Genomic DNA, 141,886 nt, shown 5'->3' with positions numbered 1-141,886 from the left:
ACTCCAATTTTAACTAGATGAAGGTTTTGATCTTCTCCTAAAGAAGAGGATATAGTTGGTAACCCTGCCTCTATTATTTTTAAATTCTGATATCTCCAATGTTATTTGTAATTCACAACCAAGGACGCAGACATATACTATAGCCAAGATCAAAACAGACAATGAAACCTAATTTTTTCCACCGAAGGAAAGAAAAATAGAGGGTGGGAATCAGGAACCAGACTTCAGCTTGGTTTTAAGAGTGTCAGGAAGCCTGCTCCGATCAGACTTGAGCCTCCTAAGTCACGATGGTGAGAGATTTGAGATCATATCTCACACAAATGTTCTTAAAAGTTAAATGCTGGGACTGGGGACCGAGAAATTGTAGGACCTCTCCAGAAAGCACAAGTGAAACTGCAGATAAATGGTTATGGGGAACTGCAAGTGAAAATTCAGAGACCCAGCAAATCCAGAGTTCAGCAGAAAGATGTTTTGTATTTTTGCATGTGGTTCCACCCAGTATCTTGCAAGCCACACAAGATGTCCTGTGAAGGCAGCGCAGACAACATGTTAACTATAAAAAGCCTGGCTGCATTGCCCGAGGCATGCTGTAACAACCAACAAGTACATGAAATTTGAGTGTCAGATGTTACAGCATTGAGTGTGGAACAAATTCGCTTCACACATATTGCAGAAAAAAAAATTAGGCACAGTGTTAAGGTTTCTCCCATAGGAAAACTTCAGCCTCAGGAAAATTTCAAGCTATTATTGAACTAGTGGTGGACACTGGTTCAGCCTTCTCTATACTAAACTCATTCTCTGCATTACTTTAGAAATGTGCCACTTAACTGAACCAAAATTACACTTTGCGCACTATTTGAAAAAGCAGATTTCTATCTGTGGCTGCTTGTAGTACAGGTGACCTTTTCGTGTGGGTGGTGTGCAGAGTTCTGTACTGTGCTCCTGTCCTAGGGAGAGATTTATTTGCTGCTCTGAACCTCACAGTAGCCAATGAACACATCGCCACCTTTCATCTAAGCGCACATTCTGCGCTCAGTGCTAGTGCTCAGCTATGACCGGAGACCATTTTGAGGTGCACGTGCATTTGTTCACAAAGGTAACGTGCACCATCGTGTGCCACCTGTCCAACAGAAGTTACAGCTCTTCCCATTCTCACTTAGAGGGGCTGCATTGGAAGAGTTTAAGAAAATTGTACTGAATATAATTTAAGAGCTTGACCTTTCTGAATGGAATTCACCCATAGTGGTGGTCAAGAAGAAGGATGAAGACATTCACTCTTGTGTAGATTTAAGAGAACCCAATTAAACCTTGTGAGGGACAACCATCTGCTCCCACACAGAGAAGAAATATTTGTGGGATTCTGTGGAGCAAACATATTTTCTATCCTTGATTTGCAGGGTACCAATCATCAGAGGGTTGGTCACACATCCATCTGTCTGTAGGTACTGTACATCTGTGCACCCAGGAACAATCAATATGACATTCTACCTGGGTACAGTTCTTCATACATTCCATGTGATGCAGGTACAGTCTGTGTCCAGTGCACACAGATTGTTGATCAGTAAAAATGAATCCAGCTTTTAGTCACACAGAACTGTGCACCTGGCTCCTAACATTTACCTGGAACATAACATGATCAAGTTATATATGAAGATACTAGAGACCTTGAAGCATTTATTACATGTACTGGACTTTTTCAGGCTAAATGTTTCCCATATAGAGACTTGCATCATCATTTGGCATTTCCCCAAAAATAACATCCGCAGTCCTCAAAATGCAGCATGGAGTCCAGTGTTATTTGGATGATATTATCGTGTATGGAAAGACTCCTGGAGAGCATGAAAGTAATCTGAAGTCTGCACCTGCATTGGTGCAAGAGGCCTGAAGCTCCATTACTGAATCAAGTACAGATTCAGGCAAAGAGGACTCTCCTGTCTACTGAATCTGTCATCAAGTTTCACCAGCACCCTCTCCAGGCTCACTACAAACCGTGCAGTTCTTGGGCCTTACATTGTGATATGCAAAACTTATTCTAAACTACATTTCTGTTGAACCACTCAGGAGAATACCACAAGGGAACTCAAGCTTCATCAATTATACAAGTCAGTGTGGATGTGAAAGATATGATTGTCAGGAGACCAGATCTTGTATTGTGTAATCCTACATTATGTCAATTTTTTTGGACTGTAGGCTCAGAGCTATACTCACTCTTCCGCATAAGGACAATATTGTTATTGTCTGGGCTGCAGAAAAGTGGAGAACTTCCATGCAGAGCCATGCCTTCAAACTGCAGGCTGCTCACACCCCACTGGTGACGCTTGTTAACTACAAAAGGGCTGGGAAGAGCAGGAAGTCATATTGTTAGATATGCCAGAATACTCCCTCTTACTTATGAAAGAACCCAAAATTCAAAATGTGACAGATGACTGCTTGTCCCACCTGCCTTGGCCTCCATCAGATTTTTCACTGGATGATGATGATGTAGGAGTAATTGCACTTCTAATGCGCACTCTGGACCCAACAGGGATGGCCCAGTGATTCTAAAGGGCTTGATCAAAGTTTGTTGCTTTGTTTTCTAGTATGTGATTCACATTGCTTACAAAATGTCTGCATGCACTTGCTGTTTGAGCCAGCAAATTAGTCTACATTCGTACACCTTGCCCATGAGATTATCAGCACTAAACAAGGACTGTGAGATCTGTATTGGTGGCCAGGGATGATGATGAACTTCCAAGGTGAATCAGCTTTCAGGCCTCTGTTACCTGCCAGTTATCTAAAACAGTAGCATACAGGCATCCTCACTGTAGCGGATACCTTTTCCAAACTCTTCATAAGAAAAGATTGCAGCTGACGTTGTAGGGCCCTCTGACACTGGGCCAATTGACCTGCTGTACTATCACTTTAACAGATGTTTGATAAATGGCCTGAAGTAGTACAGTATTTGTACCATGTCACTTCTGCTACAGTGATTCAAGTCCTTTCTTCACTCTTTAGCAGGAAAAGAAATTCCCAAGAACTGGTTTTTGATATTGCGTAGTTATTTGTTAGAATGTGACACCTTCCTTGCAGAACAGAATCTTATATGCATATAAGGTCATTGTGTGCCGCTCTCAAGGCAGTACTCTCAATGGTTATTTGAATCCTTTTCAATCTGGCTTCTAGACCAACTGCATTGGTGTTGAGATTGTTTTGGTTGTGTCGATTGATGACCTATGCTGGAAACCAGACTGGTTGAGTTACATCCCTCTTGGTTGCGCTGGATATTTCAGAAGCATGTGATGCTATGGTCTGGGTTGCCTAATCGGAATGCCTAATCAGAATGCCTAATTACCCCTGCTAATTGGGGTAAGAGGCACTTTTTCAAGTGGGTGCTCCTTTTTTTAGCAGGGGGAGAGTAACTGGCCCACCTCACCCCAGCACTGTCTGTTCTAGTGGCTGTCTGCTGGTATTCATTTGCATCTTTTTAGATTGTGAGCCCTTTTGGGACAGGGAGCCATTTAGTTATTGGGGTCACAGTATTGTGCTAGATCTGATCCCACCTGAAGAGGTGATCTATTCACACAAGATCCCAATTTGTTTCCAGGACCAATTCAAAGTGCTGCTTATTACCTTTAAAGCCCTTTATGGTTTGGACCTGCGGGAGTTTAAGTGGTACCTGCACCCATAGGAACCTGTCTGCTCAGGAAGATTTTCAAATGAGGGCCTTCTTCATGTGCCTCTATCTTCTGAAGTGTAACTGGTAGGGCCTTGCTGGTGGTGGCACCAAGGGAACTCACTTCCTTCACAGACCTGTTTGGCCCCTACACTTGCTGCAATTTTGTCAGGCATGACAGGTATTCAACAGGCGTCCTGACTTGTTTTCTGCTGTTATATTTACGATGCCACTCAGCTGGCAATACCGCTGTTGTTTTGCTCTGTTTTATCAGTTTTTAACAATGATAGTCAGTGGAGCTTACTCCTGGGTAAGTGTGGATAGGATTGCAACCTTTGGGATGTTGGGGGAATTTGATTTTGTCGTGTGTGTTTGGGAATGTTAAAAATTTTCTTTTGCTTGATGATGTCATTTCCAGCTATGACATCACTTCCAGGTTAATGACATCAGTTCTAGTGGGTCCCAACAGACTGTCATTCTAAAAAGTGAGTCCCTGCTCTAAAAAATCTGGAAACCACTGATTTAGAGATATCATCAACCATCTGGTGCCAAGGATGGTTGGCACATATTTCAACGTGGCCCCTTGGTTCATGTCAGGGCAACCTGGAATTTTATCAAAATTTTATCCAAATGTACACAAATGTACATCTCCTCTCAAAAGATGACAAATCTATGGACTTTTTGAAGCTCCTGTATGGAGTGCTCCTCTCCTGACGCCAGATCATTGTATCACCTTCAACTTGTATATATTCTTTTAACCTATATAGACTTTCATCCTATATTCGATTATTTTATCCTGCTTCCATAGCCATGTAACAGTCCTGCTGGATCAGACCAAAGTTCCATATAATCCAGCATCCTCTTGTGGCCAACTGGATGCTTCCAGGATTCCTGAAAGCAGGACAGGAAGGCAAATAGCCCTCTCCTACTGATGCTACCGAACAACAAGTATTCATAGTCATACCGGCTGTGCTTATCGTGGTCACACACCACCCATTGAGCCATAGAGAGGCTTCTTGTCTGTGAATTTGCCTAATTCCTTTCTAAAGCCATCTAGGCCAGTGTTTCTCAACATTTGTCCTCTGCTGTACCACCTCACATGGTCCATCTTTTCAAAGAAACACTGGAAGTAACGGACAGTGACATCATTACCAGTTACTTCTGGATTGGGAGGCCAGATGCAACCCAAGAAAAACCAGGAAGAGGCTCAGGGAGGATAGGAGGGCTTTTTTGAGTGCAGAAAAGCATGCTTTGGAGCCTCATACTACTTTGTGTTACGTTCCTGGTCTCACTGCCAGGTGGCAGGTGTCCAGGGATCCTGTGAGTACCACCAGAACCACCTCAAGTACCAGTTGTGGTACCCATACCACTGGTTGAGAATCAGTGATCTAGGCCAGTGGCCCCTTGTGACCAAGAATTCCAGAATGATGCATTTGCGTGAAGACATGCTTTTCCTTGTCCTGAATTTCCTTGACAATTAGTTTAATGAGATGACCATGAACTCTAGTAGTGTTATTAGAGAGGGAGAGAAATGTCTCTCTATCCCTTTTCACCACACCATGCACTACAAGATACACTGCCAGAGATGGATTCGGAAAGATATGCTGCCACAGTCAGATGATCCCAGCCTGGACTAGAGAAGACATTATGCAATTTTGTTAGATAATGGGCTGACTTTAGCAGACTTAAAAGCTTCCGTTGACACCAATGGGAGCTTCCCCTCCTAAAATAGCACCTGCAGGCACCCTATACAGATGACAATCACAGCAGAGACAATGAGTTAAAACCCACCCCAATCCAAATTGGAACACTACACGGTATTAAAAAATTCAAACACACAATCATACTATTGCCTAGTTTGGCCCATCGGAAACAGGAGGAGATTTGGGCTGAGCCTAGAATGATCCAGCAGCTCCTGTGAATGTTTTGCATATAAAAATACATTTATTTGGGCTTACCTAATGGCTCAGAAGCTAGATGCAACACTGATGTGGCTATGTCATCTTGCAGCATATTTTTCCAAGCTGTCCAGTGTTGAGGTACTGGGTAGTTAATTACTCAGGATTCTCAGTTATTGTCACCTGCCTGGGTTCAAACAGCTGGCCCACTTGCCATTGTTCCAAATTCTTTGTATGTCTATTTTCTTGAGGTTCAGACTGCTCCCAGAACACGTCAACCAAATTTGCATGGCTAGAAAGCAAGACTTTAAAATGAGTGAATTTATTTATTGCTTTACTGCGGGCAAACTGGATTTTCTTGACAGCTGTTTTTTGTTTTTATTGCTTATTTGTAGCCGTTTATTACGTTGTCTTGCTGTGGCATTTTGATATTGGATTATTTTTTTGTAGTTTTATGCTTCTGGCTCTTTTGAGTCCTTTAGCAGAAGAAAAGTGGGATAGACATTTTCAAAATAAATAAAGACATACTGACAACAGCACCCGCCATGCGTCACCATCCATGTTTTGAATACAGGAAGTGGTTTCACAAGAAAAAGAACCTAATTTCCCATTTCAACTGGAATATTGTAATGAAGGCTCTTTGCTTTGAAGGACAAACTATCCTCCCCCCCCACCTGTCATTTGATTATGAAAGATTGTTATGAAGCAGCTTGGCTCACAGCCTGTATATCAGTGGAAAATTGTCTAATTGAGACTACCCATTGCTTCCTTTGCTTGAGGAAATCATCACATCATTAGCAGCAAGGATGGATAAATCAGTTCATATAAATAGCCACAGATATGCATCTGTGTGTTAAATCCAAACCAAATTATTTATTTCAGAGCTCAAATGGCCACTAACATTAGCCATGCCTCCTTCTTGGTTTGGGACAGATATATTTTTGCTGCAGTAATTCAGTGCAAAAGTACTACATGTACAATGAGGCAGTAAAGAGGGGATAGATAGCAAGCGATTGTTCACATCTTCCATGATATCTGTCCTTCCAGTTATACCTTTTTTTAAAATTCTTTGTTCTTTCTGCACCTGTGATCAGTATCAGCAAATCTCAGAAAATACATGCCTTACATTTAAGGCTTTCAGAAGTATGTAAGCATGGAATGAACATATAAGGAACCAGTCTTCTCGTATGTTTCTCTACATTTATAACAATGTACTCAAATGTATTTCAATGTAACAGTGTATTTCAGTTGTTTTCCATGTACTTCAATGTACTCAGTTGTGGGGATTGCCCTGAAATTCTCCTTTTAGTCCATTGCTCCTGTTGCAAAACAAAAATAATCTGCATTTTAACATTAGGCTCTTCCTGTCTGATTCTTGTCATATGGGAGAGTATCTCTGAGGTCAGAATTCTGCAACCGAGTTGATGGAAGGGTGTGCGTGTCCTGATTAAAGAACAGGAAACCATAAAATACCAAAGCATTTCTGGGCTGGCACCTCTAATACATTGCATTGGCTGGTAGCTCTCAATGTAATATTGCGCTCGCCACACAGCGTGAGGCTAACCTCAGTTGTTTCCGACCCTCTTTGTTCTAACAAAAACAGGAAACGTACATGACACTTTTATTTGTTGATTGCGCTGATCTGATGACAAGTAATGCTGTGTAAAAGTTTTCTTGCGCTTATTTGTTTGCATGTATTGGCATTTATCTGGGTACTAGAGATAATGGGCGACCCAATCCTAAGCTGCCCGGCACCCAGAGAAGCAGCCGCACCAAAATGGCACCAAAATGCATCTTATGGGTGCTGTGGCAGCTGCCAGAATCTCTTCAGGGGAAGGGGACGTTTGTTCCCTTCCTCCAGGTAAGGGCACAGGCCCTGCAATGGGTCTCCTCCAGTCTGCGCCGGCTATTTTGCCAGTGCAGACTGGAGGAGCTCTCTGCCAGGCTTTTCAGGCCAACACGGAGTATTGGATCTGGCGGAGCCGTCCCACCCCCTCCCACCCCAGTTCCTCCCACCGCTCCACCCTCCCCCACCCTCTCCCCACCCCGGAACACCTCCGCTGCCTAGAGCTCTTCCCTTGCTCTGGGCAGCGTCCGTCCGTCTCTGGGCTCAGTGCCAACTGGTACATGGATGGTGCCCTATACATGCTTTATGGCACATTTATGACACCCAGCACTGATGGTACGCTTGTACCGCTGGCACTAAAGAGCTCAGGATTGGGTTCTAAGATCACCACTTCCCCAATTGGTGAGAAGTTCCAGGGACAGAGTGTTACCTGGGCTCTGGCTTCCTTGGGATTAGAGATCACATGCTTCCCTCCTCCATTCTCCATTCCCATGCCAATCACATTGCTCTCCAGGAAGCAAGATCCATGAACAACCATGTGCTTGACTAGGGGATGATGGAAGGAGACAGGACCAAAGTGAGCCTCATGCTGGTCTTCCTGTCTTCCCCCAGCTCCCCACCCCTGTTAATCATATTTCCCCCACAGAGCAGGAGACTCTTGAAGGAGGCAAACAAGGAAGGAGGCCGCAATGGGTTCTGGGGTACTTCAAGGATAGTGTGGTTGGGCCTTGGGGAACTTGTCGGCCCTTGGCCAATGCTCCACTTGGCCAACCTCTGACACTGCTTATGAGAGCTGTGTTGTGACTTTATTTGGTGACATGCCCCACTGAGAGCCCATGGCTCCTTGCTATGTTTTTTTCTGACTTATGGGGACTACAAGTGTCAAGTTCTGAATCTAAACACCTTCTTACCATATTGATTTCCTGTCATTCATTCCCTACTATAAGTCAGCCTAAACACATGGAATTGAAATAAACACCTATTCTTCCCCTGCCTTCAGATTGCTTCCCTTCTCCAGTTCTCAAATTTTACACTGCAAGCATCTCTGGGCAGGGGACCTGTCCTGTCATACTTTGAAAAGCCCTATGCACATGGATTCCAGTCTATTAATACCCAAATAAATAAATAAATAATCCACATAGCCATGGGCAGACAGGCTTGTTAGGATGCATAAGGGTCTTGATTGTTCTGAAAATAGACTTCTTTTGCACGCTGACATCTTTACAGTCAGCCAGCCCCTGGGAACATCTGCCACTCCTTCTGCCCCACCCCTGTGGATGGAAGAACCTGGTATCTGGGCAGCATCGTTACCTGCCTGGGGTTAGAAGATACTGCCCCCACCCACACGACCCTGATTTTATTCTGTTTTTCTGTGGATTTTAATTGGGAGCCCATCTTGGCTGAGAAATAAGGTTCTTGTTTTAATGCTGGGACTGCTGTTTTTTTCATTGGTTTTGTTTTCTGGGCTTCCGCTGGTTTATATTTTGTGCTATCCGTTCTGTGCCTTGTTTGGCTTTTAGATTTGGTAAGCCACCTTGCAAAAGGCAGAATTTAAAAACAGCAGGGCCAAAATTTCAATTACCTGTTCAGGTTTCTTTTTTTGAAATGCCAAACACAATTCTGCACAGGACCCATTCCATGTCAAATCATCACACTGTTTTCAACTGACCTCCTTAGATTTTCTTGAAATTTGGGTTGTTTGTTTGTCCTATGGTGTAGTGCAAAAATACCAATTTTTAGCAGCCTATGTTCATTATGTGAAATTTTATAGCTATGTAAATTTTCACAATTTTTATCAAAAAAGAAATGGCATGTTAGTGATGTTCTAACTAGCTGTAATTCAGACACAAGGTGAGACACATCTTATTTTAAAGCTCTTTTAATGGGCTTTCATATGAGATACAACACAATGGGTTTAAATCCCACACCTGACTTGATGTGATGGGTCGCAGGCAAAAAACAGTTTATTCAGCATCCCCAAGGAAAAAAAGATTCTTCCAAGCCCCCTTCAGCTGCAGTATATCTTTCCTGTGCATGCCCAGATTCCCCACTTTATCTCACTTTATTCCCACTTTATATTTATATATATATGCAAATATTCCAAAATCTTGAAAAATTCAGAATCCAAAACACTTCTGGTCCCAAGATAAGATAAGATTTTGGATAAGTGATACGCAACCTGAACAAGAATAGTATGTCTGACATAGCTCGCAGGCCACCTATTAAGAAACAGCGTTATAGGGTATTTCCCTACCTCACAGATTGGTTCACACAGCTGTGCTAATCAAACCATGGGTTGGGACTCACTTGGTGGGTCGTTACCTAATTTCTGGTGAGTCTCACAGAGCCTCCAATGAACAGACGGGTGATGGAAAGATACAAAAACTAATTGCCTCAAGGGCTGAGGCTATTCAAGAATCAGGTAGCTGCTAACTGCCCTGCAAAGAACAGAGCTCCTGCAGTTTACAAGTCTGTGTAAATATAGGGAGATAAATGTTTGAACATCTTTTTATCTGGTGTGGTTTTTTTCCCAAGTCTGTACATGACAGGTAGTAGAGGCAGGTGAAGGCTGGATCATATAACTAAGATCTTCAAGCCTTGAGGCTATTCATTAGGACTGCCTCATGACAAGAAATGGATTGAGTTTGTTGTAAGTAAGTAAGGGCCAATCCTATCCAGTTTTCAAGAGCCGGTGCAGCCATGCCAATGGGGCATGCACTGCATCTTGTGGTGGGGCAGCAGTCACAGAGGCCTCCTTAAGGTATGGGAACATTTGTTCCCTTACCTTGGGGCTGCATTGTAGCTGCACTGGGACTGGAAAATTGGATAGGATTGAGCCCTAAGTAAATTACTTGTAAGTAAATACAAATATATTTTTTCTTTCTAGATCACCTTTTTAAAAGAAAGTCTCATAAAGCTACATGGGTCCCGACAGAGTGTCATTTTTAAAAGTGGGCCCCGGTGCTGAAACATTTGAGAACCACTGGGTTAGCTTGACGTGTCACGCTGTGCCAACAGCTGCTTGCTCCACTTCCCTCCTAGCGTGGAGATGTGCTCCAACTAAGGACAATACTGAATTATTACCTGCCCCTTAGTAGTTCCCATGTGTCATGCAGGTCTGTTCTGAAGATGGAAGAAGTTGTATAGTGAATGGTGAAAATTTTCTCCAGAATGTCCCTCAAATATCAGATGACTGTAGATGTAGTCACTACATCAGGCAACGTATTCAGGGTTCATAAATCCACTTCCTGGGCACTGTGTTCCTCTAAAAGAGGAATGGGAGATCAACCTTTTTAGCTTTTAGTCACAAACAGCTGTATAGTGTCTTGTGACTAGGCAAATAGAGCAGTGGTTTCAGAGGAACAAATCCCCAGCTGCAGTTCCTGAAATGGAGAGAGCCGTTCTTTGAAAGACATGCGTGCTTTGAGTAGGAGTGAGAATACAGGAAGTGCTTCTACACATGGTTTTTCTTGTAGCAAAGCAACCCTTGCCTACTTTCCATGCTAGCACTTCTAGCACTTGTTGCTTGGGTTCCTGGATCTAAAAGCACCAAGGGAGTAAGACTCAGCAAGAAGGTCACAGTATTAGGGATGGGTCTTCCTCAAGCTGCCACATAATTGACTTATCCAGTCCAGTATTGTCTCCTCTGCCAGGCAGCAGATCTCCAAAGTTTCACACAAGCATCACCCAGCCTTGACAACCCAAGATCCTTTTCAAAACTAAAAGTGCCAGATGTTACATTTGGACATTTCTAGGTGCAAAGCAAGTACTCCAGCCCTGAGTGGGCTGCAGATTCCCCTCCCAAGAAACCAAGAGCTTACATGGGGGCACAGCCCTGGGGCTGTGGGCTTTGAATGCCACCAATTCCTTCATGAAAGGCACTAGTGCTTACTGGATACAGGATGAATGAGAACAAGGAGAATGCAATGCCCTTGTCAGTCATTGTTTGCATTGTTCAAGAGAGTCTTCACATTGCTGAAAAAATGCTATAAGAAACACCATCCTGGGGTCACAGGATCCTGGGGTGCTGGGGTGGGTGCTTCTATCCAGCCTGAAGACAAGTGCAACACAGGCAGAGGCGGCGTGGCATTTCCATTCAACAACACCTTGACATCTTTGCCAGTGTCCCTCGCTGGTAGCGTATGAAGTGACGCACAGCATCCCCATGGCAACATGGCTCTCAAGAACCAAATCCAGCTCCAGTGGGTGGGTGTACCTCCTTTGCAACCAGGTTTAATTTGGGCCTGTGGTGTCCTTGTCTTATTCAGACGCATGGGTGCCATAGCGATGAGGAATGTGGTATGACTGGATGGATTCGCTTTCATTCTGCCTTCTTCAGTTCTCTGAGCACCAAGAAGGATACATTTCATAAGCAAACACAGCCTTCTCCCCACAAGCCTCAAGAGGCATCTGTACTCATCTTCCCTGCCCTGGCCCTCAGGTGAAGTTCTTTGTCCATTCCCCCTCAGTTAGACCAGGGGTGGGCAAACATTTTGGCAGGAGGGCCACATCATCTCTCTGACACTGTGTTGGGGGCCGGGGGGGGGGAGAATTAATTTACATTTCAAATTTGAATAAATTTACCTAAATGAATACATTAGAGACAGAACTTATATGAATGAATAAATTTTACTGAGCTTATATATTACACACATGAGAACTATAATACAGGCATGTAGAACCACATGAGAACTATGAACTGTTTGCCACGCACCTCTTGCACAGTGAAAGCATACAGACCAAGCCAGACACACATGGAGACATAAGTTGTTCAGAGGCTGGGGGGGGGGTGTAAAATAATGCCCAGGGAAAAGCAGAAAACACAGGGAGAATATAAAAGGCCTGGCTCTAACTCATCCTGCAGCTCGCGTCTGGTGGTCGTGACTGGCAGTCATGGGCCGGCGTGGGCTCCAACATTCTCTGAGGGGCCAGAGGTTCACTGGAGAGTGGGGGCTTCCTGTGGGCTGGACTGGGGGTCCCTGAGGACTGCAAATGGCCCACGAGCTGGAGTTTGCCCATCCCCGAGTTAGACCATGAATGGCAAATTTCATTTCCTGGTCATGAATCGTTCTCAATGTCATTATTATTTTTAACAGCCCTAGCTGCTGCTGTGACTCCGCCGCCACCTCATCAACAACACTACCATCATATTTTATCTACAAAGCACTGAAAACCACACCATTTACTCCATAGCTAGTAAACTGCTATAGGGCCATTCAGATTTCTCAGTCCATATACAGGTTCCACTTCCAGATCCCGGCCCACATCTGGATGGCCTCACTGAACCAGAAGTGCCTTCTGGTTACATCTAGAGGTCCTCTGATGGCCCCTACCCACTGATTTGATTATCTGTGGGGTTTTGGTTCCCTTGGGGGGGTCTAGAAATGGATCCCCTGTGGCTACCAAGGGGGTGACTGGAAGGAACTTCTGGTTCAGTGAGGCCATCCAGATGTGGGTCAGGACCTGTGGTAAATCAAATCCGTGGGTCCTAAATCCACAGATTAGGAGGTTCCACTTGAATGATTATTAACATCCCCCCCACACTCTTATATGCCAAGGAGCTCTGAACAGGGTACATGATTCTCCTCCCCCTGTTGCAGCGCAGTGCTGCTTGGGAAGCACCCAGGGTTTAGAACCTTGGTGCCTGAGTGAGAGTGCTAAAAGCAGAAGCACTCTGAGGGTTTGAAAGTTAGAATTAGAGCAACAAGAAGTCAGAGCAATGAGAGACACAACAGACATTCAGGGAGTTAGTTGATGCAGGGAGAGCTAAGCTGGAAGTAGGACGGTATGAGATTGAGAGAGAAGTCCGCCTCTCCCGGCTAGCTTCCACAGACTTTTATTCATTCTAAAAGCACACGATGACACTAGAGAAAATTATTTAAGGTTGCTGAAGTCTGCACTGCTAAGAAACCTGCTGGCTCTGCAGTACACATTCCTAGATATGCACTTCTTCATAACATCCTTTGTTTACCGGCTACTAGGTGAAAACTCAGCCTTCGCAACTGGCCCACTCTGGCGTGCCTGAGTGGGGGGGAACCAGTAAGTTTGCTTGCCGGCCTACCGGTTGCCATGTTACCAAGGCTAAGCCTAGCGCCTGCGTAGATAACCACTACATCCCCCTCATCCTATTTTATCCTTACAAAAACCATGTGAGGTAGGTTAGGTCAAGGACTGATGACAGGCCCAACTTCGCCCAGTGAGCTTAATGCTTACAGGCTGAACCTGCGTCTTTACAGTTCTAGTTGGATAGTTTAACCAGCACATTACACTGGTTCTAACGTTAGTGGCAGGACAATGGCCATTTTGTACACCCAAGTGGTTGTAGCAGGGTTGCCACCGAATCAGCCTGGCTGCCCAGTAGTCCACCTTTCTCCTCTTTCTGCCCTTAAAAACATTCCCATTGCTGCTCCCCTTCCTCATCATTACAGACCCACAGCCCTGTTCTGATTGGGACAGTCCTTGCAGGGCCTCTTGCAAGACAAACAGTCATTAAACTGGTGCAGGCTTTCCTGGCAGAAAAGGGGAAAGCTTTACCTACTGGATTTTTCTCAGAAAAGGCTGTTGGCAAACCTGGCTCTGCCCACCCCGCAGGAATTTTCAGAGATCTCCAAGATAATTACAGCCAGCAAGAGCTTCCCAGTTCCCTAAGCTGTGAGATGTTCAAGGCAGGGCTGGCTTTAAGTCAATTGGAGCAATCACTCCTAATTGGGGCCTAACCGTCCCCCGCACTAGGGTAGTCTGCTCTAGTCTAGTCAAATACACACATGTTGCAAAATACACCTAATACCACATTGCAGGTTTTATAGAGAACAGCAACCATTTTAATTTTCTTCTGAATTCTTTAAGAGTCAGTAGTTTGGGGGAAGAGAAGAGCTCCGCGTGGCCTGGAAGAGGCTGCCTGGAGCCCTCAAAATGCACTGGTTTTGCTGTGGAACAGTAGGGGAAGCTTTGGGGGGGGGGTTCTTTACTTTCTACATGTTTTTAAAGTGAACCCCTGGTATCCATGGGAATTACATGGATAACTGAAATCGCGGATGCCAGATCCATGCATGCAGGGGGACATCCGTATGGCCCCTCAGATGGAACAGTCAGCCAGGTGTCTAGACATATGAGTAGAATGATCCAAAGGTTATTTTGATATGCAAAGCTGGTTCCACCCCCCCCCCCCAGCCTGCCTTCTTACATTGAAGAAAAGATGCTGCAAATAAGGTACTAGGAACGAACTTCAGCCTCATACTGGGAGCTAATGAGCAAATCCTGCTTCATCTGCAATAGAGAAAGTGAAGATTAAGGAAGCTCAGAATTAGAAAGGTACAGCGTGTGGCTAGTCAGGGCTGGCTGGTTGTCTTGACAGAGGTTTGGTCAGAGGTTAACATGCATTGGGAGATCAGTACAGCACTCTACCTGCGGGTCTCCATCACTGGCTTCCTCTCCTTTAACCAAAGCTGCTGGCTACCCTACAGTATGCAGTCGCATCACCACCCATCCTGTGCCTTTCTCTGCCATGGGACAGGTGGAAATCCAAGAAGTGCATCCACACCCGCAGCAGCTCCATTAATACAAGAGGGAAAGCTATGCCTGTTGAACTTCTGGCTGTGGCACAGGTGTTAACGATGCATGGGGTCTTCCCAAAAAAGGGCAGCAACCCTAACATGGAGAGTCAGCCGTTTTCTGCATCAAGGGCTTTTCTTTTCCCATTCAAGTCTGATTTTGACTTTATCCCCCCTGGAACCAATAGGTGTAACTAAGACAAGGAAAAGTTGCTGGGCAACTAGTCGGCAGCTCTCTAGAGGGGATTGGGAGGGAGGAGGGGATGGAGAACAAGCACACCGTTACCCAAGAGCTCTTTGCAGCTTCATCCATTCCCATCCTATAGGCTCTTTCCCACCAAGCTGTGTTCTTTCATTTAGAAAGCTGTACAGTAATGTCATTCTTGTCTGGCATAAAGAAATGCTACAGCACTCCAGTGGAATGAGAGGAATCAGCTAGGTAAGCTTTTATTATTGGACAAACGGCTCTGATGAAGTGGGCGCCAGTTCAGAAACTTATGCTGCGATACATTCATTCATCGTTTTTAAGTGCCACACAAGATTCTGTGGTGTTTTGATTAATCGTGCATAACTATCAAGCTACACAGAACTCTTCATTAGGCAACATGTAACAGGAGATCATTTTTGCGAAGGGCTGGAGCAGAGTAAAGGCCAACAGAAGAGGACAAAGCATTGGATTTTGATCGCAGAAGGGACCTTGAGGCCTGGGCCTAAGTAAATATTCGGTCTTGCTCAGTATTTGCAGATGTGTGTGCATGTGTGATTTTGTTTTGCATGAGAGCGCACCAGACCACAAGTCCGAGGAAGACTTCAAAGGTAGGTCTGTAACTCGGGGATAGAACCAGTTTGTTTTCTTAAAATTAACAATGAATTGCAATGAACATTTATCATCTAGGAAGAGAAGAGATTTGGGGGCTGTTTTCTGTAACTGGTGTTTGGGTGATCGGGTTACATTTTGTAAAGCGCAAAGCTTCTTGTTTTGAACATGTTGAGGTGAGCCCTGCGGAGAACATCAACCAGGACGTATCGATTGGGAAGACGAACAAGAGGCCGAATCATTCTGACTGTGGGTGCTGGGAGGTTTCTGGTGGTTACAGGGAGCAGTTGCATTGCTGCTTCAGAATTACATTTATCCTCATTTCATACTTTTTGTGGTCAGCTTTTTGGTTTAGTTGCCTCACGTCACCTTTGGCCACAATGCTGAATTCAGGGAACTAGCAGCTCAGCAGGAAAAGCCACAAAATGGAGGCCAAGGGAAGGATCCTTTATGCTCTGGGTTGTTTTGGTACACACATTTTCTGCTTTCAGTTGGCACGTTTGTGTCTTTTGCCTTCTGAGGGACACAGAGCACCTTTTTCGATGACCAACAACCCTGTGAGGTAGGTTAAGGATGTAGCCCCTAACCTGAGGGATGTTGCCGAGTCAATGCTTCAGAGGTTACCAGGAGTTTGACCCTACATTACTCACATCCAAATCCAACACCCCTATTATATTGTACCAGTTAATATAAATCTCCTTGTCATGCGTACTAGGAAGCTCATGCCTTGACACCATTTTCTCACCCTCTATGTTCTTACATCGACATATCACAATAACCCACACAGATGAAATGACAATCTACACAACATGTTTGATGTGACCTCTTCGTAGGGGGCAAGGCTACCTGTGGTTTTAAGAGGGTACCCGATTCATATTTCGAAAATCCCCGCAGAGCCCCACCCCACTGACAAAACTGCTGTGCGGTGTCCCTTATTTTTTTTTAAATTGTGATCTAATGTCCTGTCCTGTTGGCATCCTTCAGTTTTGAAAGACTATGGTGTCGCGCTCAGAATGATGGCTCTGGAACAGCGTCTAGTGTGGCTAATGTGTGGCTAATTAGTGTGATCTAATGGCACTGTTGCAAATATACACAATGCCTTCTTGCCTTTCCATGGAAGGTGGATCTATGAACTTGACTGCTGGACAGGTGTCACACCATGTCTCATTTGTCATTGCTGTGTCTCCTTCTCATAGTCAGGCTCTGACTGGAGAGCTGAACCTCCTATTGCTGCTTGTCACTTTGCATTGCTGGTCTTGCTGCCAGACAGTGGGGGTTCTGGGGGGGTCCCATGAGTACCACTGGATACCCCCTCAAGTACCACCGGTGGTACGAGTAAACTGGTTGAGAAACACTGTTCTAGAGCTCTTTTCAGGGAGCTGGTGCTCAGTCTACCTTGCAGGAAAGTCTTCAAGAGGTGCACATGCTTCAAGAGGTGGAGTAAGTGCCTTCCCACCCCATTTTTGTGATTTGGTTTGTTGTTTAGCGAGATGCCAACGATGGAGGGAGAGGATCAGGAGGAGGATGTAAAGGAGTCCCCTCAAGACAAGCACAGGAGCAGATCCCGTAACTACCGATACTACATCCCACTTTGGATTGTGCTGTTGGCCGGCACAGGAGCAATAATTTGGTATTTCTTAGGTAACAATTCCAGTCTTTTGTTGTTCTTGTTCCTGCAGGTTGCTGATGCGACAATCAGGTGCATCTGTCTTAAAAAGATGAGTCCACAGCCATGGCCAACTTGTATTGGAATCCAGTAGGTTCCAAAAGCCAGGCAGCACTTGGGGGGAGGGGTGAGCCCTTCATCCTTCACCCCAAAGTCTAACATCCACCAGCCTCCTTCTCATGCTTGATAAACCAGCCACCTGTGTGGCTGCAGGTAGAAAAGCAACAGGGCAACTGGCAAAAAGGAAGTACCTTGATATTCTTTTCAAACTGCAGACGCCAGGCAGTCAGGCTCATCAGGCATGAGGAGAGGGAGGAGGGAGCAAATGAATGGCAGTCCTGCCATTGAAGATGGTGCAGTGGCCAAACCTTGCTTCAGCTGCTGCTCCATCGAAGCAGTGGTCGCTGTCCTACTGCCAGTGGCTGGAAGTTGTCACTTCTGCCTTCCATGTGTCAGCACATTCAGATGGGTTGAGGGAGAACCTGCTGATACGTGATCCCAAGGATGAGCTCACCTCATAGCAAAAACAACTGTAGTTCATAGGGGCTCCGGACACAACTGGAACCTTGTTCCAGTCACATCTGGACTGTTTAAAAGCCACTTGCGGTTTTTGATGAAGAGGCCTTTAAGCATTTCTGGAGGGCTTTCTGAGGCTCACAGAGGCTCTGAGTGGACCCTACAGGCCTCAGAACAGCTCTGGATGTGACCAGAGCCCCTGTGGACCATTTCCAGAGCCCCTATGGACAGCAACCAATGGATTTCATTATCCACATGGGCCTGCAGCAACTGTTACCCTGCACATGCCTGATCTCGACTGATCTCAGAAGCTAAGCAGGGTCAGGCCTGGTTAGTACTTGGATGGGAGACCACCTGGGAATACCAGGTGCTGTAGGCTTATACCATAGTCTTTCCAGACTGAAGGTTGCCAACCAACCATCCACAGAGGGTCCAGGAACGGATCCTTCATGGATACTGAGGTCCCGCCTGTATAACCTCTTGCTCTATGGCCTCCAGGGGTAGGGCACTCGGGCTCCCAGGTCCCCATAGGACTTAACCATCAGCAGAGACAGGTAGGCTTGTAAACAACTCCTATTACTGAGAACTATTTACAGTCAACTATCAGGTTACCTTCCTATCATACCTTCACGCCCAAGAACAAGAGCTGCACCAAATAAAACTGAACCATCCCAGGTAGAGAGAAGTTGGACCGTCCTATGACAGGCCATCTAAAGTCACACTGAAGACACACCCCCCCAAGAGTCCTGCAATGACTTCTACAGAAGTGTTTTTCAATGTGTCTTCTCATTGTAGATTACAGGCCACGGCATCTCGAGCCGCCTGCCCTGCGTTTCTACTCTGGCAGCCTGAGGATTCTCAATCGACAGTATTCCTTGGATCATGGGCGGATAGAATCGAGAGCCTTCTGGACAGAGGCAGCCAAGTCTCAGAAGATGGTGGGACAGAACTTCATGATTGGTGGAGGTCTCCATCAGGGGTGGGAGGTGTAAAAGAATGAGGGTTGATGGGTTTTTTTCACTGGCCCCTGCATCAGTGCCTTTCATAATGGCTTGACACATAGAAATGAAGCAGGTTCCTCTGTGCTTCCATTTTCATAGCAGGAAAAGCTCTGCCTGCTGCATTTTACCATGTGGCTGTTCCAAAAGGTAGCAACTGTAGTGGGAATTGGATGCCTCTGTGTAACAAATCACAGGTTTGTTACATCTAAGGCAGAGAAAGATGAGATATTCCTTTGTGACAAGTCCATTGCCTGGTAGTTAACTGAGAGCATGTTCTTTACACAGCTGAAAGACCTTATTCACGCCACTGAGCTGTCTCCTTACTACAACTCCAATACGGTCTATGCCTTTGGGTGAGTAAAGAATTATTAGCCTGCATTTGAAAGTTCCCTTAGAAGTTGGAATATGTTCATCTCAAAAACTGAAAGAACTTTTCAGTTGTATCCTAAATGTGTATGGGCTATAACTCTGGGTTGCACCTGAGAACTGAAAATGTTTAGTGAGCTCTGCAGAGCAACCACATGACTGGAGGAGACTGGAGAAGAGGCAGTAAATATGGTTATTATCTTCCTATTAGGGAGGGGTCTTTGACCTGCTTCTTCTGGTTTGCCCTTCAAATCCCACCAAGCCAGCAGAAGGAGATGACCGAAGAGAAGGTGAATACCAAGCTCCATACAGAACTTCTTGCGAGCACCAACAGAAAAGGTCGTCTCTTCTATCAGACAGACTATAAGCTTGACCCAGAATCCTTGGTTGTCCTAGGTAAGAACTGATCAAGTCGAATTTTCAAGGAAGGGGGGTGAGGCCTATAGCACAGATTACCATATATTGGGGAGAAAGAAGAAATGCAGGTGTGTAGAGTGGAAGTGGGAATCACACACACACACACACACACACACACACACACACACACACACTCTTACTATTTATTTGTTTGTTTGTTTGTTTGTATGTTTGTTTGTTTGTTTGTTTGGGACCTGACCTAGCCACAGTCAAACATTTCTAAGTCCTGTTGATTTGAATCGGAATGCTATGCTTGTCCTTCTCTTGATCTGTTCTCATTTCCTGAACAACACCCCCAGGCCCATTTGGATAAGGAAAGAGGACGCACTGTGCCTTTGATTCATTATACAAGAGATGTCCCTTCTTTGCTTCAAGATGGTATCGCCATCCCATGTGCTTACATGTAAAGGTCTAACACACACACACGCTCATCGAAGCACGCAACACTTACCAGTCCTTTTATCTGTTAGGTTCGGGGAGGTTTGGAGAGGGCACTAATCTAGAAGGAATCACTGTATGCATGTAGATCAGAACCCTAGCTATGGGCTGGATTTTTTTCCCCCCATGTTGAATTACTCTTGCTAGATCAGGGTGCAGGTGTTCTAAAAATACACCTTTATGTTTTATGTCTAAGAATGTAAGGCTGCAATCGGAAGCATGCTTTCCTGGGAGTAAGCCCCACTGTCCCACAATGGGACTTAGGGCCCAATCCTATCCAAATTTCCAACACCGGTGCAACTGCTATTACAACTGCAAGCCCCGAGGTAAGGAAACAAATGTTCCCATACCTTGAGGAGGCCTCTGTGACTGCCTCTCCTGCACAGGATGCAAGGCATGCCCCATTGGCATGGCTGCACCAGCAGTGGAAAATTGGATAGGATTGGGCCTTCAGATATGAATAAACCTGGCTAAACCTGTCCTTTCAGTTTATTTTCCTGGTGTTTTATGAATGGATATGTTAAATGTGTATTATGATGTTTATTTAAAACAAAACAAAAAACCTCATCACAGCCTTTTCTTTAGTAATGAATCTTATGATATCATAAGAACAGCCCTGCTGGATCAGGCCATAGGCCCACATAGTCCAGCTTCCTGTATCTCACAGTGGCCCACCAAATGCCTCTGGGAGCACACAAGACAACAAGAGACCTGCATCCTGGTGCCCTCCCTTGCATCTGGCATTCTGACGTAGCCCATTTCTAAAATCAGGGGGTTGCGCATACACATCATGGCTTGTACTGCCAACGAGTAATGTCTCTTTCAGCATTATCAGGTTCTGAAGTTTTGCTTTCCTCTTGTAATCGTGTTCCTTTATAACATTTCCCCAGATTGCTGGTGGCAATCTTTACTTGGTTTTGCCAGTGATACTTCTGTCATTTGCTTCTCAGGCATATCTACACCATGGACTTAAATTGGTGTAACACTCGGGTCCCTTACTCCAGGGGATAAGGGGTCCCTTACTCCCTTACTCTAAAACAGAATCTTCTCACAAAAATTATCAGCATCCTTACAAACCAGGCTGCTCTGGAAAAAGCTAGGACAGTTGAATGGATATAAAACTGATAGGTTTGTGACATATCCCTAAAATTTGAATCTATTTTTTTCAACAATCACATTGCTGGGCATCATGCTTGCCCATAGACTTAGCTTCATTAGTGCAGCATATATGAGATGTTTGTCCCCTTGGCTGTTGTCAGTGAATTAATTTTGGTTTTTAATCTCTCTCTCTCTCTCTCTCTCTCTCTCTCTCTCTCTCTCTCTCTCTCTCTGATCATTGATGGAAATTCTAAATGAGACCAAACATATATGCTACTCAGAATCTCCCTCTGAGAGTAAGCTGCCACTGTCTTTTATTTACATCTTTTCCTGTGCTCAGGCATTCTGCGTGACAGTACTCCTCTCTAAGTAATTTGTGTAGCATAGCTTTGCAAATCAAACTTAACAAAGAGCGGAAGGGCACATTTTGCATAGCTAAGTAACAAAAGTTATGATCTGACATGGATGGGCACACAGTTAAGTCCCAGGGAGATTACAGTGGATTGTATTCATGGTCACTACTGAACAATCATCGAGATCAGTCCTGTGTGGAACCTGTGGTTTACAGTGCAAGTGGCAGGCCCAACAGTCAAGCCTTGTAATTTTAATCAAGTATTAAAATGGCTCTGGACATCTGAATGCCAATGCTGTTTGATTTGGGGCATGCAGTTATCTCTGCATTAATCTATGTAGGTGCTACAAGATCAGCAGAATAATGATACTTAGCATTATATGCAGCACTTTCAAAGCATATACATTATCCTATTACAGGGGTCTTCAAACCCAGGGGCCACATCTGCACCCCCCTCCCAGGATTTTATCTGTCCCATAGCAACTTAAAATATTTTTATTGCTAATTTTTTTGCTAATATTTGACATTTTTACTTATTATATATCATTGCTCAGTTTAATCATGGTATTATTTCTTTGTAATTGTCACATTTCTCTTTGTTTCTGACTCCTATCATGATGATTACAACAAAGATCCCAAGTAAAATGTATTCATTCATTTAAATTTCATTCATTCATTTATAACTGATTTTTTTCGGCCTGTGAAAATGTGTAAAATATATGATGCGGCCCTTGTACTGAAATGTTTGGAGACCTCTGTCCTACTGTAATCCTTACCACAATCCTGTAAGGTAGTCCAGGAGTATTATCTACATGGTGCTGATGGGGGTTGAGAGAGAATGACGAACTAGAAACCAAGGGCTTACTGTTTTGTCACTGACTTTATCACTGTCCAAATTCCAAGATGTCATTTAATGCTGACTACTTCAATGAGCTGGGCTTCACAAGCCTAACTCTGGAGATTGTTCAGAACCTTCAGCTAATACAATCCACTGTAATTGCATTGGAGCTTAATTGTGTAATGAACAATGAGTTACATAAATGAGTCATCTCGCTCTGTGTCTTCAGTTATTTAGCAAATAACTGCCATAGGGTGATCAGGACCAGGGATTAATCCTTTTCCTTGTGTCATACTGCCAATGAAAATCTACCCTGCCCAAAGCTTTTATTTGCTCAGATGGAGTGCTGCTTTGGTGCCAAAAGCAGCTGCCTTTCCAAAGGGATAAATATTTGTAGGGACTGTGGTGCAAGGGAAAGGGTTAAACCCCTTTCCTAATCAGGAGCCTCTTCTCCCCCCCCACTCCTATTTACAGAATAATTGCCTCACACCAGGGACGCCCACCAGAGACTGCATCTCCTACAGAACTGTCTCTTGTTCAGTTGAACTCCTGCTGTCAAGTAATGGAGGTTGCCACAACGTGGATCCATTCCTCATATTTCACTGAAATTCCTCATTTTTCATTATGACATTATGAGTATCATTTCTGTGTGTGAGGCAAAATAATTGTGGGTTTCATTTTCATACGAGGAGGCAGCGAAATGTAAGCCCCAGAGAATGTGAGTCATGTAATGGCCATGCTACACTCTGGATCAAACGTCTTCAAAAGTCTCGCTGTTGCTATCTTATTGTATTTGAGGGTTTATGACTGTGTTTAAGTATATATATTTGATTTTGTGCAATCTGCCTTGGGTGTCCTTATAAGTGGAGGGAAATATATTAAATAAATAAATGTGAGTCCTTAAGGCCAAGTTGTATACTGCAATTTCAGCTTTCCTGTTCTTTTTGTTGCATTTATCAAACCCTCCAGGGTTAGGGTTTGAAACCCCTCCAGAGCGACCCTCACCTCCTGAGGGGAGGGCGACCCTTGGACCATGGAGATGGGCACTTGCCTGATTCCATGATTTCGGCTATCCACAGCTAACCATGGGTGTGTGTGTCCAGAATGGAACCCCCGCGGATAAGGGAGCATGCCTGTATTTATGACTTTACATTCAAGTGCCTCAGTCCGGATGCATATAATGGCAGATACTTAAGCAATGAAGAAGTGCTAGAGATTTCCTCTGGCTCTATAAGAAACATACGTCCAATTCTTCTCTCCCCCCCCCCCCCGCCAAAGCTGCCACACCAAAAATGAGCATGCTGTATCTAGCAGGGGGAGATTAGGAGGCGGGGGAAATGGGGAATTATTTCCCTTTACCCGCCATAAGCCTCCTGCTCTGCAGTGAGTCTTGGACCTGCGCCAGCTCTGTAGCTGGAGCAAGTCTAAGGAGAATAAAGGAGTGGGGAGGCTGCTGAAAGAGGGGATGGGATCTGGTGGGTGTCATCACCACCAGATCCACTCCCTCCTGCCGCCTCGCTATCCCTGTTCCTCCCCCCTTCTGCCCGGTTTCGCTCCTCCCTGCCCCTGCCACTGCCTTCCCGCTCTGGTGGGCATGGCAGGAACTGGCGATTGCTGCAAAATGGCTGCCAGCAGAGTGCTCTGCTTTGTGACAGCGGAAATGACAGGCGCTGCAATCGGCAGCCAGGACTGGGCTGTTAATTTAAGAAGCCTAATCCATCTGTTTGGATGTCTCATCGGTGTCTCAACAGCAATATGTCCAAGGCTGCACTTCTCATCCTTCTTCTTAGGCCGCCTTCTCAAACGCACTGTGTTTTACGTCACCATCCACCCTGTTGATCAGGCGCAAGGCGTTGGCTCTCTCTTTGCTTCCTCCCTCTCCTTTGCTGCCCACATTCAGTCTGTTGTTTTGTTTGTTACTCCGTAAAGTGCTATGTGCATTAATGATAGTACGTAAATAATAATTATACTGTCCTCTAAAATGAAGAGGAGGAGGATAGTCGCTGCTTTCTTCCCCTACTAGGCACAGAGAGGTTTGATTCATTATTTAATGAGTCGCTATAAAGACTTTTATATCTCGGATGGAAGCCTCTATAAGAAAATGGCTTTAAAAAAATATTGCTCAGTTGAATAGCAAATTCCTTTAATGCCTTAAGAGCTTCTTCACTGGATTTGCCCTACGTTAACTGTCCCCAGCTTGCTATATTTTTAAATCGGGAACAGACATAACTTTTCTGTTTTGTTTGTTTGTTTTAAACCCTGAGTAGGGTCTGCTATAAGTTCCAGTAATTGCGGATCAAGGTGGCTTTCCCAGAATCAGACCAAAGGCCAACTCTGTCCAGACTCCTGCTTTCTATAGACGTCTGTCCGATGTCTACAGCAGTAGTGTAGCTAGAGGGGGGTGCAAAGTACTAAGTTTTGCAGGGCGCTGCACCGCGGCATGCAAGCAGCTCCTCCCCCTTTCCTTTGCAGCCGTTCTGGGCCACTACAGTGTTGCCTTCATTTCGCTCTAGGGACCAAGAATGGCTCCAAAGGGAAGGGGGAGGGGCTGCTTGCAAGTTGCAGTGATGCGCCCTTAAGTGCTTTGCGTCCTTTATAGCTATGCTATTGGCTTACAGCAGTGGTTCCCAAGCTTTTTTGCACTGGGACCCACTTTTTAAAATGGTACTCTGTCGGGACCCACCTAAGTTTAACTTTACCAGCTGCTCAAGCCTCTGTTTCTATTCTTTGTACAATGTTGGGTGGGGGGGCGAATGGCCTTCAGGAGTGCTTGTTGAGCTCCACGTTCATCAGATAGGGACCATCCCTTTTGGCCTTCAATCCACTTTGAAGTGGATTGAGGCATGTTTGCCTACTCACGAGTAAATGTGCACATGCTGCTCCGTTTCACTTTCCATAGGGATCAATACGTTTTACTTGTCAGCTGTCAGCTTATCAGTCTCGCGACCCACCAGAAATCAAGTCGCAACCCACTGGTGGGTCCAAACTCACAGTTTGGAAATCACTGCCCTACAGGAACCCCAAAGGCTCTTGCTCCTTCGCAACTGAGATTTCATGATTGGTTGCCTCTGAACATGGCAGTTCCTCTGAAGCTACCACGGCTGATAGTCCTACCCTCCATGAATTTCTCAAATTCCCTTTTAAAGTCATCTAAGCTATATCTTGTGACTGAATATTCCACAAGATAATACTGTGTAGAGTAGTAAGTTCTTTTGTTTGTCCTGAATCTACTGCCAGTCAATGTCATGGGAGGATCCAGGGTTCTAGTATCAACAAAAGGGGAATAGTATCTTCTCTTCTTCACTCCATGTGCACTGTGGATAATTATTATTCTCGGGAAACTTGGTTTGCAGCAATCACACAAGGTGGTAACTTACAGCACAACCAATTCAAGACGTTTTGTTGAAAGGCTCTCCATTCCAGATTTTAAAATCAAACAAAACCAGGACAGTTAATGCAGGATCAGAACCTCTAGCATTGTTTTCTTTTTCACAGCAGATGGAAAGATGATTTCAGAATTTCCATTCTGAAAGATGGAATAAGAGCTAGCACAGGGATGTCAAACATAAGGCCCAGGGGCCAGATGCAGTCCACTGAAGCTTTTCATCTGGCCCCTGAGCTCTCAGCTGTTGAGCAGTGCTGAGGTGGCAATGCTGAAGGGGTGGCTCACATGATAATTGGGCTCTCTCATATCTTAAAATATGATCAAGATTTGCATATTTTTCTCTTCTGTCATTTGCAGCTAATGAGTTCCTAAGTGAGAAAAATGTGCTTATTTCTGGTTTAATGACATCACTTCCTGCCTGATGACATCATCTCTAGCCCTCAGCAAGCATCATGAATGTTATTTGGCCCACTGCATGAAGTGCGTTTGACACCCCTGATCTAGCATGTACCATTGCTGGTGGATCCATCCCCTCCCTGCCCCAGTTCCTTCCCCAGAATTCACAATTTCACCCCCATTCTGCCCATGTTTTGCCCCTTACTCCAGCTTACCTGCTCCATTTGCAGCGGTGGCTCCAAAATGGTAACATGTGGCTTGCAACAATTGCTGTCCTAACTCAGGGGATAGGATTGGACCATTAGATAGAATTGTACTGTAAGCAAGCCTTAAAGGGGATATGCATACTTGTGTACGTGCACACTTACTCCCGTCCTCTTGGTTTGCTGTTTTACATAGCTTTGTATCTCTCTAGGTGTTCTTCCTTTTACCTGTCTGTCAATCAATGTTTCTTCATTGCCTTCCACTTTATTTCCCTTGTCAAAACCATCAGACATTAAAGAACAGCTCAGTATCTCTTCAACTGTACACTGCTCACTTAGCCCATTTACTTTCCCCTTCTTCCCAGCCTCTCATTGCAATACTCTGATTTTGTTCAGTAAAAACACTTCATATCCTGTTGTGAAAATTTCTGAGTAGGGACCTGGGTTTCTCACTGTGTCTTATTAGTGATAGCTGATCCCTTTGAATGTCAGGTTTCCTTCCCCCGCTTTGGTGGTGTTTAATCTGAGTAACGTGTCATTGCCTCCATTATCATCACACTTTCAGAGTTAATGTGTTTTGGTGTTAAGGTGGTGGATAGTAGTGGCTGCAAGTTGCATGGCATTTGTGCAGGGTTCAGCCAGGGTAGGGGTGAAGAGAGGTGAATAACTCTTACCAGTGTTTGGAGGCGGAGTCTATGCCCTAAACCAACTACTATAAGGAAAAGATACTCAGGGCCCATGATAGTGGGATTTAAGGGGTACATCATACCTGGATCTGGGGGGGGGATCAAAAAAGGTGATCAAAGGAGGGCAGCCAGACATTTCCCAGTATCTCAGAAAATGTTTGCTTACACAGTATTTTGTGAAGTCTTACTTCATTCTTACTTCTTACTTCATTCATACTTTGTGTAAGTCTATGTAGTTTTATATATAGTAATTTGTAGAAATCAAGATCTCTTGATTGAAATCTTGAAATCAAAATCTCATAATGATCATATGAAATTATGATCCAAAAGAAACTTTGTTAAAAGTTTAACAAACTTTACCCCGATAAAACAAACCCCGATAAAATCCTCTCAAGGCCCTGATGAGGTTAATATGTAAATCATGCCTGAGGATTTTTATGCACATTTATTTGTGTCTGGAGACTCCAGAGATTTGCAAGAGCCAATCCCAAAACAGTTGTTATAACATAGCAAGCATCTAAACTAGTGTACAGGTCCTTCTGTAGAAGAGTGAGAGGGAGGGAGAGCATGCTTTTAGAAGATATTCTAGGATTTGCAGTTTGAACAGCAAGAGAGGCACATGCCTGTTTATGGGGCCTCCTCTCCCAAAAGCATTCTTTTGAGAGAAGTCCCAGAGTTCTTTATTTCTCATTGGCTTTTCCTATATACAGGCAAGAAAAGCCACTAGAGTATTGCAGTAGGGCATGCACCATAGTAATTAAGGACATTGAGATTTTTAATTTATTATTAACTGTATTTATTTATTTATTTATAACAATTTATTTTTATTTATTTTGTTTATGTAAACAAAAAAGTATACCAAGTTTTACTCACTATGTGGTGTTACAAAGCAGCTTATATTTAAAAAGAAACAAAAACGGAAATACGATAAAATGCAAGCAGTTAAAACAGAAAAGCAACTGCATACAGCAGTAAAAGCCAGACACACCATGGTCCCCCATTAAAACAGTACAGTGTCTGAAGAGCATGTGTTGCTCATGTATAATCAATATACATACATATGTGTTTGTATAAATACTGTACAAATCATGCAACCAGAATCGGAAGCAACTTAGACAAAGGGAACTGAAAGATACCAGTAAGTTTTCCAGTCTTTCAAAACAGAGAAGAGATGGGGGTGAGGGGTGGAGAAAGGTTGTATTATATGTTTGTGTCTGCCCTGGCATAATGATACTTGGATGCTGCAGGGCCTCCAAGAGGAATTTTATCAGGGGGCACAAAATTTATTTTGGGCCCCTTTGCAAAGGGGAGGGTGGTGACGGGTGAGCGGAATAGGGGCAGGGAGGGGCGAAGCAGGTTGAAGGGAGGGTAGAGACAGCTGGAAAAGTCTTTGGAGCCCAGGTCTACCCATCCATGTGGCATCAGTAGTGACCCCAGCATCCCCAGTCATGGTAATGTCCCCAGCATCCCATATGAGCAAGAAGTCTGAGTAGACAGGAAAATGTCAGATCCCAGGAAATTTTTGGGCCCCCTCCTTTGGCTCCTGGGCCCCCCTTTTTACCCTGGGCCCAGGTACAAATTACCCCCTTTACCCCCCTCTCCTAGGCTCTGGGATGCTGCATGTGCCCTGAACTCTCTGCTAGTTTCCTCTAGCCCACATTGCAGACTTGGGGAACTCTGAGTTTGGTCCACATGTGTGCCATAGATGAATGTTATATCAAACCCAGTAGAACATGTTCTCTCCAGGCATTGCTTCCCACACATCCTGCTTGGCGTTAACAGCACCCAGTGCATTGGTACTGGATGTTCCCAAGTGAACTGTAGGAATTGCTTTCTTAAAGAAGAACCAAATCCAAATGTAGGTAGGAAGGGAAAACTAAACAGCAAATTGGGAAAGGGTTAAGAGGACAGGGCTCAGCTGATTAGGGCATCTGCTTAACAAAATTAAGAAATGGCTCTCGAATACAGATTCTCCTTGCTCTCAAATAAAGATTGGAGAGCACAGGAAGAAAAGGACCTTGGTGACATAATGCAGTATGTAGAAGACATCTCCCCTGCCCCCACCACCAAGATGGAAAGATGAAAGATGGAACCCAGCATTAGTTCCAAAGGAGACTTGAACAGAGGTGCTACAGTTGCCTCCAAGGTAGAGTTGAAAGGGCATGGTGGCCAATTAAGTATGTTTATGCAAGAAAATGAAGGAAGTAGATTGAAAGGGAGGTGGTAGAGCCCCCCTCATGGGAGGTCTATGAGTCATCTGCTGGAGTTGCTTTTGGAGAATTTCTTTCTACAGGCAAGGGGTTGGACTAGATGACCATGTGGATCACTTCCAACTCTGATTCTATAAGAGAAAGTTTCCATCCCCTGATAACACGTGAAATTCTGGCCACCCAATGAAGGGCAGTAGCTTCTGTACAAGCAAAAGAATATACTTATTTGTTTAAAATGGAACTAATGTAAGAAATTCACTGTCAAAAGATGTGAAGCTGGCCATTAGCTTAGACAGATATTTAAAAGGACTGGATAAATTCATGGACACAGATTCTACCGATGGCTAATTAGCTGTGGAACTGTGTGGAACTTTCATGTTCAAAAGTAGTCTACCTCTATTAGTCGCTGGGCATGTGCAATATGCATAAAATCAGACTGGGATTTAGGAATTAGGACAAGGATGTTAACAGTGCAATCCTATGCACAAATCCTCCAGAAGTAAATTCCACTGAATTCAACAGAACCTACTCCTAGGAAAGTGCATATAGAATTGCAACCGGGCAGCCCAATCCAAAGTAACTTCTCCTGTCGAATGGTGATGCAGTGGAACCAATATGTCATCTGCTGTATCCTGTGGGGGAGTTTCAGCATGTTGAGGCCTCCTCAGGGTAAGCCTCGCCAGCTGTCATGGGTCAACTCAAGTCTGTTTTGACCTGGAAAGGTGGATTGAACCCAGTAAGGGGGTTGGGATTCAGTGGGCGCTGCTGCCACCAAACCCACCCCTCCTGGGCCTGACTCCATCTCCTCCTGCCCGCCCACCCCACACCGTTCAACCCCTTCCCCATCTTGCTCCCACCCCCTGTGCAGCTATGCCTGCATCCAGCACCCGTCCTCACATGAACCTGATTGCTGATCACTTGCACCGGCACAGTTGCGTTTGCAACAGCCATAGAGATGCTTACACCACACTGGTTCCACTGCTGTAAACAGCCCTAAGTACTGGGCCCATAAGTTCCATTAGACTCCAGGGGAATTGCTTCTGAGGAAACATGTACAGGGCTGTGAGAGGAACATGACTGAAAATGGAAGAGAAGGGAGGAATGTGCCATCCTAAGATGAAAATGTAGCAAAGCACAGAATGTGCCTGTCTAACATTTTAGTTTGCAGTGTCTCATCTGTTTGTCTTTCTTTATGTTTTGTTTTTGTTTTTCCTGGCAGAATCCAGTGTGAGAGACATAATAGTGCTGAAATCCACATTGGGTAGGCTGTTTATTTCTCCCTTATTTTTGAGTTTGTTGCATTGAGGGGTGGGACAGGGGCTGTCACAGAAGGCCTATAAATTAAAATGATGTCAGGAACTGGTGAACTATTCATAGTGTTATCCAGAGATAGACACCGATAACAGTGGTGCTATTTGCCTTCTGTCACAGTGTGGGCTAGATGTTTGCTTTGGGCATGGAAAACAGCACAAGCCCTTTCTCAAACAACACACCCTTCATTTTTCAACTGCCTTACGGTGGATTCTAGCTTTTAAGCACTTTCTAAGCCGGTCAAACGAAGATGATGTGTCTGTGGTGCGATGGGTCTTAACATGTAAATGTAAATAGTCTTAAAATGTAAAAAGTAAATAGTCTTTAAGACCCACATGGGTCTTAAAATGTAAATAGCAGCCACCTGGATCCAGATGTGAGCTCCCCTCTTGGGGCATGTAGCAACTGCAGTGGGAGGGGTCTGATCTGGATTGGAATCACAGTAGGGGAAAAGGGTTTAAACCTCCCTCCCTCCCACCATGGTTCTGATCCAAATCCCATGTGGCTCCTGTTTGCATTTAGAGATTCCAGTCATGCAATAGATGTGTCATCTAGGTTGACATTTGTTGTGCATGTGAAGGTGACCAATGCACGAACCATGCATTGAAATGCATGGCTGTATCCCTTGGTCTGCCTCTCTGTGTACACCTGTACTTGCTGTTGGGTACCGGAAATATGACACTAGAAAAGAGGCTTTTTCTGGTGACTGATGTATAATCCTTGACTAACACTGCATTTAGATAAGCAGGGTACACATCAGTGTATGTTTTAGTTTGCGGTAAAAAAAAAAAAAAGTGTCACCCTTTTGTGCATGGGGTGGGAGGGCAATGGTGTAGACATTGTACATAAACATCTGTCTCAATGTGCCCAATTTCAAAACTGTAAATCTCAAAACAGCTTCAAATGTATGTGGAAGACTTTTTAAAAGAAAAAGTATCCAGAAAAAAAATTACTATGAGAAATTATAGGTTGGAAAAGGGCTAGAAAGAGCTGGAGGATTATTTCACATATCAAACAGCAGCAACCCGGGTTTGCCAACAGGTAACTGTGGCGAATCTCATCTAGCTGAAAAGTAGAATACATATATGCTTTAAATACCTGTTTGTTGCATTCATATTTTATATTTTTGGCTATACATTAAAAAAATGTAATGTATGAAGCAGCTCAGAGATGAGCAGAAAAAGCACCACCAAATCAAAATTAGCACATTTCAACCCCATTGATTTCAATGAAATAACTTGGCATGTGGCTCAGTCTTTTTCACTGAAATCAAGGGATTTAAAAATACTTTGCTTTGGGTTGGATTGTGTGTAAATTCTGGGAATAAGGGCCCCTTTCTAATTTGAGGCTTGGGGCTTTAGCAGGGGTGAAAGAAAACTGGTGCAATGGAAGGACTGAAGATTATTATAATGAATATTTATATATCATTTTTCAACAAAATGTTCAAAGCTCTTTACACAGTACTAGAAGTGAAAAAATGGTTCTCTGCCCCAAAAGGATTTGCAATCGAAAAAGAAATACAAGGGAGGCACCCGCAACAGCCACTAGAAGAGATGCTAGGTTGGGCTGAATAGAGGCAGTTGTTCTCCCCTTGCTAACTATAAGAGACCCTGCTTAGCAAGGGCTAAGGGGTTTTTTTCAGTTCAGTGGCACTCTGTGCAGTTTTTTTTGTCTTGTTCGTTCAGGTTGCTACAGATACAGCTACATCAGGGAAGACACAGTCCTAAAACTGAAGGGCCCAGACTACCTCGCCTCCAGCTGTCTTTGGCATCTTCATGGCCCCAAAGGTCACATGATCAAGCTACACCTGGAGTGGACCCTCTCGGAATGCAGGGATCGGCTGGCCATGTACGATGGAGCCGGACCATTGGAGCAGCAACTCATCACTTCGTAGGTAGCCTTGATAGCATAAAAGCATGAGTGGCAATGGGAAAGCAGCACCACTGTCAGAGGAAGGGAGTGAGTTCCAGGAGAAGGGAGGCTGACCAAGGAGAGTAGTGCCTAGGAATTAGCGTACACACTTCCTTGCACCTCACTCTCCTGTTACTGGATCAGCAGCTAAATGGAAAATAAAATCTTCCTATCTGCTCTCACCATGCCATCTGAGAAAAATGTCAATTCCAGGAAAGCACTGAATTCCAGGGGTTCTTATTAAAAATCAAACCATAAATAGCATCTGCATGGCAAAGAGACATGACAATCCATTCAATTAACCATGAACACGGACCAGGCAGACAAAGGGTCAAAATGTAAAAGAAAAAAGGAATGAAACAAAATGTGGAAAAAAAGGTGGGGAATAAAATTACAAGCAGGCTGATGGAAAACGCCTAAATTTGACTAGAAAGCACAAAGACGTCTTCATCAAATGAATGCACTAACCAGTAACACCCAGCAGGTAAGGCTGGGATGCTACTCAAAATTCCCAGTCCACAAATTCCCCCCTCCCCAACATGCAGACCCTATTTGCTAATGACTTACACTTATCCAAGGAATTACTGGGTTTTGCACTTGCAGGTAAATGTGGGTGCTCTTCTATGAATGGATCACTCAGGCGACTGGCAGAGAATGACAGACTTCCTGTGGGCTGGAGCTTATATAACTTTGCTTGGATGATGTTATCGAGTTACCTGATTGGAGGAGTGGAGCCCATCTGGGTCCCTCCATCCCACCCCTTGACCTAGATGGACAGGTTTGGCTGCCCAAGACAACTCTGTTGCAAAGCCGAATAACTGTCCCAGACAGGAAGACAGCCCCTGAATCCACATCCAGCACATGACTGGGGAATGGAGCTTCTGCATGCTACATTAGCATGTGCTCCTCCTGCATAGCCTTTAGTCACTTTCTCCCAACAATAGATTCTTATTTTCTTGTCTCTTACCCACACATCCCATGCTCTGACACTCATCACCCATATTTCCCATACTCTGACACTCTTCATGTCGGTCATTTCCAATGCAACAGACACACACAGTATAAAGGTCCAAATAACTGTCTCCTGTTTACTTTTTTTCTGTCTCCTGCTTCTGCTTCAAAGCCCACCATGTTTCTTCCACATCTGCCCACCTGATCAATCCCCACATCACCTCTGTTTTTGTTTCCTGCCTCAGGCTGTATGGCTGCAGCCGTCAGGAACCTGTGGTTGAAGTCCTTTCATCAGGTCCTGTCATGTCAGTGGTGTGGAAGAAGGGAATGTACAGCTACTACGATCCTTTCATATTGACTGCTCGAGCTGTGCCTGAGGAAGGTAAGCAAGGATCTTGGGGAGAAAGAGGGAGCATGGAAGGCCCTTGCCAAACCATTTGCTTCTCTTCTAAATATCACACATATTTTTACAATGCTCTTTTCAGCTACAGTGCCAGGGGCCTGGCCAACTGGGACACATACCAAGGGCTCGTAGCCCTTGTGCTCTGTGCCACAGTGACCCTGCATTTCAATGCTAGGAATGATCATCATCACCTTAGGCCTCTACCGTTGATTCTGGTCCCTGGGCAGCAACCCAATTGGCCAAGAGAGATGGGGAAGGAGGAACTGTCCTCGTAAGATTTCATAGACACTTCTTCCACCTCTCTGGCCAAACAACTTAATCCCAGAGGTTCTCTGTACCCAGAGGATCTTGGAAGGAAGGCAAGATGACGGGTTGGTGGCAGCTTCTGATCATCCACCTGCACCACTGTCATCAATGACCCAGGTAAGCAGGAGAAGGGGGAACTGGAACGTGAAGGTTCCAGTTGGAGGTTTCAGGAGGTTGGAGGAGGAAGAGGGAAGTCAACAGGGAATATGATGGGGAGGACGGAGGAAGAAAGCCATGGGTAGTCCCCCTATTTGTATGAACACATTTGCGCAGCCCAAATGCGTCAAGGGTCAGTGCAGCCTGGCACTCATCAATATCATGATGTAGCGCAACTGCTGCTTAATGGGGTACAGCCAGGGATGGCCCAACCATGAGGCTAACTGAAATGGTCATCTCAGGCAACAGATTGGTTGGCGGTACCCATCTACATGATTGCCTACACTGCTCCTCCTTCTATTTCCTGGTTTGGTGAAGGAAGAAGGGGAAAGAGGAAGAGGAAATATAGAAGGGGTGAGAGCACTGAGCTATAGCGCTGGAGAGTGGAAGGAACAGAGGCTGCCACATCATCAGGTATGAGGAGGCAGCATTTGGCCCGCTGCCTCAGGTGACAGGAGGGCTTGGGCTGGCCGTGGGTACAGCAACATTTCACAACTAGTTTGGCACAGAAATTCTCTACTGTTTCCCAACTAAAGTAAAATTAGCCGTTGCGGCCATAGATCAAAGCAACCACATGGGACAGAAGATTGTGCTGTAATTATCCATACTAGGCTGTGGGCAAGAGAAGAGAAACTCTTAATACTGTGTAGCCCAAATTTGGAATCACATCTGCATTCTGTCACAGATGAGCTACAGTAGCTCAAGAGAGGAGCACATGCATTGAACGTGAAAAGGTCTCAGGTTCCCGTTGAAACAATCTTAGGGAACTGGAAAAATGTTTCTGCCTACTGTAGAGCTGCTGCCTACCAGAGAGATAATACTGGCCTAGACAGACTAATGTTCTGACTTTGTAGCGATGCATAGACATGATGCTAAATCCTAGTTTCACAGCAAGTAGATCTGTGGAGAGCCGAGCCTCAATCTCTTACATTCCCTTCTCTTTTATGTACCTGGGGAAGTCATTGACCACTTCCACTTTCGGTTTAGAACTGGCGGCAGTTTCCTGTTATTTCCTAAATTGCTTTACTGTAACCTTGGTTAGTTCACAAACCAGGATGAAACTGTGGCTTCAGATCATGGTTTGTGAATTAACCATAGTTAGGATAAGCCAGTTTCTTGGATCCAGTTGTGACTGAAACTGTGACTGATTTTAAAATAAAAGGTGTAGCTTTCAATTCTTCTCCCTGCATGTGAAAGAGGAGGAAAAGTATAGGGGCTTTTCATGAGCTTATGAAACTGAGGCTCATGCCATGGGGAGGAAATGTGCGAAGGATGTCTCAGATGTGCATTATTTAGCATGGCTTCTCCCTAGTGATGATGCATGCATAACACTATCCCAAACTACCAGCTATCAGCACCCTGGTATGTTCCAAGATTCCAGTTATTGGGAGAAACTCTGCATGTTCAGCATTTGCCTCTATAGAGGAATGCTTGAATGCAGGGAGATAGTAGGGGGTGGGTCTAATGCTTGCATCATCAGTGGGGGCAGGGCTAGTGTACTGTACACATTCTGGAGGAACCCCACTGAAGTACCTAAAGGGGCTTGTATCCGCATGCAGACCAAGGCAGCTTTCTGTCTTTATAAGATAAGCTGCACTGGAAGCCTTGTTGGTTGAAGGGTGGGGTGCAAATGCTTAAGAGCACAATCCTAGCCCACTTTCCAGCACCGACACAACGGCAATGCATCTCCATGGTGAGGGAACACACATTCCCTTACTTTGAGGAGGCCTCCATGAGTGACATCCAACTGCAGGAGGCAGCACACTTCCCATTGGGACAGCTATACCAGCGCTGGAAAGTTGGTTAAGATTTGGGGCTAAAACAGATATCCTCAACAGGATGATGCAAAATCTCTCAAGTCTGAGGAAGAATGGTCTCTCAAAATTGATGTTATGGACCCACCAGTGTCAACAGAAGACCCATCATGGTCCCTCACCCAAGCAAGATTTGCTGAGCGTTTCCCAGAGGTCCACAACCCAGTTTTTCCAACTGCCCTCTCAGCAGCTTCTCATCCTGAGTCAGAAAATCAAACATGAGCCACACTTTTTTTTCTGTAATTCAGCTGGCACAAGAATATTTCTGTCTTTTCAGCTTGCCAGATGAATCTGACACTGCAAGGAAGCCTGGAGTTGCAAGGGAACATCAAGACTCCTTACTACCCCAGTTACTATGCGCCTAATACACAGTGCACTTGGCACATGATGGTGAGGTTGTCGTGTTCTTTCCTAGATGGAACTGAGTTCTTTGTACTTATGCCTTTAAAAATAAAACAAGTACAAGAAAAGTTGTATTGAGATAACCCAAATCTTCTATTATGCACTTTTAAAAACCTGTATTATTACATTTTATTTCATTGTCCCTCCAAATATAGCTCAGGGCAGAGGCGTAACTTGGGCGGAGCCTGAGGGGCACTTGCTCTGGTCGTGATGCCAGTGGGCACATGATTGTCCCTTAGGTTCTACTCTAATTACGGAGGAGGTGCTGGTGGCTTCATGCCCCCGTTCCTTCTTCTGTTGAGGCTCACCTAGGGTGCAAGGAAAGGTGTCTCAAGGTAAGCAGCACAAGGCAGTCATTTACAAGTTTTCCCTGGAGAAGGAGGGAAAACATCTTCACACCTCTTGTTCCTTCTCTGTGGAGGCTCCCCTCATGAAACGGGTGGGAAGCCACCACAGCAAGCAACCCCTCCTCCAAGGAGAACCCGGAAATGATGTCACTGCCCCATGCACCAGGGTAATGTGTTACGACTCTGGCTTAGGGCACCACTATTTTATCCTTATAACAAACCTGTGACTTAGGCTGAGAGGGAATGGCCCAAAGTTCATGTCTGAGTGGGAATTTAAACAATGGCTATTAGTCATGATGGATACGTGGAACCCCCTGGGTGAGACACAGACAAAAGCACCTAAAGCAGCAAACAAAAAATGCTGTCTGAAACAAGAATGTCATGAAACAGCACAGATTGGCCGGCGCTTCCTGATTTTGCACCTTTTCCTTTTATTCTAGGCATGGCAAGCACCATGCACATGGGTGTACATATTATTTCATGTTATACACAGGTGTATATGTTATTTCTACAGCACCACCCACATACATCATGCTTTACAAAGAAAAAGAGGGCAGATCCCTGCACCGAAAGGGATTACAATCAGGACAGTGTCACAAAGCAGGCAAGAGAGGAAGGGAAGCAAAATGGAGGCAGGTGTAAACAAGGGAAGAATATGCTATTGCTTCCGTTATATGTTCTGAAGTTTCGTTGTAGTGTGGTGTGGGGATTAGGAGGTTGTGCCAAAGGCATCTTTGAAAAGATGGGTTTTAAGAAAGAACTAAGAGAGGAGGCATCATGTACTGATGCTTTCACTGGGAAAAAAGAAACAAAATTAGATAGACTTTCAGGGAACCCCAGGATTTCTTGGAGCAGTTTGAAAACTATATTTATGTCAGTGCTTTCCCCACTTGACATATACTCTATCTTTCCTTCCTCCCATGACCCGTTGATCTCAATTCTCTATTCAAGGCTGATGGGCTCAAAGGCTTTTTTTCTTGCCATGATGTGAACTCTGTTCTTGGATAGCCCTATTTCTGTCTCTGCAGGTCCCCTCTCTGGAATATGGGGTTGTCCTTTGGTTTGATGGTTATGCTCTCAGGAGACAGACATATGACCTGCCATGTACTCAGGGACAGTGGACCATCCAGAACAGAAGGTATGGATACATGCGTTTTTGTCATTACTTTCTTCATGTACAGGCCAGTTTATATCTTACAGGGTTAGCATTCGCTCCAAGGCTTCTATGTTTTGTTTTGTTATCTCTACAACACATCTTTTAAGAGGTAGGTTCTGGGAAATGTTCTCTCCCTCTGCTCCTACTGCAGCATCTCTTATGTTGCTTTTGGTTCTGGTTCTCCATGTTTCTCACAGCTTCAGGACAGACAGAAAATCGAGCTGATGCAGTTTTTGGTTTCATTGCATCTACATGCCAGAGAAATCTACAATTGTTGAATTTCTACCTGTGTTATAACTTACAGACACCAAGCCTGTATCAGAAGAAAGAAGGTTCAACTACTAAAAGTATTTGGGGGTTCTCTTGCTATGACAAAACATGGCTGTACTGCTTAAAAAAATAAGTGGAGAACTTGCATTTACATATGGATAAACCTCAACAGAAATTCTAATTGGAATGGGTTTCACTGCTGGTAGACCAAGCAAAGTTCATTCCTTTTACTTTTTCGGAAATATCATTACTAAGGAACTGAATTTAACCTGAACCCGAAAACCAATACCAAGGGTCTTTTTGGTGAACCAGAACTGAACCAAAACTCAAAATCTCTTGGCTGCTTTGAGCCTGAATCAGAATAGAAATCCTGAAGACAAAGCTACTTTGAATGCTCATCAGGGAATCAAAGCAGGGTATAAATTTTTCAATAAATAAATAAAACATGTTAACCAGTTCAAAATAGGGGGTTCAATAATCAGACACTCCACTTTCACTAGAGCGTTTTATTTTCCGGGGGGGTTTTATTCATCTCTTGTAAAAAAATTCAAAAAAAATAAAGCAGTTAAAAAAAAAAAATTTTTCCTAAAGTTTAAATAGTTATAACGGTATTCTTTGCTTGCAGTTACATTGCAAGCAAAAGAGTTTGATATTATTCTGAATTGGCTCAAAAGCAGGTCAAAATGTCTGAACTAGTTACAGAATCATTTTTCAAGTTAGCGTCTGAACCAGAGTGAAAAATACAGACAACTGGAAGCGCATTTGACCATGACAACATCAGTCTCTCTGCCCTTTTTTGTATTAGACTGTGTGGACTACGGACTTTGCAAGCTTACGCTGAAAGGATTCCTGTAGTCTCCAGTGCTGGTGTGACTATCAACTTCACCTCTCAGATTTCCCTAACTGGGCCTGGAGTGCATGCGGCTTACAGCCTGTATAATCAATCAGACCGTGAGTACAGCCCTCTCCAAAATGCTGTTCAGCAGCTTAGCATAGTCAAATGTGCTGGAAAATCACGGAGTAGTGCATCTTCCTGTCTTGATTAACATGAATTAAGGGCCTTTCATTATAGTTGTGGCTGACAGACAAATGGGTAGGCAGGTGCTTGACAAAAGGATGTTAATATTTCTAAATGACAGAGGAGGTTTTCCTTAATGGCCTAGAAATCTCTCTTTCTCTCTCTCTCTCTCTCTCCATCCTTCAGAATGTGACACTTATAAAAACTAGTGGGAGAAGCAGAGACACAGTTTGTCGCAAATTTGAGTAGAGAGAGAACGTGGGGGAGAGTGAGTTTAGAGCTATGATTGATTGATTGATTGAGACCTTTATTGGCATAAAACAATTTCCCGGAGATAGAAACAATGAACAATATAAAATGCACACAGTAAAAACATGAACGTAATTAAAAAACATCAAACATTATACTACTGTACTCAGGGCACAAGATAAAGCATGTTGGGGGGGGGAATTATGGGTTATCCCATTTTAACAAATTATTGGGAATGAGAAACTAAACTCTAGCACAGTGTAACTCCTGTAGCTTTGTTAGCTACATTAACTATTATGCACCTCATAAACCTCATAGTTTAGAGCTATGAATTTAGAGGAATTGACACAGCTGGAAAGGTTGCAGTGGCGGGGTGGGGGGACTGAGGTAGGATTGGTGGTTTTGCTGCCTGCTTTCATCTCCTTCCATTATACTTTGCTTTCATACCTATAAATAAAACATGTATGATAGTACTGAGCCAAAAAATTCTTCTTGGAGATCTTGGGGATCCCAGAAGAAGGGGGGGTGGGGTATGTAAATTGGGATGGTTGCAACAGAAACGTGAGAATTTCTACAAAACATTTTTTTAAAGGAGGGAACTACTATTGCCTGGTAATGGCTTTCCCTTTTTTCCTCCAAGTTGTTGGAGGTCATGGTAGAGCTCTTCATGGCAGCTGGTTACTCCCTCCAATAGCCAAGGAATGGTGCCACCTCAAAACATATTCATATTTTATCTTACAAAGGCAGCCCAGTGCTCTCTCATCTAAAGGAAATTTAACTTTATAGCAGTGGTTCCCAAACTTTTTCGACTGATGGCTCCCTTGACCTAGTGGGCCATTGGCCATAGCTCCACATTAGGGCTACAATCCTATACATTGTATAGGGTGGCAGATTTTTTTTTGTGAAAATTCTGTGAGTCCCCAGGCTGGCTTTCACAGCTCCCCGGGGAGCCACGGCTCACAGTTTGAGAACCACTGCTTCATAATGTTACCCTTGGACTTCTCAGTGTTTGGGAGAATTAGAGAGTATTTAATGCTGTTATCTAAGACATGACTAGAATGCTTTTCAGCTCATACTAGCACATGGTGTAAACATGGATGGGGTGGGGAGCAGGACAACAGTGGCATAGTGCCCCTGGTTTGAAAAAAATTGCAGTTTGTTAGCTAACTGCTTTGAACAGACCACAGTTTCCCGTACTTGGACAAAATGGTAAACTGTGGTCTGTTCGAATCATAGTTAGCGAACAAAATAGGATCTGTAGGGTTACATCAGGTATTGGCAACCTTCAGTCTCAAAAGACTATGGTATCGCGCTCTGAAAGGTGGTTCTGGCACAGCGTCTAGTGTGGCTGAAAAGGCCAATCCGGGAGTGACAATCCCTTCCACACCGGGAGCAAGTGCAGTCTGTCCCTGGTCTGTCTCCCTGGCTATGGGCCTTCCTTCTTTGCCTCTTAGCCTCAGACTGTTGGCAAAGTGTCTCTTCAAACATGGCCATGCTGCACAGCCTGCCTCCAAGCGGGCCGCTCAGAGGCCAGGGTTTCCCACTTGTTGAGGTCCATCCCTAAGGCCTTCAGATCCCTCTTGCAGATGTCCTTGTATCGCAGCTGTGGTCTACCTGTAGGGCGCTTTCCTTGCACGAGTTCTCCATAGAGGAGATCCTTTGGGATCCGACCATCATCCATTCTCACGACATGACCAAGCCAACGCAGGCGTCTCTGTTTCAGCAGTGAATACATGCTAGGGATTCCAGCACGTTCCAGGACTGTATTGTTTGGAACTTTTGCTTTGAAAGGGTTAGAGTAAGAAACTAGTATTTCATTTCCTTCCTCTGTTTGCTCTTAGTTTTCCAGCTTATTAACTACCTCCCATTGAACTTCCACTGATGAACATTCTGATATAATTCTGCTTGTTTAATTCTGCTTGTATAATTTACGCATCGGTAAAGCAGCTACCACGTTTTCCAGACTCTCTTTGTGAGTCTTTTTGTGAGTCTGGTCCAACAAGAAGCTGATGGAACATACCAAGATCCAGGTCTACAGAGCTTGCGTCCTGAGTATACTTCTGTACTGCAGCGAGTCATGGACTCTTCGCTCACAACAGGAGAGGGTTACATCACATATTACATTTCTAAGTGTACAGCTACCAGTGTCAAATATGAATGAAGCAAATATGTATCCTATAGGAACACTCACCAGGGAGCCTGATTGACTGCAGCAATTCGTTAAGTATACATTTGGTGGCAAACCAGGGTTTCTGATAACCCAATCCTATCCATGTCTACTTAGGAGTAAGTTCCATTTTAGTTAATGGGACTGACTCCCAGGTATGTGTGTATTAGATTGCAGCCTTAGGGCCCAATCCTATCCAACTTTCCAGTGCCAATGCAGCTTCAATGCAGCCCCCAGGTGAGCGAACAAACATTCCCACACCTTGAGGAGGTCTTCATGACTGTCCCCCCACAGCAGAATGCAGCACCCCTCCCATTGGCACAGCAATATCAGTGCCAGAAAGTTGGCTAGGATATGGCCCTTAGTGTGCAAAGTGTGGTGGTTTTAGGATATAAACTAAATGGACTGTGAATGAGGGTTACCTGTGAAAGCCCTGCCTTTTTGGAACTCATTTCAGATCAAATATTCACCACATGCAAAAATAAATATTCCCGCTGCCTTCATATTAGAACCAAGCTACTCCCCACCCCCTCCCGAAACCCTGCTGTGTCAATAATTCAACCAGTTTAATCAAGTGTGAACCCTACATAAACACAGCTTACAAGATAAATGTATAATGTGTAACATATATAAATGTATAACAAGTATAACTCTAAGTCACTGGTCTTTAGCTCCTGAAATGCATTTGAAGTGTAATACTCTTCTTAATTAAGCACCCCTTTTGGGGGGTGGGTGGGAAGGCAGGGTAGAATTGTCTAAATAAATAAATCACCTAATACTACATGGACTAGATAGAGTTTTCTGGATTTGATTAGTGTCCTGTTGCATGAATCATGCAGTGCAAATAGATCATGGTCTAGAAAGCCTGCGTTCCTCTCTTTCATTTTCATTTCATTTTCATATTCCAACATTTTAAAACTGATTCATTTATTTTTAAAATAAATAGCCTGTCTTTGATTCCAAATATAATTTGATGTTGGTTCAAAGCACTAAATTGCAGAAAATTACAAATTTAATACGAGCAACATATGAATTGAGCTTGGATTTAGCATTCTCGATAAAATAGCATTTTATTTTAAACAGCATGCCCCAGAGAGTTCCTTTGCTCTGTGAATGGGCTCTGTGTTCCAGCCTGTGATGGGATCAAAGATTGCCCCAATGGATTAGATGAGAGAAACTGTGGTGAGTGGCTTCTTCTTATTTCCACCAGTCCTCCCTTGATCCAAGATATTGGTCTGCGAAACCAAAAAGAGAACTGGAAGAGACAGAAGAGCATCTAAGGGCCAGACTGTACTAGATGGAACTGCTGTGTGTGTCCTCCTTTCCTCCTGCACCACCAAAGTGGATGATTTGAATCAGAAAAGTCTTACCCTTTGTTCTTCCACTGATTGCCTGACTTAAATCCATCCCCATCCAGTTGCTATTACCACCAATAGATTTTCTCCTTTACGGTTAAAAGCACTGTGGGGAATTGAAGTTAGGTGGGTACTGTGGCAGAAAAGCCACTCAGACCCCAATCCTGTGACCAAGCAGTGCTGGTTCTCTAGCACAATAAAGCAACGATAATTTAAAAAAGAAAGAGAGAAGCAATCAACTGCTGAAGTATGTGATATGTAGGCCACTTTAAATGGATCCCTGCTGCAGCTGCTTCCACAAGGCAAAGCTCGGGCACCAGACTGAGACATTCTCAGTTGTTGCACCACTGTGTTGTACCACCACCACAAACCCTCCTGATGCTGACAGGAGACTTCTCATTAGAGACTCCTAATGCACAGTTCACTGTGGGGAGAGAGCCCCCATAGGCAGCGATTCACAGAAGCTACCAGGTGATCTACTAGGTAGGTGTGTATCAGCCCCTCATGCAAGCTAAACTAGAGCCTCTGCAAGGTAACTAGCTTTGTCATAAAGAGACGGTTTTTGTACAATAGGCAAAAATTCACTACTTTAAGCTATCAGATTTGTGCCACAAAGGCATAGTTCTCAACTGATAAGCACCACCGGTTCAGAACACTGGCACATGGAATTATGTGAGACTATTTGACAGCAGCTCTACAGAGCCTCAGACAGTGGTCCAGAGGCATGCAAAATATGAATTCCCCCACTGAAGTTTGGCAAGGGCCAGGCCTGGAGCTGATGGCTTTGTTGCAGACATGCAACACATGCCGTATTATGCAAACTGATATGGCTGTCTTCTCTGTGCTAATGGCCCATGGATTTTGTGTTGGTCATAAAATGATCCCTTTTCAATGTGAGCATCCCCCCCACACACACACACACTTCCTCTTACTTACTCTTCTTATGCTTTGAAATTGCCAGTATGCCCCGCAAAGTTCCAGTGTGAGGAAGATAGCACGTGCATAGAGTACTCCAAGGTCTGTGATCAACATTTGGACTGTGTCAATGGGAGTGATGAGAAACAGTGCAATGAAGGTAAGGGGGCAGGTCTTTCAGTCAGTACTGGAGCACTGGCATCCGCCCATACAGGGTATCAGTGACATTGGATCTCTTCTGAGATCCTGTTCAAAGTGCCTGTGAGTGGCGACAGGAGGTGGGACCTGATCCTTAGGACAAGTGGTTTATCTAGGCTATGGCAGCTATGGGCACATGCCCTGGGCGCCACTTGAAGGGGGTGTCACAGAGGTCAGAGTGGAGAAGGAACCAGTTACAGACAGCCAGATCACAAAGCTGTCACCACCACCTCATGTTTTGGCGCCCCCTTCAAGTGGAATCTTGCTGCTGGACTGCCCTGGCTTCTCCCCTGGAGCTCACCCTCCAAAGGAGAAGCCAAACAGTGCAGCAGTGAGACTGCCAAGCTGCCCATTGCCAATCTGGGAATAAACCTGGAACTGATGTTGCAACATCTCAGGATGCCACAGCCCTTAACACCCTGACACCTTGATATTCCATTGCTTAGGACACCCTTTCTTTATTCATCCCTAAAGCTCCTGCTCTGATGATATTCCAGTACAACTCCTTTTTTCCTCTTTAGTTTTTAATGATATGTGCTATTGAAGTGCTTGCTTTCATCTGTTAGTGCTGTACCCTTCACCGTCATTATAAGAATGGAATTGATGCTTCTCGTTCCCTTTCACACCCTCAAATATGTATTTCCAGGAGTTCCCTGTTGCCCTTTCACCTATCGGTGTGCGGATGGGAGCTGTGTGAAGAGACCCAACCCTCAGTGTGACACAATTCCTGACTGCAAGGATCGGTCTGATGAGATGCACTGTGGTGAGACATGAATGGGGAAGAACTACCCTAGTTAAGAAAAGTACAGGCAGCCAAGACAGAGACTCTCTCTCTCTCTCTCTCTCTCTCTCTCTCTCTCTCTCTCTCTCTCTCTCTCTCTGCCAGAGGGGCAGTGGAAAGATAATTTTTTCCTAGGCTGACACTATGGATTGGTGTCAGAAGGGATCTTCTAAGTCAGGTGAGCATTATTCAGAGTTGTGAGAGCAACTTTCATTTTTCCACCAATCATGTCATCACAGGAGTGGCAATCAGTGAGTGACTAAGCAATAAACAGTGGCAGATAATTTTCTTTTCCTTGCAATGTTGTTTGCTGTCAGGAAGTTGGAAACTTTTTGCTGCCTGCTGCAAAACACCTGGAGGCCTCCCAATAGATCCCACTGTGTTCTGCCCACCTTTTTTAAGGGACATGGAACATGTTCTGCGATGAAATGCACATCTTGGAGAGTACCCAAAACACTTGATTCACTGACTGTGATGACAAATGGCTATTTGTGCAGAAACTCTAGCTAGGCAAAGCTTGCTTACAGAGAGGAGGATATACAGATGGCATGAACTGTTATAAAATTAGGGACTTGCTTGTTGAAGAGGACACCTGCTAGGAACAGTCATAGTCATCTCTGAAATGCAGGTATTTATGAAATAAAACACAGTTCCAGTAGCTATCTCCATGTCAAAGATGAAGTACTAAGGATTGTGGCCTCTAAAGCCATGGCATGAGTTCATAGCTGTGGCAAGATTTGAACCAGAAACTTCTGTATTTAGCTCTCACACCACCTCATTGTCCATACCCCTGCTGAAAAGTTGTATTACTATTACACTGTAAGCATCCACAAACAAAACAAGGAAAATAACAGAGGAACAAGTCCTCATGCAGTGCAATTTAAGCTATATGCAAGATTTCTTGTTTACATTCTTGCAGTTACATTGTTTTCCCTTAAAGGGGGGGATGTTGTTATTCTAAGAGTGACAGTAGTTCCATCTTTATGATTTCCCACAGTCTCTCACATGGCATTCATTTATTCATTTGTATTGTCTGCCAGAATCCCCTTATCCACTTTTTATTATTATTATTATTATTATTATTATTATTATTATTATTATTATTATTAACAGTATTTATATACCGCTTTTCAACTAAAAGTTCACAAAGCAGTTTACAGAGAAAAATCAAATAACTAAATGGCTCCCTGTCCCAAAAGGGCTCACAATCTAAAAAGATGCAAAAAGAATACCAGCAGACAGCCACTAAAATAGACACTGCTGGGGTGAGGTGGGCCAGTTACTCTCCCCCTGCTAAAAAAAAAGGAGCACTCACTTGAAAAAGTGCCTCTTACCCAATTAGCAGGGGTAACTAATTAGCAACTTTTTCTTGCTTGTTTTGTTCCCAGTGTTTTGCACTTAGAATGCAAAGCATGGTTAAGCACAAGCTTTTTCAAGAAGCCCCAGGAGGAGGACCATGAGATAAAGGGAACCCCCACCCCCCAAAAATTGTACATAACTTGCTGCTCCTAAACTCTATCCCAAATTTGCTGCCTAAAGTGGGGGCTTTGGTCTGCCTTGGCCATGGTTCATCATGTTACAAAGGAAAACCTGAAGTAGGCTTTTCTGTAGCCATTAGTTTAAGCATTGATATGATTAGTTTAAGCATGGATTCGTTTAAGCATTAACTATGATTAGTTAAACATATGATTAGTTTAAGCATTGATACAATTGAGCCATCCTATCGGACCCAAAGATAAAGATATAAGCAATAAATTCAGTGAAACCCCAGGAAAAACCAGGCAGTGCACACTGTCCTGCTTCCTTGCCTTCCCTCTAGAGGTCCTTTCAGTCTTTGAGCAATTCCTTCTCTTTCCTCAGGCTGCGGATCTCAGGCCCCACTGGACCGTATTGTGGGCGGTGCTCATTCAGTAGAGGGGGAGTGGCCATGGCAAGCTAGCCTGCAGGTCCGGGGGCACCATATTTGTGGTGGAACACTGATTGCAGAACGCTGGGTGATCACTGCCGCTCACTGCTTCCAAGAAGACAGGTAAATGGTGATGGTGGGAAAGATGAATTAAGGGAGTATTGAGGTGACTTTTCAAACTAATTGCTGATCACCACTCACACCTGCTCTGTGTCCCAACCCAATTTTTACTTTTTTTATTGTCTACTTTTGCTAGGCACTGTACAAAGAATTACAGTCCCTGCTCCTCAAGCTTACAATCTGAAGAAACACATGGCAATTAGGGAGACTGTAAGCATGAATTGCTATCCAAGCAGGGTCTGTTTCTAAGAACATAAGAGCAGCCCCACTGGATCAGGCCATAGGCCCATCTAGTCCAGCTTCCTGTATCTCACACCGGCCCACCAAATGCCCCAGGGAGCACACCAGATAACAAGAGACCTGCATCCTGGTGCCCTCCCTTCCATCTGGCATTCTGACATAGCCCATTTCTAAAATCAGGAGGTTGCACATGCACATCATGGCTTGTAACCTGTAATGGATTTTTCCTCCAGAAACTTGTCCAATCCCCTTATAAAGGCGTCCAGGCCAGACGCCATCACCACATCCTGTGGCAAGGAGTTCCACAGACCAACCACATGCTGAGTAAAGAAATATTTTCTTTTGTCTGTTCTAACTCTTCCAACACTCAATTTTAGTGGATATCCCCTGGTTCTGGTGTTATGTGAGAGTGTAAAGAGCATCTCTTTATCCACTCTGCCCATCCCCTGCATAATTTTGTATGTCTCAATCATGTGCCCCCTCAGAGGTTTCTGGGCAGAGGTTAAAAATGAAATGCTGGTTGTCTAACAGGAGTAGGACCCCACTCTCCCCCAGCCTAACTCTTTCACCTTTCTCTCACCCGGATTACCAAAAGTAATCCAAAGATTGTTACTTGTGTCCCCAGGATTATGGCTATCTCGCTTGACTTGCTGCTGCTCCAGTCTCTCTGGCAACAGGGCAGTACTGGGGTTAGTACAGATCTCCATACTGCCTTAGGGTACGCATGGCTTTTAAAAAAAGGATTAGACAAATTCATGGAGGGTAAGGCTACCAAGAACAGTTGACCTTAAGAAGTTATAGTGAAGCATCGCTATGCTGAAGTTGTATACCTCAGATTACTAGATGCTGGAACAGCCAGAGTTGTTAACTAGAGATAATCTGATCAAGAGGGCACAGTGATGGATTCTCTGGAGCATAGTTTGTTGGAGACAGAATGCTGGACTAGACACACCTTGGGTGTGAGGCAACCAGGTAATTCTACTCTACAGATGTCAGTTTGCCTCCACTGGGCACGGGGTTGGACTTAGATGAGTTCTAAGGTACCTTCCCACTCTGACATTCTGTTTCACTGGTAGGGATGGAAATAGGTTTTAAGGTCATCTGCTCTTTCCAACACATTGTCCTCCCTCACCATCACAGGAAGATTTTGTGGAAAGAACCCTTTCCCCCCTCCTTTTTGCTTTGCAGGCTGGCTTCCCCCACTGTCTGGACTGTCTACCTTGGCAAGTATTTTCTGAATGGCAGCAGCCAGAATGAGGTCTCCTTCAAGGTGAACCGCATCTTGCAGCACCCCTACTATGAAGAAGATAGCCATGATTACGACGTGGCACTGCTCCAGCTCGACCATCCAGTCATCTATTCCACAGTCATCCAACCCATATGCCTGCCTGCCAGTTCCCACCTTTTTGAGCCTGGGCTTCTCTGCTGGATTACTGGGTGGGGTGCAGTCAAGGAAGGTGGTATGTGCAATGTGTATCCTGTTACTATATATAAAAAGGGCTCCCTCTTTGAGCATTGAAAAAGAATCTGGTGTTGCCGAGGTTCTCTTGTGATTCTGGGCCACCATTTTGTTCTTTCTAGAACAAAATGCCTATAATGCTTAGTTAGGTTAGATTATCTGGCCAGTCACAAACTAATTCAGCAGTAGCATAAGGTACCGTAACAGGCTAAGAGACAACATGCGGTAATCTGCTTCGCGGAAAAATGCTCTCATGCTCCCTCTAGTGGATCTTTGCATAAAATCAGGCAAAAGTTCTAATATATTACAATAACAAGCTAATCAGCCGCTCAGTCATCTGAAGAAATTGCAGCAGTTTTGCATAGATAAATGTGGGAAAGTTATTACTGTTCCATGGGAAAACATTCTAGTTGCATGGGGAGGAATCCAAGCTCAGAATGCTTTATAGAATCAACACGTCTCCAAAGCAAAGGCTTTTAGCTTGTGGGTCCAGAGGCCTGCATTTGAAATACTGAATGTGGTGCAGTTCCATTGTTTTTTCTAATTTCCAAACCTGTGAAATGTGCTAAAAGTCTTGATCTTCAGAACTGTTGGGTTTTTTTTTTGTTTTTTTTAAAAAGCAGACTTCTCAACATTTGTGTGTTGTTGTTTTTTAAAAAGCCAACAGTTCTGAAGATCTTTTAGCACATTTCACATTCACGTTTCAATTAGCAATAATCATGCCTCAGATTAACCTCATTGGCTACGATACAGAAACTCCAAAGACCACAAGTTTTGATTTTTAAAAATTAATTTGGAAATTAACTCAGCACTCCCCATCATAAAGATGTGTCCCACACCGGTTGGAAAATGGGTGGCATGACGGGTATTTGCAGGTCTCTTCTGTGGAACTTGTATGTCTGTGGAACTTGTATGTAGGCAGGGAAAGGTGGTCTGCTCCAGAAGCAAAACTGATATACCAGTCTGAAAATGATCAGGCCCCGAAAGAAAGCAACTAGAGATAACTGTGTTCCATTCTCAGTTTTTGGATCAAACAAGAGAAACAGAGATCATAATCCCTAACATCTTCTGCACAAGCCCTTTTGCACATATGGAGAAAGGTTTGAATTGTAGAGAAATTCAGATGAACGAGGGGAGGAAGATTTGCTCTTTCATGGTTTAGCTGGCTTAGCAGTGCTAATCCTGTGCCCCACCCTCAGGTCCCACCACCAGCGTCTTGCAAAAGGCAGAAGTTCAGCTTGTGCAGCAGGACATCTGTAACGAAGCCTATCACTATCTGGTCACACCCAGAATGCTTTGTGCTGGCTACCCTGATGGAAGGAAGGATGCTTGTCAGGTAATTTTGAGTACTGGTTTCCCTCGTGCCCAAATGACTACCCAAGTTCTGGCTGCCTGCATATTTGCATGTAACTCCTTGCACGGTGAGAGTTGCTAAGCACATTCCTTCCACCTGCCTCCTTCTTCATCAGAACAAGCTTCCTCCTGACCTGATGGCTGTCTTTCATTTCCCTTTCCTAGGGTGACTCTGGGGGCCCTCTTGCTTGCCAGGAGCCCAGTGGCCGATGGTTCCTAGCTGGCCTGGTGAGCTGGGGAATGGGATGTGCACGTCCCAATTACTATGGCGTCTACACCAGAATCACCAGCATGATGGGATGGATGAAACAGACAATGATGAGTTGAAGAATGCTTTCCAGTACCTTTCCCTGAATGAAGGAACCACCTCTCGTCCTTACTATCTTTGTTCAGATGTCCTCAATTTTAGGGACATCCTACAACTATTTGGCCAAGTTCCACCTGATCTTCCAGGGCATTTTGGTGTATAAACAGAAGGATCCTTACAAAGCCCAGTAAGGGCAAGTGAGACAGATTTCTTCAAATGAAACTAAAATGCAGACTATCCCTCACAGTGAGGAACAATAGAGATGGTTCCCTGCAATTAATAATAATAACAGGTATTTATAATAATAATAATACAGTACTCTCCTGCCTCCACATCGCTCCCAAAAGGTAGTTAATGTGGTTTGCTTTAAAGAAGGTCAAAAAGTGAATATCCTGAGGTATTCGAAAAGGGACCCATCGCAGCACTGTTACAGCACATCGGGTGCCAGGAAGCCAGTCCCAGGGCTGCTAAGAAGACCATCACACACCTATCCAGACAGAATTCCTACCATGTTCCTAATTTGCCTTTTAGTCGGACCAACCTAGGGCCCAATCCTATCCAACTTTCCAGCACTGGTGTAGCTGCAATACAGCCCCAAGGTAAGGGAACAAATGTTCCCATACCTTGAGGAGGCCTCTGTGACTGCCTTCTCACCACAGGATGCAGCGCACACCCCACTGGCACAGCTGCACTGGCAATGGAAATTGGATAGGATTGGGCCCCTGGTCCACTAAATGTTAGGCCTATATCTCTGCTCAGCAGTAGCCCTGCCACAGGATGCTGATTGCTTGAAAGAGGGAAGTTCTTGGCTTTGAGTCTTTATCATAAAGAGGGTGGAGTGGGACAATGGAAGGCTTATGCCTTTAACATCCCCCCCCCCTCAGAACTGAAGAAAGATTCACACTATCATTTTCAATTGTAAAAGACTTTTTGCCAATATCCTGTCATGGCAACCCCAATGGAAACCTGAATTCACTGCACTTCACTGATACATTTAAAATATCCCCAGTCATATCAGAGTCAAGTATTTGTTACATACTGAACTTGTGTCACTATCACTCTACATTATTTTGTTCAAGAATAGCTCCACGTGCTCCTAGTAGCAACAACCTGGTTAAACTTGCCTTTGTCCAATTACTGAAGAAAGTAATATTTTAACGGGTAACAGCTCAGTCCCATGCATACTTACTCTGAAGTAAATGTTACTGTGTCCAATCTTACTCCCAGGTAAGTGCAAATAGCATTGCAAGTTAATTGGTTGTTTCAAAATTTAATACAACAGTTGTGCCTGATTCACTGGCATTTAGAGACACAAAATGCAATTGTTTCTTGGGATTGAGATGGAATTTTCTGAAATGCTGTTTTCCTGTGAATGTTTATGTCTCACTATGCAACTAAACCAGTTTCAGATTTGTCTTGGCTCCTAAACAAGAGTAAGATAGTCCTATGGGGAGGGGTCAAAGGATCTTAAGTACAAATGTCCCAGCACCTACTAAGCAAATTTCCAGGGCTTTGAGGAGACACTATGTCAATAACATGAGTTGGGAACTGGTATAAACTTGTAGCAAACATGGTGCCCAAATTGTTTGCAGTTTCCAGTGATAACAAACTTGTGATCCTGCTACTGTGCTCCTGGTAGCAAGAGGTCGATCATCTTGTGTCACAGCATAATTAAAGCTTACATTGTTGTTGTTTTTTTTTTCCTTTGTAAAAGCATGGTTTGTTTAGCTTTGGGCCTAAATTAGAATGGTGACACTAAGGGCCTAATCCTATCCAGTTTTCCAGTGTAGGTGCAGCCATGCCAATGCAGCATGCACTGCATCCTGTGGTGGGGAGGCAGTCACAGAGGCCTCCTCGAGATACGGGAATGCTTGTTTCCTTACCTCACGGCTGCATTGCACTTGCACCGGCACTGGAAAGTTGGACAGGATTGGGCCCTAAATCATCTTGCCCTCTCATTCTAGCAACATGGCACCTGGTCAGAGATAGGGTTGAGATGTGCTCAATTGCAACTACAATTGGTAGCCAATTGCTACCACAGCTAAAACATTAAACTTCCAGCAGCATGTTAGGCTTGTTTGTTGGACCCTTTCACAGGGCAATTGGTATGTGGACCAATGGCTGCAAAATAAATAAAACACATTTCTTTACTCAGCGCATGGTTGGTCTGTGGAACTCCTTACCACAGGATGTGGTGACGGCATCTGACCTGGATGCCTTTAAAAGGGGATTAGACAAGTTTCTGGAGGAAAAATCCATTACGGGCTACAAGCCATGATGTGTTTGTGCAACTTCCTGATTTTAGAAATGGGCTATGGCAGAATGCCAGATGCAAGGGAGGGCACCAGGATGAGGTCTCCTGTTATCTGGTGTGCTCCCTGGGGCATTTGGTGGGCTGCTGTGAGATACAGGAAGCTGGACTAGATGGGCCTATGGCCTGATCCAGTGGGGCTGTTCTTATGTTCTTAGTGTTGACATCAACGGTCTGGTGTGTCTAATGCTGCTAACTGAAAAGTTTGTTCATGCTAATGTGCCCCTGTGAAGCACCCCCTCCCATTTCCCTGCTCAAAACTCTGCATTTGGTCAGTCTAAGGCAAATGCACCCATAAATACCCAGGACTACTCTTCATTTCAAATCAATGAACTTGATTCATGTGGCATACCCCTAGCACTATGTCTATGATCCCACTGGACTGGACATGGAGTCCAGATATTCACATGTCCGTGTAGTTTGGCGCACACATTTCTCAACAACATATAAAGAACTAGCCGTAATCTACACCATCAACTATCCACAAGGGGTTGTTTGTGCCTGACCGCTTTTGCTGAAAGGTGGGACAGAATCTTTAAAATAAAAATAAAATACCGCAGTTGAGAAATAACAGCCAGTAAGCAATTAAGCTGGGTTTTCTGCCCGTAGTCCCAGATTTCCAGTTGGGGCAGCCCAATGGCTTAGCAAGCAGAAGGGCAGGGGGCAGTCTACCCCAGGTGCCAGGTTGGAAGGGAGCACTGCAAAGTGTGAATGCACATGTTCTCCAGCCGCTTCTTGAGTCAGAAGAGCGGCTGAAGCGCATGCACATTCACAGCAGCAGCTACAGTATCGTGTTTATCAAACATGAAGAGGAGGAGACCTCCTTCTCTGGGGGAACCTGGAAGTGACATCATGAATGCGAGATGCAAGGAAATGGCACCAGGATGCAGGTCTCTTGTTGCCTTGTGTGCTCCCTGAGGCATCTGGTGGGCCACTGTGAGATATAGGGCCTTTGGCCTGATCCAGCAAGGGCTCTTATGTTCTTATGATGTCACGGCCCCCCTGGAGATGCACTGAGACAGCGAAACTGTGGTTCCAGAACAAATGAAATTACTAGCCAGATTAAGTTACTAGGTTCAAGGTCGAAATTAAACATACAAACAAGCCTTATGTGCCTATGTTCCATGAACATAATGGAGACTTTCCCTTCTCTTCCTTGCTACCATTGGCAGCAGAGAAGTCTGAGTGATAAGAAGCTCCTAGTAATAAGCAGAACCTGAGGAGATCTCAAGAAAAAAGGCACCTAGGGTTGGGGGTCCAGACTGAGGCAGGAAAGTACAGGGAGGCAAATATGTCAGGCAGGAGGGAGTCATGTGCCTTGAATCTCTCAAGATTTTAACACATTTCGGCTCTAAAACTTTTACAGACTAGGAACAGGTAATGAAGTACCCTGGAAAGCAGAGTTTGACACAAACAAAAGTGGAAACAGTTGCAGAGTTGAAATGTCTTGATGAAATGAACCCTTCCACCCCACTCCTGTGGCCAAGAAGAAAAGGAGATAGTAGTATTGGTCTGTGAAATTTATTCAGGAGTTAGTACATACCTTCAGACACAAGTGTATGGCCACCATTCCACCACAGGTAGGCATCAATAGGACATTTGGAGGCATTTACTTCTTAAAATTGTTTGGCTTCTATTCAAAATAATTGTGTTGGTACTCCAGAAAGTAACCTTTTCTCTGTCAAAATTAAGAGTGCTTATTGGTAGTTGTGTGCATGCAGCCTCCCAGAAGGCCTCCAAGTGTCTCTATCACAGGGGAAAGAAAAATGTAGTTGCCCCAGTCAACAGCCACACTATGCAACAGGAGAAATGAACAGACCAGCCAGAAGCCCAATCTAAAAATTCCTAAGGGATATTCACACCAGATTTTATCCCAGAGATGAATCCTAGTCAGCTCTGGTGTAGATCATTCTGCATCCCAGGTGGTGTCACTGATTAGAATTTTGCTTTCAAGGTCAGTTGCAGGAAAGCCGATTACTTATTCAAGAGGAACTCTCTTCTGCAGGTTGTTCTCTGCAATAGCTGAATAGGCATAAGAAATATTAAATATACTCCCCAGGAGCAGTTGCAACAGATCTGCTGCCTGGGTTCAATCTCAATCAGTGGAGCGGAGCTCCCAGTCCACCAGCAGATCTGCTCCTGAATAAAGTATCCAGAGCGGCAGCCATTAGTCTACTACAGCAACAAACAACCTTGTGGCACCTTAAAGATTAACCAATTTACTTTCATAGTCAACAGCTCACTTTAACAGATGCATGAAGTGAAATCCTCAGTAGACAGGTGCATCTATCTATTACACACACAGGGGGGAAAAATAATAAAAGGTAGGATCACAGCAGTATGGGACATCAGTGGCCATTAAGGAACGTACAGTGAGACCCAGAACACTACAGTTGTTAATGAAAATACTAAGGGCACAATCCTAACCCCTTATGTCAGTGCTTTCCAGCACTGGCATAGCAGTGCCAATGGGACATGTGTTGCATCCTGCAGTTGGGTATCACTCACAGAGGCCACCTCAAAGTAAGGGAATGTTTGTTCCCTTACCTCAGAGCTGCATTGCCCGTATGTCAGTGCTGGAAAGCACTGACATAAGGGGTTAGGATTGTGCCCTTAGGCAGGAAAAATAGTTACCTATTAGAGCTTAATCCTATGAATGAAGGGATAAAATAGCCAAGGAATTAGTCATGCAATGAGTGACTGTCCTTATTCCAAACCAAATGCAGTTTGGTTGCATGTCTTGCATATATGTTACTCTACAGGTTGTAACAGAGCCTGATCTCTCAAGACCTGCACCTGATGAAGTAGGTCCTAGTCCACAAAAACTTATGCTAGTATAAATTGGTTAGTCTTTAGGGGTGACTAGAGGCTGTGGCTGCAATCCTAACCACACTTTCCTTAGAGTAAGCCCCATTGAACAAAATAGGACTTACTTCTGAGTAGACCTGGTTAGACTTGTGCCCCGTGTTGCTTTTCATACATAAAGACAGACCAGCTTGCCACTTTCTGGGGGGGGGGGGGCTCGGATACTCTCCCGCACCTAACTCTTGTGCTACTCTTTGCTAATGGGAGTTGAGCAAGAACAGAACATTCTGGAAGAAGGCTAGTGTGTCGCTTTTCCTGTTAAGAAGCAATTGGGTGGTGTGAACACATCTTCCATGTGTAAAAGTGATTAAAACTATAATGATCCCCCCCTGCAAAGAGCTTTAGGAACTGTAGTTTGAGACAAGGTGCAGAAAAATCCTTTGTCAGTGATCCCTAAACCCTTCCCCCAAATGACACTTCCTAGGTCAGCTGGTGTTGCGAACCATGACTGTTAGCCAGGATTGAAACTGGTTTAAAATGTGTAGTGCAGACATGTGTATAGTTAAAATGATAGTTAGGATCCCTCCCATCCAACAAACCTGGAGTGGAGTAGGGGGAGGAAAGAGAGAAAAGGCACTCTGTGGCTGTTGTGCTTTGTTCTGCCCAGTAGGGGTCGCTGTGATAACATGGAAGTCCAACTCTGGGAATAGAGGAGGGTGTGACTCACCGCCAGGATCAGTCACAGAGCAATGACAGAAGTTATGACCCCAAACATAGTTTGTCAAAAAACAAAATGCAACAAGCAAGAGGTGTGGTGGAAAAGGGGAAAAATGCAATATTAACCCAACCCAGGTTGTGTTTTATTTTTTAAAAGTACAGTACAAAAATAAAGCTTTAGAAATTAAAATCAAACATATTGATCATCATCAGCATCACACCCTGAGACATCTGGTTTGTAACAGCTTAGAGTGATGAGAACAAAGCCCCCCCCCCCAAAAAAAAATCAAGGTACAAGGGAAAAAAGTACTAAGACAACTTCAGAGAATGCAGAAAAGGGGAAAAGGGGAAGAACAACGGATAAAGAAAAAAAAAAAACATTTCTGAATACTTGATGGGGCTATAGGACATGCCAAATGCAGCTGATTTGTCCTGCACAGTGGTGAAAAGAGAGACCTACCTGCAACTCCCAGAACCAAATCCTCCAACCTCTTGTTGCAGATGACATGGAAGACTTGGAAAGCACTTGAGTCTCAGTAACACCCCAAAACTTTCTTCATAATAGAAAACAGAGCCCTACCCCACTCACATCTCCACTTCTCCTGCTAAATGGGCAAGTGCACAGTGGCGGCTCTCGTATTTAGCAGGGGAAAAGTAACTGTCTCTCTTCATGTTAGCACAGCATTCCTCCAGTGGTTGTTGCTGATGTCTCTCTTGTGCTTCTTCTCAGACTGTGACCCTCTCCGAGACAGAGGACCAGTTTCTCATTCATTTTGTTTGGTAAACCACCTGGAGAACACTGGTTGAAATTGCTGTGTGGCTTTTGAGGGAATGGGTCACATGTGCAGGAAGCAATATTATTTCCTGCTTCTCTAAGCCAACTCAGTCAGACCATTGGGTTTTGTTCAGACAAAAAGGGCAGACACAGACCTTTGCATGCAAAGGACAAGCAGCTCCTCATCTTCCAAGATGAGGCCCGTGTTTCCAAGAAGAGACCTTGTGTGATCATGCTGAAGAGCAGTGGCGTCACAATGGGGGTGTGGCTGGCGCGGGCAGCATCAGGTGTCACTCTCAGGACAGGGTAACATCACACCGCCTGAGCTTTTGTTTGGCAATCTTTGGCCCTCACTGGGCCCTGCTGACTCATGCTCTTGCCGACAATCATGTTTGTGCCACTTGCCGGTGAGAACATAAAGCAACTGGGACCGGAGAGGGCTGGAGATCACCGAACTGAGGCGGTCAAGAGGTGGGCTTATCACAATAAAGGCAATGCGATAGGCTGCCAGGTCAGGAGAGATGCAATTACATAATTATGTCACCTCCAAAGTTCTAGAATGCTGAGCTCATGCAGGCTGCATTGGGTGACACATGCCCTCGGGACACCACTGCTGAAGAGGACTGCTATGCTCCCTTACAACTCCAGTCAAAAGCAATGCTCTTAAATGCACTTCTCTGTAATGGATTGTGGCCAACATCTGGACACCATCACAGAATTTGGCTTCTTGAGAATCCCAATTAAGTTTCCAGTTTTCAGGGTTCCATGGGAGAAAAAAAATGGAGAGACAAAAGTCAGACCGTGGCTCTGCAAGGTAAATAACCAAGGTGTCAGGGAGGGGTGAGTATGTGACAGATGTTCTACGACGCTCTGCACAGTTCTTTGACACCCCCCAACAGCTCATGTTCTTCACCATCACTACCTAGAGTTTCTCCAGACTACACTCTTCCCTTATTCCTAAACCCCACAACCAATTTGTGCAAATTGCAGAAATGTAGTTCTGCATAATTCAGTCTAAGCACAAAAATGGGAGGGTTTTGGGGGGGGGGGGCTTTTGGGGGGGTATATCTAACAGGGGAGAGGCTGCAGCTACTGAAAGAATGCAAAGCACATGCTTTGCCTATAAAAGGTCCCAAGCTCGATCTCTGGCCTTGCCAGTGAAAAAGATCTCAAAGACTTGACTGAGAAAGACTTCTGTCTGAGAGCTTCTACCAGTCAGAACAGGTTGAACTGGCCTAGACAGACTAACCCCCTATCAAGGCAGCTTCATGTGTCAGCAGGTGCCCCTTCACGGTCATCGCCTTCTGCTCCACAATCCTCCATCCTAGAACTGTGAGGGTCACCCTCAAAGACACATCCACAGCAAGATTTTACTCGATGTTCCCTAGGAGTGCTCCAGCCCCCCCAAATCTGAGAGGGCAGACCAGGCTACAAAACAAGACTCCTGGTACAGGGAGTGAAAAGGAGGCTGGAGCTCCGGCTCCTAAGAAGGTGGGGTGTGAAGAAATAAGATATCATTCAGCAAGGGAAGGGGGAGCATGGTGGAAAGAGCAGATGTGGTGAAAGGAATCCCAAAGCCAGGAGGAGATCAGGAGAGGAGCTGCAGAATCTAGATCTAGAGACCTGCTACATATTAAGCATCAAAAAATAGCTTACATCTCAATGCAGCCCCCAACAACAAATCCTCCCCATCTCTCACTGAGCCCTTGGCTCCTGGTATATTGCTTTCTCCTTGCATGGGCATTCCATCACTTTCTTGCTTCCCTGCCACCAGCTCCTACTGGAAGGAAGCTGATGGCTTCAGGCTTGGTTTGGTCGGTCGCCATCTTGAACCTCAGAGATCTGCTGCCCCTTTCTCCTCCTCTGCATCTTCTGCTGCCTCGGCCTCCTCCTCCTCCTCCTCCTGTGCCTCTTCCGCCGTCTCCTCTTCCCGCTCTTGTTCTTCCTGCTCCTGCCGTTGCTCCTGCTCCTGTTCATTCTGCTCTTCCTGCTCCAGATTCTCCTCTGTGCTCTACATCCCAGCATGCAGTAAAAAAAGGAAGTAAGAGAAGACACACTTGCAAGAGCAGCCCTGGCGATTCTAGTTCACCCAGAAGAACATGCTAGCAAGTGGATAGATCTGGGAAAACTGAAGATGACCCAGGAGGCATTAACTGTGGGTCCAACTCCGTTGTAACCCACAGCTTTGTTTTATCTCTTTGAATCGAGAACATGTGCTGGTTATTTGCTATGACTCAACATACCATCTTAAGCCTGGGATTCCCAATCATTCCTGCTTGGCTAAACAATACAGAAGGCATTTGGATAATCTTGGCTGCTTCCTTTGATGAATAATCAATTTTTTGCCATTTTTAAATACTGTCAGATGGACTCATGCAAGAAGTTGCTTGAAAGTAGAAAGCCAATTCAAGGAAGGCAGTCATTTTTTACCACCAAAAGGCACCCAAGAAAAAATAATCACATTCTGGAGCACAAACAAAAATCTCATTGAATTTGTTTTAGGATAAGATTATTGTTCAGTAGTTCCATTTACGCAGCACTGACAACTTTCTCATCTGGACACTAATGCCCAGGTACCCTATAGAGTCCGTGTTGATGGGAATATCTGAGATGGTGTTTAGGTACTGTTGTACTACTGGAGAAATATGAAAGCAAAATTGTTCTGATTTTGTTTGGCTTATCTGTAGTTCAGCTCCCTCTCCAAATTCTGCAACTATTTTGGATGTCTGACAGTTTGCATTTCAAGGCGAGCTCGGTGCACTGTGTATGCTGTGAAGTTTTCTATTAGATTCTGGTATGCCACAACTAAAGCAGTTCCAGTCCAAGTTTGGCCCAAGAGCTCTGAGCTGCCTTTTTAAATCTTTCACCTGTCCCCAGTTTTTGACTCACCAACACCAGACTGTCCATAAGCACAAGAAACTTCCAGGGATAACCATCACTTTATGGTTTTGCTTCAGCTTTTTGGGGCCAGTGGTGCCGACATGTCCCAAGAATGGGGTTTCAATTTTTGATTAATTACGTACTGGGTAAAGAAATTTTTCTTTTTGTCTGTCTGCTTCTAAGAGGTGTGCCACGTGCCAGCTGAAAAGCTGGCATTTGTGATTGACAGTTAGGATAATAATAATAGCTCTCACCTTGGTTTTCCGACTGGACTCAGCACACAAGCCATTCGGCGAGCTGCACAGCTCCTTCGAAACCACACACAGGAACTCTGATTGGTCCTCATTCCCATAATTATAGGAAGACCCGATATTCACCAGCTGGGAATTACAAAGAAAGGAATACTCTTGACTGTAATGTAAAATTAGGTGTTCTCTTCGTGCACTACTGTTCTTTGGGAATTACAAAGAAAGGAATACTCTTGACTGTAATGTAAAATTAGGTGTTCTTCGTGCACTACTCCAATTTGCTTCTTTTGCAGAATTTTGTTTATTTTTAACTAGGAGCTGGGCTATAATCGAAGGATGGGACAGTAGCTTCTTTTGGGATAGGAGATCATGTTCATACCACTTGACCCCCCAAAATATGCCTGCTGAAGTTTGTGGAAGACGTTATTTCTCAGAAATATTCTCAGAAATATTCAGGGGGCAGCAAAAACAACAAAGAGATAACCAACAACAAAGCCACAAGATGTTTTGTTATTTGTTCGGAACCAAGGTTAAAGCTTAATTGTACCAGCAAGAGTGTCACATGCCACATATGGGAAAGGGTAAAAAGACTTAAAAGAGAGCAAAAGTGGCTTTCTAAAGCAGGGATGTCAAACTTGTTTCATACAGAGGGCCGAAATTAGCATTCATGGTGCCTTCTGAGAGTCAGAAATGACATCATTAGGCAGGAAGTGACATCATTAAGCAGAGGATGGCCAGAAATAAGAAGTTTGTTCTCACATAGAATCTCATTAGCTGTAAATGGCAGAAGAGAAAATGTGCAAATCTTGCCTGTATTTTCAAGATATAAGACAGTCCAATTATCAAGCTGGGTGAGCCCAAATATAATGGTGGCTTGATAATGACTTCCAGGGGCTGCATTTTGCCCATGGGCCTTATGTTTGACACCCCTGTTCTAAATTAATTGCACTTCATCAAATTAATCCATCTGCAATTGATTGTAGCTCATCAAAGCTGTACCTCAATTTTTTTTCAGATTGTGAAGTACGGTCTTAGGTAATAGTACATATGACAAACTCATTCTCAATAACAGATTGTAAAAACACAGTTTGGCTTGATCTCGTTTAAGACTTACATGATGCTATTAATTACAAGAATTTATTTTGTTTGCTCTATTTATATCTGTGGCATTTATATCTGAAGTACTTATTTGTCTACATTTTGCAAATCAACATCATTCCACAACATGGGGATGGGAGGGCGTGAAAGCAGGGGAATTTGGAATGGCAGAGAAGATGCACGGACAAGCAAAAACATCCACCGTACATCATTTTCCGTGGTGGTGGCAGCCTTGACAACCATGAATAGTGCTCTTCAAGTACCTGAAGGGCTGTCAACTGGAAGAAGGGACAAATTTGTTCTCAATTGCCTCTGAGAGCAGAACTAGATCATGGGTACAAACTGCAAGAGAGGAGAATCTGATTGGACATCAGGAAGAAATTCTTGATGGTAAGAGTGGTTTGGCAGTGGAACAGATTGCCGAGGGAGCTGGTGGATTCTCCCTCTGATCTTCAAGTAGAGGCTCAACAGGTATCTGCTGCAGATGCTCCAGGAGGATTTCTTACTAGATGACCTTGTAGTTTCCGTCCAACTCTATGATTCCATGAATGTAATCCCCATTCCACTGAATAACAGTTCCAGGCAACCTAAACTGTGATATGGGTGGGGTGACTACAGTCCCCTGTTTTGGCCCTGGAGGGCCATGGAATGGCAGCTTTAGGTTCCTCTAGCCTGCTGACTCCATTTTAAAGAGTACCATTTTAGTATTTTTGCTGGCAATGAGAAGCCCAAGCCAAGGAGCTCCTGCCATCAGCTCCTGAGGAGACACCAAGAGCCTGTTGGAGCAGCCCATTCCCCATTTCCATGGGACTATCAAAGGCCTATCTGCTCTCAGGGAAGGCAAAAGAGGCCCAGATCAAGGAGCTCACACCACCAGCTCCTATAGAGAACAGCACTGCCTGAGGGAACTGTTAGGACAGCACTTCCCCAGCCCACCTTCCCCCGGGGTAGTTTCAGATCCACATCCCATGATCCTTTTCGTGAGAGCAAAGTGCTTATTTCTGGCCATCGGCTGCTTTATGATGTCACTTCTGGCCCTCAGCAGACACCACAAATGCTAACTTCACCCTCTGTATGAAACAAGTTTCATATCCCTGGTGTAGTGATTTGGGAATTAATCCGGAAGATCCAGATTCAAATTAGCCATATAGCTTCCTGAGTGGCCTTGGGTTAGTTACTATCTCTCAGCCTTGCCTACCTCACAGGGTTGTTGTAAGGACAAAAGGAGAGGAGGAGCTGTGTACATCACCCTGAGCTCCTTGGAGGAAGGGCAGGATCAAAATGTGAAAAAATAAATAAAAATTCTTCCTGTCTTCCCACTCAAGTCTACAATTCTGAGTCACTTTAAAAAACAAAAGGCAATAAACAAAGGTAAGCAAAGACTTTTGGGACTCTATAAAAGTGATCAAGACCAAACATCTTTGGTATTTGGGGAGGAGAATACGACAGCCTGTCCTGCCCCACGAACCTGTTCAAAGCGCCAGCCGTCTGACATCGTCGAAACCATTTGTGTGAGCTCTTCTTCCTGACACTGCAGTACTCTGTACACGTGCTTCGGAGGTAGCTAGGAGGAATAGGACAGGAGTGTAAGAGGAGTGCGGGACCCTTCCTCCCAGGTAGAATCTCCATTAAGGACATAGCTGTTGCCTGCTCTCAACATCAAGCAGTGCCAGATCACATTTTTAGGGGTGGGGGAAAGCAGCTAAATATTACACCAAGTCAAATACCTGCATAGAGAAATAAAAATATAGAGATACACTGTAGGGACAATTGCTGGCTCATTGTTAGGATGTTTTTTGTTTTGGGTTGCTTTTTCTTCCCCTAGCTGGGGCTTAAGCTCAACATCATTCTCGAGCCTTCCACTCCATTTCAGTTGCCAACTCCCAATCCAAAGACTTCCCTGCCTTTCACAGCAAGGTTGCACAACAGCAAAACGCTCAGCCAACACAAGGGGTTCAGAAAGTGTGCCCTCTCCTTATCTCGTTGCTATTAAAAGTACAAGAACCCCTTTAGAAAGCAGGGGCTGGCAACACTCCCATTCCACTGAGGGTTCACAGACTCCCACTCCCTACCCCCACCCCAACAAAGCCAAATCTTCTCTGTACACCCCTTCCCACATCCCCGAGCCTTGCAAAGTGGTACAAGCTCAGAGAGAGGGCCCCTTCCAGCAATGATTCTTTCTTCTTATTTATTTTGAAGCTTCCCTTGCCATTAAAATTGCATTCTGATATTTAGAGGAGTGAACGCTTAAAAGTGAAACCAGGCGACCTTCATTTGTTTCCTTCGCGAGAGATGGAAAAAAACTGGCCCACTTTCGCAAGACTTCTTGCACACGGATCCTTGCAACAATTGTGATGCTATGCCATTGGAAAGGCCCATTCCCCCAGGTTTACACACAAATTCCCTCTGCTGATATCCTCTTTTTCTCAAATAGGCCTTCTGTAGCCGCATCTCAGCACACCTGTGTTACAGTGTAGTCCTTTTCCTCCAGCCTGTCCTTTATTAGTCTGATGAGTGAGCCAATGTTGTAGAATTCGGCTTCTTCCAGGACCCCTAAAAACTCAAACAGAGATATCAGATGAAGCAGCACTCTGTCTTGTGAGCCACATTTGGCACCAACTCTTGATAAAAATATCAAAACTTTGGCTAGAGCATAATTTTCGATAACAGGAGCTTTTATGTTCAGCAACTTGAGCAAATCCAAATAATTGTGTGCTATAATGCTTAAGATAACAAGATCAAATTTTTGAAACACAACCAGCTATAAGCAGGACTTGGGGGGGGGGGAGTTGGATTCTTGAGTCTACTTATTAGGAAGTACGTCCCACAGAACTCACTCCACACTCTGTCTAACAACAGAAAGTGGTGCAGTACAGCGGCTAGCAGACTGAGGTATGATTCAGGACATCCCCAGTTCAAATCTCCCCTTTCCCATGAACTCATTAGATGGTTTTATGCAAGCCACTCCCTCTCACTTTCAGCCCCCAACCTGCAATAGAGGGATCTTATGTACAACCAGAGAACACACTTTGAACCTTTGAAAGCACTATTCAGATGGGAAGCACTATAATTAAAATAAAACCACAGAATGTAGTGATGTGCACAGAAATCTGGCTTCCTGAAAAATCACAGCATACTTGTTCTTTCTCCCTCCCCCCCCCACCCAAAAAAAAAAAAATAACCAGGTTTCTAGCCCTTGTGAAGATATGCTTGAATGTGTATAGGCAATGGTGGCTGAAAGCCAAAGCGTTGGTTGAATAAAATTTCCAGAAGGTCAGGGGGGATGACTTCAGTGACTCACACATCTCCTTCCTTCCGCAGAAGCAGAGTTATGCATGCTTATAAATGCACTGAATGCAATGGATGCAGTCTCTGTGCAAGGAGACAGAATAGATGACCTTCAGATACATTAAGCAAGCTTTGCTGTTCAGTGGTTCTGCCAATCCTAACCCATTTTCCAGCACCGACATAAAGGCAATGCAGCTTCAAGGTAAGGGAACAAACATTCCCTTACTTTGAGGAGGCCTCCATGAGCACCACCCAAGTGCCGGATGCAGCACATGTCCCATTGGCACCGCTATATCAGTGCTGAAATGTTGGTTAGGATTTGGACCTAAGGGCCCAATCCTATCCAAATTTCTAGCACTGATGCAGCCACAAGGTAAGGGAACAAATGTTCCCTTACATTGAGGGAGCCTCCATGACTACCCCCCTCTCTCCCCCCCTCCGCCCACTGCAGGATGCAGTGCACACCCCATTGGCATGGCTGCACCAGCCTTGGAAAGTTGGATAGTACTGGGGCCTAAATTAGATTTAATTGATGGGAAACAGATATAAAGGCTTTTCAGTAGAGGTGTCACATTTCCACCTCCCCCAAGGAATTCCATCTAGCCCTCTCCTTGTCAGTTTTTAAAAAGAACCTGAAGACATTTTTATTTCACAAGGTATCGGTTGGCAGATTGTATCCTGTGCTGACATGATGGTTTGTCAAGCTTTTGATTTCTGTGCTTTTATCATGTTCTTGTTCATGCTTTTAAGTGTGCTTTTGTGAGCCACATTGTGACAATTTTATTTTTAAAAGGCAGGATAGATAATATATAAAATAGAACAACATACGCTGGGTCCCTGAGTTATGGACATCCAAGTTACAGACATCTGTATGATGGATGGCTGTGTTGACAATTCCATGCAGATGCAGCCCATCCCTTGTGGAACTTTTGCGCTGGTGTAACAGTGCTGGGCTGTGTTCTGACTTCCAGACAGACCTCCAGAACAGATCCAGTATGCATGTTGGAAAGGTAGGGCCCGATCCTATTCAATTTTCCAGCATCAATGCAGCCGCAATCCAGCCCACAGGTAAGGGAACAAATGTTCCCTTTTGTTCCCAGAATGCAGTGTGCAACCCATTGGCCTGGCTGCGTCAGTGCTGGAAAGTTGCTTAGGATTGAGCCCTTAGTGTAGGTGCCTCTTGGGCTAAAGGATATTATCACGCACAATAGACACTATCTCCTTGCAGTCTCATCTATAACCCGCCCCAAGGCTTTCTGATAGTTAACCTAGGTTAGCGTTTCTCAAAGTTTGTCCCCCACTGTACCACTGTGTATGCTCCATCTATTCAAAGTACCACCAAAAGAAACTGGCAATGATGTCACTGCCAGTTCTTTCTGGATTGAAAGGCCAGGTGCAATGCGATGAACACCAGTAAGAGGCTCAGGGTGGGCTTTTCAGAGTACACAAAAAGTGCATGCTAAATCTCTGCCAGCTGAGCTGAGTCTCCTACAGCAGTTTGTTGTGTTGCATTGCTGGTCTCGCTGCCAGGCAGTGGGGGTCTGGGGTCCCCCCAGACACCACCTCAAGTCCCACTGGTGGTATGAGTACCGCTGGTTGAGAAACACTGACCTAGGATGTTTTCACTCTGTTTCTGCTGGAATTTCAGCACTATCTCCCTAAAACGGTTGCAGTGACAAGACCACAGCAGCTCCTTCTTCCGTTGCCGACTGGTGACAGCCTCGGGATAATGAGCTTGGAGGTTGCTACCTGCAATGTACGCAAATAAAAATTTGCCTTCCGTTTGGTTTGCCGGTTGTTATTTGCATCCACCTCCTCTCCAGAGGTACACGTGACCTTCTCCGCAAGCAAGCAAAGGGGATAGGTATTTAATGAACCCACAGGGGAATCAGAACAACGCCTTGGAGCCAGCATGATGTTTTCACTCAGAATCCTTTCCGATAGGCCATCTTCCCTGGAAATTTGCCCTCACCATATCTCAGCCTCCTTCCATAGTGCACTGGATGAATGATCGGTGGTGAATGAATATGATCGCTAAGAGCTTGAACCCCTACCCAGGGATGGGTAGGAAACAGGCTTCCTTCTTAGCAGATGGCATATTTTATTTACTTATGCCTTTTTCCATCACTCTTCCTCCAAGTCACATACATCACTGTCCTCTCCCATTTTATTCCCACAATCACCTCGTAAGGCCGGTTAGGCTGAAAGAGACTGGCCCAAGACCACTCAGAGAGTTTCATGGCTGAATGGGGATTTGAACTCGGATCTCACTGGTCCTAGTCCAACACTCCATAAATATAAAAAAAGGACAGAAGGAGGGAACTCAAAGAGCTGGACAAAGGAGCAGAGGTCACAGATACCATCCAAAGGAAAAAAAGAGCCAGTTCTGGAGGGGAAGGAATGAGAGATGGAGTTGTCCATCTGCCTGTGGCAGAATAAGGCTCCAATCCTAACCGCACTTTCCTGAGAGTAAACCCCATTGAACAAAATAGGACTTACTTCTGAGTAGACCTGGTTAGGATTGTGCCCTAAGCTGCCTAAGAGACGGAGCGCATGGCGGGGGGGGAGGAGGAGGAGAGGGGAACAAGTGTTAGGGTGGAGAAGGTCAGTCAGCGAGTCGGGGGAAAAGGAAAAACAGAGGGGGCGAGTCAGAGAGAGAAAGAGGAAGCAAAACTAGAGAGGGGAGAAGGCCAGAAAGAGAAAGAGAGGGGTTAAAAAACTGTGAGATACAGGAAACTGGATGGGCCCTTGGCCTGATCCAGCAAGGATCTTCTTACGTTCTTAAGTAGGGGAGAGAGAGAGAGAGAGAGAGAGAGAGAGAGAGAGAGAGAGAGAGAGAGAGAGAGAGCGCCCAGGGAGAATGATGTATGCCGGATACTGTGAACATCTGAACATGTTGTGTAAGTTCCAATTAGTGCATGCAGCTGCCTTCAACCAAGTCAGATCATTGATCCATCAGACTGCGTAATGGCTACATAAGTGGTAGCAACTCCCCAGGGTTTCAGATAGATGTGGACAGTACTCCTAATGGAACTTTAGTACTCAAACCAGAGTTCCTTGTTGCAGAGAAAATATGATTCCAATCCAGTTGTGTAGGGTGTTGAGTGCTTTGCAGAAGGTGGTTATGCAAATGTCCTCTACACCTTTGAGGTAGTGCCTAAAGCCTGGGGCACACTGGAGATGTGTGGCACATTTCCCATCACATGTCTTCATTATTTTAGGAGCTCTTAGGATACATTTTTTAAATATTTCAAGACGAAAGTATCAACAGACAACCAATGTCTGCCACTAAGTCCAGTAATTTTGCCAAGTGTCTGCTGTGAAACACAGAGGTGCCTATCCCTGGTGCAGGCACCCAAGTCGTTCCACTATCAATCCGTGTAGTACCAAGAAGTTCTATGTAACTGGGTACTGTAACTTCACCAATCTGAAGACTTACCTTCTTCAGCCATGTCTTTATCCAGGACTAACTTGCCATGTCGGAGGAAATTCAGAATGGGTCCAAAGTAAGTGGGGTCCCGATCTATGAGATATGCACCAGTCTCATCCTACCAAAAAAAAATGCAAAAAGCAAGTTGGGGCAATTGTGGTTGCAACTACACAACATCAGCATATTTACAAACTAGTGGCAACTATTTGTCTTTTAGATGCCCTCTGCCATCCACTGCTGGGATGTCATAGAAAGCCTACAAACATTCTAACTCTGGGGGAAGAAGGAGAAATCACGAACTGAAGGAAGCAAAATATTGGCTTGAGTGTTGGGAGAAAAGCTTCATACTGAGTTTAGAGTCTAGGCGAGGGGATGTCAGGCAGGGGCTAGAAAGAATTAATTTGGAAAGCATTTGGGTTAAAAGAAACCCTTACATACCACCTAAGGACCAGAAGACTTTATGCTAGTGGTTTCCAAACTGTGAGTTGGGACCCACTGGTGGGTTGCAATCTAGTGAGTTGTCAAAGCGTAATGGAAAGGTCAGATAATTAATTGCCTCAAGCCCTGAGGCCATTGAAAAATCAGATACTATATCTGCTAATTACCCTATGTGCAAATATGTATGTAAATAGAGAGATAAAGTTTTGAGGATATTATTATTTATTTTAATAAATAAAATATTATTTCTTCCTAGATTGTTTTTTAAGTCCAGTAAACCTGGGTGGGTCCTGATAGAGTGTTGTTTTTAAAAAAGTAGGTCCTATTGCTAAAAAGTTGAGAACTGCTTTGTGCCATTGACTAAAAGAGTTGTGAAGTGAATAAAGATGGTTGACATCCCCATCAGGGGATGGACAGAGTGGATAGAGAGATGCTCGTTACACTCTCACATAACACCAGAACCAGAGGACATCCACTAAAATTGAGTGTTGGGAGAGTTAGAACAGACAAAAGAAAATATTTCTTTACTCAGCATGTGGTTGGTCTGTGAAACTCCTTGCCTCAGGATGTGGTGATGGCGTCTGGCCTGGATGCCTTTAAAAGGGGATTGGACAAGATTCTGGATGAAAAATCCATTACGGGTTACAAGCCATGATGTGAATGTGCAACCTCCTGATTTTAGAAATGTGCTGTGTCAGAATGCCAGATGCAAGGGAGGGCACCAGGATGAGATCTCTTGTTATCTGGTGTTCTCCCTGGGGCATTTGGTGGGCCGCTGTGAAATACAGGAAGCTGGACTAAATGGGCCTATGACCTGATCCAGTGGGGCTGTTCTTATGTTCTTATGACTTTCCCATTAAAAACAGCCAGCCAAATCTTTGGCTGTGATCTTGGCCTTCGTGAGTCAAAGATCTTTGAAGTGCGTGAGCACCTATGTCTGAAGCTACGGTTTTTGAAAACTGATTCTAAAGTGAGCATACACTGCATTCTGTCTCCCAATGGCCAAATATATCTTAAACACCTGACTAATATCATTACCAGTGCTTCAAAAACCAAGACTAATATTTGACTTCAACACTCCATCCTTGGTGCAGGGGGTACCTAAGTCTGTAGAAATAAGTCTGAGGGAGAGTCAGAATACTCCATGTTTTCTGTTAGGGCTCACAGGGCAAACAAGCAGCATGGATGATGCCGGAGGGAAAACAAGTAAGGGCACCTCTTTGGTGAGCTTTTCCACCTACCCGCTTTACCAGGAAGTTGGATGCTTCTGAAATAGCAGAGAGCCAAACAGCAAAATTGCCTCCCTTGGGGTAATTTACCATCACACATCACGTGACCCTGGCGTACAAAGCAGTGGGGATGCTGCGGTTGCCCCAGAGGCACAGCTTTTGTACAAACATGCCTTTTAAAAAAATGTGTTGGTGTTAACAGATCTGAGACCCAATCCTATCTAGTCTTCCAGCACCAATGCCACCACAATGCAGCCCTGAGGTAAGGGAACAAATGTTTCCTTACCTTGAGGAGGCCTCTATGACTGCCCCCCCCCCACTATAAGATGTAGTGTGTACCCTGTTGGCACAGCTGTATTGGAACTAGAAAGTTGGATGGGATTAGGCCCCTAGTGTGCCCCAGCTAGATCCCTTCCAGAATACAGCTCCTTCTGTAGGATTTGCCTTTTTAAGCACATGGGGTCATTGCCAGGATACCCATATATCCATTCCGCATCTCCACAATGCAAGCCAATGAATGCCCAGTGCATACCCAGATGGCACCCAGTGACCCACTCGGCTTGCAGATGTGACTTTGCAAAAGTGAGTCCTGCCAAGGAGTGCTCTTTGGCACAGGTACCCTCAAGGTGACTCCAGGGTATTCCTGATCATGTGAACACGCCCTTGGTCCTCTCCCCTTCCAGGTGTTTTAGCAGCCAAAGTTGGGAGAAGCAGAGGTAGGGATGCACCCAGGGGTGCAACACAAGCCTGATCCTTTGGAAGGGGGGCAGGTGCCCTGCTTACCCGATCCGACTGCAGCTCCTCTCCCAGACACAAGCGGCACAGGAAAGATTTCTGCTCCCTGCACAGGGTCTGCTTGGTGGTTAAGAAAATCGTGCCCCCAACATTCAGCCTCACCCATTTGCCTCTGCTGCTGCTGGGGGGTACAGGCTGCTGCTGCTGCTGGTTCTCCCATGCATAAGCTGCCCTCTGCACAGCTCGCATTTCCTCCCCTCTCTCCATCCTCATCTCCCTTTCTTTGTGCGCCTCCCTCCTACTTTCACAAACAGATGGCACTGTGCTGGCAGATGTGGAGCATTCAAAAGCATCCTGGGAGTTGTAGTTTTTCTTTTTCCAGTGCCAAAGTGCTTTATACAAGATGTGCCATTCATTCATTCATTGAATTTATACCCCACCTTTTTTTAAAAATTTATCATTTTATTTCAAAACACCAAAAATTTACAAATGCAAACTCAGAAAGTTAGAAATAGGAATTAAAATAAAAATAGAAATTAAAAAAAACAAAACAGGTATTGAAGGCTGTGTGGCAAGTGTGAAGTTCTGAATTTACATTTCTTTGTTATACCCCAACTTTCTACCCTGAGAAGGGCACTCAAATAAAATGATAAAACAATGCTAAAAACATTGATATATGATAAAAACAATTAAAACAATAATATGCAATAAACTTGGATCACCATTAATATTTGCTCATTTAAAAAAAGGAGCAGCTTCTCGTTAGCCCAGTGGTTCCTAAACATTTTAGACTGGGACCCACTTTTTTAAAAACAACACTCTATCAGGACCTACCTAGCTTTACTGGACAAACAAACAGAAATCATATTTTTGGTTTATTAATAATAGCAAATTATTAATTAATAATAAGGATGCTGTACTCCTGAAGCTGCTAGAACAGTGGTTGCCAAACTGTTTAGCACTGGAACCCACTTTTTTAAAAAAGGTACTCAATTGGAACCCAATTGGGACCACTTGGGACTCAAAAGGTACTCAATAGGTTTAAAAGACTTTTAAAAATCTAGAAAGTAATATTTTTACTCATTTACACATAATAATAATCAGAAAAAAAGATGCTCCAACATTTATTTCCCTATATTTACATATGCTTGCAGGAGCTCTTTGCATGACAATTCTGATTTTTGAAAAGTCTCAGGACTTGAGGCAATTAGTTTTCTCAGTGGTTCTCACACATTTAGGACTGGGACCCACTTTTTTGAATGAGAATCTGTCAGGGCCCACCAGAAGTGATGTCATGACCAGAAGCGACATCATCAAGTAGGAAAATTTTTGACAATCCTGGGCTGCAATCCTTCCCGCACTTACCCAGGAGTAAGTCCCATTGACTATCATTGTTAAAAGAATATACATAGTCGCTTGTTAAAACTGCAGGTCTGTAACATTTTCCAAATGAAGTCATGTAGCATGGTAGCATCGAGTTTAATATATTAAAAATAAAAAATTGAAATAAATGGGGACCCACCTGAAATTGGCTCATGACCCGACCCACAGTTTGAGAAACACTGAGTTATCTGATCTTTCAGCTTGTGTTTTCATTGGAGGCTCTGTTCAGCTGCTATGGGATGCACCAAAAATCAGGTCACGACCCATCAGTTTGGGAATCATGGTGGTAGAGACCTTACATATTGGAAACAACTCCTTACAAATTGGAAAATGTGACATTTTCATTTGGGAGTATGAAGATGACCTCATATCACAGCTTAGCATTCCAGCCATGAGCGCAGTCTCTCCATCAGGATTTGCTGCTGCTGCAATTTTCTTCTGCAAACCAGGCAAAGGTACTTGCAAAGTTGGTGTAGATTTTTTAAATATTTCAAAAACTTTTCACGACCTGCCAAAACTTGGCTCATGATCCTCTGCTGCATCCTGACCCACAGTTTGGGAAACACTGCCTTAGCCACATCCTTTGAAAAAGCAGTACCTGCAGTGATTGATTTTTGGGAATTCCAGGTATTTGCTCAGCTTAGCATGCTGAAGGACTGCAAAGTAAATACGTACACGTGTTCTCATGCCAACTTAATGCATTCCATGTTTTAAATCTGTGCACATAAAAATGAAATGCATGCATGCACATAAATTTGTGTTCGGAAATGTATGTATTACTCTTGCACCAGACGGTCAAGACCAATTACAGTTCCACGCTGTAAATACCCAAGATGGAAGACATAGATTTACAGCCCTGTGGTGCAAGAAACAGTCATTTCTGTTTCAACACATGTCTGCTCAGAAGTAAGTCCCACTGAGTTCAGTTAGACTTTCAGCTAAGCGTGCAGGCCATGTGCCCTGTGTTCATTTCAAATCAATAAGCCAGACCTATTTATGCACGCTAATTATTTTCTTAGAATCCAATCCTCAGGCATGCAGTACCACTTCCTCCCTCTTTTTTGCTTTGATCTGCTGGGCCACAGACATGTGTTAACACAAAGCTGTATTTTGCATGTCATTTCATTAGGTTTTGCTTGCAGTTTCTAGATATTGGCATAGGGTCAACAGAATGTGCCCAGGATGCTATATGACAAACACTGGAGTCATCCCCGGCTAGAATGATACAACAGTTCTTTTTCGGCATGGTCTTCTAAAACTTAAGCCAGCAGTAGGGCTTTTGTGCCAGAGGTGGGGCTAGAACCAGGTGCCAGTGCCTGCTCAAGACTATGAGAAAGCATTCTCAGGTCAGGAGGGATGCAGATGAACTGCCAAGGTGGTGAAGCCATCGGCTGGAGAAGATTCATGTGAGTGTATTGCCAATCACTGCCAACTGATGAGGTCCAGTTCAAGCCATCATTTCCTGTTCCATTTCACAAGGATCCCCAGCAGATAACGAGCTGTGATTGTATCCCGGGGCAGCAACGTATCAGCAACTGAACTATTGTAGTTGGTGACACCACGTCAAGCATTTCCAATCCTAGTGGGTACTCACTACAGCAGCCTCTCTCAATACTGCTCCCCCCGACGTGCCACTTGCTCCAACACTCTCCATGGAAGTACCACCGGACGTAACTGGCAATGACATCCTCACCAATTACTTCCGGGTTCAAAGACTGCAAAGGGAACTGCCAACGGTGGTAAGAAGCTCAAGATGGGCAGAAGGGCTTTTTAAGCACATGACAACCACATGCTGGAGCTCTGACTGCCAGGCTGAGCCTGCTGCAGCCATCTGAAACTCCCATCTCAGTCTTACTGCCCAGCAGCAGGTGCCATGCATACCACCCTACACCGCCCAGTGTACCACGTACCACCGGTTGAGAACTCCTGCACTACAGCAAACTTACAGGCTTTGCGGTTTCTTACTTTTACTTCATGCGCATGGTAAGATTAAAGTCATCCTTTACAATGGGTTTATATGAAAGTAAAAAAAATGCTACTAAAAAGTGCTACTAAATGTGAAATATTCCGTATGTTGATGCAAAAATATGAATATAAGTGTTAAAAGTTTTCTGTCTGGCCATCTGTATGATAAATCAGCCACATTCAGTGTTCTTTTATGTTCCAGGGCTATGAAGTAGGCCTCCTTAAACAAACTCTAGTGTAGATCAGAGATACAAGCAGGGGAGACCCCCTGATAAGTGGTTTGAAGCACATAAGCCAAGGTAGGGTGGAGAACCCTACACTTTGCAATTCCCACCTATGCCTAGGTAAGGCCTCAGAGCTCTGTGGAGCTTAAAAGCTTGCATACTTTCCCCAGTAAGATGCCTTGCTGTTACTTATGCCCCTGTGGAAAAGCACAGCACTGGGTGAATCCAAGCTGTGATCTAAAACATGGAAGAGCTCCGGACAAAACGCTTTATCCACTTCAAGACAAAATGACAAACAAGAATATTTAAATACCTTGATGCTTTTAATTTTTTTCTTTTAAATCATCATATTCCGACATTCATTTTAAAAAAACAGAACACCAAAATGAATAGAAACTGGATTCCAGTTCATGGGGGGGAAGATTATTGGTACTTAGTAGCAGAAAAATGACACTGTTCGCCACAGTCAAAGTGCAAGTTAATCCGATATGCCACCTGCTCACTTCCTGTGGTGTGCCCAGTGTGACTGGTCCTCTTATGTTCAACTTGAAACACTTATTTTACACAACCCAGTGTTTTTTTTCCAGCTTGACCATCTGCTGTGAAAGCACACCATTTCTGCTAAGCAAAACTGGCAAGCGAAGGGACAGCAAGACACCAGTGCCACTAGATTCATTACTGAAGATGCTTCACTCAACAGCCATAACAAGACAGAATTTGGGAAGCCCATCACCTTCCCCTCCGACAAGGTATGATTTCTAACCCCCCCCCCTTTGAGGCAGGAGGTTGCACCTCACAGGGTCTTCTTCCCCCTACTCTCCGAGATGATGTGTTCAGGCCGTGCTCTCATAAACCACTCCACCCATGCTCCATCGTAGATGGCCACATCAGGCTTGCCACAAAGATAAGCTCCCAGTGCCACGTGGCAAGCAGTGACCCCTGAACCACAAGTAGCTACTAGGGGCTTGGAGAGATCCACCTGCTTCTCCTGGAACAAGCTGCTGATCTTTTCTGGACTCTTCTCTAAGCCAGACTCTGTGAGGAAGTCGGTGAAAGGGATGTTCACTGAGCCGGGGATGTGACCAGGTTCAATTCCTGAAGGAAATCGATAAACAAAATAACATGAGTATGAGTTAAGACCAGTGACAACAAGGACACCCCTCCCTTTGTGTCACTGCCAGGTTCCCTTTCAACTAAGGTTGGCCCAAAATGTCCCTTACATACCTCATTCACAGGAGGCAAAAATGGGGGAGGCATTTCAGCAGTTTTGGGGGGTGATGTGAAATTGAAGGGAAGCACAAAATTCATTGCACTCCCACAGCACAATGTGCTGCCAGCTCCCAGAAGGGGGGAGCTGCCATTTTCCCCTCATGATATCTTCTCCAGATGATTCTAGGGGTCCAGGTTTGGCAATAGGGGAACCTAGTTCAGAGTGCCCTGAACAGGACCCCCTGAGGCAGGAGTGGCTGTTTCCAGAACAAGGGCTGCTGAAAGTCATAGTACGGTACAACCCAGTACGACCCAGACCCTGCCTGCAAGCTGTAGCAGGACTTCCTCTGTCATGTTAGCAATGGGGAAGTCTGGGCCAGGGTGTGGCTCAGGAAGGGAGAAGAGTCAGAACTTGCAGTGACCGTCTGAAAGGGTTTAAGAGTTCAGTTTAGGGACCTGTGATGAGACCAGAAAGTAGGCAGAGGGTTGAGGGCTCCAGAAGTCACACATACCCCACCACCAAAGTAGAGGCCCAGTGGAGGACCTAAGGCAGGGGCAGGGGGGCAAAAGCCTCAGGCACCATATGTGCTGCACCCCCCCTTTCCGCCTGCCCCGACTGCCCATCAGAGCCATTCCATGGGCAGGAAAAGCCCCGCGTGGCGTTCTGCAGTGCACGAAAAGCCTTTTGAGGCTTCTAGTACTATCTTAAAGAGTACTTCCGGTTTCATCGGGAAACCAGAAGAACTCTTTAAGGTGGTGCCATAAGCCTCAGAAGGCTTTTCGTGCGCTGCAGAGCATCACGCAAGGCACCATTACACCTGGGTGAGTAACCCCTTGGGAAGGCAGCATGAGGCAGGGAGTGGCATGTCGCGGACCTGCACACCAGGGCATCATGAGGGCCAGATCCATTATTGAAGAGGACCAGGGAAGCTGCCTGCCAGGAGGGGAGGAAAAAAATGGGTGACAGCTGAACTCCTCCATCCCTAAAAGGGTGGAAATTCTGAGGCCAAACTAAGGGGCTCAGAGAAGGAACCAGCAAAGAGAAGGAACCAGCACTGGACAGACAGCCTGGCCCTCTCGTAGCATCTATACCTGCCACAAGTGCAGGCATCACACTATGTCATGATGTAGTATCATTTTTAAGGGGATTTTTTTGGGGGGGAGAGAAATGGTGGCTACCAGGTAGGCTGCCATTTCCCCCCCCCCCCCCCAAGAAACACAACCTTCAGCCAGCACTCATTTTAATAAGGCTTCCTGTAAAGCTACAGTTGAATGCGTACTTCACACAAACAGGTGAGGTGTTATACTTGCTCCTGGATTGTACCTTGACTGAATGATTCCTCATGAAAATAAACTATCTTTACATATAAACCTAGCAAACTGGAGAGTAGGCCAGGCTAGAACACTTCTCCTGACATCCAAATTCCTAAAGAAAAGGTTCATATGAAGGAATATTTCATTATGCTTCCCCCACTTCACACACCTCCTCTGATGGTTGTATGCATTGGACCTAACTCTCCTAAAAATATCTTCAAGAATAGCAGGGGGATTTATTAAACTTTAGTCACGTACGGTATATTATGAAGTGCTGAAACTCTAAAAATAAAATAAGAATTAGCCACATGAATTGGTTCAGTGATCCCAAAGGAGCATCAGACAGTGAAATGCAAGTCTTATCTGCGGGCGGCAGCCACTGGAGTGCCGAGTAGTTCCAGGAGAAATGGGCAGGTTATTTTGCACCGCAAAGAACAAAAAGTGCAGTGGGACCAGAGATAAAGGAGTGCCTTACTGTGGCACATGCATCTGCTTAGCCAAGAGCCAACTTCCTCGGAGGAGCATATAAGCCACCACGAGTCAGTCAGTTTTACCCATGGTGACAAAGCACTGGTACTCTTCTGTGAACCAGGGATCCCATTTAGGTAGGCTACACATATTGTGCATTAAAACGTTCTTTTCCCCTCCTTTCTAAGAGCTGCACAAGAGCAGAAGTGCCACAAAAGTCTCTGTCATTGGGTTCTACCATTGCAGACAGCAATTCGGAAACAGAGCATCTGACTGCTTCCCTCACAGAAAAACTCTCTCTACGCATTCAGGGCTAGCATCTTAGTGAGAAAGTGGTGCTTGCTTTGTGTGAATTGGAAGCTATTTTGCATGGAGAATTCACACGTTTGATTCCCGCATGTCCTCCACCCCCTTATGCTCAATGGGGCTTCCTCCCAGGAAAGTGTGCATAGCTTATATTTCGTTGCAAACACAATATGCTTTAATTGGTGTGTACAATCGGTTAGTGCACATGCTTGCTCAGGTGATATGTTAATTTCAAAATGGGAAACCTGATTTAAATTGAGTTGGTTGGCGACTGAAATGGGTCCACCTGGGGAGAGGTGGTATGCACTGGGTCACTTGAAAAGGCTGTTATCTTTGGAACTTGCCCCTTATAAGCAGGACCAAATCTTATCTCTGAACTGTGAGTCACTGCAAATCAGCATCTGAGCTAAGCAAACCTGACTCTTTCATCCTCAAGACCTAAATGGATTGTTACCTTCCCGGGGTTCTGGCTCCTTCCCCAAGAAGCGCCCTGCAGACCGTGCATCCACAACCTGGAACTGGCGTGACTCAATGTTCTCCTTGATGTCCTCATGGGTCTTCACCATTGATTTATCCAGAGAGGCATGGAATTCTGCAGGAGCAGGTCGGTTCTTTTCAGAGCTGACCGGGTGCCCCTCCCACAACCAGTTCTTCAGCCCACCATCTAGGAGGGAAACAGCTTCATGCCCAAAGACCCTGAACATCCACCAAACTCGGGGGGCCGAGAACAGGCCCTGGTCGCTTGCATCGTACACCACAACATGGGAGTCACTGCTCACCCCCAGCTTGCCCACATACTCTGCAAATTCTCCTGCACTGGGGAGCATGTGATCATAAGGTGAAGTGCGATCACTGCACTGATCAATGTCAAAGAAAGCTGCTCCAGGGATGTGGCGCTCCTCAAACTCAGTCCGGGGGTTGCGCTTCATTTTGGGAAGGTACCAGGAAGCATCCAAGAGCCGTATAGCCAACCCAGGTTGAGTTGACTTGATAGCTTCAGACACCCACTTAGCCGACACCAGAGCCCTGTAGAGAAGTTGTTGAGACATTGCGCCGGAGGCCTGTACAGATTCAGATGCGACCAATGGCTTTGTTGGATTCTCTGTGCTGTGATGAAAAGACAACACAAACCACATGACCTCCACAGCTCTCCAGAAATGGGGAAAGTGCTCTCCAAGCAGGGACCATAGTGGGAAGACAGCCCAATATCCACAGCCAGGCAAATTCAGTCTATTTCATCACTCATATTTAACTAGCTTTGATAGCTTTGCAATCATGTGTCCACAGACCCAACCCAGTTTTTGCTATACATGCTGACCTGGGAGTAACTCCCACTGAACTCAGTGGGGCTTACTTCTGAGCAGGGATTGTACTTTAACTGCACTAACCATAGTTAGGACAGTAAGCTAGAAGTGCCACCAGAATTCTTTCAAATGGTGATATTGTGTTTCCAAGTTGTCACACCAATGGAAAAGGCAGTGTGCTGTTTAACTAGAGAAAACAAGGCTCAGACACTGGAGCACCTTACTTACAAAGGAAAGCTATGTTTGGAGCACTTTAGTTTGGAAAAAAGGCAGGTACATAAGAATATAAGTGCCTTGCTGAATCCAGCCAAAGGCTCATCTAGTCCAGCCTCCTGTATCTCACAGTGGCCCACCAGATGCTTCAGGGAGCACTCAAGACAACAAGATACCTGTGTCTTGTTGGCACTCCCTTGCATCTGGCATTCAGGGACAGCCTGCTTCTAAAACCAGGAGGACGGATATATTTATCAGCCTGTAAGGGAGGGGATATGACTGAAACATATAAAATTATACTGTACATGATATGCACATAGAGAAGTTTTTCTGCCTCTCTTACCCTGCACATGCCTGATCTTGGAAGCTAAGCAGAGTCAGGCCTGGTTAGTACTTGGATGGGAGACCGCCTGGGAATACCAGGTGCTGTAGGCTTATACCATAGTCTTACCTGAGGTTGCCAACCATTTACAATACTAGAACCAGGGATCATCCTATAAAACTGACAGGCAAGAAATTGTCTTAAATTTAAAGGAGGTACTTCTTCACAAAGCACATATTTTGTCTGTGAAATTCATGACCACAAGATGCAATGATTAACATTAATTTCAATGGCTTTAACCCACTTTTGCCTAGCCCACAAGTGTACACATTTGGTCCCTGTTGCTTATATGCAACGTTGGGCAGAAATGGCTTAAGAGGGAATTGGACAACTTCATGGAGGAGGAGTCTATCAATGGCTGCTAGACATGGAAGCTATTTACTACCTCCAGTTTCAGAACCAGTCTACTTCTGTATACCAAAGCAATGGTGGGAGAGCAGTATGCCTTTCTTTCCTGCTTGTGGATTTCCCAGAGGCAGCCAGTGGGCCACCGTGGAAAAAGAATGCTGGATGGGCCTTTGGCCTGATCCAACAGGACGTTTCTTAAGTTCTTAGAAAAATCAACAGGGGGCTACTTCTATGAGTTGGCATCAGGTAGCTCTCAGGTGCATCTTCAGCTGCCCTTTTCCTGATGATGGAAGAGCCTGGACTATAATCAACCACTAGAGATTGGAATATGCTGCTATACATATCCCCCCCCCCCCCCATTGTATTTAGTGGATGCACACATATTGCAACAGTTAGCAAGAGGATTTGGAGGGGGCCTGGGCATGTCATCCCAGAGAGATGAGCTTCTTAACCTGGAAGAGACAGGACGTGTACACCAAGAATTCTTTCATGCTGCTTCTAATTTTCTTGAGTGCAAAACGACAACAGCAAATTTTGGCAGTCACACCTCCAACTTAAAATGCCAGGCAGCTGTAAATTCAAAAGTCAAAGCAGGGCAAGTGGTAGTGGCTACTGGTTAAAAGAATTTTTCACCTAGACTGCAAACCTAGACACACATACTAGGGTAGCCATCTTCAACCACTGTGCCACGGCATATTGGTGTGTCTCGAATGGCCTGCAAGTGTGCCATGGGACTTTGGGGAGGGTCATTTACTAGTAGGGCCATTGGGGGATGCAAGCTCCCCACCAGCAGCAGGGTGTGCCTTGTCAATTGTCAAAAAACAGAAGGTGTGCCTTGACAACCTTAGTGAATTGTCAGTAAGCAGACAAAGGTTGAAAATCACTGTACTAGGGAGTAAGCCTCACTTAATATAGTGCAATCAACTTCTGAGTAGACACATATAGGATTATAGTGTCAGATTTTTATGGAGCTGTCCCCTCATGGAGATCTGGACCGCATATGGGGGTTATGTGGGTGAGTTTAATCTTCACAACAAGCCTGTGAGGTAGGCTACTGAGGGCAGTAATTAACTCCTGCTTCCCGGCCTTTGGCTTCTGGGCTCAGGTTAGGGCAGCAGCCACTCACTGGTGCCCCTCGCCCTCCTAGTTGGCACAACCAGGGGGTGCGATGGGAGCGCCTGCCAGCCACTGCCCACCTCTGCCTCCTCGCAGGTAACAGTCTTGGGAGACCAGGTGACTTCCGCGCACATGGGTGAAAGAAGGAAGGACCCTCGGAAGCCTTGAGCCCCCTCACCTACTCGCTCCCCCTGCGAGATCCTCCTCTGCCCACTCCACCCGGCACCTCCCTGCGAGCACCCAGCCCCGCCGCCGCTTGAAAGGGTCGTACCTACGCCCAGGACGGCAGCGCCTTTCTCTTCCTCCTCCTCCTCCCTCTGCGTTCACTGCGGGGAGGAGACACGGACCACATCCCACTTGGCCGCCCAGTGGCAGCGAAGGGTTGCTGGGGCTGGCCAATCCCGGCAGAAGACGGGGGAGGAGGCAGGAGGCCAACCCGGCAGCCTTAAGGAGGAAAGAGAGCAGGGGCCCGGGCAAGCCCAGCACGGGCCTCGGTTCCCTTTGCTTGCGAGAGCGCGGAGGAGGCATCCAGGTACTAGGCATGTCTACTCAGAAGTAACTCCTTTCATAGTCAATGGGGCTTACTCCCAGGAAAGTGTGAATAGGACTGCAGCCTCAGAGCCCACACCTAGGCATGCCTACTCAGAAGCAAGTCCCGTTATAGTCAACGGGGCTTACTCCCAGGAAAGTGTGGATAGGATTGCAGCCTCAGAGCCCACTCCTAGGCATGCCTACTCAGAAGTCACCCCCATTATAGTCAACGGGGCTTACTCCCAGGAAAGTGTGGATAGGATTGCAGCTTCAGAGCCCAATCCTAGGCATGCCTACTCAGAAGTCACCCCCATTATAGTCAACGGGGCTTACTCCCAGGAAAGTGTGGATAGGATTGCAGCCTCAGAGCCCAATCCTAGGCCTGTCTACTCAGAAGCAAGTCCCATAGAATCTCAAAACACATAGACGAACAGGCCTTGCTGAGGGAGAGTCAGCATGGCTTCTGTAAGGGTAAGTCTTGCCTCACAAACCTTATAGAATTCTTTGAAAAGGTCAACAGGCATGTGGATGCGGGAGAACCCGTGGACATTATATATCTGGACTTTCAGATATATTTACACTTGCTTGTAAACTGCAGGATCTCACTTCCTTGTAAGACCATTAGCAGCTATCTGATTTTTGAAAAGCCTCAGGGCTTGAGGCAATTACTTATCTGATCCTTCTGTCACCCGTGTTTTCATTGGAGGCTCTACTCAGCTGCTATGGAACCCACCAAAAATCAGGTTTTGACACACCAGTGGATATAGTATAGCATTTTGCTGGCAGTGAATCCCACTGAGTTCAGTAGGACTTCTGAGTGGGCATGCAGGGTCTCCAAGAGGAATTTTATCAGGGGGTAAAATGTTTATTTCAGGCCCCTTCCCAAAAGGGGAGGGGGCAAAACAAGATGGGGGAGAGTGGCAACAGTTAGAATAGTCTTTGGAGCCCAGGTCTACTGGGCTTCCCAATGCGGAGCCCAGGTCTACCTACCCTTATGGCTTCGGCAGCAAGACACAGTAATACGGAAAACCAAATACACTCCTCTCTAAAAATTTTAAAGTATAGAAAATTATTTCAGAAAATTAGCATCATCCTATTTAGGCTCACACTAGAATAGAAAGTGTCCCCTGTGTACCAAAATGTACTTCTGCAGGAGCTGTAGTCCTGCAGCTGTGTCCCTGAGCTCCAGTATACTCTTTCATGGTAAGGGTTCCACAAGTCAAAGATCCGTTGTAGCCAGTCAGTTTCCTCCCAGATCCGACACTGTGTTAAGGAGTGTCATGTATGCATTCCTCAATGTAGCACATATGGCTTGCAGCAGCCATGAGCCCATAGCTGTGCCCCCAGCATGCCACGTGGCAGCGAATCTGGGTGAGATTGGAAAATGTAAGTTGCCAGGAAATTTCTGGGCCTCCTTTTTGACCCTGGGCCTGGGTACAATCACCCCCTTTAACCTCCTCTCATGTACTCTGTAGGCATGCTTGGGATTGCACTGTAAGAGTGCTGAGCTAGAACAATGGCGATGGGAGAAGCAGAGGCTGGCACACCATCAGGTATGGGAGGCAGCATTTGGCATTCTGCCTCAGGACGTCTTGGGCCTATCCTCAGCTGTCCCCAAGACTGGGGGGGGGGGGGTACCACCAGCCATCTGCCTGCTTTCATGAATTAAGAGAAGGGGGCACCTCCTTTATTGAGAAACAAAGCTATCTCTAAGAAGACCAGCTAGTCCACTAGTCAAAAGCCTGAGATGAATGGATTCAGTTCTTTGCTCTGCCACAAGCTTCCTTTGTGACCTTGCGTGAGCCCTTTAATAATACTTTACATTAAGGTGCCAGATGCTGAAAGTGAATCTATATTTCTCAGCCTCACAGCTCCGTAAAGCCAGTGACTTTAGTATTCATATTCTGGAATGCCAGAGTTCTGGGACTTGGAAGTGCCCCATGGTCAAGGAGGGCTCATAGCTAGTGGTGGTGTTAGATGGACCAAGTCAGTCTAAGTTCATGCATCCCCTAGCTTTGACATTGCTCTGACATCTGTGAGCTCATCTCCCTGATAATTACCGTATTTTTTGCTCCATAAGACGCACTTTTCCCCCCCAAAAAAGGGGGGGGGAAGTGTGTGCGTCTTATGGAGTGAATACTGGGGGCAAGGTCCGCACTGGGGGCAAGGTCCTCATTTGCACAGGCGCCACAGGGGGAGGGCAGGCGGAGAAGAAAGGGGGCAAGGTCCTCATTTGCACAGGTGCCACGGGGAGGGCAGGCTTACTTTAAAAGTAAGTTTTCCTCCTCTAAAAACTAGGTGTGTCTTATGGTCAGGTGCGTCTTATGGAGCGAAAAATACGGTACAAATGCTTTGGGAATGAAAGCTGTGTATGCCCTGCAGGTCCATCAAGGGTATTCAACAGCAGTGGCCCCTTGCATTGCCTGCCTTTGTAACAGATCTGGATACATTCTTAAATAGCAAGTGTTGCAGGAGCATCTACCGGACTCTCTTACAACTTGTCCTCTTGCATTTTGCAGGGAACGTGTTGTCCTTTTTCGTGACCCCCACATCCTCGACCTTCGGAGGACTCTTTTTTTTTGGGGGGGGGGGGGGTAGTGCCCTTTGCCCACCTGCTGGTTCAACTAGTTGACTTACTGTGGTGCCCGATGCATCGTCTTGTTAACAGCGAGTTCCCAAACTGCCAACTTCTACAGGACTGCTTTGGGGAGGGGAGAAAAGATAAAAGCACTGGAAGGAACAGAGGGAGAGTTTTGTTCTCTGCAGACTCATTTGATTCAGGTTCTCAAAATCTACCCAGTGTGTGTAGAAAAGCTCTTCTGGGATTGGCAGCTGGCTGGAGGAGGACCTGTAGCAGTCTGAAGTACAGGTCTGAGGGCAAATGAATGTGGCCTTTCCCTCTTTCCCTGCCCCCCTTGCTGTTGATTGGTGCAGTGCCAGACACCAGAGCTAGGAATTTGGAGACCATCCCATTTCTCAGCATTCCCTGCTGCTAGCAGAGGTTCGCCTACTAAGAGAGCCTAACATGGTACAGCAAGTGCTATACCGAGCTCTGGTCTCTACCAAATGGCTGGCAGAATCTGTGAAGGCCAAAAAGATTGGGCCTGAACTGCGGGTGCTGGATGCCTCCTGGTATGAACCTGGCCGGAGAAGTGCCCAGAAAGAGTTCCTAGAGCGGCACATTCCCGGTGCCTCCTTTTTTGATATTGAGGAATGCAAAGACAAGTCCTCGCCTTACGAACTCATGCTGCCCAGCGAAACGCACTTTGCTGACTATGTGGGGCAACTGGGCATCAGCAACCACACCCACGTCGTGGTGTATGACGGGGACGAGCTGGGCAGCTTCTACGCGCCGCGGGCCTGGTGGATGTTCCGGGTCTTTGGGCACCGGACGGTCTCCATTCTGAATGGGGGGATGAAGAACTGGGTGAAGGAAGGCCACCCGTTGACATCACAGCTGAACCGGCCTGAGCCAGCTGTCTTTAAAGCCACCCTGGACAAGTCGCTCCTGAAGACCTATGAGGAGATGGTCGAGAACATGGAATCCAAGCGGTTCCAGGTGGTGGATTCCCGATCTGAAGGACGGTTCCGTGGAACCGAACCTGAGCCAGGGAAGGAAGGTAGGACGGCACCTGGAAGCACATTTAGCCACAGAGGAGATGTACCTGTATAGGTATTCACTGCCCCTGCACCTTCCTTTTCACATTCCTGTCCCACTAACATAGAGTCACCATAGTAGTCTCTTGCATACTTTAGAGGTGCAAAAGACAGATCTTGATTTCCTCCCAAGCCTGAATATGTTTAGACCCAGGATACATTTTTTTTCTCAGCAAATTAGGAGGGTGGGGTGACCAGGGAGATTTTTGTGGTTCTTCTGTTTTCCTTTCTTACACCTGATACAGCACAAGTATCTGCTTGTCTATACCACATGCTGCTAGAGAAGCAGCAATTCCTGCATTTTGCTTTGGGGCTCCAAAGTTATCTGCTGCTAACAGACTCTCTTACTAAGAGATGCAGTTGTTGCTGGCATTCATGCTTGCCAACCACACTCTCCAAGAAGCTCAAAGTGCACTTGAAATAAGTTTTCCAGTAACCTGATCGTTCTACTGCTCTTTCAAAGAGAACAACTAACTTATACAAGATGAAGAACCTGCTTTACTGAACTGCTTAACTGGACTTTGGCCTTGCCAATTAAAAAAACAACCAATCCTTCTGAACAGTTTACATGAGGATTCTAAGGTGGTATCTCCTATTCTTATATGCTGTCCTAACCCCTTCCCTGGCAATGTATATCAGATTGCTGAGCTGTCACTCTTGAGCTGCCTGAAAAAAAGTGCAAGAGCCTAAGCAGTGGGGTTGGGAAAAAAGTTGAGTACATGTTTATTTCTGAAGGGAATTGCAGCTTGACTGTATAGAACAGCGGCCTCCAAACCAGAAACCACGGTGTCCCAAAAAGGCCCTCCCCGTCCCAAACAGTGCTTACCGTTCTGCCGCAGCTCTATGTGTCTTTCAAGCTGATCTGGGATCAGTAAGCGCCACTCACGGGGGAGGGGCTTTTCTCAAACCCCAGATCCGTCCCGAAGGCTGGGGTTTGGAGAGCCCTGCTGTAGAATCCTGATATAGATTGGGTCCTAAATACACATTGCCACTGTGTAGATTTCACTGTGTATACTTCAACTGTTTTAATCCCAATTCTCTCCCCTCGTGGAACTCTGGGAACTGTAGTTCTGGGGGCTGGGAATTCTCATACAGGTTTCTGACCCTTGCGACCTCAGAACTACTATTCCCAGAATTATTTGGGAAAAGCCATATGAGTTATGCTGGTACAAAGTGGATACGAGTTTCTCATGTCAATATGCTCTCTGTGTATGCATATGCTGGGAAGATACTATTACACACAGCAAAATAGACACAGATGTTTTTTATCTAAGCATTTTTTCATGCTCTTCCCTATAGGGAAATGCTTCCTTCTAAAGGAAGAAGCATAGCATCTGAAGCAGTCCTTGCTCTCCCCTTTGTGCTGATCAAAAAGTGCAACTGGCTGACAGCCCAGTCCTAACCTACATTCCCAGTGCCAATGCAGCACACACTGCATTTTGTGGGGGAGGGGGGGCAGTCATGGAGGCCTCGTCAAGATGTTTGCTCCCTCACCTTGGGGCTACATCAGCGCTGGAAAGTTGGTTAGCATTGGGCTGTGAATGTGCTAACCCTGGGAAATGGTTAACTTTATGCTTATCAGGATTCCGCACTGTCAAGCTTTGCTTCCCTGCAGAAACATTTTCATGTGCTTAACTTTCCTCCACCTCCATCCCACTTTGGCTCTTGCCCTTTGCCCCAGCCAATAAAAAGTTACAGCTTAGCCAGTGCTATCCATCATCAGAAAGGGGAGAAAAGCATACACGTAGATTTACCAAACTACCGAAGCCTAAGGCAGTACTCCTATGTATCATTACCTAGGTGTCAGCCCACTGATCTTAGCAGGATTGACTTCCAGGTAGACATGCACAGGATCTAGCAATAAAACTGTAATCCTATACAGGTACACTTGGCTATTAAGTTTCTTACCCCTGCTAATTGGGTAAGAGGCACTTTTTCAAGTGGGTGCTCCTTTTTTTAGCAGGGGGAGAGTAACTGGCACACCTCACCCCAGCAGTGTCTGTTGTAGTGGCTGTCTGCTGGTATTCATTTGCATTTTTTTAGATTGAGCCCTTTTGGGACAGGGAGCCATTTAGTTATTTGATTTTTCTCTGTAAACCGCTTTGTGAACTTCTAGTTGAAAAGCGGTATATAAATACTCCTCCTCCTCCTCCTCCTCCTCCTCTTCTTCTTCTTCTTCTTCTTCTTCTTCTTCTTCTTATTATTATTATTATTATTATTATTATTATTATTATTATTATTATTATTATTATTGAGATTTAGGGCCAAACTACATACATGCTAAATGTATAACTTGGATCATGGAGGGTGCTTTAACCCTTTCGTTCCAATCTGAATCCCCTCCACCACAACTGGGGCCACTGGCAGCATAAAAACAACAGAACCACAACAGAGGGAAAGAGTTAAAATTTCCCTCCATTCCTAATGTGGTTTTGATCTTTTATACACCTGCACCTGATATTTACACCAAAATGCAAGCACACAAGGGCCATACTATTGGTTTAATGTAACTTACGTGGGTCCTATGTTCAGTTTATCATGAGATGAACAGACATTTCGCTATTTAGCTCTAGGTGTATGAAGCAAAAATATGCATGTGTGAATTCATCACCTATGATGCTACATGTGGGATTCCTACAACTTCTTGTCTTGTGCAAACCCACCTGCATCACAGTGTTTGGCTATAAAAGACCATGCATGCACAGCACTTAGAAATTATCACTTGATGTTTATGTTCTTTTATGATTTATCATTTATGTTCATGCAACTGTCAGTTATGTTTCTTGGTCCCAGTTATGGATCAATCCACCCATTTTATTTTGACTGTTCTCTGCTTACTGTTCTCTGCTCTTTAAAATAACAACCACAGCAACAAAGGTCTGAAATGGAGATTGCAAACCTCTTGGCTAGGAATAGTCTCTCTGAGAGCCAGTGATCAGCTTTACATCGCCCAGCAAGCCACAGTTTGTTGGACTGGGAAACATACCCTCCTCTGCTCTGCTGTAAAGCTGATGAAACAAGCCTTGTTTGTTTAACCATGGTTCCCCTTGTTCAGAACTGTGGTTTAGCTACAAACCAGGTTATGATGTAATTGGAATCTAATCCCAGGTTTGGGCAACATGTGGAGCTGTGGTTTGACCAACCCTAGGATTCTTGGGCACATAAAGTAAAAAGGAAAGGGGAAGAAAGAGTAGGGACATGCAGTCTCCCAGCTTGTTCAGGTCGCGTTGGGGTCCGGAATTACCCCATACATGTTGGTTTCTATCATAGAACCTGAACTTTAATGGAATAAATGTAGTCATTTCTGATTTCGTTAGTAAGAAACCTATCCCTTCTGTTCCACATCCACCCCACTACAAATCCTGTACAGACATTTCAGAAGATCTAACTGGAGCACAGCTGCACCAGCGCAGTATACACTACCCAAAAGACCCACATAGACTCCCTGAGGTCTGTCACTGTGCGGGTTTGATATGCTACCCTTTGACTTGCAGGATAGGAAAACTTCCCCATAGTTAAGCACCTTAACCTTGATAGGTTAAGGTGTGGCCACTTTGTCAGGCTCCAAGATCAGCTAACCTACATTTGTGTATTGTTCAGTAGAGTTGGTTTATTGCCCTCTGCCAGCAGGTATATGGCTGTCCTGGCACCACAGAAATTCACCCTTGAAGCCTTTTTTTGCAGGATTAGGGATGGCGTGTCCTAACTGCCCATTATCTTCAAACTCCGATACTGTGGAAGTAATCCAAGATCCTGTTGCAAAAGCGAGAAACTTTGGACTAGCTCTCAAGTATACAACACATTCTGGCCCCCTGCCTGCCTGCCTGTGACATGCAACTCCAACCTCCCCCGTTTTAGGGCAGCCCTGCTGCTGATTCCCAAATTATAATGATTTACTCCCTTATAATTAATTATGACTTAATTAGAATTATTTACTCCCTTTTGGGCATCAGCACCCTTGACACATAAGCTCCTCCCAAGCCTTTGCTGACTGTGCTTGACTTCCTAAACTGGGCTTTCCCCAGTGTTCAAATCAAGCACAAGAGCTGCCTTAGGGCCAAACTAGGCATGGCCTTAAATGCATCTATTATTTTTCAGTATTATTATTGTATCGGCTCATTCAAAATTGCAGCAGAAGCATGCATTAATACAGCACCATTACTGTGTACGGTGCTATACCCAGAATGAGAAGACGGTTGCAGGTTTATTTAACAGCAGCTCTACCGGACCTGATCTGGGTTGGGACTATGGCATGCACACAGGGATTGTTTCACTGGTTCCCTCTACCCTGAGCCAAAATATACAATGCGAAACAAAATGCTGCCATGAGTCCAGCAAACCGCAGTCCTCCTCTCTTTTCAGGCATCCCCCCCCCCCACAGCCCTTAGTTTAGACAAATGACCGATAACCTGACTGCGAGGTCACACTTGATATAAAAATAGCACTACAGCCTTATGCACATATAAACAAAGTAAATATGTAACGCTGCCAATTAGGGCCCAGGTAACCGTTCTATTAGCATGGCCTATGTACGTTCTAGAAAACGACAGCAGTTCCTTCCCATTCCTAGAGTCCTCCATTAGAAAAACTAAATAACTGCTGTGTCAGAATAGACAGGATCTCCCCCCACAGCACTTAACCCATTTCTGCCCAGCCCACAGATGTACATATTTGATCCCTGTTGTGTATATGCAACGTTGGGCAGAAATGGCTTTATCTGAGGGGCAAATGTAGAGTTCCATGACTAGAACACCCCACTTTTTCCCTTATCTCAAAACGCAATTGTGTTTTTCATCACAGCCAGGGGTGTGTTCCTAACCATTTGCCCGGTGCTGATTCTCCAACTTAAATTTCACCCTCTCAAAGGTGGTATTAGCCATGAAGGAGAAAGCTTACAGGCAAAAAAGTTGCATTCACTCATTTCCCCCCTCCACAGATAAAAGCCGCTGGGGAGGAATTTGGATTTGGGAGCATAGACTTAGACACCCTTGTCCAAATTGTCCCCTTACTCTTTTTTGAGATAGGAAATCCATTTGCAGATTTCTCATGTGCCCCCCAATTGATTCATAAAATAAAACATTTGCACATAATTTGACTCTCAGTGCCTCATAATTTGTACATATTAATCATATAATATTGTTATTGTGTCAGTCTGATCTATTGGAGAGAGTAAGCTTTGAGCTTCTATTGGTCACTGTAATATACATAACTTGTCTGGTTCCTTTTAAATCTCGGGGCAGGCTACTGGAGGTGACGGATAGGATTCTCAGTCCCAACATTTTTGGCCTGATAATGCTGAAACAATGCCCAGGAGAAGGGATAAGCACCCGAGCCAATTCCTGAGGAGCACAGAGGAGACAAATCACGAATCAAATGAGATGAAAAATGTCCATCTGGAATGGCGGGGCCCTCACTGTGTCTAATTCCATCATTTTGGCAGAATTCCAGTGGAATTGCTGCATAGTCAGCACTGCTTTGCTGAAAGAGTGGGGGGGGGGGAGCCAAGCATGTCACTGTTTGGGCAGGTTCCTGTTACTATGTTGTCTTAGTGAAAAAGGGTGCTGCAATGCTGTGAACATAAGAACATAAGAAAAGCCCCACTGGATCAGGCCATAGGCCCATCTAGTCCAGCTTCCTGTATCTCCCAGCGGCCCACCAAATGCCCCAGGGAGCACACCAGATAACAAGAGACCTCATCCTGGTGCCCTCCCTTGCATCTGGCATTCTGACATAACCCATTTCTAAAATCAGGAGGTTGTGCATACACATCATGGCTTGTACCCCGTAATGGATTTTTCCTCCAGAAACTTGTCCAATCCCCTTTTAAAGGCGTCCAGGCTAGATGCCATCACCACATCCTGTGGCAAGGAGTTCCACAGACCAACCACACACTGAGTAAAGCAACAACAGCATCACTAAGATTGTAATGTGGAGTCCTGACAATGTGCTATTTTTTTTTCTCAACGAGAAAAAGCCCCAGACATTGTAAACTTTCCTCATAGGAATGTCCAAGAACTAACATTGAAATGACGTTTTCACATAAACAACTGAAGTGATGAAAAAACCACTCAGTGGGTTCTTTCCTTTAAAGCCTCTGTGCAAGGCGGCAATCGTCCTATTCATGGGAGGGCGGTTAATTTTTTCTCCCATTTGCTTTTCTTCTCCCTGAAAATTGAAGCTGCTGTTCCATCCCATAGTGAAATCACTGTGTGTGTGGGGGGGGGGGGGGCAAACCACCATTTCAACAGGGCAATTTTCAAGCAAAAACAAGCATGTGGGGAGAGAATTGCTGCTCGCTTCAGTACTAAGCAAGATTGCTTAGAATCCACTTCCAACTGGGACCACACCTCTGCAGTACACATCTAACGTGCTTGTCTAGTTTGGCCCTTGGATGACTTTAAAACAGGACCGGACAAATTCATGGGGGACAAATCATAGTTGTGATGGCTGTATATTACTTCAAGTTTCAGAGCATGCCTCAATGCCAGTGGCTGAGAGCCAATGACAAGAAGGGGCTATTTGCTTCCATGTTCCACTTCTGGGCTTCCCAAAAACATTCACTTAACTGCTCTAAGAAATAGGATGATGGTCTAGATAGGCCACAGGATGTGGTGATGGCATCTGGCCTAGATATCTTTAAATTCGGATTGGACAGATTTATGGAGGAAAAGTCCACTACAGGTTACAAACCTTGATGGATAGCCTACCTCAGAATGCTAGATGCAAGGAAGGGCACTAGGATGCAGTTCTCTTGTTGTTTTGTGTGCTCCCTGAGAAATCAGGTGGGCCACTGTGAGATTATTATTATTATTATTATTATTATTATTATTATTATTATTATTATTATTATTATTATTATTATTAATAACAGTATTTATATACCGCTTTTCAACTAAAAGTTCACAAAGCGGTTTACAGAGAAAAATCAAATAACTAAATGGCTCCCTGTCCCAAAAGGACTCACAATCTAAAAAGATGCAAAAGAACTCCAGCAGACAGCCAATAGAACAGACACTGCTGGGGTCTCCCCCTGCTAAAAAAAAAAAGAGGCGCACCCACTTGAAAAAGTGCCTCTTACCCAATTAGCAGGGGTTAGATAATCTCTATCTACGGTATTTCTCAAAACTCTTCACATTTGTATTTTTTTTAAGCAGAGTCAATAATTAACATTTTAAAATTGAAGCAGTACTCACTGGTTTATTTTTACTGTTTTACCAGCAAATTGAGTCTCTTTGGGAACTTCTCACAAATCACCTTTCGCCTTTCCCCACTTTTAGGACTTGAACCAGGTCACATCCCAGGAACGCTGAACATGCCCTTTTCCAATTTCTTAACTGAGGAAGGATTCGAGAAGAGCACAGAAGAGATCCGAAACATGTTCCAGGAAAAGAAAGTGGATCTCTCCAAACCACTGATTGCCACTTGCCGCAAGGGAGTCACGGCCTGCCACATTGCCCTGGCAGCATACCTTTGTGGCAAACCAGATGTGGCCATCTATGATGGATCCTGGTCAGAATGGTTCCGCCGTGCTCCGCCAGAGCATAAAATTTCTGAATGGCATTGCCATAAAGCTTGAGGGAGAGAGTTTGTGATGTACTGTGATCCTTCCTCATTCATACTGTGAAGCCAGGGTTCTGAATCATTTCTAACAAAGAGCAAAAGATAGGAGATGATATTCATAAGCTGTTATAATTTTCTAGTTTTCTAATCCAGTGTTGGTGGTTTTCTATCTCTTTTTCTTAATAACCGATTAAAACTCAATCTCTGGTCACGTGGCGTTTGATCACTGCACCTTTTATCACTGCCTACAGAACAGGCATCTTTCCACCACACTTTCCCCAACTGCCTAAACACCAAGGGCTGCTTCACACATTGCAGATTAAAGCAGATATTCTATGCACGCCTGTGTGGCTGTCATTCCTATTCAACTCAAGCCTGTTAGGGCATTAGTCCTACACAGTGCAATACTGTGCATACTTCCCAGGGAGTAAGCCCTATTGAACTCAGTGGGACTTAGGGCCCAATCCTATCCAACATGCACCAGCCCAGGCACACCTGCAACACTTACCACCGGGCCAGTGCCCGGGAGAGGACGGACGGCCACTGCCTGGAGCTCCAGGCAAGTGACAGATGACAGAGAGGTGAGTGGAGATGTGGGGGGAGGAGTTCTGGGGCCAGGGGAAGGCAGGAGAAGATGTGGGGGAGGGAGAAGTGTGGGAGGAGGCAGAACCAGCGGAGAGCTCCGCTGGATCCAAAGCTCCACATTGGGTCACCCTGCCTGACACGGGACTACTTTACTCTGCAGCAGCTAAATAGCCGGCGCAGAGTCAAGGTACCCCATTTATTACCTTGCCAGGGGGAAGGGGAAAAGTGTCCCCTTCCCCTGAGAAGGCATTGGGAGCCGCCTGTGTCTGCCCAACCTCCATAGGATTAAGTGGCAGCCATTTCTGCACCACTGCAGCCTTGGGTGCTGGGCAGCTCAGGATTGGGCTGTTACTTCTGAGTAAATCTTCATAAGATTGTACTATCAGGGTGGACCAACTTCTGTGGATAGGGCAAAGAAAGGAGTATATCAGCTAACAAGCCTCACTGCATAGCATGTGCTTCCTGGTTATGCCCCAGACACCCCCTGCCTGCCTTCTGTGGTCAAATACTGCATGTGGGTATGTCTGAGGGGTGGAGTGGCCAGGGAGTGTGTTTGCTTGGATGTGTGCATGTTCAGTGGGGGGTTAGCCAGCATGTTCCTCTTTGCCTCTCCACACGTTGGTTTTCCGTCAATGATTAACACCTGAATAGGGCTCCAGTGGGATTGGCCGACAAGCATGTACAGTAACACATTTGAAGCAGCTATATTTGATGTGTGCATGTGAGAAAGACAGGGACTTGATGTCATTACCTAGCTTGCATACATGGAATGTAAAACATGATCTCCCACAACCCATTTAGATTAGTACTGGGGAGTTTATTTCAGTGAGGGATGTGAATCAATTTGGCATCACTAGAAAGAAGAGAGTCAAAGAAAGGTATTTGGAACTTCTCTAGAAATGTTTGTTTTAGGATGAGGACTAGGAAAGTGGAACTTGACCTCTTGGTCTCCGGCTACTGAAAATAACTCTCTGAGGGTACCTCTGTTTACTTGGGTTCCCATAGCAACTGCAGCTCACAGATGGGAATGGTTGTGTCTTAGCAACAGTCCTTGGTGACTATTCACAGTTCCACCCTTTTGTCTCCATCTGCTGGACTTCACCAAGAATCTGCTTGACTTGTAAGATCTACTGTGGCACCTCAATCTAAGACCATGGAAGAGGTGAGGCTCCGATATGAGAGGAGGACTTAACTCTTGGGCACCTCAGAGATAAAAATAACCCCTGCCAGGCCATCACACACTTTGTCACACAAGGGAGCATTGAGGCTGTATGACCTACACAAAGGGGCTTGGGTTTCAGGCATAAGTCAATGCAGTAAGACTTGTTACCTTTAGCTGCCAGTCCAGGCCACATGTGGCAGGCATGTGGGGCACTCCTTGGCCACCTCTGGCAACTGGTGTGGATACACATCTGGTTGACAACCCTGGGATATGTATGGCACTTATATAGTTCTTATATCATAATCGTCGTACTCTTCCCAGCCAGAGGATTTGTGAAAATGGCCAGACAATATCTACATAAACCTAAGAAGGCTAGTGCCTTGTTTGAGTGCCAAAGGGCACTTGAGGAGGCAAACCCCTCACTCCAATGCCATCAGCAGCCACAGCTGGGTAGCCCCTTGCTCCAACACAAACACAAGCCTAAAGCGGTGAGTCCCATGCTACACTATCGACAGCATCCCAAACATTTCGCTACCCCGCACCAACAACCTCTGCAGCCTACGATCGAGACTGAGCCCTCAATCCAGCAGGCGGAGGAAATTAGTCCTGTGATCCAGTACCTACAATGCCTGCAGGAAAGTGGTAGTGATTTCCAAGGGGACAACAGCCTCATGTCTTCCTGCCCAAGGAATGCCAGACAAGTGGAGAGTGTGACTCAGGTGAAAATATGTGGGGTGGGCTAAGATAATCCGTGCTACTTTCTCAGGACCTCAAGTAGACAGCAAAATTAGATATCACATTACTGATTAATCTGGAGAGGGGGGAGGAATATTACATTAATTGGTTGATTTGGAGAGGGGGGAGAATACAGTCCCATCTTGGCAAGGGCAGCCCTGAGTTGTATCTGTTTTAACCTGCCACCTGCAGATGCCACCAAATCCTGTTAATGGTTGGAATTTGGTAGTGTATTGGAATCTTAGGGCCCAATCCTATCCAATTTTCCAGTGCTGTGCCAATGGGGCATGTACTGCACCCTGTGGAGGAGAGGCAGTCACAGAGGCCTCCTCAAGGTATGGGAACATACGTTCCCTTACCTTGGGGCTGCATTATGGCTACACTAGTGCTGGAAAGTTGGATAGGATTAGGCCCTCACATATTAGTGGAACTGCATCAAACCAGGTCAAGGAATTCCTGGAATCTGGGTTTTTAACACAGACTAAGAAGACTCCTCCACTGCGGTATTGTGGTCCATGTCAAGCATGAGCTAATGCTTCTTGCATTGAATTGACCTAATGCAGAATGTTGCCACTGGGTTGCTGAATGGTGCACGGAGTTGTGAATGTGTCACACTCCTTTTGTACCATGTTCACTGGCCTGTACTATTCCAAGCACAATGCCATGTGCTGGCAATGATCTATAAACAGTGGCATTGCTAGAGGGGTGTGTGTGAGCCACACCAGGTGATGCGCACAGGGGGTGACACCACTACGGCCCAAAAAATTTTAAATCTTGGTGCTTTTGAATAATACCATCATGTTTTATATCATTCGATGTGTATTTTCATGCAGAATGTAATGAAACAAACCATGTTGAAATATCTCTATGCTATAAAAAGTTATAGCCAAAAAACCAGTGCGAGCAGGCAAGAATATGTCACCATGCTCACCACCCAAGGCATTGCCCCAGCCACTGCATGGGAGGAGATCCATCACGGGGGTGACACACTGGCCTCCAGAACCAGGTGATGCAATCCCTAGTGATGCCACTGCCAATAAATCCCTTAGGGCTCTGGACCTCGAAGGATTGTTTCTCTTTGCTTGAGCCGACATGTCCTGTGAGAATTTCTTGCTTGGTTCTGTCACAGGTTCTGCCCCCATAGCAACCCATAGCTACCCATAATAGAGCCTTCTCATTGGTGGTGCCTCAGCTCTGAAATGCCCTCCCACTAGACTTAAGAACAGCTCCTTCCTTGCTCAACTTTCAAAGCAAGATTGAGACTTTATTGTTTAGCCTGGTCTTTGGTTAATTTGTCCACTTCCTGCTGCATTGTTTCTGCTTGGTTACTATTGTATGGTTGTTTTAGGACATGTTTTTAATTTATCAGGCTTCCCGTATCTGAAATAAATTTTGAAGTGTGAGCCAGAACATCTACCAAATTCACAGAACATTCAGTGGACATCTGCAAAAATAACAAAAAACACTATCTAGGTCTGCATAATCTTTTTTTTTTTTTTAATGGAATATGTGTAAACCTAAGGAAACAAATGTCTCTTGCTATCTGATAACACAGGCCAACACACATTTTGCTTCCTTAAACGTTACACCAATTCCTGGGTATATTTGGGGTGCTGATTCCAAAAATGGCATCCGTTTTGCCCTATCATGATTAGTTTTGGAGACACGGCATAGCCCCTTTAGTGAATGGTTCAAGCAGCTTCCTCATGAGGAAGCTTACACCATGATTTCCTCATGAGAAAGCTGCTTGAACCATTCACTAATTAGGCTATACTATATCTCCAAAACTAGATGTGATAGGGCAAAACTGATGCCATTTTTGGAATCGGCACCCCAAATTCATATCAAACCACCATAAAGTTTGGGAAAAACTTTTCTGACCCTCAATTTTGTAGGCCTGTGTAATTTATATACTCTTGTTCTAACAACTCCCATAAAGAAGGGACTGTGTTATTTTGCAAACTGTTTTGTGAACTTTTTTTTTTTGAAAAGCAGAATGCCAAATAAATATCCTTAAGAATTAAAAAAAACAAAAAACAGAAATGTAATGAAAACATTCCTTAAAAAATAATGTTATTTTAGAAGTCAAAGACGAGGGACTTAGCACACCAAGATCATGACCTGGATCCTGTACAGAGCTTATTTGCAAATATTACTGTCATAATTATGACCATAACAATGGTGGTCTTGAGACTTGTGCTAAGGTGTTGAGCCCTCTCAGCTGTGTCCTGCAGCCAACCAAACTGACCACATGCTTTTGTACTACAAGTTCTATGTATTCAAAATTCACAATCAGAATTCAGACTTGCTCATTTGTGATGGAGCTGTGAAAAAGTACAGAATTTCTGGCATTTAGTTTTAGAAAGAATGAATTAAAACATGGGTTACCCTGTCCCAGAGGACTCTCTGGTACTTTGTTAAATAATGTTGAAAATCTTCACTTGCCCTCAGATGCAAGAACGTAAGAAGAGCCCTGCTGGATCAGGCTAAAGGCCTATCTGGTCCAGCTTCCTGTAGCTCACAGTGGCCTACCGGATGCCTCAGAGAGTACTGAAGACAACAGGATACCTGTATCCTGTTGCCACTCCTTTGCACCTGGCGTTCAGAGATAGGCTACCTCTAAAACAAAGAAGTTGCACATACCTGTCATGGTTTGTAACCTGTGAGGACCTTTCCTCCATAGTTCAGTCCAAGTGAGAGACTTCACTTTTTTTTTCTGTCCTTACCTATTAGCTGCACACTAAGGCTGTCCCTCCTGAGCTCAGTGGTTAGGTAACATTAGGGACATTGACCCATCAAAAGTTAGGGAGATTATTAACTGATGGAGGCATTTATGGGAGTTTGATTCGGGTTTCTTAAATGCTTAGATAAGCCAGATTCACATGGAATGTGAAAATGTAAATTTCCAACCTCAAAGTTCTTATTTTTGATGTTCTCTCAGGATGCTGACACAAACTAATTTCTGAGTGATGAGAATATAGCTCTTTTTGCGTGTTTAGTGATTTTATGGTGGGGCTGAAATAGAAATTGTGCCAGTGATCCCACTCCCAACCCCTATCCCTGCAGTCATCTGACTGTTAGAACAGAGCCTACAACTGCAGACACAGTGATCACAGATAAATATGAGCTTTTTGTACGGGTCTCAGCCCTGCATATAATTTCTACACTCATGAGCTCCATTCTGACCTTCAGATCTGGGGTGGGATCAGAAGTCAGCCAGGTCGGGCAGATTCTGAGGACCATTCTGGCTAAGCTGACCCCCGAACTCACAGTACTAGTGGCAGCAGTAGCATTCCATGCACCATCAGAGGATGAGTAGGGCAACGGGGGGGGGGGAGAGAACAGTTGCAGGATCTGGAGCAATCCTGTTTCAGATGAATATCCAGAGGTTGGAGGTAAGGACAGGGGAGGTGATCCTGATTCCCTCCCTCCCTCTCATATACATGCATGTTCACTGAAGGGCTTATGGATCTCATTAGACATGAAAGTAGTGACCCAATTTTAGAACATGTGTTGCCATTCAACCGATATGATGCGTCATGAGGGATGCTAGTGACCAAAGATGTCACAGGAGGGAAATGTGCCTAATCCTTTTCCACTTTGAGCCTCTCCCACCTACTTCAGCTGCTTTTCTCCCAGTGAGGATTCCTTCTGGTCTTAGCTCACGGTCAGGATAAAAGCAACAGCCAGGAGGGAACTCGCAGACAACAATGCAACCATGCGGCATGTTTAATGCCCCCTTCCCCGCCTTCCTGCCTAACACACTGCTTTAAATCCATCCTCCCCTGTCTCTTTAACTGAATTCTCACACACTGGATGCGCTGATGTCATCTCTAATTAGCTCCTGAGGTTGGTCTCTTCTTTACCCAGTCCTAATATTTTCCATTTCCCCATAAAAGAGTTCCACGTCTGAATGCATATTCATTGGTTGGAATATTTATTTGTCCCTCTCTACTAATTCCTCTCAATTAAATCTGGAGGATAGTAGGAATGAGAAGGAATGAGAAAGAATCAGGAAATTATAACAAAATAGTATCCATAGCAGAAGTTACTTAAAGTTAATTTTTTTTTTAATTTGGTTGAGTTTAAAGGGTTGTTGGGTATGGAGCAAAATCTGGTCAGAGAGTTCCATTGGAGTTGCCATTTTTTTTTCCAGCAGGCCTCTGTAGTCCTACTGTTAACATTTTCTTGACCTGGTTTGCAGGTGAGCATATTTAGCTTCAAGCTGCAATGTCTTTTGCCAGCTAATTTCAGATCAAGCTGCTCTTCAAAGCATAGCTACAAAGGCTGGCTGAGCAATGGGCTATGCTGCGTTGCATCCATTTTCAAAACAGATGTGAGGGCTTTGTAGAACGTTGCCTAGCTTTCAATGTATTGAAATGGACTATGTACAGTTATTCACTGGATGTAACTCTCATAATGTCGTCCCCCCCCCCCCCCAAAAAAGGTTTGTATATAGATTTATGTTGGCAACCTTCAGTCTCGGAAGACTATGGTATCACACTCTGAATGGTGGTTCTGGAACAGCGTCTAGTGTGGCTGAAAAGGCCGATTCAGGAGTGACAATCCCTTCCACACCGGGAGCAAGTGTAGTGTGTCCCTGGTCTGTCTCCCTGGCTATGGGCCTTCCTTCTTTGCCTCTTAGCCTCAGTCTGTTGGCCAAGTGTCTCTTCAAACTGGAAAAGACCATGCTGCACAGCCTGCCTCCAAGAGGCCAGGGTTTCCCACTTGTTGAGGTCCACTCCTAAGGCCTTCAGATCCCTCTTGCAGATGTCCTTGTATATAGAATCCCATCCATAAAGAGAGGTGATATACTGTGGTGATACTGGGTCAAATCCCATCCAACTTTCCAGCCTCTGTGGAACCCGTGCCAAAGGGGTGTGTGCTGCATCCTGTGATGGGAGGGTAGTTATGAAGGCCTCCTCAAAGTAAGGAAACTTTTGTTCCCTTACCTCCAGGTTGCACTGCAGCTGCACCAGCCCTGGAAAGTTGGATAGGATTGGGCTCTAAGACTGCAATGCTATAGACTTTCCAGGGAACAAGCCCCACTGAACAACATGGGGCTTACTTCTAAGTAGACATGCATATGATTGTGATGTAAGATAATGAACTGTCTGTGATGAGAATGTTTCTGGTCTGAAACTTTAGCAAACTGTGCCAACTAAAGCCAATTTTAGCCAACTTACAAGCCACTTTCATATTCTGCTTCCTAACTACAGTATAAAAATAATACACACCTCAGTTACAGGCTGTCTTACAGATTGTTGAGGTAATAATCTATACCTTTTTCTTCTCTTGATAACAGGTGCCCATGGACATGACCTTCACAGTTCCTGCCTCCACATATTTTGAAACCAGGGTGGCCAACTGTCCACCAGGTAGGACATATAAAGGTGGGAAAATGTCTACCTTCTCCAGAACTCTCCACTATGCAAAAGCTAGTGTCGACCACCTGCCTTGAATTATGAGGGTGTCCCCATACCATCTTATGTGCTGGTGTCAGACCCAGATCCTGTTACATTGAGGGCAAGTGCAATTCATAGACATCAAGAAGCAGCACTGACAGAGTCTCCTAGTTGCGCTGATGAAACAAGCACGCCTGACCCCGGAAGCCCCCAAAGGGGTCAAAAAGTACTAGCTAGCCTACTCTAGCCTTGTTAACTCCTTTGGGAAGAAAACTTTGTCATGCCGACTTTTGGTTTACACACTAATGCGTAGAGGCTAAGAATAAATCAAAAAATGTTGTTAAGATATAATATAAAGTATCATACAATGAGAGCCACAAAATGGCTGCCCATATAGAAAATGACTTCTGAAATACACTCTGGAAATCCTCCAGGGAAGCACCATAAAATGCGGAGTAATGTACAGCTATCACAAACTTCTCTCTGAATGCCCCTTGATCCTGGAGCTTGGCAAGCTCTTGATCTTAGGAATTGTTATGAGATGTGGAAATGGAACCTGTTTTCAGGTGAGCCGGATCTGAGCTGTGGAGAGAAATTTAAACCAAACAAGGGAGTACTATCAGGCTTATGCTGCCTTCCTCAGCGAAGGGCAGCTTTACAAGCCATGATGTGCTTGTACAACCTCCTGATTATAGAAATGGGCTATGTCAGAATGCCAGATGCAAGGGAGGGTGCCAGAATGAGGTCTCTTGTTATCTGGTGTGCTCCCTGGGGCATTTGGTGGGCTGCTGTGAGATACAGGAAGCTGGACTAGATGGGCCTATGGCCTGATCCAGTGGGGCTGTTCTTATGTTCATCTGTGAAGATGTTTGGCTTTTTGATGCTCTGCCTGATGATCACAAAAGCCAGGACAACATGTGGCCATGTACTGTTGGATTTCTATCCACGGTGCCTTACTTTCTATCTTCCAGAAGTGCCTGGACATGTCAACAAACAACAGGCCACATTCAACATGGCTGGGGCACAGGTCAAGGAAAAAAGATCCTCCTCTAAGAGCTCTAATGGGACCCCCTGCAAGAATGCCAAGAGCCAGACAGAGAACAAAGCTACAGATTTCCCCTCAGTCATGCCCAGGCAGCCTTTCCACACCAGAAACAACAGTAGACCTGCCCTCTGCACTACGCCCAAAATGCCCTCTGCCCAATGCATTCACCCTGAGAGCAGGAATGATAGCCCAGAAAGCACAATTTCCAAAGGAACCGGGAATCACCAGAAAGGGAGACCTGGAAGCTTCCAACTATTGGCCAAATCTAACTTAGAAGAGATGGAAGATGGTTATACTGACTCAGATGAACCAATGAGCAGGCAGTATCGACCTCTAGGACACCGATTAACTGCATCTCCCCGGAAAACCATAAAGGGCAGCTGTGAAGACATAACACGATTCCAGGACGTTTCGAGTGCCAAAGAATCACTGGTGTCAAGTGGGCAAGATGTTAAAGCTGAAGGAAAGCTCGTTCCGGAGAAGCAAAGCAGTCTCATACCCACCAACATCAAGGCCAAGTATGGAACAACTGTGGTGGAGAAGCTGGTCACTGAGGAGCAGGTTGAGAAAATCATACTGTCTCTTTTTGTCAAGAGGGTTGGTAGTAAGCGGGCCTCAAAGCAACACATGTTGCTCTCTTTAAATTTGAAATGTCAAGTTTGAAATTTGAATAACAACAAAATGAAAAGTACAATTTTCAGAACCTCTCATGCAATATTTCCCCCCCCCCCCCCGGGTGGCATGTCTGGTTGCACAGCAATGGTGTCATCGCTGGACTTCTGGGAATGCCTAGCTGCATGGAGCACAGCCTAGCTGGGTTTTGAGCTGTGCGGCCATGTGGCAACAGCTTAAATGGACTAATGCTCACATGCCATTGTCACAAAATAACTGTTAGGTAGCAGGACATAATAGTAAGACAATGTGCTGCTGCACCAAGTAGTACGGATGCTCCTAGTCATTGTAAAACTCACAGCAACAGGAGTTAAGTTGTGGTACAGAAGCAGTAGTATTAGTTGTACATTGCTATTGCAGCTACTACTCAGTTAGCAGTAGGAGCCAGAAGCAGTAGCACTACTAGTAGTTGTTAAATAGCAGTAGTGACTATCAGTAGTAATCAGATTTTTTTAAACTGGGAATTGTCCAAGACAACCAAGATTTTTATGGTTTTGTTTTTCATCACCAGTTTTCTTGCTAAGCTGAATTTTGAGTTCCTTATTGTCTAAATTTTAATTTTTCAAAATGCTATTGTGCCTTGACTGTTAGGAGAACATTTGGTTTAATCTTTAAACCTGATTCAGATATTACTTTCGGGAACACATTCTGCAGCCAGCGTTACCACCTTTGAACATGGCAGATTACGGACAATTAAATCATTACGTCCATATAAGTAGAACCTTGAGGCTATAATCTTATGTATGCTTATCTGAGATGGGCAGCACAATCCAACACCCCCACCCCAAGCCAGCACAAGTCTCTTGTGCTGCCTCCCAAGTGTTGCAAACGTGCTGTAAAGCATGTCCGTGGCTATTCAGGAGCAGGCTAGGCCAGCACATGGACGTGCACTGATCACGTGGAGCCGGACCTGCACCTGGGGGAAGGTTTGTGCCGGGGGGGGGGGGTGCAGCCCAGGGGTGGATCAGGCCCAGGAAGAGGGTGGGGCTTGCTGCAGGCAGAGCAGCCTGGATCCTAACCCCCCAGCCTTACATGGGCTGCTCAAATGTGTACCTACAAATCTGTTGGTGCAGATCCAAGTAGCCCCAAAGGACTGGCTGGTGCACAACATTGGGTAAGGAGAATAAAATCCCTTTACTCCGAGTGGCACCCCAGCCCTCACCTACCTTGCCCTGGATTCAGTGCAGGTCAGTTGGCCTGCCTGTTCCAGCACAAATTAGGACTGTGCCCTAAGTCCCATTGAATATAGCAGGACTTACTGCTGAGTAAAAAAAGCATAGTCTTGTATCATAAGGGTCATTTTGTAACTATAGTATAATAATAGGGATGGTTATAATTAACTCAGTGTTAGAAAACAGAATAAGATACCATTACTTAATGATCATGACAACTGATAGAAATTTCCATATTTGACAGTTCTACAGTAGACAAGGTCAATGCCAATGTCATTAATATGTCATCTATTAATATACAGTAATTATTAGAGTGGCAAGCGCATATTCTATCATCCACCACATATGTAATATCTACTGTTGTTCACTGAGATTTCAATTCTTAGGGACAGCAATGCATGACAACAAAAAATCTGATCCAACGTCATCCATGATTAACGTTCTCGTTATTTTACACATAGGTCTAAAGCAGCCATTTTCAACCACTGTGCCATGGCACATTGATGTGTCACGAGTGGTCTGCAGGTGTGCCATAGGAATTGGGGGGAAGGTCATTTATTAGTAGGGCCAATGAGGGGTGTGAGCCCCCCACTACCAGCAAGGTGTGCCTTTTCAGTTGTCAAAAACCTGATGGTTTGACAATTTTAGTGCCTTGAGATGATAAAGGTTGAAAATAGCTGGTCTAAAGGGACAAACAACCCATACGCATTGTGAATGAATGAAAACCCTAGTTCCAATCAAGGTTACACCTGATGAGAGGGTGTTCCTTGAGAGGTTGTAGATACCACCAGAACTCTGAAGGTGCTCAATTATTGTGGGTGGCATTAAACACCTTGGGGGCCAGAATGGAGTTGGAATCAATCAGATTTTGTGTTTTCCAGGCACGCCGTACTCTTTGTGAGGCTGGACTGATTCAAGGGCAAAAGCGACTCAGTGACAAATTCCAGTCTCTAGAGAATCCCATGGCATCCTCACCTTATGCTGATTACTATGAACTAGGCTACAATCTAAGATCAAACATCTTCCAAGGTGAGAGACCTACCTACCTAACTACCAACCTTCCTTCCTTCCTTCCTTCAGCACATAGTTAGTCTGTGGAACTCCTTGCCACATGATGTGGTGATAACATTTGGCCTAGATGCTTTTAAAAGGGGATTGGACAAATTTCTGGAGAAGTCCATCACATGTTACAAGCCATGATGTGTAATGTGCAACCTCCTGCTTTCAGAAGTGGGCTACCTCAGAATGCCTGATGCAAGGAAGGGCACCAGGATGCAGGTTTCTTGCTGTCTTGTGTGCTCCCTCAGCCATTTGATGGGCCACTGTGAGACACAGGAAGCTGGACTAGAGGCTGGAAGCTGTGAGACACAGGAAACTGTACTAGATGGGCATATGGCCTGATCCAGTGGGGCTCTTATGTTTTTATGTTCATCTATCCTCTCACTTCCTGTTACAACTTTAGTTATCCTTTGAAGTAGCCTTGGAGTTCTGAGTTTACAGAAATCCCATAACTGACATCACTTTTTATGGTGTACCTTCTGTAAGGGGGGAGAGAGAGAGAGAGAGAGAGAGAGAGAACATGTAACCTGAAAAACAAGTTACAGGGTCAGTTTCCTTTAGAGAGGGGAGCACTGGAGTATCTTCAGTCTTTGCAATAATTTGTTTACTGTTGTTAGATCATCACAGTAGATATTGGGGAAAATATATAGTAAGCACAGATAATGCTTGCAATGTTTCTAACTTATCAGAAAAAAAACCACAACACACCTGGTGCCTTTTGTTGCACCTTTAACCGAAATCATATACTGGAACCAACAGGTGAAGGTGTTCATGGAATAAAGTGATGCACTTCATCCCATTCAACAGGTGAAGTGATCACTTCACTTACTAATTGCTTCAGATCAACTGGCTGTGAAGTCACAGCTAAAAGGGCCAGTTTGATAGATAGCAACAAATGCTACTCTGTCATCATTGATTCACTTCCTCCCAAACCCAAAGGCGCATAAGAACACTTCTCACTTTCTCTACTCAGATCCAGCCAAGTAGCTTCACCACTATCTTGAGATGTTCTAATCTAGGCAGCAAGCAAAAAAGCATTTTTTGCAGGTAGTGCCCCATAAATCAACTTTGTTTTATCAGCTATGAGTAGGATTGCTTCATTTTGAATTGCTTTTAATGAGCAACAGCCGGAGAGGAACAATTAATTAACAATAGCTAGTGCTGTCAGGTGGCAAAGGGCTTCTTTCTTCAGTATATATAGATTCTCTGTCTCCGGGGGCTACTGGATAGCTTGAGGCATAACCTTGTATTTTATCCTTTGAGAATGCCTACCACAGTTGTAGGTGAAATGTTAAGAAAAAACTATTTTATTTATGGCTCATCAGCCCAAACAATATTAATTTTTAATGCTATGAATTCTGGTATTTGCATCAAAGTGTTTTGAGCCCTATGGAAACCAAAACAGAGCAGTATGTGCATGTTTACTCCTGAGTAGATGAACATGCCTTGGCTCTTATTGAAAGCCAGGCAAAGGGGAATGCAACGCCACCAGAATGGTCCTGATCTGACAAACATGGAGCTCGACAAATGCTCCAGAAGGCAGTTCCCCTTCCCTCCCACCACCAGAGGAAAAAGGATAAAAACAGAGGCTGGTAAAGTGAAACTTTTTTCAGTCTTGTAAAGTTAGTTGGGTCCCCATAAAGTGTCATTTTAATAAGGGGTTCCTGTGCTAAAAAATGTGGGAACCACTGGTCTAAACATTTGAGGTGAGATCGAAACATTGAAAAGTACCTTGCAACAAAAATTTTGCTCCTGACAACAGGCTAAATTTGAATGAGTTATAAGAACCTCTGAGGCCCATCAGTGCTAGAAACATCCAAGTCATAGGTGAATTAACCTAGAGCGGCTTGTTGCCTCAGCTTTGCCCTGTGATCTAGCTCATTGACAAGTACATCTATAGCAAAAGTGGTTTTTGGTTCTCTCCAAATCGTTTTTCTTTTTCCCCCTTGCAGGAGGACCGTTAGAAAGCAAAAGCCTGATGAAGGATTCCTATACCCCAGATGTGGTAAAGAGGGCAACCCGGGACCCCAAACATTGGCATGGAAGGAAAACAGATGATCTAGGTAGGGGACCCTAGATTTTAGGATCACAAAACAAAACAAAACTAGGAAAAGATCCTAGGAAAGTGCCAAAATTCTTCTCCCCCACCCCCGCTCTGTCATATTGAGATAATAACTGTACCACATGTTTGACGGGGTTATTGCAGGGATTATGGAGATAATGCCTATGGAGAGCTGGATAAATGCTAAGTATTATTAAAATCTATAAACATTTGGATCTCATCCAGTTCATGCTTGCAAAGGACAAATCACACAAATGAGCAAATGGAACTGCTGCAGTCTTGTTTCCATTACCGCAAGTGATAAAGATTTGACCCTAGCCAAGGATTAATGGCTAGTAAGCATTGCAGGTTTCCTCTCCAAATAACTGCACATCCAGCTTGTTCATTTTGTGTAGCTGTGCTGCATGCAGATGTCTTCCATGTCTTCAAAGCCCCTAGTCTGTTCTGTCTCTCTCGGAGTCTCTCCCACAACCAGACCTTTAAACCTGGTGCTCACTACAGGGGATATAGTTAATATGAACTATGTTTTGCTTCTCAACAGGGAGATGGTTCCAGAAAAATGCCCTAAATCATAACCTGCAAAAAGCTCTGGATGAAAAATATGGGGAAAGGAAAGGCGGCAAATCCTAAGGAGGCATAAAACAAGAATGTGAGCCCTCTGGGGAAAAAATATCTGGCTCTCTCTACATTGGAAATAAACTGCCATGCAGCCTCTGTTCTTGTGCGTGCTCTGCCTATTGATAAGCAAGCAAGAAGGGTTGCCAACTGGCCAGCAAAATGGAATCGCTGGGTTGGCTCTTGTGCTTTTAACAGCCATCTGGTCTGTGCAGATCACCTGCTAATTCCAATCAAATGGCTGTTAAAGGCAAAGCAAAAGTGGCACGTTCAAAAGTTGGTAACCCTAACCTAGGGAGATAAATGGAACTGGACTGGATGTAAATGCAAAGCGGAGCGGGGTGAAATTCCTTGCTGTGTATGGGGGGAGGAGAAGCAGAAGTACAAGAAGACTGCCAAGCAGGAGAGAGTTACCTGTCCTGATTCTGTTGAGATGGAGTGTCTCATTAGAGAGAAACCTTGTTCATTTATTTGATCATTTAGATCCTGCCATGCCCCCATTTAGTTATTCAAAGAGATTTGAATAAAGGTGTTCGCAGTTTCAGAAGGAGCAGGTTAACATACAGTCAGTTCTCTTTATATGTGAATTCACTATCTGTGAATTGCCACCCACCTCTCCTTATCTGTGATTCTGTTTTCATTATCTGCTAATACTGTGCTGGTGCCACATCCAATGGATGCCCACATCCAATGGGCATCCAATATTGGCTGGTGGAGAATTGTCAGATACATTTGTGTCCACTTCCAAACTTGCCCCACCATCACAGGGAATCCAGCTGAACCTTCACAGCCCCAGCAATGATAAGAGGTTTGCCATACAAATAAATAAAAAAATAAATAAAGGAGAGGCTAATGATGTCTCTGGAAGGCCACCTGAGGGCTGCTGTGGGGCTGGGGCAAGCCCAGGGAAGAAGCCAAGAGTCAGTTGGAGGAGGAGGACGATGGGTGAAGTAACCCCCTCCCCACTGCTGATCTCTTGAGGCCTTGTTGCTGGACCAGCAACCTTTAATGAGTCAAAGGAGAGTTGGCACAGAGAAATCACCATCACCATTGCCACAAACGTCAGCATATCAAGGGATATCCAGCATGGAGATGTAGTTGAGTACTTACTATCATTCAGCCCTATATACGTCAAGTTAAGATTCAGGTCCATAAAGTTCATAGAGTAGGGTGAAGAGGGTCCCATGGAAGCTAACCCCATTTTCCCCATATGCTCAATAATTCAGTATCTGCTAATTTGGTAACCACAAGGTTTTCCTGGAAAGAAAACCTAGCAGATAACAAGAACAGACTATATACACCTTCCATCTTGGACCACCCTAGTTCTGATGAAAAGCTATACTGGCAGGCAGGATCTCAGTGATATCGACCTCCTCCCTCACCAACATCAGTGGCAGTTCTGGCTGTCTCAGCCTCATTGGTGGAGGAAACAATAAGCTCTCCCCAGAAGAATCCACCAGCAAGACCCATTTGGAGGTAGAAGTGACTACAATGCCCAGCTTAGGAGTTCAGGGCTTCTCAAACCAGATAAGCTCCTATGGCAAGAGAGCAGATTAGGAGCATATTACTGAGAATTGTAGATACAGTGAAAAGCTGTGGAGACCTCATATTTTAAAAATTGTGGGTTTTACAATGATTTCTTCTGCAAGTCCCACTTGACACTCCCCCCCCAAGTGAATGAAAGAGGGTATCTCCAATCCAGATAGAAGTACACTTTTTCCAACCATAGCTTTCTTCCATTTTCCATTCTGCTTCCAGTGTTCACAAATGACCCTTGCTAGACAAGAAAGGAAGTTCACATGTGAAAATACCTTGAGCAAGTGTTCCTGTATTCACTCAAATTCTAGCACACATGGAATTTTCTCCACATCAAACCATCTGTAGCACAGCCAGGGTGCATCGCCCACAGAAACTGCTATATTAAGCCAATGCAAGTTCTGCTTTTTTAGACCAGTTTTGATATGACACTTTGGAAAGAGGCTAGCCTTGCCTGTGACAACACTGGATGAAAGATGGCTTTTAAAAGTCCCAGGGTCTTGCAGAATGCCCTGCAAAATGCCCTGCATCCTCACACATAAGACAAGAGCCATACAGGATCAGAGCAATCAAGTCCAGCATTCTATTTTCCACCACAGTTAGCTATCATTACCTAGTAGCCATTGATAGACGAATCCTCCACAAATTTATTTAACCTGCTTTTAAAGTCATCAAAGCGAATGGCCAAGGATACAGCTTGTGGTGGTGAGTTCCAGAAATTAATTACCTGCTGTGGGAAAACTTGCTTTCCGTGTCTGTCTTGATTCTCTTGTTTGCCCTGATTTGACTGCCCCTTCCTCCATGAATATATTTCAGACTGGACCCCAAAGACCGGAACTCCTTGTTCACGAAGATTATGACTGTTACTCCAGAATAATAACTCTGGACACAATTCCTACACCTTCATTGTTTAAACAAGTTTTATTGATGGGAGGAAAATTCTGAGGAATAGAAAAAGGTGCTACAAAATATGGTTTCTGGCTCTGTTTAGGAATGAAATGACTGCTTGAGTAACTATCAGAACCTTGAAGCAAACGGGTTGGTTGCAGACTGCAATTAGTAGTCTGTAATATTAAAGATTACTACTGATCGGTAATCAGAGATCATCAGTAATCTAGGTTAAACAAGTGTATTTACATTTTTAGATCTCTTTCTAGAGTCAACATGTGCAGCCCAGGTTGAACTCATCCAGGCTATAATAGCACATGATGAGCTCTCAAGAGCTGCGCAGCAACTGTTACCCTGCACATGTCTGATCTTGGCAGCTAAGCAGGGTCAGACCTGGTTAGTACTTGGATGGGAGACCGCCTGGGAATACCTGCTGCCTACCGCCTGCTGTAGGTTTATACCATAGTCTTTCGAGACTGAAGGTTGCCAACCATTTTTACAGTAATCTTCTCCACCCTCCACTACCCCAAAAAGCCTCACAGTCACCTGGCAGTTCCACTTACCGCTGGCCGCTCCCGCATCGAGCAGGCACTTTTGCAATGACTGGAGTCAGTGGCAAAGGAGGAGCACCAATGAAGAGGCCATTGGACTGGGCCCTAAGTCTTACTGAACATAATGGGCTTACGTCTGAGTAAAATAAATAACATTTTCAAACATCTCTTGTCATGGAGATCAAACCCTATTGTGTGTAAACTGAAGTACACAATGTAAAGTACACCCTAACCTAAAGTACACCTACAAGAATGATGTGGGGACTAAGTGATCCCATGAGTTTTTAAACAACTAGCCAAGACATTACATTCAGATTCCTCTTCTGATAATGTCATGATAATTTCTTCCATGGAATTCTGTCTGCCCATTTTTCTTCCTCTTTGGATACTAAAGCAGCTGCAGGAAATAAACTGGTTTTCTGCCCAAGTGGCAGGTCAGCCGGAAAAGCAAATAAACTCTTTGTCTGCAAACTAACTAGCCTTTACAATGTAACATGCAAGGACGCCTCTTAAGTTCTACAAAATTATTTATAGGACAAAAAGTATTAAGGTCCATTCTTTCCTGCCACTTAGCTAAATCTACAGTTGTTACGTTGTGGGTCAGCTGGTTATAAAGATGCCTATGGAAAGCCTGCATTTTGAGGATGGACTTGAAAGTGAGACTTGTTTTGTTTCCTGCCCAGGATCTGGAAGCCACTGGCATCACTAAGGTTTGCATTACCCAGTGGAGGAGGCCAGCCCTATAATAGACCTCCTCCTATGCCATGGGCAGGCAACAGCCCAGGGAGTGAGCGTGGTGAAATATCATCCCACCCCACTGGTTTTTGGGTTATAACTTTTGATAGAATAAAGCTGCTTCAACACAGTTTGTTTCATTCTATTCTGCATGAAATTACACATCTATTGATATATAATGTGGTAGTATTACTCAAACATACCAGGATTTTAAAAATTTTGGCAAGTAGTGGTGTCAAACCCCTCCCCCCCGTGCGTATCAGCCAGTGCAGCCCAGACCCTCCCCCCCCCCACCAATGCCACTGCTGGAAGCTGCCTAGAAATGTTATTCATTTATGTCTTAAGTGCTCTTAGGACAGTTCACATTTTAAAATACAAAATAACGTGAAGCTAAGGACAACAATCAAACACAGCAAGAAAGAACATGAAAATAAAGGGACAGGTGATACAACTTGGACAAATTTATGAAGGACATGCCCATCGCAGCTTACAAGTCATGATGACTATATGCAACCTCTGGGTTTTAGAAGTAGTGTATCTCCTAATGCCAGGTGAAAGGAGTGGCAATAGGATATGGGTATCTTCTTGTCTTGTGTGCTCTCAGAGGCATGTGGTAGGCTACTGGGAGATACAGGAAGCTGGACTAGATGGACCCTTAGATTGAAACAAGGCTCTTCCTGTGTTCTTAACTATGAAGAGTGGTTTAGAAGGTTCAGTAGGGCTGGGGAAAAAATAGGGTCTTTGGCTAGCATTGGAATGACATGTTCAAAATCTCCTATGGAAACCAGCAAGGAACAGTTGCCCACGGTGATGTTCTTAAAAGCAGATGAAGCATCAAGGACCATCTACCCCAATCATTGGCCAAGTTGCATACAGTGCCTGCTTGGAAACACTGACATCCATCTGGAATGTGTTGTGCTGGCATGGAATGATGCATCCATTTGAGCAAAGCATGTTCCAAGAGGCTTCAAAATATTACACCTGCCACAGGACGTTTCACCACAGCCCCAAAGCTGCCGTGGCTTTTCACTAGCCAAGTGACAGTAGTGCAAAGAAGTTAGATGAGTGAGGCAGTGTTCATGGACTTGGGGCTTCTACTGAGACACAAGCGCGCTCGTGTCTATGGAGATGTGAGGACTGGGCTGCAACTGGCCCACAACAAATTCACTCTTTTTGTGAGGCTTTGTGACTGTCTGATTGGTTCCTGAAAGAGAATGTCCCACAGATCCTCTTGGACTCTTGGTGGCTTTAACAGGTTTGGTTCCAGGGAAGAAGCAATAATCGCCCACCTGACGTAGGAAGACTGGACCACTGTCACCAGGGTTAAACAAAAAAAAGCCCTTGTCACATCGAGGCTCAGTTGGGGAGGAAGGAAGGCCTTCCTTTGATGCAGACCCTGAGGTCCCAGGGAGGGTCATAACATAATCACCAAAGCCTTCCTGGGATGTTCTTGAAGGAGCAGGTGGTGCTTGACCCTTCGGACACAACCCTGAACTGGAGACACCATCAGTTGTTTGAGGTGACTGTGAGACAGATGTTTCCATACTACCACAGGGGGACTTCTCTGGGTTTGAGGTCTCTACAGGTGAGAGAAGTAAAGGGTCCCTTTCTATGGGCAGTGGCAGGTCTGCAGTGGCAATGTAGTCCAAAGGTCCATTTTGACAAGGGTTCTTTGCTGTGGTGGGGCTTTGTGGTCTCTGGCCGCCACCTCCTTGCTCCAGTTTCACACTTGCTGCCTGACCTTGAGATACATCTTGCCCTTCAGAGAGTGGGTGCTTATTCTCCTCCAAGTCATGGACCATGGAAAGCAGGGGAGCTGTCTCATTCTTTTTCCCCATTAGCTGTTGCTGCAGCCATAAGCTCTGAGGAGGTTCCATGTATTGGAGAGACACTGATGGCTCCCTTGTTTCTAAAGGAGCAGCATTCAAGTTCTGCTGAGTATCAGGCACAGAGGTTACTGAGGGGAACTGCAAGTAAGGGCCATCAAAATCAAAGACCTGAACAAGGCCCCCCTTAGCACTGCAAATACAGTCATGTACGGGAGGTAGGCCAGCTAGACTTAAGCATTGGCCAACATTCGCTGTAGAAAGTGGAAATTGCTTCAATAGTTCCATGTTGTGATAGGCTGAAAGTGATTCTGCTTTCTCTGATTCAGCTCCAAGAGACTCTGAAGAGGTAACCAACAGTGACCTGCAGAACAGAGAAAAGATGAAGAATTGGGAAAGAGAGATCCTCTCTGACAGAAAGCCTCAAAAGAGGATTTGGGAAAGGGGCACATATTATGTTGTGTTAGAAAGGCAGTCTAGAAGAGGCAGTGGAAAACTGTGTTCTTTTGATCCCTGCCAGATGCTATCTTCCACATTTGCAGTCTCATGCAGATAGGCAAACAACCCACCATTGTAGGATGGTGTTGTTGAATGGTGTACGTCCAAATAAAGCATGTTTTCAACCCATTTAGAACTACTGCAGCACAATGCTATCTTGCGCTGGAACAGGCAGGCCAGGAGGGCACTGGAACAGGCAGGGAAGCAGAGGCTCATTTGTGACCCTCCTGGGCCGGTGCAAGGGACTTGTGCCGGCCCAAGGTGCAGTCCGAATTTTGCTCTTACTTGATGGAGCATCTAAGCTTCATTTCTCCAGGGTAAGTTCATAGCGGCAGGCTTCACTTGGCTAATTCTTTCTCTCTTGGTGCCTCTTATATCCAAGACATCCTCCCTGACTATGGTGGCCACTAACTGCTATGGCATCACCCAAGGAATCCTGGGAATTTTAATTCTGCGAGAACAGAGAATTCTCAGCTCAAAACACCTGCTCTTCTCTCACAGTACTACTATACCCAGAATTGCCAGCAGAAAGAAAATGACTATTAATCTAGCTTAATCTGTAGTGTAGACATGTCCCCAGACCTAACAGTTCCTTGATAAATGTCTTGGACAAGTCTAACAGCAATGGGTGTCTGTTTTGTATACTCACCTCTCCAGTACTATGGTACAGCTGATCTTGTCCTCTCCCAACGTGTTCTGGCTACTGAAGTCCAGTGAGTTATTCTGAAAAGAAATAAGTCCAGGTAGCAGCCTTTGTTATCCACAGAATGCAAGGAAAAAGGTTGGGAGTCTGGGTGCCCAGAGTATAAGTGTCAGGATGTGTTACTTAACCTTAACTGGCCTGTATGCCTTTCCAACCACATCACATTTTGGTAGTTCATTTGGTGGCATTTCTATGCTGCTGCTGCCTTCCCATGAGGCACTGCAGCTGTATATTGACTTTGCACCCATGTTCAATTGCACTCCAATCCTCTCTTCTGCATCTGAATTTTTGGAACTCAAGCAGAGGTATAAAAGTGTGAAAAATAAATAGCATCTCTTACCAGAAAATAATCAGGGAGCAGGAACTTCCTGGGAGGGCTTGGAATATTGGCATCCCACTCATTTTTCTTGCTGTAAGAAAGACAGAAGGACGGTTTGGACACCTCTGGCACATTCCATCTGACCTTGTTTTCTATCAAAATGGCCCTTGTTTTGAGATGTAATTGATGCTAGCCTAGCACTTTGGGAAAACTCAGCAGTTCTGATCTGCCCAGCTGCTTCTTCTTCCACTTGCTTCCTTGCTTCTCCTCTTGAGAAATACCTTTGGGATAAATCCTGCCAGAAAGAATCCAGAATGGGACTAAATGTAGAGGAGGGCCAATTTAATCAGGACCATCACATGTTCTGTTACCAGTAAAGGCACTGCCATGTTGGCAGGCTGGTTAAAGGAGATCTGGACCTCAGATAGCTCCCAGTAGAGCAAGTGTCATAGGCTGGATACAAGAAGACCACTGTCCTGAAGCCAGCGTGCTGCCAGCTTTGCCCTCTCTAAAGAATACTCTTGCCACGTAAAAGGGCTGCCCTCTTTCCCTTAGATGCTAGTAGTGGGCGGTCCTTCCACATCATGGAGAGTTCTGAGGAGGAGGAATCCTTGGAGCCAGAGGAACAGGTCAGGGTAGCTCCTTGGGTAAAGCTAATGCCAGCAGCACTGACTTCTGGGGTTCCCCTCCCTTGACAATCTTTGACAAGGTGGGTATTTCTATGACTCCAGCAGAGGCACATCTAACAGCCCATTTGCCCAGGGCACCGACATCATGCGACATTGAGACATCACTTCCAGGTTTGCCCGGAGAAGGAAGAGGCGCTGGCGGCAACCGCTTCGTGATCTGGCGGCTGCTCCATTCCTTCTCATGTAGGGGCTCCCCCTTGGGGATTGCAAAGTGGCAGCTGCCAGCATCTCCTCCTTCTCCTAGGAACCTGGAAGGATCCTCCCCATGACAGAGGGTGAGGCGCTGGTGGAGGGAAAAAATTGCACTCCCTTGGTGTAGTGCCCGGAGCAGGTGCCCTTCAGGCTCCACTCTTGTTATACCTCTGCTTCCCAGGCATGATCCCAACTCCAGTCTTCCCTATCCTTCAAGTCCTCAGGGTCTAAGTCTGGGGTCCTAATAGCACAAGGATGTTCTAAAGGGTGAAATGCAGCACAGGAAGAGACTGGCCTGTGGGACAGTCAGATCTGGTCTGTGGGCTTGAGACTCCCCAGCCCTTTTCATAAAGCCTCATAAGCCTTCCATGTCTGCATCTCTGCAAATACTACCAAATGGTGAGCTGTTTCTCTGACTGTCTTTTGGGACCTCGGCAATGGTGTAACAGGATGGCAATGGGAGTAACAGGGTGCGTTGGGGAAGGGAGGGAGGGCTGGAACCAGTGGTAGTTGTGCATACCAGATCTGATCCCCTCTTACTAAAACCTCCCTGCACCTTTCCTTTCCTCAGACATCCACCACCAAGCTGGTGTATATCTAAGGAGACTCCTAGGTAATCGGGCCACCTACTAGGACAGCCATTTTCAACCACTGTGCCGTGGCACACTGGTGTGCCGTGAGTGGTCCACAGGTGTGCCACAGGAATTTGGGGGAAGGTCATTTATTAATAGGGCCAATGGGAGATGTGAGCCCCCACTGACAGCATGGTGTGCCTTGTCAATTGTCAAAACCTGGTGGTGTGCCTTGACCATTTTAGTGCCTTGTCAGGGGGCCGTAGGATGAAAAAGGTTGAAAATCACTGTACTAGGAGGTAAGTAAACATAAATACCTCCTGCAGGCTGGGCAATCCCCCCATCCCACTACAGCATGCAGCACAGTCTTCTTGGCACAGCTGTATGCTATAACATGGAGGAGTAGGATTGGGGCCACAGAATGATTTAAAGCAGGTTCCACATTGTGGCTGACTGTAATGGGACTACAGGCCTTGGGTCAAGAGACAGTGGCTTATCTAACTCCTTCCTGCCACTTCAAAGATTACTAGGGAATCTTTTTTCATGGAGGAGCTGGGCAGTTTTTACATTAGATCAACTTATTGATCAGGACCAGGACCTAGGAGAGGGGGATAAAGGAGGTAATTTGTACCCAGGGTCAAAAGGGGGGCTCAGGAGCCAAAGGAGGGAGCCCAGAAATTTCCTGGAATCTGACATTTTCCTAACTACTCAGACTTGTTCATACGGAATACTGGGGACACTGCCATGACTGGGAATGCTGGGAACACTTCTGATGTCACATGGGTGGGTAGACCTGGGCTCCAAAGGCTTTTCCAGCTGTCTCTACCCTCCCCTCACCCTGCTTTGCCACTCCCTGCCCCTATTCTGCTCACCCTCCTCCGCTCTGTTTCACCCCTCCCATTTTGCAAAAGTGCCCAAAAGAAACTTTGAGCCCCCTTGAAAAAAATTCCTCTCAGAGGCCCTGATCAGGACCAGGACTTTTTTTTTCATTTGCTAGTGAACAGTAGAACCTTCCAAAGACTGCTAGTTGGCAATATTTACAATTGCGACGCTTATTAGTTTCTAAATTTGGTCCCTTGGCACTATCCAAATCACAAACCCCTCCATTTTTTTGACATACTTATACAGTCAGTTGATAAGAAGCCAGTAATATTTGTTTATAAATATCTGATGACATGTGCTAAGTTTGATACATATTTACTCCAAACAGAATTCTGAACTGTTCTATCCTGGGTGAGCAATGGGATGTGGCAATTAAGACTATACCCGCAAAATCTATGGACCTTAGATTATGCTTAATGCAGCAAAAAACACTTTTCATAATATACTGGACACCGCAGAGGTGTCCTTCCTCCTTCCTGCCAATGTCCAACCCACTCCCTCCACCAGCATGCCAATCCATTCTGGAGTCCTTCCCATTTAAACATATCTGTGAGCAAAGGAAACTGCTTTGTCAGACACTTTATCCAAGTCAGTGTCTTTCCCAGCCCTACCCAGGGATTTAAAGACTCCCCCCACCCCATTTGTAACACAAACATACTTGAGAATGTATTTGCGACCACAGCAGAGGCCCACTGCCATCAAAATGATTACGGCTGGTGCTACCAGTAGAAGACCCCAGGGAGGCAAAACTGAAACAATCACAAAAGGAAGATTATGACAACCAATGAAAAAGGAAGTGCATTTTTAAATCAAAATCAAAGCAGCAGGACTTTCACTCTAAATGCCATTAAAAAAAGAGACCCAGGAAAAAAGGCTTGCTGGGTTGTGCAAGAATTCCCCAACGATTCCTATTACTAATGGATGATGTTTAGAGTAAGGCTGCACGAACCATGACGCAACAGACAACACAACACAACACCACAACTCCATCAGCCTGAAGTCAGGAAGAGACTACGCAGCCTCTTGAGGGATGAAGCTATCCAACGCTATGGGGAGTATGATCCATTCCCTGTCTTTACAAGTAAGGGGGAGGATCAGGTGAAACTCCACATTGCAGGACCTCTACATAAACAGCGGTAAGTGGAGTCCCACCCAGTCCCCTTAGCATCTTGCCAGGAGAGCAGGTGGCCCAGGCTTCCCAAATCAAGCAACAGTTACTGGAAAAAAAGTGAGTCCTGCTTTGGCTAAGAAGACTTCACACTACCCAGTATGGTGCCTTTAAAAATGAACCTAAGGAAACTCACCACAACTAACAATAATTGTTATTATTGTTATCTGTATACTACCCTGAACTTTAAAAAGGGAAGAGCCTGCTGAGACTAAGGGAACCTGTCGATGTCTTCACAGTTCCCCTTCTGTTCCATCCGTAAGATCTTTCTCCCTGGAGACTGACGGGAAAGACCAGGGGCCTTTTTCAGAAATTCCTTCTCTGACTTACCGCTTTCTGTTTCCCAGTCGTATTTGTCACTCCACTCACTCCATGGGCCATCGTAGTCAACCCTGTTCACTTTTGCCCGCACCTTTGCCTTATAATGAGTGGCTGTCTCCAAGAGCTTGGGGGTGAAAGTGAAGAATGAAGAATCTCTAACATCTTGAGTTTTGATCTAAATAGAAAAAGGGAGAAGGAAAAAATTAGGGATGCCATCCCACACTCCTTTACCTAGGTATAAGCCCCACTGAACAGAACTGAACTTGCTTCTGAGTCAACATGCATAGGATTGCGCTGGAGGTGACTGGTCTGCATATTGGGAATAGGATTGCCAACTCTGACTGAAGCTGTTCCTGGATATTGGTTTTCCCCAGTCACCTCCAGCGCTATATATAACCTTGAGTCTCCAAGTATATATATATTGAATATATATCAATGAATTGCATTCAATAACCCTAATCATGAAGCAACCAGTAACAGCTTACCTCCAAAGGTTTACTGGTCTTCCAGTAGGAGATCTCATACCTCTTCTGAAGTTTAGAATGCTTATTTATGATGTCAGTTTCCCACCTCAGCCTGTATGCCTGGCTGTCCATCTTTTGAATAGATAGGTTGAAGGGTCGGTGTGGTTTGACTAGGCAGCAAAGAATACAAAAGGGTGTCAAACATAAGGCCCATGGGCTGAATCCAGCCGTCAGAATCAACTGGTCCCCATTACAACTGGTCTCTCACAGTTTGTTAATTGGGCTCTCTCATAACTTGAAAATATGAACAAGAATGGCATATTTTCTCTTCTGGCATTGGCAGGTAATAAGTTTCTATGTGAGAACAAAGTGCTTTTTTCTGGCCATGGTCTGCTTAATGATGTCACTTCTGGCCCTCAGCAGGCACTATGAATGCTGACTTTGGCCCTCTGTATTAAACATCAGTTTGACATCCCTGCATAAGACCATGGACTCATCCAGCCAATAACCTTCTTGCCCTCTTTACCATCTGGTACTGGTGATTGGTATGAAGCATCTTTTAGCACAGTGCTTCTCAAACTGGTGGGTTGTGACCCACCAGTTCATGTAATGCTTCCCCCAACCCTTTAAAGGGTGGGGGGAGGGGAGGGAGGCAGCGATGCAATCCCCAGGATCGTGTTGCTAAGGGGGCAGGGGGGAGTGCTTTGCACTTACTTCAAGAAGGGAGGGCTGCAGCAGGCTGCAGGAGGTGCGGGGAGCCCTGTGCAGCCCTGCACAGTGCTCCCCATGGCTTGGAACGTTCGCTAAAAGCGGGCGCAAAGCACTTCCGTTTTGCAGGAGGAGGTCCTTAGCGATGTGATCCTGGGGATCACGTCACTGCCCTCCCCCTCCCCTGCAAGAACTTACTGCGGGAGTAAAGCTCCCTCAAAGTTTGAGAACCTCTGCTCTAGCACACGGCCTACACATGCAACAGTAGGCACTCTTATTAAAGTATATAAACCGTGGCTCACTCAAAGTTTTCTAGCCACCCTGGTTGGGACATGGTCAAGATGAGCTCATGCAAAATAGGAGTGCCTCCCAGAACTTCATGAGTGTTCTGGGATGCACAATAAGCTCACATGAGGAAGCAGCAATGCCAGAAGCATAGTCAGAGCCCGGACCAATCTCCCCCTTCCACCATGAACTGTACCACCTCCAGTGGCTATTAATTCATTTTATTCCATTATATGTTATCTTTCTTCCATCATGGAACTCAAGGCAATGCTCATGGGATTCCCAGGCGGTTTCCCATCTAGGCACTGACAAGCTTTGCTTAGCTTTCTCAAGGTTTCCTACATCATCAGACCATGTCCCTGACCCTGTTCAGGCTACAATCCAATACATACATTCCATGGAGTATCCAGCACAGGGTAGATGTTGGCTGCTGCACAGTTCAGAGTAAGGGGATATATTTCCCCTTCCCCTGCCTTGCGTGCTATCACTCCAGATCCAAGCAGTCAGTGTAATATGGGGCTGCTTTGGAGGGGGGCTCAGGATATGGCCTAGGTTGCCCAGGCCAGTCCCACCCCCTCCTGGGCCTCACCTACCCTCTGCCTGCCTTCCCCTCAAAAGCCCAACAGCCCTCCCTGGCCCTTCAAAGGCTTTAAAATGTCACTTCTGTTTTTTCAGTAAAACCAGAAGTGACTTTAGAATCTAAGGCCTCCCAGAGGCCTCAGAAGGTCTTCGGAGGGCAGGGGAGGCTGCACAGTGTCCCCGGCCCTCAGAACACCCTCTGGAGGCAATGGGAGTGCAACTTGTATTGCTTCTGGCCCACATGTTTGGGAACCCACAGATAATGAAATCCACGGGTCCCAAATCCACAGATACAGCAAGCCCACCGTATATAGTTCCTTCAGTAACTTTTTTCCCTACTTTATAACCACAAGCTTGGTAGCGATTGCCTGACCAGAGAGTTCCCAAAAGACGCAGCATAAGCCACCTGTGCCAATGCCAGCATCACAAAACAATGGGATGGACAGCAGAGCTGCCAAAGTCAAGATGTGCAGAGTGTTCAAGACTGTGTCCGCTCCAAGGATCCTTACTGTTGAACGCGGCACCCATCTTTTTTGTCTCCTCTTTCGGCCTGACAGTCACATGGTATTGGCTCTGCCTGTCAGTGACGGCGATCTCACAGCTTTGCAATACATAAGGAATATGTACATTGGGAGACAATTCCGTCGTTTGGACTGGAGAGCATTCCTTTTCTCTGAGGAACAAGAATTACAACAGGAAGACATTAACTATACAAAGAGGCAAGAAGACACTGGGGTAATCTGTTTCCAAAGAAGCTCACTTACTTTGATCCTGGGCTGTCTCGGTAGAACAGGGAGAACAAAACAGAACTGGTGACCTCTTGCCTCACCACCCAGCTGCAATGCAGCCGATCAATCCCATTGAAGAGACAACGGAGGTTTTTGGGTTGAGCTTCGTCACCTAATGGGGCAACAAGAGAGAAGCCCCCCATACTGAGACATGCAAAGCTTGGCAGAACCTAACACAGGGAGGAAGAGTATGGGATGGTTTGAATAGTTTGCTACCAGGAACTAAAAAGAACTGACAGGCTTGGTGAAGAAACGTAATTCAAAGTATTGAATATGATCCAATTCATTGATCATGAAGGAAACGGAGATGAGGAGCTACAGATTCTGCTTGGTGCTCACTTGAAAGTCAAGCAAGTTATTCCTGTACTCACAGGACACTGCCTTGCACACTGCCTTACAACTCAGAAGTGTGCGACTTCCAGTTTCACCAGAAGTTGTGCATGTCCAGAATTCAAGGCAGCTCACCAGGAGCAAGGTAAGAGTTCTCAGTTTTCATTTTAGCAGAGGGGACGAGGGGAGGACGGAGGGGAACTTAGCCAGCAACAGGCTGGGCTTCAGGATGGGCCACCCCCACCCAAGAGGATGTTCAATGACCAGGCAAACTTCAGCACTGCACACAGATGCCTAAATGTGAGCAGCCCAACACCTGTCGGGAGTATAAATGGCATATTTCTGTGTTTGTGAAGGAAGAAGACAGGGCAAGTGCATGGTGGAGCCTGCCAGACTTCCCTGCCACAAGAGGTGCTCCAACAAAGGAGAGATAGAAGGTGTTCCACCCTCTTTCCCCCTCCCTGTGCAGGGGTATGACTTCCCTGGAGCAGCCAGATGGGGAGGATTTAGAACAGGACCTGTAGGTGCAACTGAGCCTGTCATAGGGAGGTCTCTCTTCCCTGGTCCATCTCAATGGGTGGCAGATCAACTTCAGCTGTCAGATTGGAACAGTGTCCAAGATGTCTCCTCAAGGCCAAGGGCATCATATCTACACTGAGAATTTACATTTAGACTGCAATCCTAGCCACACCTACATGGGAGTAAGCTGCACTGACAATAATAATGGGACTTACTTCTGAGTAGACATGCATAGGATTGGGCTCTTAGTTACTGGCATAAGAACATAAGAACAGCCCCACTGGATCAGGCCATAGGCCCATCTAGTCCAGCTTCCTGTATCTCACAGCAGCCCACCAAATGCCCCAGGGAGCACACCAGATAACAAGAGACCTCATCCTGGTGCCCTCCCCTGCATCTGGCATTCTGACATAACCCATTTCTAAAATCAGGAGGTTGCGCATACACATCATGGCTTGTACCCCGTAATGGATTTTTCCTCCAGAAACATGTCCAATCCCCCTTTAAAGGCGTCTAGGCTAGACGCCAGCACCACATCCTGCGGCAAGGAGTTCCACAGACCGACCACACGCTGAGTAAAGAAATATTTTCTTTTGTCTGTCCTAACCCACCCAACACTCAATTTTAGTGGATGTCCCCTGGTTCTGGTATTATGTGAGAGTGTAAAGAGCATCTCCCTATCCACTCTGTCCATCCCCTGCATAATTTTGTATGTCTCAATCATGTCCCCCCTCAGGCATCTCTTTTCTAGGCTGAAGAGGCCCAAACGCCGTAGCCTTTCCTCATAAGGAAGGTGCCCCAGCCCCGTAATCATCTTAGTCGCTCCCTTTTGCACCTTTTCCATTTCCACTATGTCTTTTTTGAGATGCGGCGACCAGAACTGGACACAATACTCCAGGTGTGGCCTTACCATCGATTTGTACAACGGCAATAAAATATTATTATAATATTAATCCCCTGGGGGCTGGGGATAAGAATAGGCCCCCAGTTTGGCTGTACTTGTCGTAAGAGGCGACTAAACAGCCACCGGGTAGAAGGGACTCGTCAGCCTGGGAAGGCAGCTCATCTGAGAGAAGGAAAACTCTGATCCCAAACCTCCACTGCCTTGTGGCTACATCCAGTTATGGAAAAGGCTTCAGGAGTCAACCTCGAGGCAAAATCCAGAGCCGGAGTCCCTGAGGCAGTTCGTGTCTGAACACTGTCACGTTCTGGCAACTCCTGCGACGCCGCTGGAACCAACCGTATTGGCCTCTGCCTTTCCATTGGACCATTTCAGCAACATGGAGAGGGGGGATTTGCTGCATGCGTAACAGCCTATCCTCCATACCTACTTTACCCAGGCTTCACGCACTGGAGAGGACACTCTGTTCCAGAACCACCATTCAGAGCGTGACACCATAGTCTTCCGAGACTGAAGGATGCCAACAACAAATTATAATATTAGCTGTTTTGTTCTCACTACCCTTCCTAATGATCCCAAGGATAGAATTGGCCTTCTTCACTGCCAAGCATAGAATTGGCATGTCTCAACAAGAGCATTTTGGATGAATAAAGCAGCTGTTCCTACATTCCTGTGATGGGTTGGTACCTGGCATGTGTGAATAGGAGGATGACCTTGGTCCTGTCCAGAAAGGCGTGTATCTTTCAAAATTGCCTGTATCTGTCTGTCGTTTATATCTTTCAACACTCCCAGCATGCTGCAAGTGTGACATCAGTTTCTTAAAAGAGGGCTTCCCATCTTAAGATCATGATCGGCCCACATTCTTCCACTTCCCGAAGAAACTTATGGATTGGCATTGTGCTGTGGCTCAGGAGCGGTGATGAGAAGAGCAAAGGACAGGTGACATTTACAGACCCGATTGAAAATTGCCATGGAGGCAGAGTTACACAAAAGTCACATGGAAGAAGCCTGAGGCATGCCTCTATGCTCCTGTCACAAGTAGGAACACGTAAATCCTCTCTGAGCAGTTCAGTGCTCCCAGCCTAAATCTTCCCAAATTGGTTCAGAACTCACTCGGCAGCTAGAACACACCCACACCAATGTCCAGTGGCTCCCACATTACATTCTGCCTCTGACGCCATCAACAGTCACATGCATCACCTCCCTGCAGGATTACCTTCCGGTGTATTCCAGTGGATCTCTGAGCTCCATTCACTGGGATGACCAGAAAGTCCACTATCTTGTCTTAGTATGCTTCGAACACGGGCACTGTAGTTGCTCCCAGGCACAAGGGAATCGTTCCTGAGCAGGTAATGAGAGGTGTTTGAGACTAGTATGGAGGACGATTTCTGGAAAGGGAGAGAAAAGAAAGGAAAATGCCAACTGCAGCCACTTCATGGGGAATCCAGTACTGCCCCAGTGTGGTATAGGATGTTATACCTTATATGTTATAAGGCTATACCTTATACCACAAAAGTGACCTTATATGCACACAGGATAGAGTTGCATTTCATGTCTAAATGTGCAGATTCATAATAAATAATACACTGGCATTTGTGGCTATTCTTTTAGGGCACAATCCTAACTAGGTCTACTCAGAAGTAAGTCCTATTTTGTTCAATGGGGCTTACTCTCAGGAAAGTGTGGTTAGGATTGCAGCCTCAGTCACTTTATTCAGTTCCCATTTGTAGCCACTGTGCCCTGAGAGGAACTTTCCCGTTCCATGTTCCCAGTCAAGCTGAGAGCAAACAAGAGAGCAGGGTGACCAGATGTTCTAACCACAAAAGAGGACAAGGCACTCCAAAATGTAGGACATCCAAGAAAAATGTAGAACGACACAATAAAAGCCGAAAACACTTTTATATTGATTTTATGTGGTTAATTTAAACAAAGGTTGGCAACCTTCAGTCTCGAAAGACTATGGTATAAGCCTACAGCACCTGGTATTCCCAAGTGGTCTCCCATCCAAGTACTAACCAGGCCTGACCCTGCTTAGCTTCCAAGATCAGACAAGATCGGGCATGTGCAGGGTAACAGTTGCTGCTAATTTAAACACTATATTACTTATTATTAAATTTAAAACTATATTACATAAAATTTATTAATTGCAAGAAGGCTATGCACTGCCTGCTCGTGGGGAAAATGAGGACATTCAAGTTCTTTTCCAGGATACAAAGCTAAAAAAAGAGGACATGTCCTGGAAAAAGGGGACGTCTGGTCACCCTGCAAGAGAGTAACTGTTTTGCTTGTGGTTGTGAAATAACTGCTTGCTATGTCATCTTATTGGTAGGTCTGTAGAGAGCCAGGTTATTGCTGAGCTGAGTGCTTGAGCCAGGGTCTCCAAGTGTTGTAGTTCTATCATTCAAGTGGACGTCACTGCTAGATAGACTACTCCTCTCCTGCTTCAATCACTGTGAGGAAAGAATGACTCTGATCTACTCGTGGAACTGAGATTGTGATTCTTTAGGGGGGAAATGGAAAATGAGCGTGCGATCCCTCTTGGCCAAAGCAATGAAGAGATACCATGACCTGCTGCTGCTATCTGCTGGACTCACCTTGTATAGTCATGCGCTCTCAATGTGTGTGTTGTGACTGAGCAAGCCAAAGAATGCGGATCAATGCATTGCATTTTGGGGTGTGATCAAAAGAACACAGATTTGCCTCAGCACACCTGAACGGTTGGAAAGAAGCACAGACTTTTGGATTTAAGGGACATCTTTGTGGATTTTTTTTTTTTTTTGCTTCTACAGTACCGCTGTTTTGTTTATTAACTTTGAATAAGTATTGTATTGTTGTTTTACCCTATCTCAGGTGTATGTCTATCTCAGGTGTTTTACCCTATCTCAGGGCAGGAGGTCTGGTCTAGAGGGTAGAGCCTCCGTTAGCCCGAAAATAACATCAGAAGGTCGCCAGTTTGAGGACACTGGCAGCTCCCTGAACGGCTGAGAATGGTGAGACCCTGAAGCAGGTGACAAGCCCAGCTGAGTGATTCCACCTGCTCTTGGTGTGAGCAAGAAGCGTCTTGGCTGCCCTCCGTGTGAGAGATGGAGCTGCTTGTCAGCCTGCCTGGGAGAACTGGAGGCCAGAAGTGACACCAAACCAGGAAGCTCCATTCTGAAATGTTGTTGGTTCTTGAAAGAGAGAACCTCTATGATTGTAAAAATCCCCTTGAGGGATTTAGAAATGCCTGTCTATGTAAACCGCCTTGAATAAAGTCAGAGGAGTAATCTGATGACCAGAAAGGCGGTATATAAACCGAGTTATTATTATTTTTTTATGTGTGAGAGGAAGACCACTACTCATACATCCAAACTGGTATCCTAATTTTTCCTGAATTCCTTGGGTTTTCCAGACTCAAGCCAGAACTGAGAAACAGAAGGAACATTAAGTAAACCCTGGATACTGAACCCTGCCCTTGGTCTTAACTCAAAGGTATCAGGAGATCTTGGACCAGCCTTGCTCTGAGGGGATGTTAGAAAAATTGCCACAGCATTTGCGGGAAATGTGTCTCCCAGATGACATGTGTCTCTGTGATATAGCTCAACTCTGAACTTTCACGTTCACTGTGAGGCCAACACAGTCACCTTGGCATTGATCCAGAACTCCTGATTGGTCTGTTGATGACTGAGGACCACCACATGTCATGTCCCCCTCACAGTGGGGCTCACTGTGGTCATAGTAGTGTTCTGCAGCTAACTTGAGGGAAGTGAAGGGCAGCCAGACGTTTCCAAAAGTGCTATGGGCGCATATCAGCGGCAGGCTCAGCTCAACGCTTTCTCCCATTTTCACTTTAGTTTGTAGGTTCAGAACTGATGAGGGAAGTGGTGGCCAGTTTAAGCTCATACTAAAATATTTGGTTACTTTCGAAGTATTACAGAATCCTTGGTCATTTTTGCTACAACAAACACAGCCTCTAGACCTTGGTTTTCTATAAAGAAGCAAATAGCAGTTGGGGTTTAATGCAATTTTCAATGGGAAAATGGTATAGAAAAAAAGAATTAAAGATAAACCTCTCACTGAAAGCCCGGTTCTGATTCACACACACACACACACCCCATGCCTTTAGCAGCCATTTGCCAAAGTTGAAAGAGGTGGGAGATTTGAGCATGGATTCCTATTTTCTCGTCTAGACTGACCTTAATACGATTATTCTCCTGGGACCCATTTAAAACATGTAATTTTCATATGTCATTTGCTGTGTGCCTGGCTTTCTGTGTTTGGGCTGAGTAAATACATGGATAAGTTTGTTATTGTGTTATTGAACTGTATTTTAGATAGCTATTTGTAGTTATTTTAAATTATGTTGTTATTATGTCACATGCCACTGAAAAGTGGAAAAACAGGATAAAAGCTTTCACATAAATAAGGGCCCAATCCTATCCAACTTTCCAATGCTGATGCAGCCATGCCAGTGGGGCATGCGCTACTTCCTATGGTGTGGGGGCAGTCACAGAGGCCTCTTTAAGGTAAGGTGAGGTTTGTTCCCCTACCTCGGGGCTGGATTGCAGCTGAAAAGTTGGATAGGATTGGGCTCTCAGTTATTGCTATTATTAGTTGCCTTATATAAATACAAGCAGAACTGCCACAGATACCTCCCAGTGTTCCCAAATCTGTTTGTAGGATACTTCAAAGTCCAGGGCCCCATCCAGTAAATGCCTTCCATTTCTTCCATCACCAGCTTCCCATTCCAGCCGGACATGTCCTCCTTCTATGGCTCTGACACTTAGTTTCTGTGGCGGAAGAGGCTGGACTAAGAGGGTGAATAAAGAACACAGTTTAATCTTTTGCCGATATAGAAAATGTCAGATCTGCCTAGAAAAAGGATTCTTATCCCGTGGGGTCTGGACCCATAGGGGTGTGTGCAAAGGGGATCTCGGGAGAGCATGAGGTGTGCTCAAAATTAAGAAAAAATATTGCCTTCATATACATTTTTTGACTAAACAAGGGCATTTATTTCACATTTTGATTCAGTTTCAAGATGGCCCTGACTACTAATGGGCCAACCTGCATTCCTAGTCTGGGCTAATGGAGCTTGCTAACTTCGATTGGCCCATGGTTATAGATGCAAGAACATTTACAGTGTAAGGAAACATTGTCTACTCAGTATATATCTGAGGTTACTCCCCCCCCCTTAGGAAATACAGTTTAGTTGTAGGAATTCAGTTTTTAATGTTCCAGGGAGACTTGAATACATACCATTGTTGATCAGGCTGACACTGAGTTGGGCTTCCAGTTTTTTATCTGGTTTGAAAATATAGATATTCTCCAGTACATAAGAAAAATTTGGCAGCCGTTTACTGCAGCTCCAATTTCTATAAGACCCAGTTTTTGGGGAATTGCATGTCATCTGAGTACTGTCACTGCAAACAACAAACAAAAACACCTAGCTTTATTTTACTAAGTAACAAACAGTTGCCAGCTAGACTTATCTGACGCTCCAGCCCACCATCCTGCTCTCTTCCACTCCTCCTCTACCATTCGGTCCCCCTCTTTCTTTTCCAAGCCAGAAAGTGGGAAGAGCAAAGGCAGGCACATCTCTGGACAAGGGAAGGATAGCACCGGGTGCATGGCCTCAGGTGCCAGGTGGTCTTGGGCTGGCTCTGCCTTCACAGCAACCTGACACCCCGAAATTGAGCAGGTGTCATTTTCCTAGCAGAAGTGGAGGCTGAAGCCATTGTTCTGCCTGAAAGGATGGGTACCAAAAGAGGCCATCTGAGCCTGGCTAGAGAAAGAGAGATAAGGAATAAGATCTGGCTGAAATTGGTAGCAAAAGGTACTTGGCTGGTGGAAGTAGTAAGGTTGTGATGTAGCTTCTGGGTGCCAGACTACACAAATCCTTCAGATTCCTTTATAGAAGAAGAAGGGTTACTTTAAGTGAAGTGGGGAAGAATCTTGAAGGAGGAGGACATTCAGGTCGTGAGAACAGATTGCTCCTCCTTTCACCAGCAAAAGTGCTGGAAGACAAGCATCAACATTTTATGGTATGATGATCTCTGCTCCTACTGGGTAGATGGGACTCGTCAGCCTGGGAAGGCAGCTCATCTAAGAGAAGGAAACTCTGACCTCAAACCTGGAATCCCTAGCATGTATGCACTGCTGAAACAGAGATGCCTGCATTGGCTCGGTCATGTCGTGAGAATGGATGATGGCCGGATCCCAAAGGATCTCCTCTATGGAGAACTCGTGCAAGGAAAGCACCCTACAGGTAGACCACAGCTACAAGAACATCTGCAAGAGGGATCTGAAGGCCTTAGGAGTGGACCTCAACAAGTGGGAAACCCTGGCCTCTGAGCAGCCTGCTTGGAGGCGGGCTGTGCAGCATGGCCTTTCCCAGTTTGAAGAGACACTTGGCCAACAGACTGAGGCAAAGAGGCAAAGAAGGAAGGCCCATAGCCAGGGAGACAGGCCAGGGACAGACTGCACTTGCTCCCAGTGTGGAAGGGATTGTCACTCCCGAATTGGCCTTTTCAGCCACACTGGATGCAGTTCCAGAACCACCATTCAGAGCGCGATACCAGAGTCTTTCGAGACTGAAAGTTGCCAACAGATCTCTGCTCCTGCTCTTTAAAAATCCTTTTTCTTGTCAAGCAAGTAGGGCAGTTCCTCTTTCATAAGAAAACAAAAGAGGAAGGTAGTTGCTAACCAAAAGGGACACCACCCTCTTGTCTTCTGGAGGAGACCAGAGAAAAGGGCAGTGATCCTCCAGTTCTCTGTTTCTTACAAACTCTTCCCCTTATCTCCTGCCTCTCAAAACCAATGCTAGCCCTTTCCAAATATTACAATTACTATATGGGGTGGGGGTCAGAGTGTGATTGCATGTGCTACCCCACCCTCAAACTTCTACTGTAGCACCAACATGCAGGCTACACTGTCTGTAGGGCTGTCTCCATGAGAACAGGAACTGCATTTGCCCAAAGTTCCCAAACACACATTGAGAGTCCTGTGATCATGACCTTGTGAGCACCAGCTCTGCACTGATCATGCTCCTCATCCCCACACATGAATAAGCACACAAAGAGGGCTTGTGTCATTCGGTCGATGCCAAGGCACTTTGGAGGAGTCTTTCTTCACTTCGAATGAAAGAACTCCAACTCTATTTTAAGCTGGTTTAGGCAATGTCTTAAGAAGCAGCTCTTCTTCACGTGATAAGGAACAACCTGCTCCTTTTTCCAGTGTGGTTTTCTTTCTTTGATAATCACACGGTGGGGTCAGCCCATCTGAGCCAGCATCTCATACATGATCCATGTGGCAGTTGAACCACTTATGCACTTAACAAAAGGGAGGAAAATACCAGAAGTGGGACATGCACATTCCCAAGCCTCAATGAGCAACGAGGGCCAGCTCTTCGAGTACAGTATCATCCAAGCCTAACCTATGATTATTCTTCTCTATTCTCAACGTAGGGAAAATGTCGACCCAGTTTGCAACGGTGATGAAGGCAACAAATTCAAGAACATAAGAAGAGCCCCACTGGATCCAGTCAAAGGTCCACCTAGTCCAGCTTCCTGCATCTCACAGTGGCCCACCAGATGCCTCAGGGAGCAGACAAGACAACAAGAGACCTGCATCCTGGTGCCCTCCCTTGTAGCTAGCATTCTGAGGCAGTCTACTTCTGAAACCAGGAGGTTGCACATACACATTATGGCTTGTAACCCATGATGAACCTTTCCTTTAGAAATTTGTCCAGTCCCCTTTTAAAGACATCTAGTCCTGATGCCATCACCACATCCTATGACAAGGAGTTCAACAGACTAATTACACGCTGGGTAAAGAAATTTTTTCTTTTGTCTGTCCTCACTCTTCCAACACTCAGTTTTAGTGGATTTCCCCTGGTTCTGGGAGAAGGAAAAGAACATCCTTCTATCCACCCCCTGTATAATTTTGTATGTCTCAATCATGTTCCCCCTCAGGTGTCTTTTTTCTAGATCAGGGGTCTCCAAACCCCAGCCTGGGGGGTCAGATGTGGCCCGCAGCAAGCCTCTATCCAGCCTGCTGCCAGTCTCTGGTTGTCTGCCAGTCTCTGGCGCACTTGACCAAACACAACCAGAGATGTGCTCCAATCATATTCAGAGGGTGTTCTGACAGCCTAAAAACATCACTTTTTAGGGGGCATGACTGATGCTTGAATGTGTGGAGAAACAGGATAGAGCCTCATCCACAATGCTTAAAACTACAGGACATCCACTGAAAGTGATTGGTGGGAAATTTAGGATGGATGCAAGGAGGCACTTCTTTACTTGACACAGAATTAACGTGCGGGAATTTGCAATGACAAAATAAGGTGATGGCCACTCGCAATTGCTTTAAAAGGGGATTAGACAAATCAATGGAGGACAAATCTATCAATGGCTACTAGTCAGGATGCCTGTGTGCAAGAGGCACACAGGTTCAGTGGCAGGGTGCCACTGAGTACCAGTTGCTGGGAAGCAACAGCAGTGGAGGGCTATTGGCCTATTCGCTTCTGGGCATCCTGGAGGCATCTGGTTGGCTACTGTGGGAAGCAGGATTATACGGAATCATGGTCTGATCCAGTTGGGCTCTTCTTATATAATCCTAGAATCATAGAGTTGGGAGGGACCCACACAGTCATCGAGTCCAACCCCCTGTGCATAACAGAAAATACTCAAGTATCTCCAGCAGAAGCCTATAGGGTCTCTGCTTGAAGACCTCCAGTGAGGGAGAATCCACCTCTTCCTTTGCTGAAACAGCAGAGGAAAAAAATATTCTGAGGTCAGCTCTGCGCTACGAAGTAGGCTCATAGTCATTCCCTATCCCCAAAGAACCTGGGAACTGGAGTTATAGGAGGAAAAACAGGAATCAATAACAGAATTCTTCACCAAACTACAATTCCCAGGATACTTTGAGGGCCATCATGACCATTAAATTTCTATAAAACAGATAGAAATTTGGAGTGTACTTGCTATAAAAGATAGATATTATGCCCTAGAGGTAGCTTCGTAGGTTTCTTTTCCACCTCACCCCCTTCCCTTCTGCAGGACTGGGATATTATTGCAGATGGTGACTGGAATCACCCTGAAGCCCTGCACTCTCCAGCATTTATTTCTTCCTTTTACTCTCTGATAAATAAGAACCGCGGCACGCACTGGGCATAATTATCTTTGTAGAAAAGGCTCATCCTGACAAACTGCCTCGTATCCTCACGTTCAGACCAGGTACAGTTGGTATATGTTGTGTAGTCATTGAAGCAGTCTAGGCTTTGCATCAGTGGGGTCTCTGAAAAGGAAAGAGAAAGTTGGGAATTAACTAGCATCTTGCAGGGGCAGTATTTGATCTCTTGCTTGTTGCTTGTGAAGTTACAGAAAATAAATGTTTCTCCTTCTCAGCTGCACAGTCTTGAGAGGATGGTGGGAAAGAAACAATCCTTTATTCACTGTGGGTGTTTTTTTGTCCAGATACACTTACAGACATCAATGTTCACCCCCCCATCCCCTTCCAGTCTATCTCTTAGCCACAAAATCATTCACAGCCCAGTCCAAAAAGTATGTTCACTAGGCAGTAAACTCCACTGAGTTCCATGGGATTTATTGCCAGTAAATAAGTTATGGTCAAGCAGGTCACTTTTTTGGTATGTTTACTTCGAAGCACATCCTGCTGTATTATGAGCTTTACTCCTGTGTAAGTGCACCTAGGAGTGCAGCCTTACACTTCAAACATTTGCATATCTACTCAGAAGTAAGTCCCATTGAATTCAATGGGACTTCTGGGTGGTTGCACATCGGTCTTTTGAAAAAAATTTTTTAACAAAATGGAAGCCACAAGACCCCCTAATCTGATTGGGACTGCACCACAAGGAGAGGGGCTCTGTTTCCCCTACACTATTTTCCAAATGAAAATCCTCCCTCCCAGCTGTTCTTTGCTCCAGGAGGAAATAATATATGGGGCACGCTGTTGGCTGGGGAAGATTTTCATTTGGAAAATAGTGTACAACCCATCGGCACCAGTGCGCTCAGAGCAGTTCAGGCACTGAGGCGTGCTGTTTGCATGAACAAGAGCCTTCATAAGTAGGCTCTGGTTCAGAGGTCTGACAGAATGCACAGATATGGGGCAGTCCCGTTTCCCTCTACATACCTTCACATTACAAGCAACTACTGTGTGCAAAGGTTTATGGCAGGCAACATACGTGAGAAGGGAGAGCCTGTACTTGCAACTTTCTTACATGTGGAACATATCCATACAATATCTATGTACGGTACTCGGCATTGAAGTCTCACCCACTGATCAGCACTGGAGGGTGGGTTTGCCCTCACTGCAGTGTTCTACCTAAATTCAGTTTTTCATGTTCAGAGGAAATTCACAAACATGGGAATTCTAAGAGGGGCAGCATTGGGATGGGCCTAACCCTGTCCCTGGAGATCTCCATTTCTGGTGTAAGGGTTGGGTTTGCCCTCTTTGCACCCTATTCTTTTTCACAGAATTCGGCAAGAAGTGAGCCATCCCCTGTCTCCATAGCCTCAGCTTGGTCTCCATTTCCTGGTGTGTCACTCTAGCATGACATGATTCTCAGATCTGTCTTTATCATCATATGTAGTGAACTACAGCGTTTGGGTACCCATCCATTTGGAAATGAAACAGGGCCACTTAGGAGATGAAATGACTGAAATCATTGTCTGGAAAGGAGGAAGTACTGTCTTTGTACCCACCTTTTTTGGGGTGAAGACACTCTGCTGCCATCAAATCACAGAGCTATACTTTTCAGAACATCCTCACTGTGTGATTAGGGGGCATCAACTTGGCAAAACAGGGCAAGGCATAAAAACTGTTTTTAATCACAGGAGTGGGGAACCATCGGAAGAGAATCATCCAAAGTGACCCATAGCTATGTTAAAATTCTGGATTTCACTATTGTTTCCTAAGGGCAGCTCTCATTTCTGCCCAGAGGTGGCAACTTTAAAAAGACAAAAAAAAAAATTAAAGGAAACAGAAGTTGAATAAGCTGTACTAGTCTGTTTAACAGGCCATGGATACGACAATGCTGAAAGTGTCTGTTAAAAGATGACAGAGGGAAGCTGGAGAAAGGGAATTGGACTATTCAAGCCCCCAAGATCTTGGGTTGAATGAGGATGCTTCACCCTAGTAGAAATCCTTTGTGTGTGTGTGGGGGGGGGGGGCAGCTGGCTTGGATGAGTCAGCTTCCTGAAGGTCCCTCCTGTATTGTTTATGGGCCACCATTACATTCAGATGATAATGGAAACCAGGGAAGTGAACACTGGAAGGTAAGTGAAAGCAATTCTCTAAATTCTGTTTTATACTCTGCCCAAAGCTTTACATTCTTCAAACACCAACCTCTTAGCTTAGATTAAGGATGTCTCCCTCCTTCATCCATTTTCTTTGGTAGCTTTGGAATTCTCCTCCTCCAGATATCTGCGTGATCCAATCTCTCTCACTCTTTATGAAGCACCCCAAGATATAGTTCTCCTTCAAGGACTTCCCTAATTTGTTGTCATTTTACCTTAACATCTTTGGGCTCTCCTTTCTCAGTTTGTTATCCCTGGAAGGATTGGGGTGTGTGGTGGGTGGAAATAGTCCTTCCAAAAGCACCACTACTTCCCTGTGAGGTGTGCAAGCATTTTGAAGGACTAGAGCAGGGACGCTCTATCTCACCTGCCTCCCCCCCCCCACTGCAGGTCCCTGCTTTCTCCTTCTTCCTTGTATGTTTATCTCTGAGCTGTGTGTATAGGCAAAAACTTGTCATAGCAAATTTCATGTATGTACACTGCTTTGCTTATGGTGCTTAACAAATATTATGGTGAAAGGAAAAAAAGGACGGAAGACGAAAGGAAAGTGTAAGGCAAAACGCACTTTGAGCTGCAAGAGTGAAGGAGTTGACTCTCAAAATCAGGAGGAGGCTCCAGAACTTCATTTTCTTCCAGACTTGTTCTCTTGAATGGTCCTGCGGGGGGGGGGGGGGGGGGAGAGAGAGAGAGAATTTCAAGAGTTAAATGTCAACCACCACCTTCCAAGTGACTGTTTACTTTGTGTTTTCTTTTTTGGTTATTTGATTTTAACTTTTGATTATAGATATTTTAAACGCTGTTTGTTTCATTGCATTCTGCATTAAGTTACCCATTGAATGGTATATACCATTTGACAACACCACTGCTAATCTTGGACTTTCTCACCTCCTAGACCTCTACCGTCAGAGAATTCTTTTCTATGCTGACTTGTCTGCTGAGAAAGAAGCTCCTGCACATCTGCCTCAAAACTGCCATTTGTTGCAGAGGATTCTGGGACATGCACACATCCAGTTCATGTGGGGCACTCAGAAGACCAGTGTGCTATTAGTATCACCCCACTGGGAGCTGGGGGCCCTCTTTTGTTCATACCCATTGGGGGGGAAGGTTGGAAGTGGTGGGTAGGTTATAATCTGGAGAAGTTACTCTGTGATTGTTGATTTGGTTTTTGAAAAAAAAAAAAATAGCTTCCAAGAATCCTCAGGATTCTGCAGAATACCATTTGAAAGCCACTCTTCCAATATGTACCACTTTTAAAAAATGACTTCCAGCAAGATCAGCAGAGATAAAGGGCAGTCGCTGGACTACCACTCTGCACTGATGATTTATGTAATCTGAAGAGAACTGTCCTGGTTTCTCTTTGAGTCATACAGACTTTTTGCCTTTGACATAGAGAAAGGAGAAAGGGTAATTCTATTTCAGGGACTCTCACTCTCACAACATCTGCTTATTGAGGGATTTCCTTAAGTTGGGCACAGTGGGCCATTACTCAGGACCAAACCAGACAGGACGTAGGAGTTCTGTGGCAAGACAATCCACCATCTTTTGTCCCGATATCTTTCTGAGAACTCTCAGCTATTTTTTATACTTTTTTTTAAAGCTTTGAAAATATCCTTTCGTCAATTCTGCTTCATAAACCACTTTGTGGGCTTTATGGTTATATATACGTATAATATTTTAGGGCCAAGTCAAATGTTACCTTACTTGCATCACAGGGCCCAGGGCATTTGCTTCACATTAGCATTCAGCAGAAGTGTCCTGAGCCCTAATGGCACCTGGGGCTGGATGGCACACCCCTTGTGTCACCATGTCACTCCCATGCCTGCACCTGACACCCGCCTTCTGAAAGGATCTCATTTCAGAGCCAAACAGAGGTGAGAGAGAGCGGGGGGGGGGGCAATTCATGGCACTCATCGCTTTAAGCAATGAGCACTGAATACGTGCCCCCAAAGTTCCCAGGAAACACCTGAAGCACCACAAGGAGGGGGGCATGCCACCTCAATCCCCCCCCATGTGTTACTGACCTCTGACACCTCCCTGCAGTCTGGCACCCAGCCCCCCCCCCCCACTTGGTCTGCTACTGGCATCTAAAAAGGGGGCATAAATAGGAACAGAGACATGATTGGGGGACTTGAAGTCTTGGCTCTTGCACTGTGCCACCCTGATCAATCTCCCCCATCATGTGCCATTTTTCTTTATAAAAAGAACCTTGCATTGGAAGCAATTTCGCTTGCACTGATTTTACATCATGGCTTTGCCAAGCTTGCTTCTCCCAGCACAATCATTTCCATCACAGGCAAAAAGGAATACGGAACCGAAGGGTTTAATGTTTGTCATTTCTTAATATGGTATTTGCTTTGTTGCCAACTAATTTGAAGTTCTGTTTTTGCTTTGATTTTCTCTGCGGTGCTTCCTATGGGAGAGGGAGTTGTCAGTCTTGGAATTTACATTTAAAATTAAGTCTTACAAAGGGATATGGATGGTGTGCAAAAGCCTCCAAGCTGTTTATCTGAGAAATGCTATAGGATCAGCATAAGCTAATAAGCAGAAGCACTTCCATGGCCTTCTTCTGTCCTATCTTCCCAAGAGTCCAGTGAATGCCAAGAAAAAGACACTGCTAGAAAATGTGTGGTATGACAGATGTCTTCCATAGGGAAGTGGGGAAGAAGAGGATAAAGGTATGAAAGGAATACCTTTTCCCTCTGCCTTTCACCCCAAAGCCACCATTAATTATCACAAGTCTCCTCCTCTCTGAGATGCTTTTAAAGAGCATAAGCTGTACCTCCTGGCAGTGTAATTCTTTATCATCATCTTCTTCCAATAATAATACACAAGCTATGATGTTTAGTATAGTGGTTGAACTGCAAATCAGGATTTTGCACCCCCAGTTTGAATCTCACCTCTGAGAGTCTCACTAGGTGGCCCTCTCAGTTACAAGATGGGGATACAAATGCTTATTTACCTTGTTGTAAGGAGTACTTAAAATAATACTGAAGCACTTTGCACGCTCAGAAAATGCGATGCCAACAACCCAATCCTATTTAAAACTTGTGTTCCATTGGCGCAGGTTGCTACAAAGCAGCTGTAAAGTGCTTTTCGGCAGTGCAAGCTGCTGGCACACCAGCAGGAAGGTCATAGCCTTCCTGCATATGCCAGTGGACATCAGGAGGTCCACTGGAGCAGGTAAACCTGGGTTGGAGGTAGAACAGGGTGGAGATACCCCCTTACCCCCAAGAGACCTCCAGCAGCCAAAACTCCCCTGCAGGATAAAGCAGACACCATGCCAGTTTTACTATATCACTTCATGAGGGTTTCATGAGAATTGGACTGCCAGGTGGTTAATAAAGGCAGCTGTAGCACTCTTGGGACCATGGCTGGTTTCAGAATGCTGTACTCAGAACTCCTACCATATCCATCATGGCCTATTTTTCCCCATTCTCGTGCTGCTCTGTAGCCCATTGCCTCCTTATCCTTTGGGCAGGATAGCCATTTTTTGACCACTGCCCATATTTCATGTGCCACCTATAAGAACAATGTTTCTGTACTTAAGTAGCAAAATAAACAGTCAAGAGTTGACGTCTAATTGTATCACAGGCAGCGATTGTATCTGGCCTTATTGTTTCTACCAAAGGCTTAGTCAGTAGTTTCTGCTCCAGGGCAAGTCCCCCCCCCCCCCCCCCACTGGTTCAAGGCACAAGAAGACACTCTGTGACAGGTTACAGCCTAAGCAGAAGGGGACCCAGTGCAGTGGTCTTTCACTGTCTTAAATACAATTTCCTATAGCATGTCCAATAAGTGAAACACCTGAGAAAAACCATAACAAAAAAGGGGGAGGCTGACCTTGCCATTAATTTTCCTCTTGCCCACAATGACTGTTTTCTTACCTGAATAGACTGACACCTCTGGAGCCAACGGAAGGTCTTTCACAGCTAAATGAAGCCTCATCACTTGTATAGGAACCCACTCATTCTGCACCCCCAATATTCCACTCCCCTGCCAGCTTCATGGATTCTTCAAACACTCCTTGCCAAAGAGCTGGAAGATATACAACGTGTGAGGCCTCTGGGTGTGCGGCACACAATACCGTCAGCTTGCTTGTCTTTGAATTTCCTTTGTCTCAGCTTCCTTTATTGCTTCAACATCTCCTTACAAGCGGAAGGGACTACTTCTGTTTTCATTTGTATGCTATTGGCACATTTTCTCTGAAAAATGTCAAAATACATTTGTGAAAGTCATATCTCCTCCCTTCCCATCTTCTGTCCTGCATGCTCGGGGGGGGGGGGAGGGAGGAAAAGATGGGTCAAAATGTCAGAAGCACATTCAAGATGCAGTCCTATGCATAGTCTTGGAGGAAGCCCAGCCCCCAAACACAACAGGTTCTGAGCTAACATGCATATGTTTGCGCCAACGCTTTTCTTTGCAAAACACAACCAATGCAACAGTCAGGGAGGGGGCAACAGTTCAGTGGGAGCGCATGTATTATGTGGACAAAAGGTCCTACACTCAACCTTGATCATCTCTAGTTAAAAGGCTATTAGGTAATAAGGCTGAGAAAACCCCCAAGTCTTGAGGGTTGTTTCTGAGTCATGGTATAGGCTTATACTTACTTTTTGCCATATAAAGTACTGGTCTAATGGAAGACCCATGGTCTGACTCACTATAAGGCAGCTTCATAGTCTTAACAAAAAACCCAAATCCTTGAAGGCTGAATTTAGTTTCTAGACCCATTCTTTACAGGTCTTAGCTCCATTTGCAAAGCAAATGTCCAGATGCTGCTGCCTCAGTTAGGAACTTGGATTTGAAAAGATCGACACCAGCTGTTGAAAGATTGTCCTCCAACTAAAAGGTGCTCATCAGCATGCCCTGCCCCAAATCATTTTGACACAGGACTCGCTTAAAGTTGGCGTCTTCAGAGTTCCCACTGATTCACATATACAAATAAGGGGAACCTGAACTCTGGCTCAGAATTCAGACATGCCAGTTCAGAAGTCAAAGCAGAAGGCAGACCTGGATCATTCTTCAGTCATCTCCCCTTTCCAGCATCTTCCCACCTATTCAAGGCAAAGCACCATGCCTTTCTGCCACCCAGGAGAACAGGATTCATGATACCTGCCGAGGGCCAGAAGTGATGTCATTAGGCAGGAAGTGATGTCATTAAACAGGTCTTAACCAAAAATAAACACTTTTTCTCACTTTTCTCACTCATTAGCTGCAAATGACAGAAGAGAAAATACACAAATCCTGATCATATTTCAAGATATGGGAAAGCCCAATTTTCATGTGGGCCGCCCTTTTAGCAGTAACACCTCAGCACTGCTCAGCAGCTGAAACCCTGAGGGCCGGATAAAAAGCTTCCACGGGCCACATCCGGTCCCCGGGCCTTATGTTTGACACCCCTGCCACAGAGCATCATTTTGACCCCTCCCACCTTACCCCCAGATTTCCTGGGGTACCTCACATTTGTTTCTTACCTTAACCCAGGAAGCTGCAGCTCCTTCACTCTGTCACAGAGAGATCAGGCCCCCTAAGTATCAATAGGCTTGCAAGACCGACTGAGAATGCCCCAGACCACACAGCATCCCACTTCCTTATTTGTCCAGCTGAAACATTGCGTGGAGTGAAGTAATATGCTCTGGTTATTTAGAACACAGTTTTGGGCAGTTATGCAAACAGAAAAGAGATGGCTCCTTTGTTCGGAAAAGGAAACCCCATGAAGAACTCAAAACCGAAAGGAGTTTTTGAAAAAGGTTATAGACAAATCTCTGCCACTGACATTTTCGTAATAGACCCAGCCCATCACAACAGGGTAAACAGACCTGTACAATAATAATAATAATACAGGTATTTCTATACCGCCTTTCTTGGTCGTCAGATTTCTCCTCAGACTTTATTCAAGGCGGTTTACTTAGGCAGGCTATTTAAAACCCCGTAGGGATTTTTACAATTGAAAGAAGGTTCTATCTTTCAAGAACCACAACATTCAGGTGTTTCTTTCTGATCTGGTTTCACATTCTGGCCTCCATCCTCCCACGCTCAGAGCAGATGGAATAACTCGGCTCAGCTTGTCAGCTGTTTCAAGGTCGCACGGTGCTGGTGGCCTCAAACTGGCGACCTTGTGGATGTTATCTTCAGGCAAACAGAAGCTCTGCCCTCTAGACCAGACCTCCTGCCCAATTGAAGGCAGGAGGAAAGTAATTGGTGAGCCGATTAACTGAGAATTCCTGGGCCAGAAAAGCCTTTGGTTATAAATATCCTCTTTTTATCTCTGCATTCAGATGGGAGCAGACTTTTCTAAGAGCTCAATTCTATATTGCAGTGGTTCTCAAACTGGTGGGTCACGACCCACCAGTTCTTAGAAAGCTTCCTCCATCCCTTTAAAGGGCAGGAGGCAGCAACACGATCCTCAGGACCGCTAAGGGGGGGCAAGGGGGTGCTCTGCACTTACTTCAGGAAGACAGGGCTGCGGCAGGCTGCAGGAGGTGTGGGGAGCCCTGCACAGCGCTCCCTGAGGCTTGGAACGTTTGCTAAAAGCAGGAGCAAAGCACTTCCGTTTTGCAGGAGGTGCTTTGCGCCCACTTTTAGCAAACATTCCAAGCCTCGGGGAGCGCTGCGCAGGGCTCCCCACACCTCCTGCAGCCTGCCGCAGCCCTGCCTTCCTGAAGTAAGTGCAAAGCACCCCCCTTTGCAATGCGATCCTGGGGATCACGTCACTGCCCTAGCCCCTCCCCCGCAAGAACTTACTGAGGGAGCAAAGCTCCCTCAAAATTTGAGAACCTCTGCTACATTGAATTGCCCAGTCTCAGGGTCTTTCTGGACTTTGGCTGGGAAAATTTCTGTCTCAGAACTACAACCTGTATGTGTTTGGAGCCGTTTTGGCAAATCTCCAGTCCAAGCTTCGCCTCGAGAACCTATGCCCACTTTAAGCTAATTAGCTCCCCTGCATTCCCCAACAACGGCCCTAGTTCTTCACTGCAGCACCACTGGACCCCACCACTAGAGTGGCTCACCAGTTCAACCTGCAGAGGTCCTCCTTCCTCCCCTCTCCTGCCAGCAGCTTCTCCAGACACCACACAACAACTTGATCCTCAGCAGGACTTGGGAGTGGCAGCCACACACCAATCTCCAGTGTCTCCATTCCAGCAATCCTCAGAAGTCCATTTGCCCATTAGTCAGTTAGCCCATCAGCCAGTCCATTCATTCTTCAGCCCATTAATCCACCAGTTGAGTTCTCTCTCCTCCAAGCTCCTTCCTTCTCAACCCACCAAACTCTCCCTTCTTCAAGAGCTGCTTCTATCCCTTAATGACCTGGTTGCCTCTAGTGGCTGCAGTTGTGCAGCAGACCCACTGCTAATTAGAGCCCTGAGGTTAACCCTGGGCTTGCCGGCCAGAGCAAGGGGCCACTGTTCACACCACACCTTATCTCCTCCAGGGCTCTTGCACATTTCCAATACAGGAGCTTATATATCTTTGCTCCTGGTAGTTTCAGTTTTAGGTAGTATTTTTAGAGCCCAGTCCTATGCATGTCTATTCAGAAGTAAGTCCCATTATAGTCAATGGGTCTTACTCCCAGGTAAGTGTGGATAGGATTGCAAGCCTTAGTCCTTTGACAATGCCATTCATAGTTAAGGGCAAAATGTCAGGAATAACTAAATTAGAAGAATGTAGATGTAAAGCCCATAGGAAAATCTGAACATTTGGTGACAATTCCAACCACAAAAGCCTAGGTTCCTATTTTTGACCACTATATGGGTTAAAAGGGGTTCCCAGAGTTTACAGCGCCATGACCCACCTCATCCTCTGTGAGTCACAATGCTCCGGGTGGTGCTGGAGATCTCTCCCAGCCTGGCAACCCACTCTACAGGCCTCTGTTTTTGCAAGCAAGCTTACAGAGACTTCTGAGGGCTATTCTGAGGCCTGCAATGGCCAATGGAGTGGGTTGCCAGGCTGGGAGAGGCCTTGGTAAGTACTGAGACTTCTAGAATGGCTCCTCTTTGGAGCCAAACCATCACAAGGGTGGGTGGTAGATCATGACCTGTTATGTGAAAATCCCTTTTTTCCTTTTAGTTGTGATTTTCTCTCTATCTGGTTATGTTACTATGGTCTAAAATATCATGCAGGCTAAACTTATCACACAGGCCACATTTCCAAAACTCTGGTCAAGTCACAAGCTCATGGTCACACAACCACCACCTCCCCATGGTCACACATTATGGGAGGAAGTCTGGCATCTTAAATCATTGTTTAAGTGACTCCTGTATATTACTG

The 141,886-nt window shown here is 45.2% G+C and overlaps 6 protein-coding genes, 1 non-coding gene and 2 pseudogenes across 11 annotated transcripts; 4 read left to right on the top strand and 5 right to left on the bottom strand.

The window, feature by feature from the left end:
- Nucleotides 1–17,253: 17,253 nt before the first annotated feature.
- On the top strand, nt 17,254–50,450 carry TMPRSS6 (transmembrane serine protease 6). The gene is made up of 17 exons (XM_066633968.1): nt 17,254–17,404; nt 18,741–18,883; nt 19,232–19,299; nt 19,524–19,708; nt 30,555–30,596; nt 32,332–32,536; nt 33,754–33,890; nt 36,465–36,577; nt 37,965–38,074; nt 39,168–39,313; nt 42,880–42,978; nt 44,113–44,226; nt 44,911–45,027; nt 46,906–47,074; nt 48,500–48,771; nt 49,970–50,106; nt 50,289–50,450. Exons 1-17 carry the CDS (start codon nt 17,254–17,256, stop codon nt 50,448–50,450), a joined length of 2,370 nt encoding a protein of 789 aa, XP_066490065.1.
- On the top strand, nt 18,205–18,324 carry LOC136657664 (5S ribosomal RNA; annotated as a pseudogene).
- Nucleotides 49,402–49,536, bottom strand: LOC136657961 (U4 spliceosomal RNA). The gene has a single exon (XR_010794770.1). It is a non-coding gene; the product is annotated as a U4 spliceosomal RNA (small nuclear RNA).
- Nucleotides 50,451–56,366: 5,916 nt separating the features above from the next.
- KCTD17 (potassium channel tetramerization domain containing 17) lies at nt 56,367–70,657 on the bottom strand. 2 transcript variants are annotated; one of them, XM_066633850.1, is made up of 6 exons: nt 70,433–70,657; nt 67,992–68,100; nt 63,726–63,817; nt 62,733–62,828; nt 60,173–60,298; nt 56,367–59,049 (listed from the first exon to the last, which is right to left on the bottom strand). In XM_066633850.1, the coding sequence occupies exons 1-6, from the start codon at nt 70,655–70,657 to the stop codon at nt 58,873–58,875; spliced, it is 825 nt and encodes a 274-aa protein (XP_066489947.1). In that variant the 3' UTR covers nt 56,367–58,872. The 2 variants fall into 2 exon arrangements, with proteins under 2 accessions (XP_066489947.1, XP_066489948.1); XM_066633851.1 differs by having other exon boundaries at nt 70,547–70,652.
- A 3,603-nt stretch (nt 70,658–74,260) lies between these two features.
- On the bottom strand, nt 74,261–85,770 carry MPST (mercaptopyruvate sulfurtransferase). Of its 3 annotated transcripts, none has more exons than XM_066633320.1 (3): nt 85,631–85,770; nt 77,708–78,360; nt 74,261–75,051 (listed from the first exon to the last, which is right to left on the bottom strand). In XM_066633320.1, the coding sequence occupies exons 2-3, from the start codon at nt 78,300–78,302 to the stop codon at nt 74,750–74,752; spliced, it is 897 nt and encodes a 298-aa protein (XP_066489417.1). In that variant the 5' UTR covers nt 78,303–78,360; nt 85,631–85,770; the 3' UTR covers nt 74,261–74,749. The 3 variants fall into 3 exon arrangements, with proteins under 3 accessions (XP_066489417.1, XP_066489415.1, XP_066489416.1); XM_066633318.1 differs by lacking the exon at nt 85,631–85,770 and adding an exon at nt 83,785–83,938; XM_066633319.1 differs by lacking the exon at nt 85,631–85,770 and adding an exon at nt 80,888–80,950.
- Nucleotides 81,062–92,575, top strand: TST (thiosulfate sulfurtransferase). Its single transcript, XM_066633321.1, has 3 exons — nt 81,062–81,148; nt 83,667–84,767; nt 92,082–92,575. The coding sequence occupies exons 2-3, from the start codon at nt 84,173–84,175 to the stop codon at nt 92,378–92,380; spliced, it is 894 nt and encodes a 297-aa protein (XP_066489418.1). The 5' UTR covers nt 81,062–81,148; nt 83,667–84,172; the 3' UTR covers nt 92,381–92,575.
- A 428-nt stretch (nt 92,576–93,003) lies between these two features.
- On the top strand, nt 93,004–106,977 carry CIMIP4 (ciliary microtubule inner protein 4). Of its 2 annotated transcripts, none has more exons than XM_066633317.1 (6): nt 93,004–94,111; nt 100,152–100,224; nt 101,226–101,857; nt 104,022–104,169; nt 106,152–106,262; nt 106,803–106,977. In XM_066633317.1, exons 1-6 carry the CDS (start codon nt 94,103–94,105, stop codon nt 106,889–106,891), a joined length of 1,062 nt encoding a protein of 353 aa, XP_066489414.1. In that variant the 5' UTR covers nt 93,004–94,102; the 3' UTR covers nt 106,892–106,977. The 2 variants fall into 2 exon arrangements, with proteins under 2 accessions (XP_066489414.1, XP_066489413.1); XM_066633316.1 differs by having other exon boundaries at nt 101,223–101,857.
- Nucleotides 106,978–110,982: 4,005 nt separating this feature from the next.
- CSF2RB (colony stimulating factor 2 receptor subunit beta) lies at nt 110,983–134,273 on the bottom strand. Its single transcript, XM_066634192.1, has 13 exons — nt 134,190–134,273; nt 131,474–131,603; nt 127,566–127,729; nt 126,962–127,119; nt 123,547–123,718; nt 120,557–120,692; nt 120,302–120,465; nt 118,242–118,390; nt 117,766–117,931; nt 116,926–117,016; nt 113,954–114,023; nt 113,560–113,633; nt 110,983–112,776 (listed from the first exon to the last, which is right to left on the bottom strand). Exons 1-13 carry the CDS (start codon nt 134,248–134,250, stop codon nt 111,681–111,683), a joined length of 2,631 nt encoding a protein of 876 aa, XP_066490289.1. The 5' UTR covers nt 134,251–134,273; the 3' UTR covers nt 110,983–111,680.
- Nucleotides 124,298–124,417, bottom strand: LOC136658041 (5S ribosomal RNA; annotated as a pseudogene).
- Nucleotides 134,274–141,886: the final 7,613 nt, after the last annotated feature.

The sequence above is a fragment of the Tiliqua scincoides genome, chromosome 7 (assembly GCF_035046505.1).
Source record: "Tiliqua scincoides isolate rTilSci1 chromosome 7, rTilSci1.hap2, whole genome shotgun sequence".
Taxonomy (NCBI): Eukaryota; Metazoa; Chordata; class Lepidosauria; order Squamata; family Scincidae; genus Tiliqua; species Tiliqua scincoides.
Note: the sequence above shows the minus strand (reverse complement) of the source record. Positions and strands in the feature narration are given on the sequence as shown.

Bases quoted from the DNA above. Each gene is read 5' to 3' on its own strand.
- TMPRSS6 (XM_066633968.1), top strand. From the start codon at position 17,254: ATGCCAACGATGGAGGGAGAGGATCAGGAGGAGGATGTAAAGGAGTCC. The intron at 19,709-30,554 runs GTAAGAACTGAT...TTTTCCTGGCAG, and splicing joins AGAATCCTTGGTTGTCCTAG to AATCCAGTGTGAGAGACATA. The intron at 36,578-37,964 runs GTGAGGTTGTCG...CTGTCTCTGCAG, and splicing joins AGTGCACTTGGCACATGATG to GTCCCCTCTCTGGAATATGG.
- KCTD17 (XM_066633850.1), bottom strand. From the start codon at position 70,657: ATGAGGATGGAGAGAGGGGAGGAAATGCGAGCTGTGCAGAGGGCAGCT. The intron at 62,829-63,725 runs GTGTGCTGAGAT...TATTCCTCCTAG, and splicing joins AGGACTACACTGTAACACAG to CTACCTCCGAAGCACGTGTA. The intron at 60,299-62,732 runs GTTCGTGGGGCA...TGTAATTCCCAG, and splicing joins ACGGCTGGCGCTTTGAACAG to CTGGTGAATATCGGGTCTTC.
- MPST (XM_066633318.1), bottom strand. The intron at 75,052-77,707 runs GTAACAATCCAT...GATTTCCTTCAG, and splicing joins GGAGCCAGAACCCCGGGAAG to GAATTGAACCTGGTCACATC.
- TST (XM_066633321.1), top strand. From the start codon at position 84,173: ATGGTACAGCAAGTGCTATACCGAGCTCTGGTCTCTACCAAATGGCTG. The intron at 84,768-92,081 runs GTAGGACGGCAC...CCCCACTTTTAG, and splicing joins ACCTGAGCCAGGGAAGGAAG to GACTTGAACCAGGTCACATC.
- CIMIP4 (XM_066633316.1), top strand. The intron at 101,858-104,021 runs GTTGAGAAAATC...TGTGTTTTCCAG, and splicing joins AGCTGGTCACTGAGGAGCAG to GCACGCCGTACTCTTTGTGA. The intron at 106,263-106,802 runs GTAGGGGACCCT...GCTTCTCAACAG, and splicing joins AAGGAAAACAGATGATCTAG to GGAGATGGTTCCAGAAAAAT.
- CSF2RB (XM_066634192.1), bottom strand. From the start codon at position 134,250: ATGAAGTTCTGGAGCCTCCTCCTGATTTTGAGAGTCAACTCCTTCACT. The intron at 127,120-127,565 runs GTATGTATTCAA...TCACCCTCTTAG, and splicing joins TGTCAGCCTGATCAACAATG to TCCAGCCTCTTCCGCCACAG. The intron at 118,391-120,301 runs GTAAGGATCCTT...TTTGCTGCCTAG, and splicing joins GATGGGTGCCGCGTTCAACA to TCAAACCACACCGACCCTTC.